The following is a 144,179-nucleotide window of genomic DNA, read 5'->3' as shown; positions in this document are numbered from 1 at the left end:
ACCATCCACCATGACCTCTCTGGCTCCCCCTGCCTCTAAAGTTTCCACGTTCTCCTCCATAGGATTGGTTTTCTTGAATTTGCTGCATATTCTGATTTCTCCCACATCCTCCAAATCGGCCTGCTCTACCTCTGCCTCTACCTCTTCCAGCATTTGAGTAGAAGACAGCTTCTTTTGAAGTTCCTCCTGAAGAAGATGCACCACCATTTCTCTACTCTTCAGAAATTAGAAGAGCAATCAACTCCTCAAAATCAAAAAAATTCTCATGGACGGCAATGGATGTCTGGAATTGTGCATAATCCTTTCCTTGACCAATCAAGGTCACAGAAACTAAATCATCATCTTCCACTGGTGACCCAATAGAAGCAAGTGCATCTGCAATATTTTTCACCTTCATGTGGTAGTCATTGATGCTCATATTTTCTCTTTGCACATTATGCAACTCCTGCTTGAGCTACATTTTCTTGCCTTGCGTAATTGTGCTATACATTTTTGTTAAAGTATCCCACGCCTCTGCGTGCTTGCATCCTGAATATTGCACAATCATAGAATCTAAAATACTGATTAACAGCCAGTACATAACTTTTCTGGCTCTCTCATGCCAGCCTTTAAATTCCTGCAACTCCTGTTGATTGGGAACATTAGGAATAACTTGTTCTTGTTCAGCTCCAGTAATGAACACCCAATAGCCTTTTCCCTTAAGAAAATTCATCATTCCCAATAGCAATTTTCTCGTCATGTTGTCATTACACTTTTTATAGCAGTCTTTAACCATATGACCCATTTTACCACAGTAGTAGCATTCAACATTGCTGTTTGCATTTTGGCCTCTCTACCATCCACCACGACCTCTTTGGCTCCCCCTGCCTATAAAGTTTTCATGTTCTCCTCCATAGGACTGGTTTTCTTGAATTTGCTGCATATTCTGATTTCTCCCACATCCTCCAAATCGGCCTGCTCTACCTCTGCCTCTACCTCTTCCAGCATTTGAGTAGAAGATAGCTTCTTTTAAAGCTCCTCTTGAAGAAGATGCACCACCATTTCTCTGCTCTTCAGAAATTAGAAGAGCAATCAACTCCTCAAAATCAGGAAAATTCTCACGGACGGCAATGGATGTCCAGAATTGTGCATAATCCTTTCCTAGACCATTCAAGGTCATAGAAACTAAATCATCATCTTCCACTGGTGACCTTATAGAAGCAAGTGTATCTGCAATCTTTTTCACCTTCATGTGGTAGTCATTGATGCTCATATTTTCTCTTTGCACATTATGCACTAGCTACATTTTCCTGGCTTGCGTAATTGTGCTATACATTTTTGTCAAAGTATCCCATGCCTCCTTCGGCGTGCTTGCATCATGAATATGCACAATCATAGAATCTAAGATATTGATTAACAGCCAGTACATAACTTTTCTGGCTCTCTCATGCAAGCCTTTAAATTCCTACAACTCCTGTTGATTGGGAACATTAGGAATAACTCGTTCTTGTTCATCTCCAGTAATGAACACCCAATAGCCTTTTCACTTAAGGAAATTCATCATTCCCAATAGCAATTTTCCAGTCATGATGTCATTATGCTTTTTATAGCAGTCTTTAACCATATGACCCATTTTACCACAGTAGTAGCATTCAACATTGCTGTTTGCATTTTGGCCTCTCTGCCATCCACCACGACCTCTTTGGCTCCCCCTGCCTCTAAAGTTTTCATGTTCTCCTCCATAGGACTGGTTTTCTTGAATTTGCTACATATTCTCATTTCTCCCAATCCTCCAAATCGGCTTGCTCTACCTTTGCCTCTACCTCTTCCAGCATTTGAGTATAAGACAGCTTCTTTTGAAGTTCCTCCTAAAGAGATGCACCACCATTTCTCTGCTCTTCAGAAATTAGAAGAGCAATCAACTCCTCAAAATTAGGAAAATTCTCACGAACAGCAACGGATGTCCGGAATTGTGCATAATCTTTTCCTAGACCATTCAAGGTCACAGAAACTAAATCATCATCTTCCACTGGTGACCCAATAGAAGCAAGTGCATCTGCAATCTTTTTCACGTTCATGTGGTAGTCATTGATGCTCATATTTTCTCTTTGCACCTTATGCAACTCTTGCTTGAGCTACATTTTCCTGGCTTGCATAATTGTGCTATACATTTTTGTCAAAGTATCCCATGCCTCCTTCAGCATGCTTGCATCTTGAATATGCACAATCAAGAATCTAAAATATTGTTAAACAGCCAGTACATAACTTTTCTGGCTCTCTCATGCCAGCCTTTAAATTCTTGCAACTCCTGTTGATTGGGAATATTAGGAATAACTGGTTCTTGTTTAGCTCCAGTAATAATCGCCCAATAGCCTTTTTCCTTAAGGAAATTCATCATTCCCAATAGCAATTTTCCAGTCATGATGTCATTATGCTTTTTATAGTAGTCTTTAAACATATGACCCATTTTATCACAGTAGTAGCATTCAACATTGCTGTTTGCATTTTGGCCTCTCTGCCATCCACCATGACCTCTTTGGCTCCCCCTGCCTCTAAAGTTTCCACAGTCTCCTCCATAGGACTGGTTTTCTTGAATTTTTGCATATTCTGATTTCTTCCACATCCTCCAAATTGGATTGCTCTACCTCTGCCTCTACCTCTTCCAGCATTTGAGTAGAAGACAGCTTCTTTTGAAGTTCCTCCTGAAGAAGATGCACCACCATTTCTCTACTCTTCAGAAATTAGAAGAGCAATCAACTCCTCAAAATAAGGAAAATTCTCACGGATGGCAATGGATGTCCGGAATTGTGCATAATCCTTTCCTAGACCATTCAAGGTCACAGAAACTAAATCATCATCTTCCACTGGTGACCTTATAGAAGCAAGTGCATCTGCAATCTTTTTCACCTTCATGTGGTAGTCATTGATGCTCATATTTTCTCTTTGCACATTATGCAACTCCTGCTTGAGCTACATTTTCCTGGCTTGCATAATTGTGCTATACATTTTTGTCAAAGTATCCCACACCTCCTTCGGCGTGCTTGCATCCTGAATATGCACAATCATAGAATCTAAAATACTGATAAACAGCCAGTACATAACTTTTCTGGCTCTCTCATGCCAGCCTTTAAATTCCTGCAACTCCTGTTGATTGGAAACATTAGGAATAACTGGATCTTGTTCAGCTCCAGTAATGAACGCCCAATAGCCTTTTCCCTTAAGGAAATTCACCATTCCCAATAGCAATTTTCCAATCATGATGTCATTATGCTTTTTATAGCAGTCTTTAACCATATGACCCATTTTAGAACAGTAGTAGCATTCAACATTGTTGTTTGCATTTTGGCCTCTCTGCCATCCACCACGACCTCTTTGGCTCCCCCTGCCTCTAAAGTTTCCATGTTCTCCTCCATAGGACTGGTTTTCTTGAATTTGCTACATATTCTCATTTCTCCCACATCCTCCAAATCGGCCTACTCTACCTCTGCCTCTACCTCTTCTAGCATTTGAGTAGAAGACAGCTTCTTTTGAAGTTCCTCCTAAAGAAGATGCACCACCATTTCTCTGCTCTTTAGAAATTAGAAGAGCAATCAACTCCTCAAAATCAGGAAAATTCTTACGGATGCCAATGGATGTCCAGAATTGTGCATAATACTTTCCTAGACCATTCAAGGTCACAGAAACTAAATCATCATCTTCCACTGGTGACCCAATAGAAGCAAGTGCATCTTCAATCTTTTTCACCTTCATGTGGTAATCATTGATGCTCATATTTTCTCTTTGCACATTATGCAACTCCTGCTTGAGCTACATTTTCCTGGCTTGCGTAATTGTGCTATACATTTTTGTCAAAGTATCTGCGTGCTTGCATCCTGAATATGCACAATCATAGAATCTAAAATACAGATTAACAGCCAGTACATAACTTTTCTGGCTCTCTCATGCCAGCCTTTAAATTCCTGCAACTCCTGTTGATTGGGAACATTAGGATTTTTATTCAGCTCCAATAATGAACACCCAATAGCATTTTCCCTTAAGGAAATTCATCATTGCCAATAGCAATTTTCAAGTCATGATGTCATTATGCTTTTTATAGCAGTCTATCACCATATGACCCATTTTACCACAGTAGTAGCATTCAAAATTACTGTTTGCATTTCTGCCATCCACCACGACATCTTTGGCTCCCCCTGCCTCTAAAGTTTCCACGTTCTCCTCCATAGGATTGGTTTTCTTGAATTTGTTGCATATTCTGATTTCTCCCACATCCTCCAAATCGGCCTGCTCTACCTCTGCCTCTACCTCTTCCAGCATTTGAGTAGAAGACAGCTTCTTTTGAAGTTCCTCCTGAAGAAGATGCACCACCATTTCTCCGCTCTTCAGAAATTAGAAGAGCAATCAACTCCTCAATCCATCACGACCTCTTTGGCTCCCCCTGCCTCTAAAGGTTCCATGTTCTCCTCCATAGGACTGGTTTTCTTGAATTTGCTACATATTTTGATTTCTCCCTGATCTTCCAAATCGGCCTGCCGCTACCTTTGCCTCTACCTCTTCCAGCATTTGAGTAGAATATAGCTTCTTTTGAAGTTCCTCCTGAAGAAGATGCACCACCATTTCTTTGCTCTTCAGAAATAAGAAGAGCAATCAACTCCTCAAAATCAGGAAAATTCTAACGAACGGCAATGGATGTCTGGAATTGTGCATAATCCTTTCCTAGACCATTCAAGGTCATAGAAACTAAATCATCATCTTGCACTGGTGACCCAATAGAAGCAAGTGCATCTATAATCTTTTTCTATTTCATGTGGGAGTCATTGATGCTCATATATTCTGTTTGCACATTATGCAACTCCTGCTTGAGCTACATTTCCCTAGCTTGCGTAATTGTGCTATACATTTTTGTCAAAGTATCCCACACCTCCTTCGGCGTGCTTGCATCCTGAATATGCACAATCATAGAATCTAAAATACTGATAAACAGCCAGTACATAACTTTTCTGGCTCTCTCATGCCAGCCTTTAAATTCCTGCAACTCCTATTGATTAGCAACATTAGGAATAACTGGTTCTTGTTCAGCTCCAGTAATGAACACCTAATAGCCTTTTCCCTTAACTAAATTCATCATTTCCAATAGCAATTTTCCAGTCATGATGTCATTATGCTTTTTATAGCAGTCTTTAACCATATGACCCATTTTACCATAGTAGTAGCATTCAACATTGCTGTTTGCATTTTGGCCTCTCTGCCATCCACCACGACCTCTTTGGCTCCCATTGCCTCTAGAGTTTCCACGTTCTCCTCCATAGGACTGGTTTTCTTGAATTTGCTGCATATTCTGATTTCTCCTACATCCTCCAAATCGGCCTGCTCTACCTATGCCTCTACCTCTTCTAGCATTTGAGTAGAAGACAGCTTCTTTTAAAGTTCCTCCTGAAGAAGATGCACCAACATTTCTCTGCTCTTCAGAAATTAGAAGAGCAATCAACTCCTCAAAATTAGGAAAATTCTCACGGACGGCAATGGATGTCCAAAATTGTGCATAATGCTTTCCTAGACCATTCAAGGTCACAGAAACTAAATCATCATCTTCCACTCGTGACCCAATAGAAGCAAGTGCATTTGCAATTTTTTTCACCTTCATGTGGTAGTCATTGATGCTCATATTTTCTCTTTGCACATTATGCAACTCCTGCTTGAGCTACATTTTCCTGGCTTGCGTAATTGTGCTATACATTTTTGTCAAAGTATCCCATGCCTCCTTCGACATGCTTGCATCTTGAATATGCACAATCATAGAATCTAAAATACTGATAAACAGCCATTACATAACTTTTATGGCTCTCTCATGCCAGCCTTTAAATTCCTACAACTCCTGTTGATTGGGAACATTAGGAATAACTGGTTCTTGTTCAGCTCCAGTAATGAACGCCCAATAGCCTTTTCTCGTAAGGAAATTCATCATTCCCAATTGTAATTTTCCAGTCATGATGTCAGTATGGTTTTTATACGAGTCTTTAACCATATGACCCATTTTACCACAATAGTAGCAATGAACTCCTCAAAATCAGGAAAATTCTCACGGATGGCAATGGATGTCTGGAATTGTGCATAATCCTTTCCTAGACCATTCAAGGTCACAGAAACTAAATCATCATCTTCCACTGGTGACCCAATAGAACCAAGTGCATCTGCAATATTTTTCACCTTCATGTGGTAGTCATTGATGCTCATATTTTCTCTTTGCACATTGTGCAACTCCTGCTTGAGCTACATTTTCCTGGCTTGCATAATTGTGCTATACATTTTTGTCAAAGTATCCCATGCCTCCCTTGGCATGCTTGCATCCTGAATATGCACAATCATAGAATCTAAAATACTGATAAACAGCCAGTACATAACTTTTATGGCTCTCTCATGCCAGCCTTTAAATTCCTGCGACTCCTGTTGATTGGGAACATTAGGAAGAACTAGTTCTTCTTCATTTCCTATAATGAACTCCCAATAGCCTTTTCCCATAAGGAAATTCGTCATTCTAAACTTCCATGCTTGGAAGTTGTTCTTGTCAAGCTTTTCAGTGACAATCTATGAAAGAGAATCAGACGCCATTACAGAACACTGCAAAAATATTCTATCATTGCAAAAAACACAACTTGTGCCTCACAAGGGCAAATCTGCAAAACTGACGAAAGTGGTATTTGACCACACAGTCACTTCCTATTGATGATTTTGCATCAACAGGAAATAATAATGATTCTGTCACTCCTAATATCTCTGTGCATAGGCATACGATGTAATTTTTATGGTAACTTTTCACCGACTTGCAGAACACTGGTCGCACAGCAAAAATAGGGCACTTTCTTGAGTGCCTGCGGAAAACTTCCGCGACTAAAATAGGCCCCAAAATGGCCTCGAATCAGAAAAATAATTTCACACCGCGCTCTCACTACACCGTGAAGAGTGTCCCAATCTGAGACAGTGCACTATTGCACTTTTCAACAGTGCTACCTGCAGAGATTTGCTCCCAAACTCGAAAAAGGAAAGCAATAGTGATTCTCTTACCAAGACACCACGAACTTGGTTTACTTTCTTGAGCTCCTTACCATGAACCGAGCTCTGATACCATGTGAAGAGAGTGGGAGAGAAGGAAGGAGTCTCACTTGCGGCTTTCTCACATACACAATCACAAAGGTGGAGGCTAAAAACAGTTTTTCTCTTCTTAGTTGTGAAAGCCAAAAGCACTTTAAGTACAAAAGAATAGGTGAACCCTATATGTGGGTCTCAAACCAAACTCAGCTAACTAAGGTGGCATACTAACTAAGCCACTATCTAGAGTACATAAAGATAGCTATCATCTAGCTATTATTCATGGGCAGTGTACCAACCGCTGCAGCTAACAAGTCGATGACATAAATGCACAATGGTCACCTTGGCATGCTCGATATCTCAACAAGTGAGACTCCTTCCTTCTCTCTTCACATGGTATCAGAGCTCGGTTCATGGTAAGGAGCTCAAGAAAGCAAACCAAGGTTGCAGTGTCTTGGTAAGAGGATCAGTGTTGCTTTCCTTTTTCGAGTTTAGGAGCAAATATCTACAGCTAGCACAGCCAAAAAGTGCAAGAGTGCACTGTCTCTGATTGGGATGCCCTTCGTAGTGTGGCGACGAGAGGGCAGTATATGCTGCGGGAGAGGGCTAAGCCCATGGTGACATTATTTTTTTTATTCGAGGCCATTTTGGGGCCCATTTTGGTGGCGGAAGTTTTCCACAGGCACTCAGGAAAGTGCCCTGTTTTTACTGTGCGACCATTGTTGTTGACTCTGTGCCAACATGAACTTATGTAGAAAGGGAATGTGATACAACTTTGTGTTACAACTTTGTATTACAACTTTGTGATCCAACTTTGTGATACAACTTTGTGTTACAACTTTGTGATACAACTTTGTGATACAACTTTGTGATACAACTTTGTGTTACAACTTTGTGTTACAACTTTGTGATACAACTTTGTGTTACAACTTTGTGTTACAACTTTGTGTTACAACTTTGTGTAACAACTTTGTGTTACAACTTTGTGTTACAACTTTGTGATACAACTTTGTGTTACAACTTTGTGATACAACTTTGTGTTACATGCAAAGAGAGAAGCTCTCCAACTTGTATAAATACCCCATAATGGAATAAAGCCCACACTCTTTGGGGCATTGTGTTGAGTCTACTTTGGTATTCCAAGCATTTGTCTCAAGTGTCCATGCTCCCTTGCAGTGCACGTCCAAAAGCATGTCCTAACCTTGCAACTCCTCCTCCCCTCTCCTCCAACCTTGCAACCCATCCTCTCCCTCTCCTCCTCCCTCCTCCTCCTCCCTCCTCCACCTCGTCCTCTCTCCTCCTCCTCCCTCCCCCTCCTTCCTCCTCTCTCTTCTTTCCCCCATGCTCTTACACCTTCTTCCTCTCCCACTCCTATGCTCCCCTAAACCCTTTGTTCCTCAACCCTGAAAACTCCATGATCTATGAGGGAGACGAGTTCTCCACCATGTACTCTACCCTGAACCTTGGAACCTCCTTCTAACCCTAGACTGTTTCTAAACCCTGGAACCTCCTTCTGAACGCTGGAACCTCCTTCTGAACCCTGGAACCTCATTCTAACCATGGAACCTCCTTCTAACCCTTAAACTCCTCCTAAACCCTACAACCCCCAATGAAGGCGAAAGCCTTCATTACCTCAACAAAGATGATTTATGTTCCTTTTACACATGCATGCACTTTGTTTGTTTACCAGACTTAAGCCTACATCTCTCACCGAAACATGACTCGAGGTCCTAAGCTACACATATACTACAACCAACAACCCCAATATATCTGTAGGTGACAAAAAGCCTCGGAACCCTGCAAACATAGAATACCCAGCTCTTCCTACGAAAGCAGTAGGAAAGAGCAAACATTTGGCGCCGCTATTGGGGAGACTAGCATCTCAAGTAGTGAGTAAACATATGTAGGTATGTGTAAAACAACACACTATTTTGAACTTTCATGAACATAACACTCAAGGGCAAGGAGAGTAAATTTTTTTTCCATTTCTAGCCAAACATATCAACCCCAAGCCTCAACCTTGGGTTACTACCTTAAGAAATTTTCTTTATTTCTTAAATAGAAGCCACATGATATACAATCAGGCTAGGTAGTGGACACGAATGCATAGAGCTTGCAATTTCAATCATTTTACCTTTTTTCAGAAAAGCAAACTGAGCTATCCATAAAGAGTTATGGCTCGGGAAGTGTTTAGGGTTAAACCCTAAACCTAAACCCTAAACCTAAAATCAAATCCTATAAAAACGAACTCCACCCCCTCATTCATCATCTTTCACTTTTTGCCTCCATTCTCTTCTTCATTCCGAGCCCCATGCAAGACACTCCTCCCTCTCCATCGACCACCACCTTACTCCCATCCTCACATTGTAAGTGACTTCGAGCCCATCTTGCAGCGATAACCTAGCCATCCACCCACCATCCATTGTTCCACAACAATCATGTTACATCGAGAAAGACTTGGAGAGCATTCAGGTGACCACTTCTCCCTCTTTCGATTTTCGTCTGTCAAGTTTTTTTGCTCTTTTTTTTTCCCCCTCCCATCTCCAGCACCCCTCCCCCTCCCCCCTCCATTTCCACCACCGCCCTTCCCCTCCATCTCCACTCCCCCTTCCCCCCTCCCCCTCCCCCTCCATTTCCAACTCCCCCTCCCCCTCCATCTCCACCTCCCCCTCTTCCTCCATCTTCACCTCCCCCTCCCCCCTCCCCCTCCATTTCCACGTCCCCCTCCCCCTCCATCTCCACCTTCCCCTCCCCCCTCCCCCTTCCCCCTCCATCTCCCCCTCCCCCTTCATCTCCACTCCCCCTTCCCCCCTCCCCCTCCATTTCCACCTCCCCCTCCCCCCCCATCTCCACTGCCCCCTCCCCCCTCCCCCTCCATTTCCACCTCCCCCTCCCCCCTCCCTCTCCATCTCCACCTCCCCCTTCCCCCTCCCTCTCCATCTCCACCTCCCCTTTCCCCTCCCCCCTCCCCCCTCCATCTCCACCTCCCCCTCCCCCTCTCTCTCTCTCTCTTCCCCATACCCCCTCTCTCTACCATCCCCCTCTCTCTCTTTTCTCTCTCCTCTCTCCCCCTTACCCCCCTCTCTATACCATCCCCGTCTCTCTCACTCTCTCTCACTCTCTCTCACACTCTCTCTCTCTCTCTCTCTCTCTCTCTCATTCTCTCCCCCTCCCTCACTCTCTCTCTCTCTTCCCCCACCACCTCCCCCTTTCTCTCTCTATTTTTCTCTCTTTATCACTCTCTACTCTCTCTCTCTCTCTCTCTCACTCACTCTCTCTCTCTCTCTTTTCCCCCCACCCCCTCTCTCTCTCTCTCTCTCTTTTCCCCCACCCCCTCTTTCTCTCTCTCTCTCTCTTCCTCTCTCTCTCTACCCCTCCCCCTCACCGGCCGCTCCCTCTTCTACACCCACCCCTAGCCTACCTACCTACCTACCTAAACTAAGCAAGGGCCTTAAGGCCCTTGCTGCTCAAGGCCGGCACTCGTAGCGGTGCTCGCCACCCAAGCGGTGCCCGTGCACAGTGCCAACCCCCCGGCGTCGCACCGATGATGCCCGCCCCACCAGCAACGAAGGTGCCCGCCGCCAACCCCGCCCCCACGGCCGTCCCCCGGCTGCCCTCGCCTATCAACCACACCGGTGATGCCTGCCCTGCCAGTGACGATGCCCGCCAGCCACCCCCGGCCCAACCCCGCTAGCCACCCCCCGCCCTCGGCCCCCCGCCCTCCCCCGTCGCCCCACCCCCCTCACCCCCCGCCCCCTCTCCCCTCACCCCCTGCCCCCTCCCCTCTCCTCCCCTCTCACCCTCTCCCCTCCCCCTCCCTCCGGTTCACAACCCCCCTGCGCGAAACCCCTCCCCCCGATTCACAAACCCCCCTACGCGAAACCCCCCTCCCTGTGAAAACCCCCCTTGCAAAACCCCCCCCCCCTGGTGCTGCCGTCGGGAAGCCCCTCCACAGGAACCCCCCCAAAAAAAAAAAAAACCTAAAACTAACCGTAGGGTTAGCTTTAACCTTAGTTTGGTTAGTATTAACTATAGTTAGGTTAGGTTAGTTAGTTAACATCGATTAGATTAGTTCATGTAGGTTAGGTTAGTAGTAACTGAAGTTAGGTTAGTTTAGTTAACCCTCAATTAGTTAGACTAGGTTCGGTTAGGATTACCCTCAGTCAAGTTAGACTAACTCTTCAGTTAGTAACTAACTACAGTTAGTTAAACCTCCCAGTTACAGTAACTGGGAAGATCTAGGTTAGTTTCCTTAACGAGAGTCACTTGGTTTTAACCCCTCAGTTGGACCTAAAGTCCATTCACACCACCCTTAGGACACACCCCTCCCCAAAACCAACATTTTACCCCTCCTTTACCCCCTCGTAATTCATCCGTTTGGGACCCAAACTGAACCTCGACGGTGGGTGGAATCATAGCCACGATAGATGTGGTTGATGAGAGCCACCACTGTCGAGAATTTCACACATGGAAACACCATGCTACGAGGTATTTTTCCAACCCATTGCACACCATTTCGGCACCCCTATCACTCGTTCATTCGCACCCCCGTGTGGGCCTCATTTTGCACTAATTCACTTGTATTTTCATGTCGTGACCTCGAATTAATGATTCGTCTGCACCGGCATATTTCCCTACACACGTAGGACAATATTAGGCACTTTATTAACACAACGGTCCCTTGATCACCACCTGCTCGACATGCGGCATCAAAATGCTAGAGAAAGCGAGCTGGGTCTCCCCTACCATTATATTTGGGAAGTTTCAATTTTCCCAAGGGGCATCGGCCATGATTGTTGTTATTTCTTCAATGGAAGAAGTTGTCATCCTCGGCATCGAACTCGATAATATCACCATCATGGTCATGACGGCGTCTAGCCATGTTGGGGCATGGAGTTAAAGGGAGTTGTTGAATCTCAGGGGGGGCTTCAAGGTAGAGGATTGGCAGGGGCGATGGTTGCAGTGGAGCTAGATGCAGATGTGGTAAGCGTTGGAGTCAAAGTCGTTGGCCGGAACGTAATTGCATGTAGATTGTGCATGATTTGCCAAGGGTGTCGCTGCCCCAAGTGCGGGTGTGGTGTTGTTAGGAGAGTTAGAGTGGTGTTAGTAACCAAGGGGGCTTGGTTTCCAATGGCATTAACTGATGAGGCGTCAAAATGGTACCTCGACCTTCTCGTGGAAGAACGCGCCACATGGGACCTACTTCAAATCGAATTCAAACATCGCTTTCAAACGGAGAGGCTACAAGATGATCCCGCTCTCCAACTCAGCAAGATCGAACAAGGCCGGAGAGGATGTACACACATACCTGGGAAAGATGAAGAGATTGATCGCCAAATGTGACCCATGCCCAGATGCAAAGTACCTCATGGCATGGTTCATAGTAGGTCTAAGAAAGAAAATCTGAAAGGATACGAAAAAGATAAGTAGCTATGAAACATTCAGTGCTGCTCATGCGGCAACCATTGACATCGAAGATGGCATGATAGACTCAGACACTAGCAGTGATGACGGCAAATCAAATACATGAGATAAGCGCTCAAAAAAAGGTAAATCAAAGGACATTGCTGAAACATCCAATGAAGATCGCCTAGAGGCCATGACCTTGAAGCTGAAAGAAGATATGATGCAGGCCATGGATCAAAAACTCCACTTGTCTCAGTCGCCAACTCAAACATATCCACGGCAAGAAAATGTCTAGTGTCCACCCTGCTTGGCAAATCATACAGCAAATGAGTGCCCAGTCCTAAGAGCAAGGATCACTGCACAAGCAAATCCACTGCCATGGTTGTGGTGCCATATCTGCGTCGTCGGTGGCCATGATGAAAACAATTGCATCTTCAACATGCGCAACAATCGGCCTCCACCTCCACAATACCAAACAACACCCATGCCAGTATACAGGCCACCGGCACTTGCACAAGCGCCCCTAGCTCCGAGGCTAAATCCTATTCCCGTTCGGACACAAGTCCCACAACTACTCAGGAATCTGAATCCACGACCATATCCAAGAGCACCAAACCGAGCTCTTTAGGTAGCAGTTCCAATACATTAATTAGAAGCTGAGGAAGTAGACTCGCTATTTGAGTATGAAGCAGAGTACCCAGTGTACTATGTAGAAGGTGCAGAGGGTCTAATACCAGTTTATGCCAATCAAGTATGACCCAACACATTTCGATCACCAATCAAGTGTTACGATTGTGGAGAAAATCATCGGATTGCAGAGTGCCCTCATCGTGGTAGCCCAGCTACTTTCCAACCACTCTGTAGAGATTGTGGCATAGGACATGCCTGTATGGATTGTCCCATGAAAAATAAGATCCCAGAACGAACAGAGGTAAAGCCTGACATCCCAATCGGCATCATTGGGATGGACCATCAAAGTCTGGGTCCGGCAAGTGTAAAGTCACAACCTCTCAATGTAATACATGCCAACAGAAAGAGGCCACAAGGACAATAACATTCCAATCTAACCAAAGTGACTTCTAAAAAAGGAAGCATAAGTGCCTCCTATGAAGATAGTGGGAGAGAAGGAAGGAGTCTCACTTGCGGCTTTCTCACATACACAATGGGGGAATACACACAAAGGTGGAGGCTAAAAACAGTTTTCCTTTTCTTAGTTGTAAAGCCAAAAGAACTCTAGTACAAAGAAATAGAAGAACCCTATATGTGGGTCTCAAACCAAACTCAACTAACTAAGGTGGCATACTAAAGTAGCCACGAACTAGAGTACATAAGGATAGATGTCATCCAGCTATTATTCATGGGCGGTGTACCAACCACATCTTTAGCTAACAAGTCGGTGACATAAATGCACAATGGTCACCCTGGCATATCATGAGTGGAGCTTGATATCTCAACACTCCACCTCGAGCTCAATCCCAATTCTTGCACACCAAGCAAGTCTCTGAACTTGCGCAGCTTCTCTGCGCCCAATGCCTTCGTGAATATGTCAGCTACCTGATCCTCTGTGCTGACATAAACTATATCAATAAGACCTAGTGAAACCTTCTCCCACACATAGTGATAATGCACCTCAATGTGCTTTGTTCTAGCATGATAGACTGGGATATTTGCCAAGTGTATATTGCTCATGTTGTCACAATAAATGACAACTGGCCCATCTATAGACTGATGCATATCATAGAGTAGCTTATGCAACCAAGCTACCTCACATGCAGCCATTGCTGCACCCCTGTACTCAGCCTTTGTGCTCGACAAGGCAACTGTAGGCTATTTCTTGCTGCTCCAAGTGACTGCAACACTCCCAAAGAAGAAAACATATCCACTGGTAGATCGTCTATCAGAAATACTACCAGCCCAATCAGCATCAATGTATCCATGCAACTGTATCTAAACCCCAGCCTCATAAAATAGTCCATACTGCAATGTGGACTTCACATACATGAGTATGTGTCTAGCCGCATCCAAATGTGGTTTCCTTGGAGCCTACATGAATTGACTTACCAATCCAACAACATAGCTCAAATCTAGCCTGGTGATAGTCATATAAATCAAACTTCCTACTATGCGTCTGTACATAGTAGGGTCTTCCAGAAGCTCACCTGCATCTACGCTCAACTTCACATTTTGCTCCAAAGGAACTAAAATAGGCTCTCCAAGAGCCATATCCATACTGCCTCTGCAAGAGCCGTATCCCAACTGGTGATCTAATCACCACAATGCCCAAGAAATAACGCAGCTCTCCCAAATCCTTCATCTCAAACTTCTGCTTCAATAGCATTTTCACATGAAGGATATCTTCATCACTATCACCTGTGATGACCAAATCGTCAACATAAATGACAAGCAGCATAATACCTTTCTCTGTTTTTCTCACATAAAGTGAGAAATCTGCCTTGGAAATCTAAAATCCAATAGTGACAAGATACTATCCTATCTTGTCAGACCATGCTCTAGCTGCTTGCTTCAAGCCATACAAGGCTTTCTTCAACATGCAAACAAACTCAAGATGAACAGTATGAACATAACCTGGTGGCTACTCCATAAAGACCTCTTCTTGCAAATCACCATGCAAGAAGGCATTCTTTACATCCATATGATGTAAAGGCCATCCCTTTGATGCAGCCATAGCAATGACTACTCTTACGGTTGCCATCCTTGTAATCGGACTGAATGTTTCTTCATAATCAATCCCATATGTTTGTGCATACCCCTTGACAACTAATCTTGCCTTGTATCTATTCACAGAACCATCTGCATTGTGCTTCACCTTATAAACCCACTTACAACCAATTGCATTCTTGTCTTTAGGCAAAGGCACCAATTCCCATGTAGCATTTGCTTCCAAGGCATCCATTTCTTCATCCATGGCTTTCTCCCATTTTTCTTTTCCCATGGCTTGCTCAAAAGAAGTGGTTTCTGGTTCCTGTATCACTTTGACCATATAGGCATATTGAATCGCTGTAAATCCATCATATTTCAGCTTATCCATAGGATACCTAGCTCTAGTACACCTGCGCATAATAGGCTCACTTCCAAGTGCTCTCAAAACATCCCTGGTCTTCCTTACTCCAAGTGTAACAATAGAAGGAATACCCAACTCATCATCAATGCTCTATTTTGAGCCACTAGATTCACCATCCACATAAGAGTGACCTGCATTCACATCAAACATGGGCTGATCTACCTTCTCTTTTCCTTTTCGTGATACTTGCATACCACTGTCTGCATTGCTTTGAGGAGATTCTTCTGATCTCAATCTGCCTGTCCATGGCGAAGTATGTGAACCACTGCTAGAGGACACTATAGGTCCACTAATAGTTTGTGATTGCTGCTATGAATTCTGTGCAGCATTACCATTTTGAGCATCTATATCATCAATCACATTTATTGGTTTATACCAGATGCTCATCTCATCAGAAACAACATCTCTGCTCACTGTAAACTTACAAGTAGAAGGGTTATAGCATCTATACCCTTTCTGCTACAGAGAATAACCAATAAAGATGCACTTCTCAGCTTTTGGATCCAACTTGGACCTCAACTCATCTGGCACATGAACATAGGCAATGCAACCAAAAATTTTCAAATGAGAAATATCTGGTTTCCTACCAGTATACATCTCTTCTGGTGTCATGCCATGTATTGTTGCAGTGGGAGTCCTGTTCATTATGTAAACTGCTGTAGCAACTGCTTCAGCCCAATAATAATCTGGTAGGTCTTTTTCATTCAGCATGGCCCGAGATACCTCTCCAATATGCCTATTTTTCCTTTCTACAAGTCCATTTTGCTGTGGGGTATGACTGCATGAATATTGCTGCTTTATGCCATGCTCCTGCAGGAACCTTGCAAACTCATGTGAAAGGTACTCTCCCCCTCCATCTGACCTTAGGCATTTTATTTGCAGGCCTGTTTCTTTTCCAACCATAGCTTTAAAAGCTTTGAAATGCCCAAACACTTCACTTTTCTTTTTCATAAAATGCACCCAAACTTTTCTATTGTAGTCATCAATAAAAGTAACAAAATAATGATAGCCTCCAATAAATGCAGCTTTAGTAGTCCACACATCAGAGTGGATTAATTCTAATGGATTCTTACTCTCTTGAACATGTCTAGGAAATGGTTTTCTTGCCTGTTTTCCAAATTGACAGGCTTCACATACCTTATGCATTTCTGCAACCTTGAATTTTGGCAATCCTGCAATAATATTTTGGGCCTGCATTGATTTAAGTCATTCTACATTAACATGACCAATGCGTTTATGCCAGATATCAATATCTGCAACTACACCGGTCCCATGTGCAAACATTGCTGCACACAATTCAGGCATGTCTGCATCTAACATAAACATCCTACCCTTCTTCTTTCCTTTTGCTATCAAGCGACCGTTATTTTTCATATCCTCAACAAAGCATCCATGAGGATTAAATCTGACCTGCAAGCCTTGGTCAAGCATTTGACCAACAGAAACCAGGTTCTTGGTGATATTCGGGACATGAAATACATCAGACAAGTATTTCTTTTTCCCATCCTGCATAGACAAAGGAATTTTACCAATCTGCACAATAGAATGTGCAGTATCATCACCAGTCTCCATAAATCGTAGTCTATCCATTTTCCTTGCATCCTGCATCCATTCTGCATGACCTGTCATGTGGTTTGACGCACCTGAGTCAACATACCACACATCATTGCTTTTTTCTGCACTTGTCAATGAATTGGTCATGTGTTGCACCATAAATAGATGCTCATTTCTGTCATCACCCTGTCTACTAGAAGATGCATAATTGCCTTGCTACAATTCATAATGTCATTCTGCTTTTTAAAGTAGTCTTTAGCCATATGACGCATTTTACCACAGTAGTAGCATTCAATATTGCTGTTTGCATTTTGTCCTCTTTGCCATCCACCACGACCTCTTTGGCTCCCCCTACGTCTAGAGTTACCACGTCCTCCTCCATAGGACTGGTTTTCTTGAGTTTGCTGCATATTCTGATTTCTACCATGGCCTCCAGATCGGCCTCCTCTACCTCTGCCTCTACCTCTTCTAGCATTTAAGTAGAAGATAGTTTCTTTTGAAGTTCCTCTTGAAGAAGATGCACCACCATTTCTCTGCTCTTCAGAAACTAGAAGAGCAAACAACTCCTCAAAATCAAGAAATTTTTCACAGACGGCAATGGATGTGTAGAACTATGCATAATCCTTTCCTAGACCATTCAAGGTCACATAAACTAAATCATCATCTTCTACTGGTGACCCAATGGAAGCAAGTGCATCTGCAATTTTCTTCACCTTCATGTGGTAGTCATTGATGCTCATATTTTCTCTTTGCACATTGTGCAACTCCTGCTTGTGCTGCATTTTCCTGGCTTGCATATTTGTGCTGTACATTTTTGCCAAAATATGCCATGCCTCCTTTGGCATACTTGCATCCTGAATATGCACAATCATAGAATCTGAAATATTGATAGACAGCTAGTACATAACTTTTCTGGCTCTCTCATGCCATCCTTTAAATGCCTACATTTCCTATTGATTGGGAACATTAGGAAGAATTGGTTCTTCTTCATTTTCTGTAATGAACTCCCAATAGCCTTTTCCCATAAGGAAATTCATCATTCTAAACTTCCATGCTTGGAAGTTGTTCTTGTCAAGCTTTTCAGTGACAATTTGTCAAAGAGAATCAGACGCCATTACAGAACATTGCAAAAAATTCTCACTGCAAAAAAACACAGCTCCTGCCTCACACAGGCAAATCTGCAAAATTAACGAAAGTGGTATTTAACCACACAGTCACTTCCTAGTGATGATTTTGCATCAACAGGCAGTAAGGATGATTCTGCAACTCCCAATATCTCTACGCGCAGGCATACGATGCAATTTCTGTGGTAACTTTTCACCGACCTGCAGAGCAATGGTTGCACAGCAAAAAAGGGCCTTTTTCTGAGTGCCTGCGAAGAACTTTCGCCTTCAAAACGGGCCCCAAAATGGCCTCGAATCATATATTGCCCTCTCATTGAGGGCAATATATACCACCCTCTCACAACACCACGAAGGGCATCTCAATCTGAGATAGTGCACTCTTGCACTTTCAGCTGTGCTACCTGTAGAGATTTTCTCCCAAATTCGAAAAAGGAAAGCAACACTGATCCTCTTACCTGGACACCGCAGACTTGGCTTGCTTTCTTAAGCTCCTTACCATGAACCAGGCTCTGATACCATGTGAAGATAGTGGGAGAGAAGGAAGGAGTCTCACCTGCAGCTTTCTCACATACACAATGGGGGAATACACACAAAGGTGGAGGCTGAAAACAATTTTCCTTTTCTTAGTTGTAAAGCCAAAAGAACTCTAGTACAAAGAAATAGAAGAACCCTATATGTGGGTCTCAAACCAAACTCAGCTAACTAAGGTGGCATACTAACTAAGCCATAAACTAGAGTACATAAGGATAGATGTCATCCAGCTATTATTCATGGGCGGTGTACCAACCACATCTTCAGCTAACAAGTCGGTGACATAAATGCACAATGGTCACCTTGGCATATCACGAGTGGAGCTCGATATCTCAACACCTCCACCTCCACCAAGCAATGAGGAGCCAAGATCATCCACATCAACTCCGGAGCCTCAAATAAAAGAAGCTCCATACTCGAATGCAAAGGTGGAGAAGGCTCATTTTCAGGTACTTCAACAATGGGTCCAAAATGAACAAGCTCAATTTGAGACTAAGAAACAAGCTAATGACCCAATCCATGACTTGGCCCCACAAAGTATTGATACTGTACTGGAGCCTTTGTTCCAACAATAGCCTCCACAATAGAATATACCGCCACGTCAACTTGAAGGCGCCGCACTCTGTAGTATCCTGAGTTGCCTTGTGTCAATTCCCATCGAAATCCTCTTACGGAATTGTCCCAATCTCTGTGAGAGTTTCAAAGGATGGATTGAACTCGCAAATCCCCTCCACCTATGAACGACATTGAAGATATCCCTATGCGGATGGGTGAGAGAGATGACATATGCAACATTACTGTGCCTTTGATCCACAAGGCATATAATGAAGTCCAAGCCATAGTGGATGGTGGAGCAGGTGTCAATGTCGTATCAAAGGAGCTCTACGAAGAATGGGGTCTCCCACCAATGCAAAAGGCTAATTTCAACATATGCCTTGCCGATGATTCACGGGCTAAACCCTTGGGAATAGTGAATGGCATGTCCACAAAGATCGTAGGAGTCCGCTTTTCCCTTCAATTCACAATCTTGGATCTCCCCAAAAAATCCTATCAAATCTTACTGGGATGTCCTTGGTTATGGGAAGCATCAGTCCTCCATGACTGAGGAACTGATAGACTGACAATCCAAAATCGAGATGCTGCAGTCAGGGTGAATGTGGGGACAGGAGCTACTAAACCAATTGTTCCTAGAGCATTGGATGACACATCTTCCATGACAATCTCAAGCAAATCAGCTCCCCTGCAACAGCCTACCATAGCGGGTGACTCACAAAGCAATGTCGATAATTGGATACAAACATTGGCAACCATCGACAATTGCCATTCATTAGACCCCATCTTCTCACAGATACATGCTAATGCGCTATAGGTCGATCCTCCATTGACACATGAAGAACCAATCGATCTAGAGATGCCATTCTTTATGGCTGACCTCGAGTGGGATAATGAACCTGAAGAAGGTACCCATACCAATGATGACTTAGATTTTCCTTGGGACCTTGAAACAGAGGCTGCAAATGCTGAAATTGAAGATCAAATCTTTGATAATGACTTAGCCATTCTGCATGCCCTAATGGCAGTTGAGCTCTCAAAAGTTGAACCTCCACAGTTGAATAACAGTAGAAGATCCCGCAAGAAAGCTGAAGGAGGAAATCGCAGAAAAGCCAAGGCTGAGCACTTCAATGAATTCAAATGAGTCCAAACAAGGATTGTTGAATTGTACCTTGCAAAGCTAGCTCCCTCAAAATCACAACCACCGACTCTTAAATGGTCCCCTGAGGGATTGGAAGGAGTATGTGCAACACATGAACCCTTACTTGGAAACACTTTACCAGTGGAAAAGTTACCCCACAGTTCCCGATGTAAGAAGTTTCGAAAATATAAGCCACATGTGCAGATGAAGCTCGATCAAGTGACTTCAAAAAAAGAAAGAAAAGAAGAGCCTAACAAATTAATAAATGCAACTATGCCACCCAGTACACATGACACATGTCAGGCTAGTTCAACTCCATCAGAGGCCGATCTTCGAGAAGTGCCAGAATACTTCAAGAATTATACAAGTGGCAATGCGCCAATAGCAATGCCATGACCACTCAGAGAATCTGAAGTTCAAGAAACCGATAGCATTGGAGAAACTCCAATCTATGAGGGACCAGCAAAAACACACACAGTAAACCTTGCCCTTGAAGGGGAGGAAGAAAAATTGGTATTCATTGGGAAATAGCTTCGTCAAGAAGATGAAATCAAATTCAAAGAACTCCTAATGGAATACCATGACTGCCTAGCATGGTCATACAAAGAGATGAAAGGAATTTCACCAGAAGTGGCAATACACATGATACCTATAAGGGAAGGTGCTCACCCTAAGGTATGTGGACCTTATCGCACAAATCCTAAATATGGCACCATGGTTTATGACACTGGATTCATCTATGATATAGAGCACACTGATTGGGTTTCACCCATTGTCATTGTACCTAAACGCAACAAGAAGCTCATAATATGCATAAACTTGAAAAATGTGAATGCTACCACAATTAGGGATCACTATCCCCTACCCTTAATAGAAACAGTGTTGGAAAAGGTGGCAGGATCTGAAATATATAGCTTCTTGGATGGCTTCAGTGGCTATAACCAAGTGCAAATTGCTCCTCAAGACCAATCAAAAACATCATTTGCTATAGAATGGGGTATTTTTGCATATCGAGTCATGCCATTTGGCCTTTGTAATGCCCTGGCCACATTCCAGCAAGTCATGTTCATAGCTTTCAAGTCATTTTTGAATAAGTGTTTACAGGTGTTCTTGGATGATTTGTGCAACCATTCAAACAAACAAGACCACTTCAAATGTCTTGAAGAAGTACTAATCAAATGCAGGGAGTATGGCATCTCCCTAAATCCAACAAAATGCTAGTTCATGGTCACCCACGGAGTTGTTTTGGGACACATCGTCTCTCAACATGGGATTGCAACTGACATGGACAAAATCAAAATCATCATGGAATTGCCTCCTCCTACAAATTCAAAAGGTATATAGGTCTTTATGGGACATGCCGGCTACTATAGAAGATTTATTGCGGTATGCCATGATAGCTAGACCACTTTACAAATAATTAGTGGAGTTCTTATGGACCGAAGAGTGTGACCAAGCCTTTGAGCTTTTAAAGTGGCACCTAATCATAGCACCCATCCTTATATCTCCCAATTGGAATATTGATTTTCATGTTCATACTGATGGATCCAAGTATGCCATTGGGAGTGTGCTTTGTCAACTTGATGAACATAAGAAAGACTACCCCTTCTACTTCGCCAGTCGACAACTCAATGATGCAAAGATCAACTATACAGATCAACTATACAACCATAGAAAGAGAAGCCCTAGCAATGGTGTATAGTGTAAAGAAATTTTGGCACTATCTACTGGCAAATGATTTTGTCTTCTACACCGACCATCAAGCATTGCTTTATCTTGTGAACCGTCCTGTACCACAGGAAGAATAACCAGATGGCTCCTCTTGCTACAAGAATTCAACTTCAAAATCGTGGTTCGCAAAGGTGCCCAACACTACATTACCAATCACATGTCTTGAGTCATGACAAGAGAAGAAGCCACTGGAGTAGAAGACAACTTACCAGATGCCACACTATTTCAAATAGATGCTGTTCCAGAGTGGTGTGGAGATATCATTGGGTACTTGATGGCAGGAGACCACCCCTTGACATGAAAGCAGTAGATGCCAGAAAATTGATTCTAAAAGTTGCACCCTATCAACTCATTGCAGGACAACTGTACAAGATGGGCAAGGACCAGATATTAAGAAGATGTGTAATGCCTCATGAAATCTTGCCAATCTTGAGTGAAGTCCATGAAGGCATTGCCGGAGGACACTTCCAAGGGGAAGCCATAGCAAGAAAAGTTCTCCTCGCAGGCTACTAGTGGCCAACACTGTGGGCAAATGCCTATGAATATGTAAAAGGCTGTGATGTATGCCAACGGACTATTAAACCACAACACAAATACTTCAATCCCCTAACACCAATTGTTGCACAATAACCATTTAAAAGTGGGGGATTGACTATGTGGGTCCCATACATCCAGCATCAAAAGGAACACAGGCACGCTACATCATTGTGGCCACTGATCACTTTACAAAATGGGATGAAGCTAAAGCAGTCAGAAAGGCAGATGCCAGAAGCACAATAAGTTTCTTATATGAAAATGTGATCACCCGATTCGGATGCCCCATTGAAATTGTGTCGGCGGATAGAGGCACACATTTTGTCAATGAGGTAATCCAATAACTCTTGTCTGGCTTCATGGTAATCCATAGAAAAAGCACACCCTACTACCCCCAAGGGAATAGACTAGCAGAATCCACAAACAAAATAATATGCATTATCCTCACCAAGGTAGTAGAACCATAGCGTTCTGATTGGGCAGAGAAACTGAATGCAACCTTATGAGCATACCAAACCACATTCACGGTTAGTATAGGGAACACACCTTTTCAATTGGTGTACGGCCTTGAAGCTGTGGTCCCACTCGAATTTGTAATACCAAGTCTATGCATCGCAGTACAGGAACGCATGGGTGACCATGAATCCTTAAAAGAAAGGCTCTATCAGTTGGAAAAGCATATAGAGACAAGACTAGTTGCCTACCATGCCATGACAATAGAAAAACATAGAAGAAAGGCATGGTTTGATAGAAATCTGAAAGCTAAAGACATCAAGGAAGGTGACTTAGTCCTGTTATACAATGCCAAAGTACACAAGGGGAAACTGAAGTATCTAGGTCAAGGACCATACCGAGTACGAAAGATGAATCCCATCGGAGCTGTGCTACTTGAAACATTGGATGGAGTTCAATTCAACACAACAATAAATGGGAGCCGAAATATGTACGTTTTTGCACATATAGTTTGCACTAGATTGTTACACGCACACTCACTGCATATGCACGTTTTTTGCACATTAGGGATGTTTGAGTCTTAGTTTCCCTATCAAATCCCACAAATAAGCATATAGTTAGATACATCACATGCACTCACATGATTTTGCATAGGCACATAATAGATTGCATAAAAAATAGTATCACAAACTTTCATTCCATACTCTCAAAGCATGCAATGAATTCACAAGCAGTACATGAAGCTATGCCAAAACTCAAGATAAATTGGCAAAAGAGTCTGCAGCCTCTGCAACGACACCCCCGCCAAACATCACAGCCGTCTCCTATATGCAAAAATATCAAACTTGCATACTAATTATCTATAAGCTCAATGATATGGGTGCAATCGCATCCAACATGTATGCAAGATAGCAAGAAATGCTAGCCTCCGCAACGAGACCCCTGCCAAACATCACAGCCGTCTCCTATATGCAAAAATATCAAACTTGCATACTAATTATCTACAAGCTCAATGATACGGGTGCAATCGCATCCAACATGTATGCAAGAGAGCAAGAAATGCCAGCCTCAACAACAAGACCCCTGCCAAACATCACAGCTATCTCCTATATGCAAAAATATCAGACTTGCATACTAATTATCTACAAGCTCAATGCTACGGGTGTAATCGCATCCAACATGTATGCAAGATAGCAAGAAATGCCAGCCTCAACAACGAGACCCCTACCAAACCTCTTCCCAAGAAGATTTGATGGCAGAGTCTGCAACCTCAACAACGAGATCCCCTCTGACATTCACAGTCATCTACCCCTCCTTAAGAGGAGATAAGCTTCTTGACTATAGACTACAAATTGTCTGGTGCAAAAGCATTACAGCAGGAATGACTCGCATGCCACAAGCTAAATAGCCACTAGATTACGCACATGGCATCCCAACTCTCAAATCAAAATAAGCCATAACCTGAGGATGGGTAATAAAATGGATCTGGGAGTATGTTGACTCTGTGCCAACATGAACTTATGTAGAAAGGGAATGTGATACAACTTTGTGTACAACTTTGTGTTACAACTTTGTGATACAAATTTGTGATACAACTTGGTGTTACAACTTCTAGATACAACTTTGTGATACAACTTTGTGATACAACTTTGTGTTACAACTTTGTGACAACTTTGTGTAACAACTTTGTGTTACAACTTTGTGATACAACTTTGTGATACAACTTTGTGTTACAACTTTGTGATACGACTTTGTGTTACAACTTTGTGTTACATGCAGAGAGAGAAGCTCTCCAACTTGTATAAATACCCCATAATGGGATGAAGTCCACACTCTTTGGGGCATTGTGTTGAGTCCACTTTGGTATTCCAAGCATTTGTCTCAAGTGTCCATGCGCCCTTGCACTGCACATCCAAAAGCATGTCCTAACCTTGCAACTCCTCCTCCCCTCTCCTCCAACCTTGCAACCCATCCTCTCCCTCTCCTCCTCCCTCCTCCTCCTCCTCCTCTCTCCTCCTCCTCCCTCCCCCTCCTTCCTCCTCTCTCTTCTTTCCCCCATGCTCTTACACCTTCTTGCTCTCCCACTCCTATGATCCCCTAAACCCTTTGTTCCTCAACCCTGAAAACTCCATGATCTATGAGGGAGATGAGTTCTCCACCATGTACTCTACCCTGAACCTTGGAACCTCCTTCTAACCCTGGACTCTTTCTAAACCCTGGAACCTCCTTCTGAACCCTAGAACCTCTTTCTGAACCCTGGAACCTCCTTCTAACCCTTAAACTCCTCCTCAACCCTACAACCCCTAATGAAGGCGAAAGCCTTCATTACCTCAACAAAGATGATTTACGTTCCTTTTACACATGCATGCACTTTGTTTGATTACCACACTTAAGCCTACGTCTCTCATCGGAACACGACTCGAGGTCCTAAGCTACACATATACTACAACCGACAACCCCAATATATCTGTAGGTGACAAAAAGCCTCGGAACCCTGCAAACATAGAATACCCAGCTCTTCCTATGTAAGCAGTAGGAAAGAGCAAACAATTGTTCTGTAGGTTGGAGAAAAGTTGCCACAGAAATTGCATCGTATGCCTGTGTACAGACATATTGGGAGTGACAGAATCATTCTTATTGCCTCTTGATGCAAAATTGTCATTAGGAAGTGACTGTGTGGTCAAATACCACTTTCATCAGTTTTGCAGATTTGCCCTTGTGAGGTAGAAGTTGTGTTTTTTGTAGTGACATTTTAGTTTTGCAGCGTTATGTAATGGTGTCTGATGCTCTTTCACAGATAGTCACTGAAAAGCTTGACAAGAACAACTTCCAAGCATGGAAGTTTAGAATAACGAATTTCCTTAAGGGAAAAGGCTATTGGGAGGTTCATTACTGGAGCTGAACAAGGACCAGTTATTCCTAATGTTCCCAATCAACAGGAGTTGCAGGCATTTAAACGCTGGCATGAGAGAGCCAAAAAAGTTATGTATTAGCTGTCTATCAATATTTCAGATTCTATGATTGTGCATATTCAAGATGCAAGCATGCCAAAGGAGGCATGGGATACTTTGACAAAAATGTATAGCACAAATATGCAAGCCAAGAAAATGGAGCTCAAGCAGGAGTTGCATAATGTGCAGAGAGAAAATATGAGCATCAATGACTACCATATGAAGGTGAAGAAGATTGCAGATGCACTTGCTTCTATTGGGTCGCCAGTGGAAGATGATGATTTAGTTTCTATGACCTTGAATGGTCTAGGAAAGGATTATGAACAATTCTGGACATCCATTGCTGTTCGTGAGAATTTTCGTGATTTTGAGGAGTTGATTGCTCTTCTAATTTCTAAAGAGCAAAGAAATGGTGGTGCATCTTCTTCAGGAGGAACTTCAAAAGAAGCTGTCTTCTACTCAGGTGCTGGAAGAGGTAGAGGCAGAGGTAGAGCAGCATGGCAGAAATCAGAATATGCAGCAAATTCAAGAAAACTAGTCCTATGGAGGAGGACGTGGTAACTTTAGGGGCAGGGGGAGCCAAAGAGGTCGTGGTGGATGACAAAGAGGCCAAAATGCAAACAGCAATGTTGAATGCTACTACTGTGGTAAAATGGGTCATATGGTTAAAGATTACTATAAAAAGTAGAATGACATCATGACTAGAAAATTATAGCAAGCCAATTATGCATCCTCTAGTAGACAAGGTGATGACAGAAATGAGCATCTATTTATGGTGCAGCACATGTCCAATTCTGTGACAAGTGTTTAAGAAAGCAATGATGTGTGGTATCTCGAGGGGGTCACTCATTATATGTAACCCTATCACGTGAGTTCAACAGAAGGATGTTTTTAATATCTAAATTTAACCAAAGTTAATTTACATAAGGGAGTATTTAAAACAATTTTCAAAAAAATTTACAGATTTGTATAGAAAAAGGGTACATTTTATTAATGAAAAACTTACAGATAAGGGATTTTAGAAATATGCCTTGAACGCACGTGATATAGAGGGTTTATACATAGTGACCCCCCTAAGTGTGGTATGTTGACTCAGGTGCGTCAAACCACATGACAAGTCATGCAAAATGGATGCAAGATGTAAGAAAAATGGAAAGATGAAGATTTGTGAAGACTGGTGATGATACTGCACATCCTATTGTGCAGATTGGTAAAATTCCTTTGTCTATACAGGATGGAAAAAGGAAATATCTGTGTGATGTATTTCATGTCCCGAATATCACCAAGAACCTGGTTTCTGTTGGTCAAATGGTTGAGCAGGGCTTGCAGGTTAGATTTAATCCTCATGGATGCTTTGTTGAGGATATGAAAAATAAAGGTCTCTTGATAGCAAAAGGGAAGAAGAAGGGCAAGATGTTTATGTTGGATAAGGACATGCCTAAAATGAGTGCAACAATGTTTGCACATGGGACCGGTGCTTTCTGCCCATGGATCTCATCCACAGTCATGAGGGGTATATCATCAATTGTATGATGTGAATACCTCTCTGGTGCTCTATCCTAGAGGCTTTCCCATGTACCAATGTGACGAGAGTTTCTACCCATGAGACCACTATAAATGTTCAAAACCAAGTCATGGTGGAAGAACAACTATGTGTGCCAAGGATCAAATGTGTAAAATGAAGATGAAACACCCCATCCTGCTTTTAGGCTCCTTGTTATCTCCTAGCCATTTGCAAAGTTAAGGAATGTGGAAAAGCAGTTATAGTGGTGGTCAATTACAATACAAAAATCCATATGGGTGACATCCCTATCAAGTTGAGATAGAATGCGTTGTCAAGAGAGTGGGAGAGAAGGAAGGAGTCTCACTTGTAACTTTCTCACATACACAATGGGGGAATACACACAAAGGTGGAGGGTGAAAATAGTCTTCCTCTTCTTAGTTGTGAAAGCCAAAAGAACTCTAAGTACAAAAGAATAGGCGAACCCTATATGTGGGTCTCAAACCAAACTCAGCTAGCTAAGGTGGCATACTAACTGAGCCACTAACTAGAGTACATAAAGATAGCTGTCATCTAGCTATTATTCATGGGCGGTGTACCAATTGCATTTGCAGCTAACAAGTCGGTGACATAAATGCACAACAGTCACCCTGGCATATCACGAGTGGAGCTCGATATCTCAACACTCCCCCTTGAGCTCAATCCCAATTCTTGCACACCAAGCAGGTCTCTGAACTTGCATAGCTTCTGCGCACCCAATGCCTTCGTGAATATGTCAGCTACCTGATCCTCTGTGCTGACATAAACTAGATCAATAAAACCTACTAGAACCTTCTCCTGCACATAGTGATAATCCACCTCAATGTGCTTTGTTCTAGCATGATAGACTAGGTTATTTTCCAAGTGTATACTGCTCATGTTGTCACAATAAATGATAACTGGCCCATCTATAGACTGATGCATATCATAAAGTAGCTTATGCAACCAAGCTGCCTCACATGCAACCATTGCTGCACCCCTGTACTTAGCCTCTATGCTCAACAAGGAAACTATAGGCTGTTTCTTGCTGCTCCAAGTGACTGCAACACTCCCAAAAGCGAACACGTATCCACTTGTAGATCATCTATCAGAAATACTACCAACCCAATCAGCATCAGTGTATCCATGCAATTGTATCTGAACCCTAGTCTCAGAAAATAGTCCATACTACAATGTGGACTTCACATACCTCAGTATGTGTCTAGCTGCATCCAAATGTGGTTTCCTTGGAGACTGCATAAACTGACTTACCAACCCAATAGCATAGCTTAAATCTGGCCTGGTAATAGTCATATAAATCAAACTTCCTACTATGCGTTTGTACATAGTAGGATCTTCTAGAAGATCACATGCATCTGTGCTCAACTTCACATTCTACTCCAAAGGAACTGAAATAGGCTTACAGCATGTCATCCCATATTTGGACAGCATGTCCAATCCATACTGCCTCTGCAAGAGCCATATCCCACTTGTGGATCTAATCACCTCAATGCCCAAGAAGTAATGCAGCTCTCCCAAATCCTTCATTTCAATTATCAATAAAGAATAATTACTATGTTTGAGACAATTCTAGCAATGCAATAGAAAAAATAAGTAGGGTTTGATGCTTACTTCTCATAATATGCTGTAAAAATAACTCGTGCCTCATTCATAGGAACATGCTTCAACCACTTGCAAACATCCTCTATGGTTTCTTCTTTGTTGCTAAGCACTTCCGAAGAGGATCGAGCATATATGAAACGCTTTGTATATTTTGCAGAAAATTTGCTATAACATTACTATATTAAAAAAAAAAGTATTAGCCTTTTGGGTTTAATCAAAATAAGCAAAGTATAAAGCCATGGAAAAGGCTGCATCAAACCTGAGGATGGTTGTAATGACTTTGACATTAACCTCTTTCTTAGGATTCAAGAGGATTAAAATCTCTTCTTCACCAAATTCAAAAAAATGAGGTTGTTGTCAAATTAACAACATAGCAGTGAATGAACTTCCAATCTGCTCCAATAGAGTCATATTTTCATGACTCTTCTTATTGAGAGAGTAGTCTACATCGTATTCTTCTTCACTTGCTATGTCTTCTACATCCTCCTTCTGCTATAGAAATATAAAAAAGTTATGCGATGTACACATCCCAAATAAAGGCTTAAACAAGTAGATAAGGTTTCATACATGCTTTAATTAGAGTGAGTCTCTCCTCCTCTTGGAGCAAAAATTTAAAAAGTAAGGTTTCATACATGCTTTCATTAGCGTGAGTCTCTCCTCCTCTTGGAGGAAAAATTTAAAAAGTTATGAGATTTACACATCCCAAATAAAAATAAAGGTTTAAATAACCATAGAAGTATAAAGATAGCATTCTTTCATTAGACTCAGTCTCTTCTCCTCTTGGAGGAAAATATAAAAAAGTTATGAGATTTACACATCCCAATTAAAGGCTTGAGCAAGCATACAAGTATAAAATTAAGGTTTTATACATGCTACAATGTAGTCATATTTTCAGGTTGTTTCCCAATGGTAGCAATTAGACACTGAATACTCTCAGCCCAAAACGCTAGCAGATCGGCTTCTGTATATGATTCCATTTTGACTGGTAACTCCAAATCAAAAATCTCTCTAAGAAACAAGCAATTGTATGCAACTCTCCACCCACAGCTGTGCCCATCTTTTTGCTCCATTGGTAGATGTCGTTTGAATTCTACTTGGTCTTGTTGCTCCGTGGTTGTTCTGATAGTAGATACTAGCCGATATGCAGCACTGTCCATCATGACATATTAAATATATTAATATGTCATGACCATAAGATACAAAATAAGAAAGTAACAAAAATATTAAGAGAATAATTACCTTGGGGAGTTGGCATGATAGCCTTCCATTGAATTCACAAACCACAAACGGTTGACTTCAAGGTCCCAAGCGATCAGACTCCAGTGTGAGCTACATGACCAGAATAAAAATTATTATTGTTTTACACAAACTTGCCAAAGAAATAGTAAAAATAAGGTTAGAGTTGATACTTACTGCTCATGATAAGGCATAAAGATGACTTGCATCCCATCTAAATTCAAAGGGCTTAACCAGGTACAAACATCTTCTATAGTCTTTTGAGGAGAGCTAAGAATAGAAGAAAGGAGAGCATCGAGCATGTAGACATTATTCTGCACTACACTAGGAAGCTGAGAAATAACTACACTGCACCAAGAAATAAACAAACGTTAGCTCATAGAATTGATTTGCATTTTGCACTAGGAAACTGATATATAACTACGCTATAAACAAATAAACAAATGTTAGCTCATTGAAGTAGCAAAAAATAAACAAATGTTACCTGAGAATGGCCAGGATAACATTGTCATTAACCTCTTTTAAAGGATTGGAGAGGATTGAAACCTCCTCTCTACCAAAGCTCAAATATTGAGGTTCTCGTTTCAAAACGATCCTAACTTCAAATGAGCTCTCCATTTTATCCAATGCAGCTAAATTTGCAGAATGGGTCTCTATCATAGCTTGTATTCTATGTTTGCAGTCATTTTGCTTTTCCTTGGTGTCTTTAAAGCTCTTGTGCTCATGGGATTCTTCAATCAAATTTAGAGGTGGTTGCATTGCTGAAGTAGAAGGGAGTGCCTCCATATTGGCTTCATCCATTTCTTCTCCCTCTATTGCCTGTAAACAAATATGAGAGATTAGATTCATTATCTTTAAATTTAAATATTATTTAAAAAATTGTATTTAGTTGAGAAATAGAGAGTTCATACCACTAAGTATTGTCGTAGTGTCCTTTTTACATAACCCTGCGAGCCATAATTATCAAAGAAGGCATCATCATCTTTGTCTTCATCCACCAACCTCTCTCTGAACGGGTCATGTAAGTCCATCTTTTCATCATCATCAATTAGGACATTATGATCTTCAAGGTAATCATCCATGTCATCAGTGTCCTTGTGCTCTATCTATTTTTCATAGACTATGGTTAGATCTGCTTGAAGCTGAAAATAAGCCATGAAATGCTTGTTTTCAATAATATTTGTGGAGTTGCCTTTTCTGAGGAGATCCTCAAATAAATATCCCATCCTGCACAAGGTGACCTCCCAACCTGCCGGTAGCAAATTCTCCATCATGGTAAGCAAGAGACTCCCACTTTTTGCAAGACTTCCATAGTTGTTTTTTTGATAATGTATGGACCTGGGAATATCTTGCTCTTCTAGCATCAATCTCAAATTATTTGAATTCCTTCTTATGTTCTTTTGTAAGGAGTGATCAGGGTTGGGACTCCGCATACACAAAAAGAATGATTCAAGAGATTGAATCGCTATGCCACATTCTCTCTTGCCTCTCTTTGCTGCATAAACACCACTATAGATCTTCAAATCTGATGAATATGCTCGCTCTAGAGTAACCTGCATGGCTTCTTTGTCTTTTTTATCAACAAAAATGACAATGTTGCAAATTTTCACTTCGCTAATGGTGGTATATACTATTCTATCAATGAAGTTATGGATATCATCGCTAGAAACTTCATTGATAAAGAATAGTTGTGGTATCCCATGCTGACTCATTCTTGATGAAGTCATCTTCTGAAACTCCCTTGAAGTTCACAAGCTTTCTAGACTCTGCCGTAACCTCTACATTGAATTGAAAGCTTTGGTGCATATCTATCGGCATCCTTATCTCGCTGATTAATCTTTCCACATATGCAACCACCTGTTGTGGGATTTCTTTTCTCATGTAAGAGGTTACTATTTCTGACCCATCTTCATCCTTTTTAATACACCTATTTGCCCATAGCTTTACCTTGGTGGGTGTTGACAAAGAAGCTATATGCTTGACCACATTATAGTCAATGTTACAATGAGTAAGTGGAATATGTTTCTCTGATAGCAAATACTTAATGGCACTATGCACTGCATCACGCCTCACTTGTACATTGATGCATTCTTCCATGCAGTGGTCTTTGTCTTTCTTTCCAAAAAACCATTCTTTCTTTAAAATTTTTTGTGCTGCCATGGATGCATACTTGTCAGTTAAGTACTTTATAGGCCTCCATATCCTTGCCGTCAACTCCTTCTTATCCATTACCTTTGACTTTCTAGAGATAAACAAAGGAGCTTCATAGGTCAACTATCGATGCTCACAAGCAATGCATGTTTCAAGCATCTCATTGAACACTTCAATAGGATGAAATATGATAGAAGTGTAGTTGGCATATCTGTCCCTCACCACCTTGAGGCTTGTCATATTTTCTTCTCGCTCTTGAGTTCCCCTAGGCACAACTACAGTCAAAGAAGTATAGAAGTTTGTGAGTGTGTCGGCGTCTGCTTTTGTGACCTTTCGCTTCAAATCAGGATTTGGAGAACCAAATGTTGTCCATATAACCCTTGCCTTCTATAATACCTCTGATGTTGAGGATATCTTACGCTTTCCATGGACATAATGATTAAGTCTTTTGGACTCAATCAAATACTTGATCTCATGCTTGAATATATAGATTGTTGTAATGAACTTATCTTTGCAAATTGTTTTGAAGTGAGTCTTTTGACCTCCTTTGCTTCTTTTGCGATCTAATTACAAGCATAAGCCCAATGTTGACCATCAATGGGCTAGAATCTGCAATGGAGGAATTCCTTCTTTGCTTCCTTTAGCATATTCTCACCTTGTGCCTCTTCGCCTTGTTCATGTGGAATATTTTTAAAAGTGTCTTTAAAGAATCGGTTTCCTCAAAATGTGTAGGCCCTGTAAATGTTATTTGATCCAGAAAACTATTTTTGATTGGACAAAACATTATTGGGCGTAGGACCACATTGCTTGCCACAGTTTTCTTACCATCTCTCAAAGCCTCATATATTTGTAGTGCATAGGATATATCAAGGCTTTGGCTATTAGTAAAGACAGCTGCAGCTTCCACATCTTTGGCATTCACAAACCATGTCCTTTGACCCCAGATATATCCCACATCATCATCTGTTACTGCTTCATTAAGATGCAGATTAAGATTTTTGATTGATGTGAGTTCATCCTGATCATCTTCAGCCTCGGGTTCTGAGTCTTCTTCATCTTTCTCTTTTTTTAACCATTTTTCATCCACATTATCTCTCTCTACAGTGGGACGATGCCTTTTTTTACTGCTTGGAACCGTGGCTCTTGCAGTACTAGCCTTTTGCATTTCACGTCGTGGTTTGCTAGCAAGAGCTTCTAGCATAACTGCAGTGGATCGACCTTGATATTCTTCAATTTTTTTGAATTCCTGTGCACTCAAGGCTTGTGTTTCATCATCCTTAGTTACATCCACCATTTCTTGCTCTAGAAGTTTGCACTCATGTTCTACACGTTTGTGATAGTGTGTGTGTTCTTCTTGTCCCTACATCGAAGTTTGAGCTTTTTGATCTCCTTCATGTGAAGATCCTTGAATATGAGGAGCATATTGTGCATCCTCAAAGTACTCAAACATTATCTTTGCATGCATCCTTTTTGCCACCACACTAGGAAATTGCTCCCAAGTATATGCAAGAGCCTCCAATGCACTTTGCAGCTGTGGAAACTTTGATGGTTGAGGAGGAGGCATCACAAAGGTCTTTGAGTCTCTCCTTGACACAACCAACTTCAGGATCTGAACTCTTTGTGAAAATATCCATAAAATTCTCTTTTGGCTCTATCATTATGCCTACTACAAGGCTTGAAGTCATATCTTTTTCTAAGAAAGTAGCATCCCATAGATCTTCAACATCATTGAACTCCCTTTTTGACATAAGTAGAAAGAGCCTCTTTTCCTTTTGATGAAGAAACCAAGCTCTTCTACCCATGTGATATCGAGTCCACCTACCAAAGCCATTGGGGCTATATTCCTTTCCTTTCAAATTCAAAGTGACATCAGAGACCCATGCTCTAATCTCAGAGTCATTTAGAATAGCCCCCACATTAGTTGATTGCTCCATAATCCTACAAGAAAAGATAATGAAGAATTTAGATACATACAAGTAAAGTACAATATACAACGCTTAATAAATTAAATGTGGGAAATAGCTCAAAAGGCTTTACAAGGCTTCATATGGCAATAAATGTGACCAATAGCGGAGAGGGCTTTACAAAGTATTTTATAGCAATAAATGTGGGAAATAGCCTAGAAGGCTTTACAAGGCTTAAATATTTGTACAAATGTAAAAAAATTAGCAAATAAAGCTTTATAATGAAATAAAATGTCCTCTAATGATAAAGCTTCAATCTTCATGAAGACATGTAATCTGTCCATCCATTGATTTGCCCTCTAGTGATAAAGCTTCAACCTTCGTGATGACATGTAATCTGTCCATCCATTGATATCTGTGCACTGATACCCAACTGATGCAATCTACCCACTAAAAACTGTTCCACTGATATCCACTTATGCAGCCCACATGATATCCACTTATGCAGCCCACTGATACTCATTAAATAGTGAATGGTTGAGATGGTTGGGTTTATTACAAGGTGCTTCATATGACAATAAATGTAAAAAATAGCCTAGAAGGCTTTACAAGGTTTTTTATGACAATAAATGAGCTTAAATATTTATACAAATGCAATAAAAATAACCAATAATCATCAAGCTCCAATATGTCCCATGACATGTAATCTGTCCATTGATATATGTAATCTATCCACTGATATCTTCTCATGCAATCCGCCCACTGATAAACTTCTTGGTAAATGGTAAAAGGTCTTATTTAATAGCATGTTATGAGTGTTAAACCGCATGTGAGCAAAGGGACTGACAACGATTAGGAACTAGTTAGAAAAATTTGAGCATGGCTTCAATTGGCAACTTGGAGAATTGTCTCTCCTCTAAGGCAATCTAATCTATGCTAAACTATGCTAAACCAACCGTCAAAGCGAAGAAAAGCAATAAATAATTTCTTTTTTTGTGTTCATTTTAATGTGCTGGGGTTTAAGAGGCTTAAATATGCAAAAGAAGGGGTTTTGATGTAGAGGCTAAACCTGCATGTGAGAGAAATGAAGAACAAGTATCTAAAGAAAAGTTAACATTTTTCAATTTAAAAGATAAATATATATATAAATATTATCTCACCTTCAAAACAAACCATAAATTCACTCTTTTATAATTTTTTAAAAGTATAATATAAAACATATAAATATATAAAACTCTCTCTTTCCTCTGAACTTTCTCTCTCTCTCTCTCTCTCTCTCTCTCTCGACTCCTAATTGTCTCTGTAGCCATAGTCAAGACACCTCATTCTCTCTCTTAATCTCTCTCTCTCTCTTTGACAACTCTTATGTGTATCCCTCTCTGTCCTCATCCCACTCATTCTCTCTCTTAGTTTATCTCAAGTCTCTCTTTCTCTCCCTCCCATGGCGGCTAAGGTTTATCATTCTCTCTCTTCATCTCTCTCTCTCTCTAGGATTTGTAATTATTTCTCCCTCTCTCTCCACCTCTCTCCTCTCTCTCTCTCTCTCCCCTCTTCTCTCTCTCTCTCTCTCTCTCTCTCTCTCTCTCTCTCTCTCTTAGCCTCTCTACCTCCCTACCTCTATCCTCTTGGCTGCTAGGATTTGTTATTCTTTCCCTCTCTATGTCTCTCTCTCTCTGAATTCTCTCTCTTAATCTCTCCAAGCCTTCTTCCCTCCCTCCCTCCCTCTCTCCCTTTCTCTCTCTCCTATGTCCCTCTTCTCACTCTTAATCTCTCTTTCTCTCCCTCCCCTCTTCTTTCTCATTTCTCATTCTCTCTCTCTCTCTCTCTCTCTCCCTCCCTCCCTCCCTCCCTTGGCGGCCACGGTCGTGAGAAGTCTTACTCTCTCTCTCTCTCTCTCTCTCTCTCTCTCTCTCTAGCTCCCTCTCTTGGCAACCACGGCTGCTAGAAGTTTCATTCTCTCTCCCTCTCTCTTTATCTCTCTCTTCCTCTCTCTCTCCCTAAGTCTCCCTCCTCTCTTCTCTCTAATCTCATTGCCGGCAGGAGACTCTCTTCTCTCTCTCCCTCTCTCAGCTCTCTCTTTCTTTCCCTCCCTACTCTTCTCTCTCATTTAAGGAGCCCCTCTTCTCTCTCTTAATTTCTCTCTTTCTCTCTCTCCTCTCGCCACATTTCATTCTCTTAAACTTCTCTCTCTCTCCCTCTCTCTCCCTACTCTCTCCCTCCCTCTAGTAGCCACGGCCGCCAGGAGTGTGAAGATAGTGGGAGAGAGGGAAGGAGTCTCATTTGCAGCTTTCTCACATACACAATGGGGGAATACACACAAAGGTGGAGGCTGAAAACAGTTTTCCTCTTCTTAGTTGTGAAAGCCAAAAAGAACTCTAGTACAAAGAAATAGAAGAACCCTATATGTGGGTCTCAAACCAAACTCAACTAACTAAGGTGGCATACTAACTGAGCCACGAACTAGTGTAGATAAGGATAGCTGTCATCCAGCTATTATTCGTGGGCGGTGTACCAACCGCATCGGTAGCTAACAAGTCGGTGACATAAATGCACAACGGTCATCCTGGCATATCGCGAGTGGAGCTCGATATCTCAACACTCCCCCTCAAGCTCAATCCCAATTCCTGCACACCAAGCAGGTCTCTAAACTTGCGCAGCTTCTCTGTGCCCAATGCCTTCATGAATATGTCAGCTACCTGATCCTCTGTGCTGACATAAACTAGATCAATAAGACCTAGTAAAACCTTCTCCCGCACATAGTGATAATGCACCTCAATGTGCTTTGTTCTAGCATGATAGACTGGGTTATTTGCCAAGTGTATACTGCTCATGTTGTCACAATAAATGACAACTGGCCCATCTGTAGACTGATGCATATCATAGAGTAGCTTCTGCAACCAAGCTACCTCACATGCAGCCATTGCTGCACCCCTGTACTCAGCCTCTGTGCTCGACAAGGCAACTGTTAGGCTGTTTCTTGCTACTCCAAGTGACTGCAGCACTCGCAAAAGAGAACACATATCCACTGGTAGATCGTCTATCAGAAATACTACCAACCCAATCAACATCAGTGTATCCATGCAACTGTATCTAAACCCCAGCCTCATAAAATAGTCCATACTCCAATGTGGACTTCACATACCTGAGTATGCGTCTAGCTGCATCCAAATGCGGTTTCCTTGGAGCCTGCATAAACTGACTTACCAACCCAATAGCATAGCTCAAATCTAGCCTGGTAATACATGTAAATCAAACTTTCTACTATGTGTCTGTACATAGTAGGGTCTTCCAGAAGCTCACCTGCATCTACGCTCAACTTCACATTCTGCTCCAAAGGAACTGAAATAGGCTTACAGCCTGTCATCCCATATTTGGACAGCATGTCCAGTCCATACTGCCTCTGCAAAAGCTGTATCCCACTTGGTGATCTAATCACCTCAATGCCCAAGAAATAATGCAGCTCTCCCAAATCCTTCATCTCAAACTTCTGCCTCAATAGCATTTTCACATGAAGGATATCTTCATCACTATCACCTGTGATGATCAAATCATCAACATAAATGACAAGCAGCATAATCCCTTTCTCTGTTTTTCTCACATAGAGTGAGAAATCTGCCTTGGAAACCTGAAAGCCAATAGTGACAAGATACTGTCCTATCTTGTCAGACCATGCTCTAGGTGCTTGCTTCAAGCCATACAAGGCTTTCTTCAACCTGCAAACAAACTTAGGATGAATAGCATGAACATAACCTGCTGGTTGCTCCATAAAGACCTCTTCTTACAAATCACCATGCAAGAAGGCATTCTTTACATCCATCTGATGTAAAGACCATCCCTTTGATGCAGCCATAGCAATGGCTACTCTTACGATTGCCATCCTTGCAACCGGGCTGAAAGTTTCTTCATAATCAATGCCATATGTCGGTGCATACCCCTTAACAACTAATCTTGCCTTGTATCTATTCACAGAACCATCTGCATTATGCTGGATGCGTCAATTTTACGAGCAAAAACCTATGAGCAGGTTTATCCGAGCGTGTTTTTCGAGAGATTTTTAAAAATGTTTTTCTTTAGGAAACATGGTTTTTACACTTTTATTTTCACTAGAACTAGATCCCTTTATCATAAAAATATACAGACTAGTCACTCATTCATTTTTACACAACATAATTTTCTTATTTAGAGACATCCCTTTGTACCCCTGTTATTACCTTAAAAAAGTGTTGATTCCTTTAAGAAACATTCCTCATAATCACTCTCAATGTAATAATACTATGCATATATAATTACTTATTAACACATTTATATCATATGGCAATATCTTTTTAGTGTTTTTATAGCATATTTATGGACATGTTTCTAAAGAAGTTTAAATTACTATAAATAAGTATTAACTTGGGCTTATATATCACTCTCATAAAATACATGTAATATTTAATACTATATATGAAAGATTTTCCAAAATATAACTTCATAGATGTGCTCAAATGGGGTGTTCCGATCAATTTGAGTGGTTGAATGACTATATTTGGACATTGGATATGAAAGTTATGTCACTTTTAAAAGTGCCGTCCAAGGTAGTTTCGCCAACGAAACTACCTTGGGAGACTTGCTTCAAAGGGGTTTCGCTGGCGAAACTACCTGGATGGCTTGCTTCAATGAGTTTTCTTTGAAGAAACTCTTTCATGAAGATAGGTTGAGAGAGGGTTTTCAATGTCACCCCCTATTAAGTAAAAGTTGTAAGAAGGATCATAAGGGAATTTTCATAGAGAAGTCTACTCTACATGTGGGTTTCTTCAAAAGCCATCCCATTATGCTCTCACCATTCCTACAGATTCACCTAAAGATTTTTGTATAAAATAGGCATTGCTATAATACTTTGCATATTTCTAAGTGAAACTATGTTTTCTTCTGATCGATTTTTGCCATATTTATGCATAGTTAGAAGCTTTTTTTTTCCTTCGCTCAAACGCTCGGAAGATTTCGCTCAGAAAATGCTCGTCCCCCATTATGCTTGATCTTATAAACCCACTTATAGCCAATTGCATTCTTGTCTTTAGGCAAAGGCACGAATTCCCATGTAGCATTTGCATCCAAGGCATTCATTTCTTCATCCATGGCTTTCTCCCATTTTTCATTTCCCATGGCTTGCTCAAAAGAAGTGGGTTCTAGTTCGTGTATCACTTTGACCATATAGGCATAGTGAATGGCTGTAAATCCATTATATTTCAGCCTATCCATAGGATACCTAACCCTGGTAGATTTGCACAAAATAGGCTCACTTCCAGGTGCTCTCAAAACATCCCTGGTCTTCCTTACTCCAGGTGTAACAACAGAAGGAATACCCAACTCATCATTAATGCTCTGCTCTGAGCCACTGGATTCACCATCCACATAAGAGTGACCTACATTCACATCAAACATGGGCTGATCTACCTTCTCTTTTCCTTTTCGTGATACCTGCGTACCACTATCTGCATTGCTTAGAGGAGATTCTCCTGATCTCAATCTACCTTTCCATGGCAAAGTATGTGAACCACTGCTAGAGGACACTGTAGGTCCACTGATATTTTGTGATTGCTGCTGTGAATTTTGTGCAGCATTACCATTTTGTGCATCTACATCAATCATCACATTTATTGGTTTATACCAGCTGCTCATCTCATAAAAAACAACATCTCTGCTCACTGTGAACTTACATGTAGAAGGGTTATAACATCTATACCCTTTCTACTGCAGAGAATAACCAATAAAGACGCACTTCTCAGCCTTTGGATCCAACTTGGACCTCAACTCATCTGGCACATGAACATAGGCAATGCAACCAAAAATTTTCAAATGAGAAATGTCTGGTTTCCTACCAGTATACATCTCCTCTGGCATCATGCCATGTATTGCTGCAGTGGGAGTCCTGTTCATTATATAAACTGCTATAGCAACTGCTTCAGCCCAATAATAATCTGGTAGATATTTTTCATTTAGCATGGCCCAAGATACCTCTCCAATATGCCTGTTTTTCCTTTCTGCAATTCCATTTTGCTGTGGGGTATGACTGCATGAATATTGCTGCTTTATGCCATGCTCCTGCAGGAGCCTTGCAAACTCATTTGAGAGGTACTCTCCCCCTCCATCTGACCTTAGGCATTTTATTTGCAGGCCTGTTTCTTTTTTAACCATAGCTTTAAAAGCTTTGAAGTGCCCAAACACTTCACTTTTCTTTTTCATAAAATACACCCAAAGTTTTATGCTGAAGTCATCAATAAATGTGACAAAATAGTGACAGCCTCCAATAGATGCAGCTTTAGTAGTCCACACATCAGAGTGGATTAATTCCAATGGCTTTTTACTCTCTTGAACATGCTTAGGAAATGGTTTCCTTGCTTGTTTTCCAAATTGATAGGCTTCACACACCTTATGCATTTATGCGTTTATGCCAGATATCAATATCTGCAACTACATCGGTCCCATGTGCAAACATTGCTGCACTCAATTCAAGCATGTCCGCATCCAGCATAAACATCTTGCCTTTCTTCTTTCCTTTTGCTATCAAGCGACCATTATTTTTCATATCCTCAACAAAACATCCATGAGGATTGAATTTGACCTACAAGCCCTGCTCAACCATTTGACCAACAGAAACCAGGTTCTTGGTGATGTTCGGGACATGAAATACATCAGACAAGTATTTCTTTTTCCCATCCTGCATAGATAAAGGAATTTTGCCAATCTGCACAATACGATGTGCAGTATCATCACCAGTCTCCACAAATCCTGGTTTTTCCATTTTCCTTGCATCCTGCATCCATTCAGCATGACCTGTCATGTGGTTTGATGCACCTGAGTCAACATACCACACATCATTGCTTTCTTCTGCACTTGTCATAGAATTTGTCATATGCTGTACCATAAACAAATGTTCATTTCTGTCATCACCCTGTCTACTAGAGGATGCATAATTGCCTTGCTGCAATTTTCCATTCATAATGTCATTTTGCTTTTTGTAGCAACCTTTAGCCATATGCCCCATTTTACCACAGTAGTAGCATTCAACATTGCTGTTTGCATTTTGGCCTCTCTGCCATCCACCACGACCTATTTGGCTCCCCCTGCCTCTAGAGTTACCACATCCTCTTGCATAGGACAGGTTTTCTTGAGTTTGCTACATATTCTGATTTCTACCATGGCCTCCATATCGGCCTCCTCTACCTCTGCCTCTACCCCTTCCAGCATTTGAGTAGAAGACAGTTTCTTTTGAGGTTCCTCCTGAAGAAGATGCACCACCATTTCTCTGCTCTTCAAAAATTAGAAGAGCAATCAACTCCTCAAAATTAGGAAATTTTTCACGGACGGCAATGGATGTCTGGAACTATGCGTAATCCTTTCCTAGACCATTCAAGGTCACAGAAACTAAATCGTCATCATCCACTGGCAACCCAATGGAAGCAAGTGCATCCGCAATTTTCTTCACCTTCATGTGGTAGTCATTGATGCTCATGTTTTCTCTCTGCACATTGTGCAGCTCCTGATTGAGCTGCATTTTCCTGGCCTACGTATTTGTGCTATACATTTTAGCCAAAGTATCCCATGCCACCTTTGGCGTACTTGCATCCTGAATATGCACAATCATTGAATCTGAAATACTGATAGACAGCCAGTACATAACTTTTCTGGCTCTCTCATGCCATCCTTTAAATGCCTGCATTTCGTATTGATTAGGAACATTAGGAAGAACTGGTTCTTCTTCATTTCCTGTAATGAACTCCCAGTAGCCTTTTCCCATAAGGAAATTCATCATTCTAAACTTCCATGCTTGGAAGTTGTTCTTGTCAAGCTTTTCAGTGATAATCTGTGAAAGAGAATCAGACGCCATTACAAAACACTGCAAAATATTCTGTCACTGCAAAAAACATAGCTTTTGCCTCCCAAGGGCAAATCTGCAAACCTGACGAAAGTGGTTTTTTTTTACCACACAGTCACTTCCTAGTGACGATTTTGCATCAACAGGCAATAAGGATGATTTTGCAACTCCCAATATCTCTGCGCACAGGCATACGATGCGATTTCTGCGGCAACTTTTCACCGACCTGCAAAACAGTGGTCGCACAGCAAAAACAGGGCCTTTTTCTGAGTGCCTGCAGAGAACTTCTGCCTCCAAAACGGGCCCCGAAATGACCTCGAATCAAAAAAATAAAGTCACCAAGGGCTTCGCCCACTCCCGCAGCATATAATGCCCTCTCGCCACACCACGAAGGGCGTCTCAATCTGAGACAGTGCACTCTTGCACTTCCGGCTATGCTACCTATAGAGATTTGCTCCCAAACTCGAAACAGGAAAGCAACACTAGTCCTCTTACCAGGACACTGCGAACTTGGTTTGCTTTCTTGAGCTCCTTACCACGAACAAGGCTCTAATACCATGTGAAGATAGTGGGAGAGAGGGAAGGAGTCTCACTTGCAGCTTTCTCACATACACAATGGGGGAATACACACAAAGGTGAAGGCTGAAAACAGTTTTCCTCTTCTTAGTTGTGAAAGCCAAAAAGAACTCTAGTACAAAGAAATAGAAGAACCCTATATGTGGGTCTCAAACCAAACTCAACTAACTAAGGTGGCATACTAACTGAGCCACGAACTAGTGTAGATAAGGATAGCTGTCATCCAGCTATTATTCGTGGGCGGTGTACCAACCGCATCTGTAGCTAACAAGTCGGTGACATAAATGCACAACGGTCACCCTGGCATATCGCAAGTGGAGCTCGATATCTCAACAAGGAGACCCTCTTCTCTCTCTTAATCTCTCTCCCCCTCTCTCCTCTCTCTCTTTCTTTCCCTCCCTACTCTTCTCTCTCATTTAAGGAGCCCTCTTCTCTCTCTGAATCTCTCTCCTCTCTCTCTCCCTCTCTCCTCTCTCTCTTTTTCTCCCTCCCTACTCCTCTCTCATTTCTCATTCTCTCTCTCATTTCTATTCTCTCTCTCCCTTTGGCAGCCACGGCCGCCAAGAGCCCCTCTTCTCTCTTTTAATTTCTCTCTTTCCCTCTCTCCTCTCTCTTTCTCTCCCTCCCTATTCTCTCTCATTTCTCAAATTTACAAACTCAAATATAAATAAGAAACTAATTAAAATAGAACTCAAAAACTCAAATAAGAAACTAAAAAGAATTGTAATGCCTTCTAAAAAAACCCCCTCCTCTAGCTGCCATGGCTGCCAAGAGTTTTTTCTCTCTCCCTCCGCCCCTCTTCTCTCTCTTAATCTCTTTCTCTCTTTCCCTCTCTCTCCCACTCTCTCTCTCTCTCTCTTTCTCTCTCTCTCTCTCTCTCTCTCTCTCTCTCTCTCTCTCTCTCTCTCTCCTACTTTCTCTCCCTCCTTTCTTTTCTCTCTTAATCTCGTGCTATCTCTCTCACACACACTCTCTCTCACCTCTCTCTCTCTAGCTCTCTCTTTCTCTCTATCTCTCTTTTCAAATTTAGAACACAAATTTCAATAAGAAATTAATTCAAATAGAACTCAAAAACTTTAACAAGAAACTAATTGAAAAAGAATTGTAAGTAAAGAAAAAGAATTACAAGACGAATTTTAAGAAATAGAACTCAAAAACTTTAATAAGAAACTAATTGAAAAAGAATTGTAAGTAAAGAAAAAGAATTACAAGACGAATGAAAAAGAATGCAAGTACCTAGAAAAAGTGAAAAAAGTAAGGCTCCACTTATCCTTTCTCTTCTGCTCTTGGTTGCTTCAATGAAATGAGGAGAGAATGAGAATGAATGAATGGAAAGAAGAGTATATATAAGAAAAACTAGCCCACTCCTCCCACACATAAATTTGAATTTTTTAAAAAGAGAGGGAAATTTGAATTCAAATTTGTGTTCAACATTCTTCTTGATACTTTCTTCTCGTACGTTCCTTTTGAATTCAAATTTGTGTTCAATATTCTTCTTGATACTTTCTTCTTGTAAGTCCCTTTCATTCTTCTCGTAAATCAAATCTTATTTGTCGCTTTTGCTCGTGATAGTAAGTCAAATCTTATTTGTCGCTCTTGCTCGTGATAGTTCTACTCTTAGTTGTAAGAATTCAAATTTGTGTTCAACATCCTTCTTGATACTTTCTTCTCGTAAGTCCCTTTCATTCTTTTCCTAAGTCAAATCTTATTTGTCGCTCTTGTAAGATTTCGACCTCTCTCCCTCTACTCCTCTCCTCTTCTCTATGTAGTGGGCTTCTCTCTCTCTCTCTAATGGAGCTCCCTCTCTAGTCGCATATCTCTCTCTCTAGTCCCATACCTTCCCAACCTTCCTTTAATCGCATCCCTTCCTCTCTCCCTCAAGTCTTCTCATCTCTCCTCTCTCTCTCTCTCCCTCCCCTCCCTCCCCTCACTCCTCTCTCTCTCTCCCCTCCCTTTTCCTCCCTCTCTCTCTCTCTCTCCCTCCCCTTCCTCTCATCACTTCTCTCACCCTCTCTCTCTCTCTCTCTCCCTCCCCTCCCTCTCACCCTGGCGGCCACGGCCGCCAAAACCCCCTCCCCTCTCTCTCTCTCTCCCTCCCGTCCCTCTCACCTCCCCTCCCTCTCACCTGGCGGTCGTAGCTGCCAGGAACCCCACCTCTCTTTCTCTCCCTCCCCTCCCTCCTCTCCCCTCCCTCTCACCCTGGTGGCCGTGGCCGCCAGGACCCCCCCACCCCTCCCTCCCCTCTCTCTCTCCCTCCTCTCTCCTCCCTCCCCTCCCTCCCATCCTGGTGGCCGCGGCCGCCAGGACCCCCCCTCCTCCCTCCCTTCCCTCCCTCCCCTCTCTCTCTCCCTCCCTCCCATCCCTCCCATCCTGGCGACCGCGGCCGCCAAGACCCCTCCCTCCCCTCCCTCCCCTCTCTCTCTCCCTCCCTCCTGCCTCCCTCCCGTCCCTCCCGTCCTGGCAACCATGGCTGCCAGGACCTCCCCCCCCTCCCTCCCCTCCCTCCCTCCCCTCTCTCTGTCCCTCCCTCCCCTCCCTCCCAGCCTGGCGGCTGTGGCTGCCAGGAACCCCCCTCTCCCTCCCTCTCAACCTGGCCACCCCTCCTCTCGATGCCGCCGCCCCTCCCTCCCGTCCTGACGATCGTGGCCGCTAGGACCCCCCCACCCCCCCTCCCTCCCTCCCCTCTCTCTTTCCCTCCCTCCCGCCTCCCTCCCCTCTCGCCCGTCCTGGTAGCCACGGCCGCTAGGACCCCCCCACCCCTCCTCCCCTCCCTCCCCTCTCTCTCTCCCTCCCTCCTGCCTCCCTCCCCTCCCTCTCGTCCTAATGGCCGTGGACCCCCCCTTCCTTCCCCTCCCCTCTCTCTCTCGCTCCCTCCCGCCTCACTCCCCTCCCTCCCGTCTTGGCGGTCGCGGCTGCCAGGACTCCCCCCCACCCCTCCCTCCCCTCCCTCCCCTCTCTCTCTCCCTCCCTCCTGCCTCCCTCCCCTCCCTCCCGTCCTGGCGGCCGCGGTCACCAGGACCCTCCCCCCCCTCCATCCCCTCCCTCCCTCCCCTCTCTCTCTCCCTCCCTCTCGCCTCCCTCCCCTCCCTCCCGTCTTGGTGCTGCGGGACCCCCCCCGCCCCCCTCTCGACCTTGCCCCCCCTCCTCTGGACGTCGCCCCCCCTCGCCACCCCCGCCTCCTCTCGACGCCGCCCCCACCTCCCTCCCCCTCCCTCTCGTCCCTCCCTGCCTCCCCCCCTCTCGTCGCCGACCCTCCCTCCTCTCGACCCAGCCGCCCCCCTCTCCTCTCGACGCTGCCCCCCCTCTCGATGCCGCCCCCCCTCCCTCCCTCTTCCTCCCTCCTCCTACCTCCCTCCCTCTCTCCCCCTACTTCCGCTCCTCCCTCCCTCTCTCCCTCTTCCTCCCTCCCCTCTTCCGTCGCTCCTCCCTCCCTCCTTGGCTCCTCCCTCTCATCCCCCTCCACTTCCCTCTTCCTCCTGGAGGTCGCGGCCTCCAAGGCTTCTCTTCTTCTCTCTAAACTTTCTCTCTCTCTCTAGTTCCTCTCTCTCTTTCTTTCTTTCTCTCTCTTCAAATTAAAAAAAAAAAATCTAAATAAAGAATTAATCAAAAAAATTTACAAGTACCTGGAAAAAGTTTATAAGTTTGCTCTTTCTTACTTTCTTGCTCTTCCTTCCTTGCTTTCTTGCTCATCCTTGCTTTCTTGCTTTCTTGCTTCAATGAATGAAATGAGGGGAGAATGAATGAAGAAGGAAGACTATATATAAGAAAATTTAGGTTTTCTTCCTCCTCTCCTATTGGCTTTCCATTCCTCCCCTCTCTCCTATTGGCTTTTCATTTCTCCCCTCTCCCATTGGCTCCCATTACTCCCCCTCTCCCATTGGACCCCCGTCGTGAGAGTGCTCTCAACAGAAGCAAGAACGGAAGAAGGAGAGAGAGAGAGACAGAGAGCCACACAAGTTTTGGTGGGTGCAGAACCACCCTAATCTTCTTTTTCATTCATTTATATATGTGTTTGAGTATTGTACATAACCGGGGTAAAGGCACAGTGACCTTTAACCCCCACAACCTCCCACTTAAAGGACAATGTGCCTTTAAGGGAGAAGAACCAGTGAGCATACTATCCAATGCCCATCAATACACGACAATACTCAAACCGCTGACTAGGTAGACTCTTCGTCAGCATATCTACAGGGTTATCGTTTGTATGAACCTTGACAAGCTCTATGTGCTTGTCCTCAAGTACCTCCCTGATGAAATGGTACTTGATCTCAATGTGTTTGGTCTTTGCATGAAAGACCAGATTCCGTGCTAGCTGAATAGCACTCATGGAATCACTATGCAATGTCGGTACACCTGTATGAATCCCCAAATCTCCCACTAGCCGATCAAGCCATATAGCCTCCTTGCAACCCTCTGTGGCTGCAACATACTCAGCCTCTGTGGTAGACAAAGCAATGCACTTCTGTGCGCAAGACATCCACGACACTGCACCACCTGCAAAGGTGAACACATAACCAGAAGTGGATCTCCTACTATCCACATGCCCTGCATAGTCTGAATCTGTGTACCCAAGTACACGCATGTCTCCTCTACCAAAGCAGATGCACATCTCCTTGGTGCCCTTCATGTACCTCATGATGCACTTAACTGCCTCCCAATGCCTCTTTCCTGGATTAGCCATATACCGGCTAACAACTCCCACTGCAAATGCAATGTCTGGTCTAGTAGCTATCATAGCATACATAAGACTCCCAACTGCTGATGCATAAGGAACCTTGGCCATCATGGCCCTTTCCTCATCTGATTTGGGACTATCTGTATGACTCAGTTTCACATATGGAGGCAATGGAGTACTCACTGCCTTCCCCCCCTCCATATTGAAATGCTACAATACTTTTGTAACATACTCTTTTTGTGAAAGCCAAAGGAGTTTCCTACTCCGATCACGCGTGATGTGCATACCAAGAATATGACCTGCAAATCCCAAATCCTTCATACCAAAGGCCTCATGCAACTTGGCCTTTAATGCATCTAGCTCATAAGTATTCTTGCTAGCCAATAGCATATCATCCACATATAGTGCCAAGATTATCAGGCTATTATCCTTAGCCCTTTTAGTGTAGAGGCAGTGATCAATTTCACTCCTTCTAAAACCTTGGGACCGAATGAAAGCATCAAACTTCTGATACCATTCTCTAGGTGCTTGCTTAAGACCATAGAGACTCTTCTTTAGCTTGCAAACTAAATGCTCTTTGCCCTTTTCTTCAAAGCCTTCCGGCTGCACCATGTAAATTTCCTCATGCAAATCCCCATGCAAGAAAGCTATCTTGACATCCATCTGCATAAGCTCCATATCCTCTGATGCCACTACTCCAAGCATGCATCTAAGTGTGTTCATCTTCACAATTGGAGAGAATATCTCATCAAAGTCCACACCCTTCTCTTGCTTGAACCCTTTAGCGACCAAACGGGCCTTGTACCTAGGCACATCATCACCTGTGACCTTCATTTTGTAGACCCATTTACATGGCAATACTTTCTTTCCATGTGGCAAAGAAACCAAGTCCCAAGTATTATTCTTCATAAGTGAACTCATCTCTGATTGCATAGCATACTCTGACTTGCGTTGATCCTCGTGCATCATAGCCTCTTTGTAGCAAGAAGGCTCCCCGCAATCAGTAAGCATCACATAGTCTACCCCTGGAACAAACTTATCAGGTGGTCTAGACACTCTAGAAGATCTTCTAGGGCATTTCAGCTTGCTGTCCCACCTGCATATCAGCCACATTTAGCTCATCATTTCCACCAATAAATTATCCATCATCTACCCTTGATTGTATACCTGTGGGAGTACTTGGTGGTACCATTTCTTGCATATTTGGTGCATGGACAGCTTGCTGTCGATCAACATATGCAGGTGGATTCACATCCTGGAAAGTGATTCTCCTCATTTCCACATCCCTCATGGGTGCCTTATGCATCTTCTTCTCATTGAAGACCACATCATGGCTGCGTATGATCTTCTTTGCTTCTGGATCCCAGAGACGATAGCCCATCTCTCCACTTTCACCATAACCCAGAAAGATGCATATCCTAGACTTAGGATCTAGCTTCTTTTGAAGCTCTTTTGGCACGTGCATATGCCTCACACCCAAATATATGTAAATGAGAGTAAGAGGGCTTCTTGCCACTCCATGCCTCTTCAAGAATAGCACCATCCAAACTTTTACTAGGTGATCTATTGATCACATGCACTGCAGTCTTCATTGCCTCATCCCAAAAACCACTAGAAAGACTTGCATTGGAAAGCATGCATTACAACCTTTCTTGAATGGTACGGTTCATCTTTTTTGCAACTGGATTTTGCTTTGGAGTACGAGGGGATGTGAGCTCCCTCTTAATCCCATGTGTATCATAGAAATGCTGAAAGTCATGAGAGAGATACTCTCCACCATTGTCAGTCCGTAGGCATTTAAGCGTTCTACCTGACTGATTCTCAACCAAGGCCAGCCATTTCTAAAATACCTGGAACACATCAATCTTCTGAGCTATAGCATAAGCCCACACTTTCCTAGTTGCATCATCAATGAATGTCACATAGTATTCAGGCCCGCCTAATGACCGTGTAGGCATGGGACCACATACGTCTGAATGCACCAAATCAAGCTTTTCAAACTCTTTCTTTCCCCTTCTTTTATGGGCTGATTTAGTCTGCTTCCCATAGAGACAATGCTCACAAAATTCAAAATCAGAGAAACTCAAATGCGGTACATAACCCAAATGGCATAAGAGTTTCATTCCATTCTGGCTCATGTGCCCCAACCTGCAATGCCACAAAGAAGTGCTTGGCTGCTCGGTTATTACAACAACATGATCAAATACCCTTGATACATGTAAGGGATACAAAGTCCCACACTTGGCACCCCTGGCCAAAAGCATAGAGCCCTTCTGAATTTTCCAACTCTGAAAGCCAAAAGTGGTGTGAAAACCATCATCATCTAGCTGACCCACTGAAATAAGCCTCTTGGTCAGCTTAGGCACATGTCTCACATGTTTCAAAACAAATGCAAAACCGGGTATTTGCAAAAGAAAACTTTATGTCACTTGCTCCCACTATGTCACATGCATAGTCATTTCCAAGATGCACACAACCTGTCTTTCCACTATGATAAGTGGAGAACCATTCCTTATGGGGAGTAACATGAAATGAAGCACCAGAATCCAAAATCCAATCTTGGGAATATGCATCATCTGAAGTGGTAAGCAACTCTGCAGATAAACTAGACATGAAGAGAATGTCATTGTCACTATCATGTGTGACTGCATTGATCTCCTCGATCTTCACTTTTCCTTTGTCCTCCCTTGGATTCTCTTCCTTTTGATTTGCACCCCAATTTGCATTCTTTTTCTTATCCTTTTGCTCTCTTTTCAGCTTGTAGCAGTCCTTTTTCATATGGCCCTTCTTGCCACAATGATAACACTCAATGTTCCGTGCCCTAGATTTGCTACGAGACTTCCCTCTTTCTTGGGACTTCCCCCTGAACTGTGATCTGCCCCTTTGCACATTTAAGGTTGCATCCTGCTTGTTGCCATCCATAGACTTCCTTCTAATCTCCTCGACCAACAAGCTACCCACAACATCATCAAATTTCAGTACTCCACCAGGTGCAGAGTTACTGACAGCTGTACGGAAGGTATCCCATGAGGATGGCAATGAACATAAGAGAAATATTTCCTTAGTCTCCGCATCAAAATTTATCTTCTGAGCCTGAAACTGGCTGAAAATAATATTGAATTCATTCAAGTGAGAAGCAATGGAGACCCCTTCCTTCATCTGCAGCTCAAACAACCTCTTCATGAGGTAAACTTTATTAGAGGTAGTTTCCTTTTCATAAGTGGCACACAGTTTCTTCCACAAATCTTCCATAGTCTGCTCATTTACTACTGTGAAATAAACTGACTCTGCAAGATGAAGTCTAATAGTAGATTTTGCTAATGCATCCAACTCATTCCAATCATCCTCAGACATATTTGCAGGCTTAGCTTCAATCCCTGCCAAGGGTTTAATCTGCTTGTTTTGAATAAGCACATCCCTTATTTGTTCTTTCCACAAAGAAAAGTTTGTCCCATCAAACTTTTTAATGTTGAAAAACTCCTTTTCAGACATGGAAGAGGATGCCATGATGCAAATAAAGCAAAATCCCAAATACTAGTGCCTATAAGAGAGAATCACACCAAATACCAGGTGCACCCAAATGTGTATGCCACAATAGAGTGAAATATCACCAAAACTCAAAGCTCAAAGCATCAAAAGATGCATTTGACTCATGTGCATATACTATGCATCCATATGAGCAAATCTGGACCAAAAGAAAATGCCAACTGCAATGGCAATCCAAAATTCCAATAAGTGCCAAATGACTCAAGCATAAACACCATCCACTGGCATATACATCAATAATATCTCATCCAAGAGAGCATAGCACTATCAGTGCATCACCTGCAATGTGTCAAAGCTGTCCCTCAGCATAAAATAGCATCCATGTGCAAAGCGTCCATAAAAAATAGCATCCCACAAGGCAATTTGGGCCTATCAGCGCATCCAATAAGGACCGTAATGCATCCAAATGGCCTATAAATCATCCAATGCAACCCAATGCACACCACGAATGAGCGCACACTACTCAAACTGCAACCAGAGTGATCTGCATAAGGTATGCTCAAGAAATCATGGTCCCACAGTAATGACCGCTATTGAAAATAGAACCTGAGATGCCTCAAAGCATGGACGCCATTACATAATCGGACTAAGCAAGAAAATCTGCAAATATCTCTCTTCTACCGGAACTCCAAAATGCCAATCGATGAGTGAGAAATGGGAGTCAACACTTATCCACTGCCATGTGGCATAAATCTAAGGTTTCAAAACCTTAGAATGAAAAATGCATAACAGAGAGACGAAATCAAATACACATAAATCTATAACTCTGAAAATCCTCCACCGAATCACGCAAGAATTGACAGGTAGGGGTTTTTGGGCCTCCGGAACGCAATGGGATAAACGGTTTTGAAAACCGTGGTCTCAATCACTGGGTCCAACACATGGACTGAAAAACGTTTTTGGAAACAGAGCTGTTTGTAAACTCCACCGGAGTGCAAATGATGAGCAACTTAGAAGTTTTAGAACCTCCTGAGTCCACCGGAACTGACAGATCTGCAAATGGTTGCTCCAAACTTGAGTTCCAACACCCGAGCAAAAAACGCAGAAACTGACACAGTGAGTCAGAAATCCAATGAAATGATCTGAGATTCAAGAATGAAGGTGTTTCCAAGCTTCTGAAGTGAAGTGGACACCAAAAGCAAGTAATAGTTGCCTCTATAAGTCAATACGGAGTCTCTGTCATCGAACGGAACAGGGAAAAGCTCAAAAAATGACTTTTTCTTTGAAAACTCTTAATTATATAACATGCTCTCAAAACCACTTCGCAAAACCAAAGTAACTTTTCCAAAGATTCCTCCAAGGTCTCTACACACTCGGATGCAAGTAAAGTCACCCACAAAGCTTCCCACAGAGCTTCTCCTTCCTCCCACAGAGCTGCTGAGCTTCAAGCATTCATGCACGCTCAGCTAGATCACCCAGGCTCTGATACCAGCTGACAGTGCTCTCAACGGAAGCAAGAACGGAAGAATGAGAGAGAGAGACAGAGAGCCACACAAGTTTTGGTGGGTGCAGAACCACCCTAATCTTCTTTTTCATTCATTTATATATGTGTTTAAGTATTGTACATAACCGGGGTAAAGGCACAGTGACCTTTAACCCTCACACATCCCTCATCCCAATCTTCCATTGGCCCTCCCCCCATCCATTTCTTCTTCCTCCCCCATTGCCACCACTCCCATCCCACATTTCCACCATGTCCCATACTCCTCCCATTTTCCAAAATCCCATATTTTCCCATCTCACCCTCCTCTTTTTCATCCCCTATTAACTCCCCTCACTCATTTCACTCCCTTATTATCCTACTCCCCTATTACCTCCCCCTCTCCCATTCCATTCTTCCCTCCCCACTCTCACTTCCACTTCCAATTACTCACTTGCCATTTGAAAACTATTAATATATTATTATACTTATTATCATACACCCCTATTACTTCCCCTCTCCCATTCCACTCCTCCCTCCTCACTCCCACTTCCACTTCCCATTACTCACTTGCTATACACATTTGCAAACTATTAATATATTATTATATGATTTTTTATACTATTTGTAAACTTACATGTGGGCAAAATCACAGGTGTCAAAGTGATCCTATTGTGGTCATACAACAACTGTGCTTTTATTCAAGGGCATATTTATCCTCATCAACAAGCTTATTTCAGCTTTTATTTTGACACAATACTCAAGGTATGAAGTGCATAATTTGTGCACTAGGTGTTTACTTTGTTGTATCAAAATTGTTTGCCACACACACACACATATACACATACCAAGAATTTTCTAATATTATCGCATCTACATTTCTCCAATGGGCACAAAACTTTGTACACGCCTCAACCTAGGTTGTATTTACTTGCATACAAAGTGGTGCACCCATCCCATAAGTACTTGTTCGGATAACACACCTCCAAAAGTATTTTATGATGATTGTGCATAACACTAGGAACAAAATGGTCTATAATGTGCGATCGACTATGCAAAGCATATCCAATGGACACAAGACTTTGCAAGTTCCTCAACGTAGGCATTATTGACTTGTGTGCAAAGTGGCATCCCCATCCAATAAGTACTCGTTTGAAAAATACACCTAGGATCATGTTTTTTGACGGTTGTATATGACACCAAGGCAAAAATGGTATTTAATACTCAATCTACCATGTAAAGCATATCCGATGGGCACAATACTTTGCACGTGCCTCAAAAGTGGTGGTATGGTTTTCCATGCAAAGTGGAACGCCCATTCAATAAGTACTTGGTATGATAATACAACTAAGAGCGTGTTCTTTGACGGATGTGCATAACACTAGGGGGAAAACGGTGTATAATGTGTGATCCCCCATGAAAGCATAACCAATAAACACAATAATGTGCACGCACATCAACCTAGTTGAAATTGACTTTCTTGCAAATTGGCTCCCCCATCTGACAAGTACTTTTTAGAATATCACACCTAGGACCATGTTTTTTATTGGTTGTTGTCCATGACACTAAGGCAAAAACGTTGTTTTATGCTTAATCGACAATGCAACGCATATCCAATCATCACAATACTTTTCACACATCTCAAACTAGGTATTATTGACTTACATGCAAATTGGCATGCCCATCCCATAAGTACTTAGTCGAATAACACATCTAGGACCGCATTTTTTGATAGTTGTGCATGACACTAAGGCCAAAATAGTGTTTAATGCTTGTTCGACAATGCAAAGCATATCCGATGGGCAAAATACTTTGCATGAGTCTCAAAAATTGTGGTATTGCATTTCATGCAAAGTGGTACACCCATCTGATAAGCAGTTGGTCGGATAACACACCTAAAAGCGTGTTTTTTTATGGTTGTGCATGACATTGAGGCACAAACGGAGTTTAATACATGATATACCTGTACGGGAGAGAGATAGGAGACTCAAGTGCAGCTTTCTTCACAACACACAAAAGAGAGAGGACACAAGGTTGGAGGGTGAAGTCTTTCTTCACTTTTGCACACAACAACTATACAATAGAAGAGGGAAATACCCTATATGTCAAAACCTAGAATACGTGGTTCATATGTGAACCCAAACCAAAAACATACGTGATAGTCTAACTACACCACGAGTACATCTAACATAGGCGGTGACATAAATGATAGTCACCCAGGAGATATATCGGGGGTAGAGCTTGATATCTCAACACTCCCCCTCAAGCTCAAATCCATCTCACGTACACCAAGCAAGCTCCTAAATCTGCGAAGCTTCTCGGTACCCAATGCTTCGTAAAAATATCAGCCACCTGCTCCTCAGTGCTGACATAGACAAGATCAATCTCACCAACTAGAACCTTCTCTCTCACAAAGTGATAATGCACCTCAATGTGCTTCGTTCTAGCATGATAAACTGGGTTATTAGCAAGCATGATGCTGCTAATGTTGTCACAATGAATGACAACTGCTGCATGAACTGACTGTCCCATATCTGCAAGTAGCTTCCGTAACCAAGCTACCTCACATGCAGCCATTGCTGCACCCCTGTACTCAGCCTCTGTGCTCGACAAGGCAACTGTTGGCTGCTTCTTGCTGCTCCAACTGATGGCACCACTCCCAAGGGAAAACATAAAACCACTAGTAGATCTCTTGTCTGAGACACTACCAGCCCAATCAGCATCTGTGTATCCATGTACCTGTAATGCACACCCAGCTTCATAAAACAGTCCATAATGCAATGTGGACTTCACATACCGCAATATGTACCTAGCCACATCCAAATGTGGCTTCCTCGGTGCCTGCATAAACTGACTCACCAGCCCCACAGCATAGCTCAAATCTGGTCTGGTTATAGTCATGTAAATCAAGCTACCTACTATGCGCCTGTACATAGTAATATCTTCAAGAAGCTCACCTGTCTCTGCATTGAGCTTCACATTCTGCTCCAATGGAATAGATATAGGCTTACAGCCTATCATCCCATATTTGGACAGCATGTCCAAACCGTATTGCCTTTGCAACAGCCATATCCCACTCGGGGAAATAATAACCTCAATGCCCAAGAAGTAATGCAGCTCTCCCAAATCCTTCATCTCAAATTTCTGCTTCAAAAGCAGCTTCACTTCATTAATGTCTGCATCACTATCACCTGTAATAATCAAGTCATCAACATAGATGACTACAAGCACAATCCCTCTGTTTGTCCTTTTCACATAAAGTGAAAAATCTGAATTGGAAATCTGAAATCCAATAGTGACAAGATATTGCCCTATCTTGTCTGACCATGCCCTCGGCGCCTGTTTTAAGCCATACAAGGCTTTGCGCAACCTGCATACAAAATCGGGGTGTGAGTTATCCTCATAACCTTCTGGCTGCATCATATAAACCTCTTCCTGCAAATCACCATGCAAGAAGGCATTTTTCACATCCATCTGATGCAAAGACCATCCCTTTGCAGCAGCCATAGCAATTACTGCTCTCACGGTTGCCATCCTTGCAACTGGGCTGAAAGTTTCCTCATAGTCAATTCCATATGTCTGCGCAAAACCTTTGGCAACCAATCTTGCCTTGTACCTGCTAACAGACCCATCAGCATTGTGCTTTACTTTGTAAACCCACTTGCAGCCAATAGCCTTCTTATCATGAGGCAAAGGCATCAAATCCCAAGTGTGGTTTGCATCCAAGGTAGCCATCTCTTCATCCATAGCTGCTTCCCAATTTTTATGCCCTGCTGCATCCTCAAAACATGTGGGCTCTGGCTCCTCTAGAACCTTGACCATATAAGCATAGTGATGTGCTGTATACCCATCATATCTCAGCCTATCAACTGGATACTTAATACGAGTGGACCTCCGTACAACTGGATCAGTTGCAGGAGTCTTTAAATCATGCCTGCTTTTCCTTGCACCAGGTGTAACAACAGAGGGAATCCCAAGTTCCTCATCAAGGCTCATTTCAGAGCCACTTGACTCTCCATCAACATGAGAGCTACCAGCAGACACATCAAACACTGGAGCATGGTCCACTTTTTCTTTTCCCTTATGTGATACCTGCACAACACTATCAGGACTGCCATGTGACGATTCACTAGATCTCAATCTCCCTGTCCATGCATTAGATCCACTAGTAGAGGACTCTCTGGGTCCACTCAAGACTTGAGATTGCTACTCTGCATTTATTGCAGCATTCCCATTTCCTGCATCTGCATCTCCTACCATAACAGTTGGTGCATACCAACTGCTCATTTCATCAAAAACAACATCTCTGCTCACTTGCATTTTGCGGGTGGAAGGGTTATAACAGCGATACCCTTTCTGGTGCAGAGCATATCCAATAAAGATGCATTTTTCTGCCTTTGGATCCAGCTTTGTTCTCTTCTCATCAGGAACATGAACATAAGCTATGCAACCAAATACCTTCAAGTGAGAAATATCTGGTTTTTGGCCTGTATACATTTCTTCAGGCGTCATGCCATGGACAGCTGCAGTGGGGGTTCTGTTCATAATATAAACAGCAGTTGCTACTGCTTCAGCCCAAAAATAATCAGGCATGTTTTTCTCATTTAGGATCGCCCGTCCTACTTCTGCAATATGCCTGTTCTTCCTTTCTGCAACCCCATTCTGCTGAGGGGTAGACCTGCATGAGTACTTCCTTTGAATTCCCTGTTCTTTCAGATATTCACAAAATTCTTCTGAAAAGTACTCTCCCCCTCCATCAGATCTTAGCACTTTAATATGCACACCTTTCTCTTTTTCAACCATGGCCTTAAAAGCCTTGAAATGGCTGAACACTTCACTTTTGTGCTTCATAAAATAAATCCACACCTTCCTAGTGTAGTCATCAATAAACGTCACATAATAATGGCATCCACCAATAGAAGCAGCTTTGGTTGTCCAAACATCTGAATGGATCACTTCCAAAGGTCTTCTGCTCACCTTAGCATTTTTGGGAAATGCATGTCTGGCCTGCTTACCCATTTGGCATGCTTCACATACCTTTTGCATTCCCTCAACTCTGAATTTAGGCAAACCTGCAACAATGTTTTTCGTTTGCATAGATTTCAACCTTTGTATATTCACGTGCCCAATGCGCTTGTGCCATATCTCAATATCTGCAATGACACCTCTCCCATGCGCAAACATAGCGGCTTTCACCTCAGGCATATCAACATCCAAGGTGAACATTCTGCCATTTTTGTTGCCTTTTGCAACCAAGCGGCACTTATTTTTCAAGTCCTCAACAAAGCATCCATCAGGGTTAAATCTAACCTGCAGACCTTGCTCAACCATCTGGCCAACTGAAACCAGGTTCTTAGTGATTTTTGGAACATGAAGTACATCTGCCAAGTACTTCGTTTTGCCATCCTGCATAGCCAATGGCACTTTACCAACCTGCGTAATTGGGTGCGCAGTATCATCACCTGTTTCAACATAACCTGGCTTATCCAAATTTCTAACATCATGAAACCACTCACCATGACTGGTCATGTGGTTAGAGGCACCTGAATCAACATACCAAACATCATTGCAAGCTGTAGCATCTCCTGACATGGAGTTAACCATATGCTGCATCACAAAAAGGTGCTCATTTCTGTCATCACCATGCCCACTTGATGATGCATAGTTGCTTTGCTGCAACTTCCCACTTTTGATATCATTCTGCTTTTTATAGCATGTATTCTCCTTGTGTCCAGGCTTTCCACAATAATAGCATTCTGTGCTGCTATTTACTTGCTGGTTCCTTTGCCATGAACCACGGCCTCTTTGGCTCCCCCTGCCTCTAGAATTACCACGTCCCCCTCCATAGGACTGGTTTTCCTGTTGTTGCTGCTGGTTCTGATTTCCTGCACGGCCACCAAAACGGCCTCTTCCTCTACCCCTGCCTCTACCTGTATTCGAGTAGAAAGCAGTCTCTTGAGAAGTTGAGGTGGCTGAACCACCATTCCTTTGCTCTTCACTCAGCAAGAGAGCAATAAGTTCCTAAAAATCAGGAAATGTTTCACGGACTCCAATGGATGTCCGAAACTGTGCATAATCTTTCCCAAGACCATTCAAGGTCACGGACACTAAGTCCTCATCATCAACAGGTGCTCCAATGGAGGCAAGAGAATCTGCAAGGCCTTTCACCTTCAAGGAATACTCATTTATATTCATATTTTTCCTTTGCACATTGTGCAACTCCTGCTTTAGCTGCATCTTTCGTGCTTTGGTATTTGTGCTATACAGCTTCACCAATGTATCCCATGCCTCCTTAGGCATCTCTACATCCTGTATATGCACAATCATAGAATCTGAAATGCTAACAGATAGCCAATACAAGCATTTTCTGGCTTTTTCATGCCATTCCTTAAAGGCCTTCAATTCAGCAGGAGTGGGAGCAGCACCCAAAACTGGTTCTGCAGTTTCACCACTGATGTACTCCCAAACTCCCTTTCCCATAAGGAAGTTTGTCATCCTGAACTTCCATGCTTAGAAGTTGTTCTTGTCAAGCTTCTCACTGACAATGGTAGACAGATTCTCAGACATTTTACAAATCACGAATTGCAACAGCAACCTGTAAACACAGCAAATGCCTCACAAGGGCAAATAGCAAAACTTCTGCAAAAAGCCTCACAGGGGCAGATCTGCAACACTGACGAAAGTGGTATTTCACCACACAGTCACTTCCTAGTGACGATTTTGCATCAACAGGGAACAGGCATGAATCTGCAACTCCCAATATCTCTGCACACAGGCATACGATGCAATTTCGGTGGCACCTTTCCACCGACTAGCCGCGCAGTGGTCGCACAGCGAAAAACAGGGCCTTTTTCTGAGTGCCTGCGAAGAACTTCCGCCTTCAAAACGGGCCCCGAAACGGCCTCAAATCAAAAAAATAAAGTCACACCGCGAAGGGCCTCTCAATCTGAAATAGTGCACTCCTGTACTTCTGGCTGTCCTACCTGCAGAGATTTGCTCCCAAACTCGAAATAGGAAAGCAACACTGGTCCTCTTACCAAGACACCACAAACTTGGCTTGCTTTCTTGAGCTCCTTACCACGAACAAGGCTCTGATACCATGTAAAGAATGAGGGAGAGAGATAGGAGACTCAAGTGCAGCTTTCTTCACAACACACAAAAGAGAGAGGACACAAGGTTGGAGGGTGAAGTCTTTCTTCACTTTTGCACACAACAACTATACAATAGAAGAGGGAAATACCCTATATGTCAAAACCTAGAATACGTGGTTCATATGTGAACCCAAACCAAAAACATACGTGATAGTCTAACTACACCACGAGTACATCTAACATAGGCGGTGACATAAATGATAGTCACCCAGGAGATATATCGGGGGTAGAGCTTGATATCTCAACAATACCATGCAAAGTACATCCGATGGGCACAATACTTTGCACCCACCTCAACCTAGGTGTTATTGAGTTGTATGAAAAGTGGCGTGTCGGTTAGATAAGTACTTGATCTAATAACACACCTAGGACCGTGTTTTTTAACAAATGTGCTTGACACTAAGGCAAAAACGGCATTTTATGCTTGATCAACAATGCAAAGCATATCCGAGGGGCACAATACTTTGCACACACCTTCAAGTAGGTGGAATTGACTTACATGCAAAGTAGCACTCCCATCCCCTAAGTGCTTGATCAGATAACATACCTAGTAGTGTGTTTTTTTACGGATGTGCATGACACTAGAGCAAAAATAGTATTTAATGCTGGATCGACCATGCAAAGGATATCCGATGGGCACAACACTTTTCCTACACTGCAACCTAGGTGGTATTGAAATGTTCTCAAAGAGGCACACCCATTTGATAAGTACTTGGTCAGATAACACACCTAAGGGCATGTTTTTTTGTGGATGTGCATATCACTAAGGAAAAAACAGTCTATAATGTGTGATCGACCATGCAAAGCATATCTAATGGTGACAATACTTTGCACGCACCTCAACTTAGTTGAAACAGACTTGCGTGCAAAGTGGAGCCCCCATCCGATAAGTACTTGTTTGAATAACACACCTAGGGCCATGTTTTTATATGGTTGTGCATGACACTAAGGCAAAAATGGTGTTTTATGCTTGATCCACAATGCAAAGCATATTCGATGGAGACAATACTTTTCACACACCTTAAACTAGGTGGAATTGACTTACATGCAAAGTGGCATTCCCATCGCATAAGTACTTGATCAGATAACACACCTAGCAGCGTGTTTTTTTACGGATGTGCATGACACTAAGGCAAAAATGGTATTTAATGCTCGATCGACCATGCAAAGCATATCCGATGGGCACAATACTTTTCCTATGCCTTAACCTAGGTGGTATTGAAATGTTCTCAAAGAGGCACACCCATCCGATAAGTACTTGGTCAGATCACATACCTAAGGGCGTGTTTTTTTGCAGATGTGCATATCACTATGGTAAAAACGTTGTATAATGCATAATCGACCATGCGGAGCATATCCGATGGTGACAATACTTTGCACACATCTCAAAATAGTGGAAACGGACTTGCGTGCAAAGTGGAGCCCCCATCCAATAAGTACTTAATTGATTAACACACTTAGGACTGTGTTTTTTCATGGTTGTGCATGACACTAAGGCAAAAATGGTGTTTTATGCTTGATCGACAATGCAAAGCATATCCGATGGGCACAATACTTTGCACACACCTTCAACTAGGTGGAATTGACTTACATGCAAAGTGGCACACCCATCCCATAAGTGCTGGATCGGATAACATACCTAGCAGCGTGGTTTTTTACGGATGTGCATGACACTAGAGCAAAAATAGTATTTAATGCTGGATCGTTCATGCAAAGGATATCCGATGGGCACAACACTTTTCCTACGCCTCAACCTAGGTGGTATTGAAATGTTCTCAAAGAGGCACACCCATTCGATAAGTACTTGGTCAGATAACACACCTAAGGGCATGCTTTTTTCGGATGTGCATATCACTAGGTGAAAACGATGTATAATGCGTGATCGGCCATGCAAAGCATATCTGATGGTCACAATACTTTCCACTCACCTCAACCTAGTTGAAATATACTTGCATGCAAAGTGGAGCCCTCATTTGATAAGTACTTGTTTGAATAACACACCTAGGACCGTGTTTTTTTATGGTTGTGCATTACACTAAGGCAAAAACGGTGTTTTATGCTTGATCCACAATGCAAAGCATATCTGATAGGCACAATACTTTTCATAAACCTTCAACTAGGTGGAATTGAATTACATGCAAAGTGGCATTCCCATCGCATAAGTACTTGATTGGATAACACACCTAGCAGCGTGTTTTTTTACGGATGTGCATGACACTAAGGCAAAAATGGTATTTAATGCTCGATCGACCATGCAAAGCATATCCAATGGGCACAATACTTTTCCTATGCCTTAACCTAGGTGGTATTGAAATTTTCTCAAAGAGGCACACCCATCCGATAAGTACTTGGTCAGATAACATACCTAAGGGCGTGTTTTTTTGCCGATGTGCATATCACTACCAGAAAAACATTGTATAATGTGTAATCGACCATACAGAGCATATCCGATGGTGACAATACTTTGCAAACATCTCAACCTAGTTGAAACGGACTTGCGTGCAAAGTGGTTCCCCCATCCAATAAGTACTTGTTTGATTAACACACATAGGACCGTGTTTTTTCATGGTTGTGCATGACACTAAGGCAAAAATGGTGTTTTATGCTTGATCGACAATGCAAAGCATATCCAATGGGCACAATACTTTACACACACCTTCAACTAGGTGGAATTGACTTACATGAAAAGTGGCACTCCCATCCCATAAGTGCTTGATCAGATAACATACCTAGCAGCGTGTTTTTTTACGGATGTGCATGACACTAGAGCAAAAATAGAATTTACAGCTCGATCGACCATGCAAAGGATATCCGATGGGCACAACACTTTTCCTATGCCTCAAAATAAGTGGTATTGAAATGTTCTCAAAGAGGCACACCCATCCGATAAGTACTTGGTGAGATAACAGACCTAAGGGCGTGTTTTTTTGCGGATGTGCATATCACTAAGGAAAAAACAGTGTATAATGCGTGATCGACCATGCGAATCATATCCGATGGTGACAATACTTTGCACGCACCTCAACTTAGATGAAATAGACTTGTGTGTAAAGTGGAGCCCCCATCCGATAAGTACTTGTTTGAATAACACACCTAGGGCCATGTTTTTATATGGTTGTGCATGACACTAAGGCAAAAACGGTGTTTTATGCTCGATCCAGAATGCAAAGCATATCCGATGGGCACAATACTTTGCACAAACCTTCAACTAGGTGGAATTGACTTACATGCAAAGTGGCATTCCCATCGCATAAGTACTTGATCAGATAACACACCTAGCAGCATGTTTTTTTACGGATGTGCATGACACTAAGGCAAAAATGGTATTTAATGCTCAATCGACCATGCAAAGCATACCCGATGGGCACAATACTTTTCCTATGCCTTAACCTAGGTGATATTAAAATGTTCTCAAAGAGGCACACCCATCCGATAAGTACTTGGTTAGATAACATACCTAAGGGCGTGTTTTTTTGTAGATGTGCATATCACTAAGGGAAAAACGTTGTATTGTGCGTATTCGACCATGCAGATCATATCCGATGGTGACAATACTTTGCACGCATCTTGACCTAGTTGAAACTGACTTGCATGCAAAGTGGATCCCCTATCTGATAAGTACTTGTTTGATTAACACACCTAGCACCGTGTTTTTTCATGGTTGTGCATGACACTAAGGCAAAAACGGTGTTTTATGCTTGATCGACAATGCAAAGCATATCCTATGGGCACAATACTTTGCACACACCTTCAGCTAGGTGGAATTGACTTACATGCAAAGTGGCACGCCCATCCCATAAGTGCTGGATCGGATAACATACATAGCAGCGTGTTTTTTAATGGATGTGCATGACACTAGAGCAAAAATAGTATTTAATGCTCGATCGACCATGCAAAGAATATCCGATGGGCACAACACTTTTCCTATGCCTCAACCTAGGTGTTATTGAAATGTTCTCAAAGAGGCACACCCATCCGATAAGTACTTGGTTAGATAACACACCTAAGGGCGTGTTTTTTTGCAGATGTGCATATCACTGGGGGAAAAACGGTGTATAATGCGTGAGCGGCCATGCAAAGCATATCCGATGGTGACAATACTTTGCACACACCTCAACCTAGTTGAAACGGATGTGCAAATACTCTGGACCAGATTCTCATATCCCTCTCCTAGTCCACCATTCAGAATGACTTAAACCATTTTTGTGTGTTCATAGTCTCTCCTGCTGCTGTAAGTTGATTGTTGTAGTCTTTTATGCAGAATACATAAGCATTACCACTTTCACTACTATTGCAGAAACTGTGGTTTATTTGGTTTCTCAGGGTGAGAATCTTGGATGTCTTCTTGGACTCGTAGAGAGCTGCGAACATATCCCATGCTTCCTTTGATGTCTTGACTGTGTTGAGCTGTCCTAGCATGACATCTTGCACATTCTGCTTGACTAGATGATAGGTGTATTTGTCTTTCTTATCCCATTCTACTTGAGTCCAGGCAATGGCAGGATCTGCTACTAGTGTGGAGCCCCCATCTGATAAGTACTTGTTTGAATAACACACCTAGGACCGTGTTTTTATATGGTTGTGCATGATACTAAGGCAAAAATGTTGTTTTATGCTTGATCCACAATGCAAAGCATATCCAATGGGCACAATACTTTGCACACACCTTCAACTAGGTGGAATTGACTTACATGCAAAGTGGCATTCCCATCGCATAAGTACTTGATCAGATAACACACCTAGCAGCGTGTTTTTTTACGGATGTGCATGACACTAAGGCAAAAATGGTATTTAATGCTCGATCGACCATGCAAAGCATATCCGATGGTGAAAATACTTTGCACACATCTCAATCTAGCTGAAATGGACTTGGGTGCAAAGTGGAGCCCCCTTCCAATAAGTACTTGTTTGAATAACACACCTAGGACCGTGTTCTTTTATGATTGTGCATGACACTAAGGCAAAAATGGTATTTTATGCTTGATCGACAATGCAAAGCATATCCGATGGGCACAATACTTTGCACACACCTTCAACTAGGTGGAATTGACTTACATGCAAAGTGGCATTCCCATCGCATAAGTACTTGATCGGATAACACACCTAGCAGCGTGTTTTTTAACGGATGTGCATGACACTAAGGCAAAAATGGTATTTAATGCTCGATCGACCATGCAAAGAACCTTCAACTAGGTGGAATTGACTTACATGCAAAGTGGCGTGCCCATCCCATAAGTACTTGATCGGGTAACATACCTAGCATCGTGTTTTTTTACGGATGTGCATGACACTAGAGCAAAAATAGTATTTAATGCTTGATCGACCATGCAAAGGATAACTTGGCATGTCCTTCTGATGAGTACTTAATCGGATAACTTCTCCCACCAATAAATTGAGTACTAATTAAAAATTATAATAAATGAGTAGATTATTAAAAAGAGACTAATATTTATGTAATTGTTGCTACTGCAGCTTGCTTGCAAAGGACTCGCACAAAGGAGATGGCTATAGATTTTGTTCCAGGGATGGATGTGATTTTATGTAGCAAAAGAGAAGTAGTTGCATTTGCTACAATCCATGATAGTGATCCCAATTCAGTTTGCCACTTTCGAAGACTTGGCGAAGATAAGGTGGCAGTTACTGTATCAAAGATTCTTAGCGCACATGTTGAGCCAAAGTATAAATGTGGAGATATGGAAACACTTGGAGATGTTATGCCCTACAATACATCCAACAAATCATTCATAGCATGGGACAAAGATGAGACTTATGCAACAAACATTATCAAGAATACAAAGTGCACCACCTTGGATTTTACTATAGGGGACATTTTACAAATGAGATCATTTGCAAATAAGATTGTAGCAGAAGGTGAAGTATTGGGATTTGAACAAGTGGAGCAATGGTCATTTGCACAGATGAGGATTTTAAAAGTCACTGATGATGGTATGGTTGATAACATAACATCCTTATGTGATCCCTACTATGAGGTAGGCAAGAATATGAGATGGAGCATGCAATTTTTAAACATGAGAAAGAGGCACGTGGTTTTCAATGATAAAGACAAGGTATACTACAATATCAAAGGACCTAAAAAGCGTGCCCATGTGCTAGGCTCTATCACTTCAAATGTGGATGATTTCAATGTACTCAATTATAGAAGTGACATCTTATCTGGAGTGGATGAGTTCATTGGTTCCGAGAAACAAAATGATTTTAGAAGCGAAGCCTTATCTGGGGTGGATGAATTTTTGCACAGTGAGAAGGGCAAAGGTTTCAATAGCGATGTCTTGTCAAGTGTGGATGAGTTCATGCATATTAACAAACCTGGTGTCAATCAAGCTTGTTGATTTGTGAAAGCCATGCAAGATGTCCCAATGAGTGATGTTCTCTCAGGAGTGGAAGAGTTTCAAGGTTCTCAATACTCTCGTAGAATATTGAATTCATTGAATGGTCCTAAGAGTATGTTAAAAACGAGGATGAGATCAACAGAGGATTATTCAATATTTAACTTTGATTGTGATATGGCCAAGGATGCAACGACCAATCATGGATGCTTGATTACAAACAAATGTGAGGAGAAGAAGTGCATAAATACAGATAACAACATGCACGAGGAACAAAAACGGTCATACATATGCATGAAGAGAAAGCAAATCGAGGCAGATCCACAAAAGCAACCAAAGAGGAAGAGAGTAATGAAGGAGGAGAACATGTTAAATGCATTGGGATATCTATGTTGCAAGCGAAGATGTATGCGCTTCATTGATCTTGCGGACATCAGGGAATGTAGAGGACACGTGTGGCAAAGAAGAGGAAGCAAAAGAAATGAATACCTTCTCACAAGTCTCTCTTGCTTTCTTTAGAATGGCAATAAAATGCTAAGTTCAAGACAAAAGGTAAAACCTCTCGTAAATGGAAAAAAGATTTGCAATAAGGCATATCGCAATATTATTGGATTATCCCATGGTACATATTGGGATTTAGTCACCAAGGCAAAGGGTGGCAACAAATTTTGCATTCACGGTAATAGAGGAAGGTCCAAATCAAGAATCTCAACTGTCAGGGCAGCAGCAATTTTGCAAGACTTCATACATGAAAATGCTTTACCTCAACCCCATATATCTACCAAACTCCCTAACGGTGACGCGATCACTGAAATGCACCTTCCAATGGGCTTGACAAAGCTCGAAGTATTTGACTCTATTGCAGAAAAGCCAAGGCAAAGAGGGGATGCCATAGCTTCTTCTCATACTTTGTATACTCTTTGGAAGAAGAACTTTGGATATGTTAAAGTCCCAAGGAGGCAAAAAATGTCAAAGGGCAATGTCTGTGATGATTTAAAGCGAGCGATTGAGAGTGCAACATGTCCAAATAAAAGGGAATTATACAAGAAAAACCAAAAATCTCATCATGACCTTATTCGACATTCCAGACAAAAATATGCATTTTGGAAGGAGCAAGCTATTTCGCATCTCGATGACTACATGTGCCTTATTGTAGATGGCATGGATCAGAATAAAACAACATTGCCTCGTTTTGTTGCCACTCCACCTAAATTACAAGGAAAGCACTTTCTAAAGACACATCTATGTGGAGTGTTAGTGCATGGAATTAAGTTCTTTGCAGATATATGGATTGATTCCTTGCATCTACATGATAGCAATCAAGTTGTAACATCTATTATGAAGGCAATTCACAATGTACATGCAGAAAAAGGTCGCCTACCATCGACTTTAAGAATACAAGCTGATAAATGCTGGCGAGAAAATAAGAATGTACTCATGTTTGCATTCTGCTCCATGCTAGTTGCTCATCGAATCTTCAATGAGGTCGAATGTGGATTTTTGTATATTGGGCATACACATGAGGATATTGATCAGGTTTTTAGCAAGGATGTGGAGACAATAGATGACTTGGTAAGAAGATGTGGCAGGCAAGTTGGTGGTCTTAAGGAAAGTACAGTATGTGAGAGGCTCGAAAGGATGTATGATTGGAAGAGCTTCATTCTACCTTTCATACAAACAGGTGGTGATGCATTGACAGGTCATACCAATCCACACTACTTTCGTTTTTTTTTTAAAGATGAAAAACTCGTAATGCAATGGCAACAGTATTCTCATGATACAAAATGGAAACCTAAAGAACCTTATAGTCTCTTAACTTTAATTCCCAGCAAGGAAAGGTATCCAACATGGGCTCCTATACAAGAATTCAATGAGAGGTCTAACTGTGAAATAGAAGGATTAAAAGCATTTATTACATACAAAGAGGAAATGCTCCGGAGATATCGTGATTCGAAGCCTACTTGGAGAGAACACACTACCACTGTAATTAGCAAGACACGAAATTTAATAAAGGACCTTGAGAGAATGCGAGGCTCAAAGGATGTCAAGGAAGAATGCAATATGTTTTGGCCAAATGTTCATATGTAACGATTTGCACCTAGCTCCAGTCTTTGAAAATGAATTTGTATCATTACTCCCACATCCATATTATGGACCGAAGAAGAGAGAGTTTATGCCACAAGTAGATATAGAGGTCGATTGTTTTGTTGTGGTTCGGCCATCGGATGATGAATATGAGAATGTGAAGTTTTGGGTTGCAAAAGTAGTTGATGTGCAAAGAGATGACCAAGAGAGAGCTACAACATTTACAATGGTATGGTATGAACCAAAGGGCAGGAAGGAGAATATGGATAACAACACATTGTATACTAATTGTATAATGAAGGAGTGGGTCCCAAATGATGAAGCAGTCTCTCAAGTTTCGACGGAGACAATCATAGTGTCTTGGCATTCAAGGGCAAAGAAATCAAAGAAGCGCATGGGATATGAGGTAGAAGGAAAAATAAAAATACCACAGCAAAGTATTTTGCATATACACAAATTTTTAAGGATGCTCGCTGGTACCTCTATGCACAGGCATATGATGCAATTTCTGTGGCAACTTTTCACTGACCTATAGAATAGTGGTTGCACAACAAAAACAGGGCACTTTCCTGAGTGCCTATGAAAAGCTTCTGCCACCAAAACGTGCCCCAAAATGGCCTTGAATCACACCACGAAGGGCATCCCAATCTGAGACAGTGCACTCTTGCACTTTCCGGTTGTGCTACCTACAGAGATTTGCTCCCAAACTCGAGAAAAGGAAAGCATTACTGATCCTCTTATGAGGACACCATGGACTTCGTTTGTTTTCTTGAGCTCCTTACCACGAACCGAGCTCTAATACCATGTGAAGAGAGTGGGAGAGAAGGAAAGAGTCTCACTTGTAGCTTTCTCACATACACAATGGGGGAATACACACAAAGGTGGAGGCTGAAAACAATTTCCCTCTTCTTAGTTGTGAAAGTGCTAATAACTGTAAGTACAAAAGAATAGGTGAACTCTATATGTGGATCTCAAACCAAACTCAGCTAACTAAGGTGGCATACTAGCTGAGCCACTAACTAGAGTACATAAAGATAGTTGTCATCCAGCTATTATTCATGGGTGGTGTACCAACCGCATCTATAGCTAACAAGTTGGTGACATAAATGCACAACGGTCACCCTGGCATATCACGAGTGGAGCTTGATATCTCAACATGCATCATGGCAAAAATGGCTCAAGCAGCCACTCTACTCACCTTGATCCAGCTAATGGAGCATTATAGTGTGGTGCTACCCAATCTATTGGCCCACCTCCAAAAATCTGAAGAGTCCAATTCAATAGAATTCTTTTACAAGGAGCTGGTCAGCTTCTATACCCATGAGGAAAAAATAGGTAATCCAATGTGCATCATGCCCAATGACCCTATTCCAAAAGAGTACGGTGATGCGGCAAGAGATGTTACTTTACTATCCACTCTAATTATAGGGCTATGCCAATGAAGCCATTGCCAAAAAGGAGAAGGGAGTAGCCTAGCCACCAAAGCCAAGATGAAGTAGCTGCTAAGAGGCAACAAGATGGAGAAGCTACCAAGCAACATCAAGATGAGGTAAAAGAAAAAAGGATTTAGGATGAGAAAGAAGCAAAAAGGCAATAGGATGACTCCTCCAACAATAAGAAGAACTCAAAAGTATCCAAAGAGGAAGATGCCCACAACAGGGAGGCAGAGAATGTAGAAAAGCTCCATAGGAAATTCCAGATAGGAAGGCTTCTTGGGGATGGCAAAGAAATTATTGATATGACACGGGAGCCAAATTCTCCACCACAGCTAAGGCAACCAACACAGAGCCCCAAATAATCATTACTATAGCCACTGTACCACCCCAATGTCTATATCCAAAGATCTCCAATTTTTCACCTCCAATTCATACCAATCCACTGAGGGCTACCATAAATTAATGTTAGAAGACAATTAGATTGTAAAAAAGGAGTTTGACTTCCTTAAGTCGATTACGACACCAATGACAATAGTAAGCTACAAAAAACACCTTAACAAAGAGGTAGGAGTTTTCAATCTGCCAGAACATTGTAGCAGTAAAGGCCAACCTCAAGCTCTAGGAATCAAAAAAAGCCATGTAGGAGAAAGAAAAGGTAGACTGTGTGGTAGTAGAGGCTAGTGGATTGAAGACCATAGAAATCGGCAAGCAATTTGAAAGGGAGCTAGTGTAGACCCAAGAGGATTTGGCCACCAAGCACTCATGCAATGACACCCTCCACTTATAGCGCCAAGCCACGATAGATTAGCACAAAAATATGCCAAGTCCCAAGAGGAGAAACAATCATTGGAAGTCATGGTGTCCCAGTAGGCTCATGTAATTAAAAGGGTGCACGTAGTAATCTAGCAATGATAAGAGGCACCTACTCAATGCTCTGGCATGTAGTACTTGACACCAAGAATAAGGGGATAAAAGGAGAAATAAACTAGTAGTATAGGTTGTCCCATTGTTGGTTTGATTACAGAGTTGAATCATTATTTACAATTGATTAGTTAAGATAATTGGTAGAAGGATAAGAACATGTTGATTGCTATGGCTAGAAGCCATTTGTATTGTACCTTAAGCAAAAACACTCCATTTTTCTCCAAACAATGTGCAAAAAATCATGAGCAACTGATTGCATAGCATTTTTTGCAATAGTTTTCTACTGTATTTGGTATCTATTGGGATATCTCAAGGTGTATGCCTCAGGCACACCTTGGTTTCTATGTGTGTGTGCTAGAGGCACAGTCAGGTGCCCATAAGCACAGTTAGGTGGTGATAGAAGCCACATAGGATGATTGAGAGAATCTAGGAGCAGATTGAGGAGATGATTGTGGAGCTCAGAGGTCATTAGTGATGTTAGTGATCATGTAAGAGGTGCCTACTTAAGGACCTCATCTTTCTTCATTCCATAAGCAAGAATTCTTAGTTTGTGTCCACTCCATGCTTTCCTTTCAGTTTTCCAACATGGTATCAGAGCCCTTTGATCCCCCTTGAGCCCATTTGTGCCACATCATCATCTTCTTCTTCTTCTTCATCTTCACCATTTCTCCTCTTTCTTCCCAAATCTTGCTAAAGCCTGTTCTCCCTCAGTTCTCCACCTTTCTCCAAGCCCTTCCTGCTACAGATACCTCTCAAAGGGGCAAACCTTTGGCTGCAAGGAATTGGAGCATCTCCATCTCTGCTGGTTGCCATTTCACGTAGATCATTGAATGTCTGTTCTACGTTTTCTCTGTGCCTACTCCTTCTTTCTCTAATTCCTTTCAGGGGAATCTTCTCCATCCTTGGGCTATCTTGTGCTGAAATCTGAGCAGCAATGGCTGCATATTCAAGGAGAAAACAGAGGAAAACCAGTCGACTTTGAAGAAGCGAGCTATGGCGACCTGACACAGAATTGCGCCTCTTCTCATCAGTGGATCTTCTCTGGTATAAGAGCTTTCTTTTGCTTTAGAAATCCCCTTTTTCTTTGCTTTGTAGAGTAAGATACAAGCTCTCCGAGTTCAGGCCTCTGTTTTTGACAGTTTTGACAAGGTTGTGAAAGTGATGCTACATTAGATGCTACTTTAGCAATTCTGAGTTTTTGAAGTTTTGAAAAGCATTAGTACAACTGTGGCTACAACTTTGCTTTGAGTTGCTACACCTAGATTTTCTTGGAAAGCTTTCATTTAGCCACCTCTGTGAAGCATATAAGTGAAAGCATCATTGATTGAAATTTGGTCACAAGTCTTTGCTACATTAAATGCTTATATTTTGGAGCTTTTCAGTTGTTATTCTAGCCTTGTAAGAGAGAAGACACTGCCCAGTTCCTGGGTTATACCCTCTCATGGCTTGCTTATGCAAAATATGTGAAAGGCCAAAACATAAAGCAATGTCTTGTTATGCTACAAAGGAAGAGAATGCCAACATGGCTTCCTTGTTGAAGATTGCCAAGATAATGGTTGCCAAAAAGGAAGCAACTTCAAAGACAGAAAATGCCAATCTACGTTCAATTGATGTGCCTCCACAAGATGAGGCATCCTTTGAAGATTATGCTTTTTGAATCATCTCTATGTATGCTCCATATCTCTCTTTTGTTGAGTCAAGGTACTCAGCCTAGATAGTCCTCTAAAATGAATGAAATAAACTATTGTTTTTTGTGTGTTTTGTAAACACCTCTGGTCACCATATGATGTAGGCTATGTGTATGTGTTTTCTCCATGGTACCTCCTGCAGACATTGTGTGCATGTACATGCAGGGGAGATAACCATTGGAAGATCTTTTGTATCCGTTTTGTTTACCTTACACCCATGGGAACCCTTGCTAGCTTGAGATCCTAGCCATTGATAGATCCATGACCACCATGAGATGGCATGTGACACCTTGTGCTAGATGTATCCTTGACATAGCCTGAGGCATTCCCTTGAGGGGGGGTTTGTAGGGATATCTCAAGGTGTATGCCTCAGGCACACCTTGGTTTCTATGTGTGTGTGCTAGAGGCATAGTTAGGTGCCCATAAGCACAGTTAGGTGGTGGTAGAAGCCACATAGGATGATTGAGAGAATCTAGGAGCAGATTGAGGAGATGATCGTGGATTTACACATCCCAATTAAAGGCTTGAACAAGTATACAAGTATAAAGATAAGGTTTTATACATGCTGCAATGTAGTCATATTTTCAGGTTGTTTCCCAATGGTAGTAATTAGACGCTGAATACTCTCAGCTCAAAATGCTATCAGATCAGCTTCTGTATATGATTCCATTTTGACTGGTAACTCCAAATCAAAAATCTCTCTAAGAAACAACATGCAGTTGTAGGCAACTCTCCACCCATAGCTATGTCCATCTTTTTGCTCCACTGGCAGACGTCTTTTGAATTCTACTTGATCTTGTTGCTCCATGGTTGTTCTGACAGTAGATACTAGCCGATATGCATCACTGAGCTCAGAGGTCATCAGTGATGTCAGTGATCATGTAAGAGGTTCCTACTTAAGGACCTCATCTTTCTTCATTCCATAAGCAAGAATTCTCAGTTTGTGTCCACTCCATGCTTTCCTTTCAGTTTTCCAACAATTTGAGTGTGCCATGCATATCCAGGGGCCATTCCTCATTCTCTTTTCTAGTCTAGAAATCATATGATTCCCCAAGAAAATGAGCCAGAGCCTTACAATAAACTATTTAGCGTCCAAAAGAGTACTTGAAATTCCCTTGAATGAAACCTAGGATAGTCCTCTATACAACATGTAACATAGTAGTACAAATGACAGCATGGGGATTAAAGTATGAAATCCCCTTGAATGAGACCTAGGATGGTCAATCTATACAACATGTAACATAGTAGTACAAATGCCGAGATGGGGGTCAAATTATGAACAAATGGGGATCAAAGTATGGATCAACTTATATGTCTACATTTGTACGGCATGGGGATCAATGTATGTCTCTGCTCGAGGTCTTGCGTATCTTAATAAACTCAAGTCCACATTCAAAGAACTCCCCATTTAGAGGATACACAAAAACACATGAGACATAATGATGGTAATGGTATATGAAACAAAGACAAAGGTCATAATTTTCTCAAGACATGAATTGGTGTCTTTTGGCAATCTTGTTACTAACTAGGGTTCGAGGTGCCAATGAATCCAACCATTGTTAGTAATCATTTAGCTTAAATCATGTAGCTTATTTCAATTACCACAAATATGCAAAAACTCTCAGGAGGTGCACTACTAAGGTATCCTAGGTATCACGTGCGTTCAAGGGGTATTTAAAAAATCCCTTAACTAAAACATTTCCCCCAATAAAACCACCCCTCTTTAATTATGAGCTAATGGAAGTTTTTCTAAAGTTCAATTAAAAAACCCCTCATGATATTGTAATCCTGTTAAATTTTCGCCAAAAGTGGGATTAAAATGCCCCTCATTTTTAATGCACGTGGTACACTAAAATTTTGGAGGTGAAACTCCTGAGCAAATGCTTTCTCAGTACTATGCACAAATAGTGTTTAGATGCATATGTGAATGCTCCCTTGTACATAATAATTGAAATATAATCATCATTTCCTCCTTATGCTAATAATTCAACAAATGGCTTATCATATTCATAATCCCCAAAACCCAAATCCTATATGGGAAAAATCCCTCAAACTTCATGCATGCAAGAAATTTTGAGGTTCATAGTTCTTTCGACTTTAGATGCTAGGAGGTGTCCTTTTGTAAGATCCCCACCTCTAGGAGGTGTCTTCTTGTAAGAACAATGATAGTGAATATCCATGTTTATAAATTGGAAATGTAATGAATTATCCCACCTCTTTATTTATACATAACTCAAAATCCTTGGTTTTTGTTCTTAAATATTGTAACTTTCTTTGGAGGATGCTTTGCTCCTATTGGTTATACATTATTTATCTGGCTACCAACCTTTGTATGCATTTCCCTTTATTGGTCAGTAGGGGGTGTAATGTTAGGAGCAATGCAATAACGGAGTAACAATGCGAGAAGAAAAATGTGTAAAATACACAATACAAAAAATGCATAGGATGGAAGAGACAAAAAGACTCCAATATGCATGGCTCATCCCATGTGGGCTATTTCCATGATGGAGAAATAGCGAATCATGGAGGAATCATGCATCCTACATGTTTAGCAAGTGAGTAGATACAAGATACAAGTAGTATATCCACTACTTTTCTGCTATGTGAGACACATCCTTATCTTACAATGATCATGATCACACAACAAACCCATGGCCCCCCTTGTAATGCCCTGGTGACATCCGAGGTGCCCCTTCATGGAATGGGTATAAGCACACCTTAGTCCAAAGCACGACCAAAAACAATCTCTAAAAAAAGGATCAAGCTCACATACAACATATAATGCATGTTGCATGGGTGCCACAAATGTCTATTTGACGTATTTGCAAGCATACATACCTTCTAATGTCTTTCCACATGTACACATAATACCAACCATAGTGTGTCATGAAAAGTTAAAGACATTGTTGTCTCTTGGGCATCCAGACCAAAAAAGGACACCATTGTCTCCTTGGAAACCAAAGAAAAAAAATGTTCCATGAAAGGAAAGACTACTACTAGTACAGGAAGATATAGAGGACATTGTTAGAGTGCTACCTCATTGTCCGTCATGTAAATCTTATGCCACTTGTAGAGGAGAATGATTGTAGAGAAATCATACTAGACTTGAATGATTTCCTACTATGTGATTTAAGGAGAGGGCCCCTACTTCCTAGACACATAGGTTGGATGACAAAGGTGCCATTCAATTTGCCTAAGCCACTGCATGGTTCCATATAGAAGCAACACATTTTTTGACATGGTGCATGCTGAATTTTAGTGTTTACATTTGGAGTGGTGCAAGGTAAGAGAAAGTCAAGCAGCTATTATGGGCAGGTGGTAGTCCATAAAGTGAACAATGGAAAGTGAGCAAAGCAAAAGAAGTGAGTGGTGAAAATTGAGCAAAACCCCTTTCCTATGTTTCCATGCTTGCAAGGAACATGCAATAAAATTATGCCTTTATATAATTCAATACAAGATTTCATCATCGATGCACAGAACCAAAACAATGATTTCACAGAGAGAATCCATAACATAGGCAATATCTATCCCTCAAAATGCCTTTTTTTTTCCATATTTTGAAAAATGCATCATTCATAGATATGTGCAGGAGCAATCCAAAGAAGGGATATTCTGTTTCATACCACATGTTAGCGAAATAACCACAAGTCACCACAATTCATGTGGCCATATTATGCATGGCTTCTTTTCTCACTTTTCTTTTTAATTATTTACTTTTTCACATAAATCCATATCCCTCAAAATGCCTTTTTTTTTAATCTTTTGAAAAATGCATCATCCATAGATATGTGCAGGAGAAATATCCAAAGAAGGGATATTTTGTTTCATACCACATGTCAACAAAATAACCACAAGTCACCATAGTTCACATGGCCATATTGTGCATGGCTTCCTTTCTTGCTTTTCATTAAGTATTTACTTTTGCACATAAATCCAACACCTAACGTTCATATTTGACCATCTATTACACATCCTCATGGAAAGTGCATAGACTATCTCATAGTCTCTTTCTCCATCTTTGCTAAGAATAGAAACTAACAACATAATACTCCCTATCTCTTGCACCAAAAGTACATCTATAACACATAAATTCCCCATCTATTGGACAAAGTTGTCAATTGACATACAAATTCTTGCTATAAGAGATTTCATTAAATACGAGAATCAATTCTTATTTCTTTGCAATTCAATACATGCTTTGAAGAAGCAATTCTTCACAAAGTCAAATGTGGTGATATATAGTTTGTCTCTCCATTCTTTGTCACTCCATCTTCACATAGAGAGAAAACTGAAATTGCCTCCCATCTCTTCACAGTTGTAATGCCGTCTCAATTTTCATGATCTCTTGTGATGCATACATTGCAGAAACAAGAAATTTTTCTTGCTTTGAGCATGTGGTTTTTTGAAAATCCCCATATCTTATGAAAACTACGAGTTCCTTTGTAACTAGTCTCACAATTGTGTTTATTTCTCCTTTGCACTTCATTAACTATATCACTTCATGGAACATTCTGCACCCTACACTATTTATAAGGCTTTTCTTACTATATGTTGATTGTGCCCCTATGGAGAGGTTGGTTGTGAGCCATGTTATAGCATCATGGGAATCATTGAGCTTTTCTTGAGGGCATGATAATTGGTGTTTAAATAGACCTCACTTAAATGAAATTTTGGGAAAACAAACATATGTTTTTGCACTAGTATGAGGAAAAGAAACATATATACGTGCAAAAAAATAGTCTAATTTAGCTACCACAAAAAAAAACAAGTTCACTACTATAAAACAAACAATTTCCACCACCGTTTTGGTTTAGGATAATCACATAATTGATTTCTAACCTGTATTTGCTCAGTGTTCCAATCTTAGGGTGATTTTAGGACAATCATACTACTAATTAAACTAATCAATCTACTAGAAAATAAAACAATTTCACATAGCTAGGTTAGGATAGCCGCATAACTAGTTTGACCTATACCAACTCAATGATATATTATTGTTTGTGATATTTTGGTACAAAATGCTTTTGGAATGGATATGTCATAGTGTTAACATTTTTTCAAACCAATTTACCTTCTAGTGGTGGAGAAATTGTGGAGTCATATTGTTGGCTCTTTCCCATGGCTTCTACAGGAAGAGCAAGGTATTCTTAGTATGTAGGGTTCCGAGGCTTTTTATCACCTACAAATATATCGGGGCTATCGTTTGTAGTATACGTGTGGCTTAAGACCTTGAGTCGGATTTTGGCGAGAGAGATAGGCTTAAGTGTGGTAAGCAAACATAGTTTATGCATGTGTAAAAGGAACATGTATCACCATGGTTGAGGTAATAAAGGCTTTCGCCTTCATTGGGGGTTGAGGGGTTTAGGAGGAGTTTATGGGTAAGAGGGAAGTTCAGGGTTTAGAAGGAGGTTCCAAGGTTTAAAAGGAGGTCCAATGTTTAGAAGGAGGTTCCAAGGTTTAGAAAGAGGTTCCAGAGTTTAGAAGGAGATTCCAAAGTTTAGAAGAGGTTCCAGGGTTAGAAGGAGGATCCAAGGTTCAGGGTATAGTACATGGTGGAGAATTTGTCTCCCTCATAGATCATGGAGGTTAAGGGTTGAGGAACTAAGGGTTTAGGGGGAGCATAGGAGTGGGAGAGGAAGAAGGTGTAAGAGCATAGGGGAAAGAAGAGAGAGAATGGAGGAGGAGGAGGAGAAGGAGGAGGAGGAGGAGGAGGAGGAGGAGGAGGAGGAGGAGGAGGAGAAGGGAGGAGGAGGAGGGAGGAGGAGAGGGAGAGGATGGGTTGCAAGGTTGGAGGAGAGGGGAGGAGGAGTTGCAAGGTTAGGACATGCTTTTGGACGTCGAATGCAAGGAAGCATGGACACTTGGGACAATTTCTTGGAATACCAAAGTAGAACTCAACATAATGCCCCAAAGAATGTGGGCTTCATTCCATTATGGGGTATTTATATAAGTTGGAGAGCTTCTCTCTCTGCATGTAGGAAATGTAAGACATTCTCTCTCTACATGTATAACTTGCATATAGAAGTTTCATGTAGAAGTTGCAAGTTGCATGTTGCATATAGAACTTGCATGTTGCATGTTGCATGTAGGAGAGTTGCATGTAGAACTTGCATGTAGGAATCGCATGTAGAAGCTGCATGTAGGAGTTGCATATGGAACATGCATGTAGAACATGCATGTAGAAGTTACATGTAGAACTCGCATGTAGGAGTTGCATGTAGAACTTGCATGTAGGAGTTGCATGTAGGAATTGTATGTAGAACTTGCATGTATAACATGCAAGTTGGATTTTTAGGAGGGATTATTTCTAGCCTTATGCAAGTACAAGCGGAGCTTTTTTGCCGCTACTCTAGACACACATTCTGTACTACCTAAGTCCATGTTGGCACAGAGCCAACATACTCCCGGATAAATTTGATTACCCATCCTTGAGTTATGGCTTATTTTGATTTTAGAGTTGGGATGCTACCATGTGCGTAACCCAGTGGCTGTTGAGCTTGTGGCATGCAAGTCATTCCTGCTGTAATGCTTTTGCACCATACAAGTTGTGGTCTATAGTTAGGAAGCTTATCTCCTCTTACGGAGGGGTAGACGGCTGTGAATTTCAGAGGGGATCTCATTGCTGAGGTTGCGGACTCTGCCATTGAATCTTCTTGGGAAGAGGTTTTTGGCGGGTGTCTCGTTGTTGAGGCTAGCATTTCTTGCTATCTTACATACATGTTGGATGCGATTGCACCCATATCATTGAGCTTGTAGTAGATAATTTTGTATGCAAGTTTGATATTTTTGCATTTAGGAGATGGCTGTGATGTTTGACGGGGGTCTTGTTGCTGAGGTTGCAGACTCTTTTGCCAATTCATCTTGAGTTTTGGCATAGCTTCTTGTCCTGCTTGTGAATTCATTGCATGCTTTGAGAGTATGGAATGAAAGTGTTAGATACTATTATTGATGCAATCTATTATGTGCCTATTGTGACGCCAAAATTTGATATTTTTTATTTGGCATTGGTATTGTTTTCTCTATGTTTGATAAGAGTTTAAGTATCAAGTGATAGCCTATCGGCTCTCACTTAGTTCTATTTTCTAAGATATTATATGGGATTGAGAGGATGAGTGGAATGGATCATTGTAAATACCATAGGTATGAATTGTAAATACCTTGGTATGGGGTGAGAGTTATTTGTGTATGGGATATTATGGGGTTTTTAGAAAATAGGAAGAGTGAATCATATAAAGAGGTGGGCTCATGTCCATGTGTTCCAATAATATAAGAGAGGCCACATGCCAAGCATGTGGAAGGCATGTGGAGGAGTGTGGAGTCAAGAGGAATCCTTCTAGAATTCCCATGTGGAATAAGGAGGATGTGGACATATGGAAAAGAGAGGGTCCCTATGGGCTCCATGTGGGGAGACTCTTGACTTTCTCAATATTTTAAGAGTCTTGAGCATCTTTTGATGGGACACATGGTAGGAGTAGCCAAAAAGGACATGGATGGTGACATACGGGCTTATGTGATTGATGGGGAAAAGAATCTACACGCAGCAATTGTAAATGGGTGAAGGAGGGTGACAAAATCTCTATAAAAGGAGCCCTCCTCTCCCTTGTTCAAAATCCATTCCACCATTAGGCCTCATGTTGCCATAGCTCTAGTCTCCTCAAGCCTCTTCTATGAGCCTTCTCTCCCTCTTGTAGATATTCTCTTATGTAGACTCTTGAGTCCATCTCTCTCTAGTTTATTCTCTCTCTATGAGTAGTATTGGAGCTTCCGCTCCCTCTTGTATGTATGAAACCTCTTCTTATCCCTTGTGTTTGTAGTATTTTGAGTTGCATTAGAGTGGAGTCTCACTCTATTGGTAATGAAGGTCACTTCAGGTTCTCTCTCTTGAGTGTCTCTTCCCTTTTTCCATTGCTTTTTCTTCCAAAGTGCTAAGAAGTGTTGTCTATTCGGCTGCTCATGGCGCATACATGGTTTATCTATTTCCCAAGCCACAAAGGGGGCTCTTCCTTCCCTCCTAGGCAACCTCTATGGGACTTGGATCGTTGATGAAGTCTAAGCATGGAGGTAGTATTCTCCCAAGTCGGCACCATTAGAAGGAGTAAGTGTTTTTCATGATAGTTTGACCCCCTGTCAGTATTTTGCTCATAACTTTTTGATTGAAACAAAAATTATATCAGCGAAGAGCTCTCTTCAAGGAGCATTATCATATATCTTCAGTTATTGTATTAGATGTCAAACCAAAATCTATGAATCTCTGTGTGTGACTGTTTCTTTTTCAGACTGTTTTTACCCCTGCCCAGTAAACTACCCATATCTTTCTGATTGTTTCTCTGTTTGTTACAAAACTTATATCAAAGTGAAGCCCATTTCAAGGCGTTTCTTGTGATGTGTTTGAATACTTAAATCATGTCTCTACTGAAAGTTATAGGCCTTTGTGTCTAATGATAGTTTGCAAAGTGTTTTGAGCTAATTGTAAAGATATCTATGAAGGAGGTGCAATGTTTCCCTAGAACCTACCCATTCGACCCAATCAGCCCCTTCAAACTCCTTGATATATATCAGCTCATGTCATGTTGAGCCGCAAGATCTTCTTTCAATAACGTATCACTCTTCTCTTTGGCGTAGACTGGCTTGCTGAGATTATGGCCTCTGCTAATCCTTTCCTTCTCCCTATGCTTGAGTACAACATCACTTGGGATGTTACCATCTTCATTCTCATATAAGGGAGGATAGTATGGTGTGGTATCTTGGTATAAAAGCTTCTTTTTAATGTCCCTTTACCAGTGATGAATATCTCTATCACTCAGTTTGAAGGCAACAAGAAGTGAAGAGGTGCGTGAAGTTTATTATCCCCAACTTCATGTCACATATTTTTTGGTGGAGACATCAGGCACATTTGGTATTGGATTCATCCCACCTTACTAAACGGTCTCGGGTGTACTTGATTGCATGTTATGCCTAGTATAGGCATGTGTTTTTTGATGTGATGCCTGGAAGAACTCCGTTAGAAGAGATTGCAGGCCGTTTAAGACAACTAGAAGATTGTGAAGGTGATGCTCAAGCTATTCACATGGTCATTATGATCATATCCTTTATGTTTGCACTCTTGAATATGTTGGTGAGTCGATAACACCGGCACGAAGCATAATGATAGATTGGGGATTATTTCATGCACTAGCAGCTTGGTGTGAAGTGTTAGATATCAATGCTTCACTCTCGTGTAGCTATGCGGGAACCAGCTGACTCTACTTGTAAGCCCCCCATATGAGGAGAAGGCATTTGAGTAGCTCGGTTATCTGGTAGGTCCTGGTTTGGACACCAGATGGGGGCCATGTGTGGCCTGATGGCTGGACGGCTTTAGATAGAGTTGGCACACTGCCAACTAGGCTACATGCAAGTGCGGGAAGGCATCCCTTGACTGATCGCACCGAGGGTAGACAAAGCATTTCTCGGGGTAGCCCACTCTCAGGTTGTGGGGCCCGTTTGGAGCCTCAGATGATCCCAGATGGCTCTAGGCCGAACGGACACCGTAGGTTAGTTGCTCTATTTTGCACACTGGTTCTATCATATGGTTGGTGGCCTATTTCACAACCAACCCCCAATCGACCGTTTTGGGCGGACTGGGTCGGTCACCCAATTGAGCCTAACCGACTACGACTGGTGGCTATATAAGAGCAAGCTCGTGAAGCCCATTTCATCACTGGCTATAGCAACCGTGATTCCTTAGCATCCAGCCTCCGTCTTCTACTATTTCCAACATGCCATCGAAGCTTCTTTCACAGGAGTGCACGGTTGGGAGGTAGCGCCATCTATTGTATCAATTCTACAGTAATCAAATTTTTGATTCTCCATACTATCTTGTTTTCTCTCTTGCGTACAAGATCCTGTTATCTATTGAGCACTGACGTTGTATTATTTTCTTACATGGTATCAGAGCCTGGACTGTAGCAAGAAGATTTGGTAGTGTGTTTCTGTTTGCGAGCAGATTGTGAGAGATGGCCCAGCCTGCAAGACTGCGAATCCCACTGTTCGACGAAAGCGGAAAGTTGGATGGCTCTAACTATCCACTCTGGAAGTTCAAGATGAAGACCATCCTAAGTGCATACGAGCTTTGGGACACTGCTACTGGGGTGGACGTGAGGCCGCGAGACCGGATCCAGCCAATGCAGGACAACAGATAGTACTAACTGCAGATGAGATTCTCGCATGGACAAGAAGAAATGCAGATGCGCTGTGTTCTATTGTCTGCTGTGTTAGTGATTCCGTCATGGTGTTAATTCAACATGTCACCACAGCGGAGGAGGCATGGACGGTCTTGCAAAATCAGTATGAGACCATGAATCAGACGTGGATTCAGAATCCGGAGACTCAACTCGCGAACGAGAAGTTGTCTGAGTCTAAAGCGACAGAGAAGTTCATCACCAGGGTGAAGAATCTGCGCGATCAAATGACGGCGATTGGCATCACCATCACCAGCGAGAATCTAGCACGAAGGTGCATACGGATTCTCCCACCAAACTACGACGGTCTTGTTATGGCGCTGAAAACATAGAACAAAAATCCGCCCCTCAACTTTGAGGATTTCAGCGTGATGCTTTTGGAGGAGGAGATACATCAAAAGACGAGGACTAGAGAAGATTCGGCTTTCTAGATCGGATCAAAGAAAGGTAAGGGTAAGGAATCTGGTAACCCATCTTCTTCTGATGATAAAAAGAGAAAGAAGAAGATCAAGCGCTTCTATTGCAACAAGGCAGGGCACAAGTAGAATGAGTGCCAAAAGAAGATTGTAGATGAGAAGAACGGAGTAAAGAAAGAGTCTAGCAATAGCGCGCAAGCAGCACCAATAGAGCTGTTCGTAGCAATTGAGGAGATTTGCACGGAGGTAGTTCATGTACCTACGGATGAACCTTGGATCATTGACAGTCGTGCATCGCGCCACATGACCAGTCGAAAGGATTGGTATACCTCTCTACAACCGGTAGGGAATGACATCTTGGTAGTAGTCGGCAATGATGCAAAATGTCCAGCAAAGGAAAAGGTACGATTGCTCTCAAGTCAGATGGAGTTGTAAAATAGTTGTCCGATGTTCTTCATGTGCCAAATATCAAGAGGAACTTATTGTCCATTTCTGTGATCATGAATTGGGACCTCAAAGTTTAATTCAATAAGAATGGTGCACAGATTCTGGATCTTCAAGGGAAGGTCATTGGTAAAGGTACACGGCGCAACAACATTTACAAACTCAGCTTTCAGTGCTCGAGCAGATGTGAAGAACACTAAGTTGTGGCATGAGAGGTTTAGTTCTTTGAAGGAGATGCATAAAAGTGGAATGATTGTAGACCTACCAAAAATTTTAGATCTGCCTGATGTATGTGAAGCTTGCATGATGGGCAAGCAGCATCAGCATCCCTTTCCTAAAGAGGCTAGCAGGGCAAAGGCTCCTCTAGAGCTCATTCAGAAAGATGGAGACGGAAGCTTTGGGTGGTTCCTACTACTTCATGACGCTGATCGACGACTATAGTAGAAGGATATGGATATACTTCCTGAAGACTAAAGACGAGGCTTTTAGTAGGTTCAAGGAATGGCATGTAATGGTCGAGAAAGAAACAAGGAGAAAGGTGAAGAAGTTGAGATCAGACAGAGGTGGAGAGATCACATCAACTAAATTTGAAAGTTACTGCAAAAGTCACGGAATCAAGAGGCAAAAACCCCTGCCACATACATCATAGCAAAATGGAGTAGCAGAACGCAAGATGCACGCCATCTGCGAAATGGGCCGGAGTATGATGAAAGCGAAAGATTTGCCAAAGACTTTCTGGCTGAAGCATGTAACACTGCAGTTTACATCCTGAATCGTAGCTACACAAAGGCTATGAATGGGATGACTCCACTACAAGCCTTTTCTGGTAAGAAACCTTCAGCTGCACATTTCAGAGTTTTTGGATGTGACTGTTTTGTGCATGTCCCTGATGCTACCAGGACCAAATGGGAACCGAAGAGCCGAAAGTGTATTTTCTTGGGCTACAGTGAAGAGGAGAAGGGTTACCATCTCTATAACCTTGTTACCAAGAAGGTAATTGTTAGTCATGATGTTGTCTTCTCAGAACAGTCGCATCAATTGGAGGAGGATGCTTCCTTCCCAGACAACTAGGACCAGGATATCCATCCAGTACTGCCACCAGTAGCAGATCGAACTCCCCCAACGGTGCTTGGGAGGATTCAAGACAAAGAAGATAAAGAAGAGCCTATAGAACCACAATGGCAACGGCCATTCTTGAAGTGGGTAAAGCAACTTTTGATGGCAAAGAACCTCCAGTCATTGAGGAGGAACCATCTGAACACCGTCGGTCCAAGAGATTAGAGGAGCAAAGAAGGGAACACTTGGTCAACTATGCTTTGATGACAAAAGTGATCCGTGCTGATCAACCCAAGTGTCTTCAAGAGGCACAGGGCGATGATAGGTGGATGGAGGCTATGCAGTCGGAGTATGGCTCCATAATGAAGAACAACACTTGGGACCTTGTGGATCGACCACCAAAACACAAGGTAATCGGAACCAAGTGGGTGTACAAGACCAAGTACAAGTCCGATAGCACGTTGGATAAGTACAAGGCTCGGCTAATGGCAAAAGGATTTGCACAGGTACATGGTTTTGATTATCAAGATACTTTTGCTCCCATAGCTCGACTAACCACAATTCGTAGTGTTTTGGCTTTAGCTGCCCAGGGAAGTTGGCACGTGTTTCAGATGGATGTGAAATCCTCCTTTCTGAATGGAGGTCTCAAGGAGGAGGTATATGTGGAACAACCACCAGGTTTTGAGATCCCTGGTTTAGAAGGTAAAGTCTGCAAACTGAAGAAGGCACTTTACGGGCTGAAACAGGCCCCACGAGCATCGTACCAGCGAATTGATGCCTACTTTATGCAAAATGGGTTCAAAAGGAGCCCATCTGATGCAAATTTGTATATCTTCAGAGAAGGAGGTAGGTGTATGATCGTGGTCCTTTATGTGGGCGACCTTGTCATAATAGGGAACCATGAAGAGAAGGTCTCGCAGACGAAGCATTTGCTAGGAAGAGAGTTTGAAATGACAGACCTCGGTCTGATGCATTTCTGTTTGGGGATTGAAGTTTGGCAGGAGCTGAAACAGATCTTCATTTCACAGCTGAAGTATGCTGGAGAGCTTTTGAAGGCATTTGGCATGGCTGAGTGCAAGACAATTGGTACCCCTATGGAGGTTGACACGAAGCTCTCAAACGAGGATTCATCACCACTGGTGGACGAAGCGAAGTACAAAATGCTTATGGGCAGCTTGATTTACTTGTGCAACACACGGCCAGACATCAATTTTGTGACTGGTGTACTAAGCAGGTTTTCCAATAAGCCCCGGGAGAACCATTGGAGGGCAGGGATGTGGGTGCTGAAATACATCAAAGGCACACTTGATTATGGCATCACCTATACCAAGGGCAACATCTTGACTGGATTCTGTGACTCGGATTGGGCAAGAGACATGGATAGTAGGAGATCAATGACGGGGTACTGTTTCTCATTTGGATCTGGAGTTGTGTCATGGGTCAACAAGAAGCAACCTACGGTTGCTCTTTCTTCTACCGAGGCCAAGTACAGATCTGCATGCTTTGCTTCTTGCGAGGCAATGTGGTTGAGGAGGATTTTGGGGGACATGGGTGCAGTGCAGAATAAGCCTACGCAGTTATCATGTGACAATCAGAATTGCATGGCGATTGCAAAGAACCCGGTGTTCCACGCTCGCACAAAACACATTGAGATTCAATATCACTTTATACGCGAGATCATCATGGAGGAGAGGTCGACTTGGTGTACTGTCCGACTACAGAGAATGCTGCAGACATCTTCACGAAGGCTCTTGGAAGAGACTTGCTGGAGAGGCATCTTCATCGACTTGGCATTGGGCTGAAAAAGTAAGTTCACTTGCCAGTGGACATTGAGGGGGGGTGTTAGATATCAATGCTCTACTCTCGTGTAACTACGCGGGAACCAGCTACTTGTAAGCCAACCATATGAGGAGAAGGCATTTGAGTAGCTTGGTTATCCGGTAGGTCCTGGTTTGGACACCAGATGGGGGCCATGTGTGGCCTGATGGCTCGACGGCTTTAGATAGAGTTGGCACACTGCCAACTAGGCTACATGCAAGTGTGGGAAGGCATCCCTTGACTAACCGCACCGAGGATAGATGGAGCATTTCCCGAGGCAGCCCACTCTCGGGTTGCGGGGCCCGTTTGGAGCCTCAGATGTCCCGGATGGCTCTGGGCCATGGCTCTGGGCGTAACGGAGACCGTAGGTTAGTTGCTCTGTTTTGTGCACCGGTTCTATTGTATGGTCGGTGGCCTATTTCAGGACCGACCATTTTGGGCGGACAGGGTCAGTCACCCAATTGAGCCTAACTGACTACGACTGGTGGCTATATAAGAGCAAGCCCGTGAAGCCCATTTCATCACTGGCTATAGAAACCCTGATTCCTTAGCATATAGCACCGTCTTCTACTGTTTCTAGCATGCCATCAAAGCTTCTTTCACAGGAGCGCATGGTTGGGAGGCAGCGCCATCTATTGTATCAATTCTACAATAATCAAATTTTTGATTCTCCATACTATCTTATTTTCTCTCTTGCATACAAGTTCCTGTTATCTGTTGAGCACAGACGTTGTATTATTTTCTTACATGAAGAAGAGTTGTGTCTTTGAGTAGTTTTTGACTATAACAATGGAGTGGTGATTCTCAGTGCTTTCAAATTCTTTTGCTATGCAAATGATGAAAAGTACAATATCTTAAAGTTGTGATATGCACTTCCAATTGTGAGAAGGGTGGTTCTTGAATGCATGTATACACAATGTTTTCATGGTGCTGGTTAGTCACTTATTTTTGAAGATTTTGTTAAGGATCACATTGTGGAGGGTTTTCAACACGTGGTTATGGATAATATGTTGGTCCTGGTATACTAAGGCTCTGTGGGATCTTGTTTGGATCTTGTTTGGGATCTTGGTGTTTCCCTTTTGTGTTTCATCATGATGAAGATTCTAGTGTTTCACCCAAGGGGAAGACCCGAAGTCTTATCTTCAGGATTTTGTTCGAGGATGCCGGCTTTCTGGATGGTCCATGAAGGATCGGGCAGAGATTTTGCTTGATTTTGCTTGATTTGCGAGCTATGGCATCTGCATCATTGACCCCTCAAAGGCTCTCAGGGATGGAGCACTTAAAGATGAGCAAATTGTTATGGCTTTGGAGCCTCGCGTCTTCGCTCAAAAGTAATGAGTAAAGATCCAACAACATACATGGAGGCACTTTGCATTGCGACCAAGAAAGAAGCTTCTCTAAAGATCGAATCCTCTTTTGTGTCTTCAACAGCTTCAACTCCTAAGGTGGAGGTAATGGCCAATCCTCAGGTACCAAAGTCCTCTGAGTTAGATCATAATATCTCCCAATTGATGTGGCAGAGTTTGTTGATTTGAAATTGCATTTGGTTAATGCACGACAACCTAGAGCACCAAAGAGAGAGGATAGGCCTTAAGATAAGAGTGGGGTCACTTGCTATGAATGTAATGAGAAAGGTCACTATCACCCCGAGTGTCCTCGATTGAGAAAGAAAGAAGAAAAACAAGTATCCTTGTCAAAAGCTTCTTCAAGGGATGAGGAAAGAGAGGTAATATGGCTAAATGGGGACGTCGTAAAGCAAAAGAAGAAGAAGAAATCAAGGAAGAAGTAGATGAGGAACATCAAGAAGAGGAATGCCGTATTAAGAAAAAGAGGGCATCTAGAAGGAGAATTAGCTAGTCAGACTTTCCTTTAGGACAAGGCATTCGAAGCTATGACTTGTTGTCCGACCTTAAAGAAAAGGAAGCTCATATCACCTTTGGTCAATTACTTGCTTTGTCTCCAAAACTATGGAAGGAATGGGGAAAGCTAGCAAGCACAAGAGTGTCAAAGAAGAAAAAGAAAAAAAGTGCCATTCCTGTTGTTAAAAAGGTAGATATAGATGTTGGTGATGATGTACTTATGGTTGATGTGATCATTGATGGTCAAGTGATTTCTAATGTTTACATTGATGGAGGTGCATTGATTAATGTCATGAGTGAGAAGACCATGATAGATGCTGATTTAAAATACTCTAGTACTACCTCTCCTTATCGCATCAAATTGGCTGACAACACTAGGGTAAAGACCTTGGGAGTTGTGAAGAATCTAGAAGTGGATGTATGTGGAATTTCTATACTGACTATTTTTCAGGTGATCCCTACCAAGCCAAATGCACGTGCCTATCCATTGATTTTGGGAAGGCCCTGGCTACACAAGGTGAAGGCTGTTCAAAAGTGGGACACTGGAGAATCGATTTTGCAGGGAAATGATAAGAAGGTGCGCTACAACATCAGAAGCCACAAAAAGGAAGTTGTCAAGGAGGAGTCTTCAACATCAGAGAGTTCACCGATGAAGAAAAAGAGATAGGGTGTAGCTCCAAGGAGTCCAACTCAGAGGGTGAGATGGAAGGAGTGGCCTTTGGTCTTTGTCTTGGTGGTGATCGGGATGAGTCAGGAGGGAACAAGGTGGTGGTACAAGAAGATCCTGTAGAGACACTTCATGTGGAGGATGTGGAGCACACTAAATGACGCCAACGCAATGAAGAGCTTCTTGGTGATTCTCTATCAAGCAGTGAGAAGCTCTAGTACTTGGATATGTTAGATGATTTTCCATGTCTCTTTGCAACAAGCTATTCACAAGTTCAACCAGTCTCTCTTGAGGAGCACAAGATTGAGTTGAAGCCAGAAAGCAAGCCAGTTGTGCAACGCTTAAGGTGATTGGAGGTGATCCAGGCTGAGGCACTAAAGAAAGAGGTAACACAACTACTTGAGGCAGGATTCATCTTTCCTGTTGATGATTCAGAATGGATATCTCCTATAGTTGTCACACTAAAGAAAGGAAATAACTGGCGGGTTTGTGTGGACTTTCGTCCTTTGAATGCATGCACTAAGAGGGATCATTTTCCTTTGCCATTCCAAGATGAAATACTAGACCAAGTAGCAGGGCATGAGATGTATTATGTATGTGATGGGTATTTTGGGTACTTTCAAATTCATATTCAGGAGGAAGATCAAAAGAAAACATCATTTGTCACACCTTGGGGAGTTTTTGCTTACCAAGTGATGCCTTTTGGGTTGACCAATGCACCAGCTACATTTCAAAGGTTCATGAGTCAAGTGCTCAAGCCTTACTTGGGAAAGTTCATAAGGGTGTTTTTGGATGATTTTTTCATTTATTCTCGGCGCATACATCACATGGAGAAGTTAAAGATGGCCTTAGCTAGGATTGATGAAGCAAAAGGGTGTCTAAATCCTAGCAAGTGTCATTTGGCTCAAACAAAAGTAGTCTTGTTGGGGCATATTGTGTCTAGAAGGCTTGCAAATGGATCCTGACAAGGTTTAAGCAATCATGGCATTGCCAAGTCGTGAGAGTGTCACTGATGTTCACAAAATTCTAGGAAAGAGCAAGTATTATCAACGCTTTTGTGATGATTTCACAGAGATAGTGCATCCCATGAACTTGTTGACAAGAAAAGGAGTTTCTTTCCAATGGGGTGTGGAGCAACAAGAGTCTTTTCAGCAACTTAAGGAGGCCATGAGTAAGGGCCCAATATTGAAGCCCTCTGATTGGTCTCAAGACTTTTATGTAAATCCAAGTGTATATTTGCATTCAGTTCATGCTGTATTGCTACAAAAAGGAGAGGCAAGTAGAATGCAACCCATCTATTATGCCAGCTGATAGCTTATAGAGGTGGAAACAAGGTATGAAGAAATGGAGCAGCAAGCTCTCTCTTTGGTGTTTTTAGCCAGAAAGTTTCGCTCCTATTTATTACCTCAACCATTTTTCTTCCTTACCTCTCAGTCTGTTAGCATATCTAGATCGCAAGCCTAATCCTGGGGGGAGATTAGCAAAATGGTTGTCAAAGCTTCAAGAGATCTCTTTCTCTTCTGTCACTGAAAATACCACTAGGTCCACTATGGCAAATTTGCTCACAAGACAGGAGGATCTAGGAGAAGAAAAGAAATGTGAGGAGAACATTAAAGATGAAAGGGATACACCACCAACAGCTCTTGTTTTATATTTTGATGGGGCTTTTAGTCCTTCACACCAACAAGGAGTCGGGGGGAATAGCCTTGATGAATTCTGAAGGTCAAGAGGTGTGGGCAAGAGGACAAGAGCTTCCAGGTATCACAACTAACAATGCAGCTGAGTATAATGCTTTGATTCTTGGTTTGGAGGGTTGTCTTCAAAGTCAAGTTAAAGAATTGGAAGTAAGAGGAGATTTTCAGCTTATTATAAAGCAAATGCAAGGGCATTACACGACAAGAAGTCCTCATTTGAAGGAGCTTAATCATAAGGCTCTGGCACTATGTAGTCAATTTGATTTTCGCAAGTTTGTTCATATAAACAGAAAAGAAAATCAAAGGGCAAATGAGTTAGCTACTCAAGCTATTGTAGTACAAGACCAGGGGGTGGTTTTGTTGGTAGACACTGGATGGCCAAAACTGCAAGATGTTTAGCGATATGTGGAAACATGTTTCCTCGAGAGTTAACTCCACAACAGAAGTAGAGATTGGTAAGAAAGGCTTGTCTCTATACTATTGTTGATGACATTCTTTATAAATTGGGAAAAGACAAGGTGCTCCATCAGGTGGTCCACCCCATGGAGACTAGGAGAATCCTAGAAATGTGTCATGAATGCTCTGGTCATTTTGCTTCAGCGAATACAGTTAGGAGAATTCTTAATGCAGGCTACTTTTGGCCATGCCTCCATAAGGATGTATATGAATGGTGTCAAAGTTGTAAAGTATGCCAAAAGTTTGGAAGGCGACAGTTGATTCCTGGGCCCTTGAAGGCTATTCCAGCATATGGACCATTTGAGAGGTGGGGGTTGGACTTTGCGGGACCACTCCCTCGCTCATCTCAGGGCAAGCATTATTTATTGGTGGCCACAGATTATGCGACTCAGTGGGTAGAGGCCAAGGCCACAGTCCATAGCAAGGCAAGCACAGTTGCAAAATTTCTCTTTGATCAAATTTGTTCACGCTTTGGTTGTCCTTTGGAAATTCTCACTAATGGAGGAACCTCTTTTAGAAATGAACTAATTGAAGACATGGTGCATAAGCTAAAGATAAATCATAGCATGTTTTCTAAGATATTGTATGGGATTGAGAGGATGAGTGGAATGGATCATTGTAAATACCATAGGTATGAATTATAAATACCTTGGTATGGGGTGAGAGTTATTTGTGTATGGGATATTATGGGGTTTTTAGAAAATAGGAAGAGTGAGTCATATAAAGAGGTGGGCTCATGTCCATGTGTTCCAATAATATAAGAGAGGCCACATGCCAAGAGTGTGGAAAGCATGTGGAGGAGTGTGGAGTCAAGAGGAATCCTTTTAAAATTCCCATGTGGAATAAGGAGAATGTGGACATATGGAAAAGAGAGGGTCCCTATGGGCTCCATGTGGGGAGACTCTTGACTTTCTCAATATTTTAAGAGTCTTGAGCATCTTTTGATGGGACATATGGCAAGATTAGCCAAAAAGGACATGGATGGTGACATACGGGCTTATGTGATTGATGGGGAAAAGAATCGAAGGAGAGTGACAAAATCTCTATAAAAGGAGCCCTTCTCTCCCTTGTTCAGCATCTCCTCCACCATTAGACCTCATGTTGCTGTAGTTCTAGTCTCCTCAAGCCTCTTCCATGAGCCTTCTCTCCCTCTTGTAGATATTCTCTTATGTAGACTCTTGAGTCCACCTCTCTCTAGTTTATTCTCTCTCTATGAGTAGTCTTGGAGCTTCCGCTCCCTCTTGTATGTATGAAACCTCTTCTTCTCCCTTGTGTTTGTAGTATTTTGAGTTGCATTAGAGTGGAGTCTCACTCTATTGGTAATGAAGGTCACTTCAGGTTCTCTCTCTTGAGTTTCTCTTCCCTTTTTCCATTGCTTTCTTTTCCAAAGTGCTAAGAAGTGTTGTCTATTCGGCTGCTCATTGCGCATACATGGTTTATCTATTTCCCAAGCCACAAAGGGGGCTCTTCCTTCCCTCCTAGGAGACCCCTATGGGACTTGGATCGTTGATGAAGTCTAAGCATGGAGGTAGTATTCTCCCAAGTCGGCACCAGTAGAAGGAGTAGGTGTTTTTCATGACAGTTTGACCCCCTATCAATATTTTGCTCATAACTTTTTGCTCGATGGTCCGATTTGAACGGAACTTATATCAGTGTTAAGCTCTTTTCAAGAAGAATCATGCTATGTCTTCAATTATTATATTAAATGTCAAACCAAAAATCTATGAATCTCAGTGTGTGAGTTTTTTAAAGATAGTTTTTACCCCCACCCAGTAAAGTGCCCATATCTTTCCGACTACTTCTCTGTTTCTTACGAAACTTATATCAAAGGAAGGCCATTTCAAGATGCATCTCGATATGGTTTTGAATATTTGATATCATGTCTCTACTGAAAGTTATAGGCCTTTGTGTCTACTGACAGTTTGCAAAGTGTTTTGAGCTAATTGTAAAGGTATCTATGAAGGAGGTGCAATGTTTCCCCAGAACCTACCCATCCGACCCAATCAGCCCCTTCAAACTCCTCAATATATATCAGTTCATGTCATGTTGAGCCACAAGATCTTCTTTCAATAATGTATCGCTCTTCTCTTTGGCGCAGGCTGCGGCTTGCTAAGATTATGGCCTCCGATGATCCTTTCCTTCTTCCTATGCTTGAGTACAACACTTGGGATGTCACCATCTTCATTCTTATATAAGGGAGGATAGTATGGTGTGTTCTCTTGGTATAAAAGCTTATTTTTAATTTCCGTTTCCCAGTGATGAATTTCTCTATCACTCAGTTCGAAAGCAGCAAGAAGTGAAGAGGTGCGTGAAGTTTATTACCCCCAACTTCATGTCACACTATGCAAAATCGTGTGAATGCATGTGATGTGTAGATTTGGTAGGGACTAACTATATGCTTATTTGTGGAATTTAATAGGGAAACTAAGACTCAATCATCCCTAATACAAAACTGATTAGGTCTTCCTAAATGTGTAAAAACGTGCATATGCTAGTGAGTGTGTGTGTAACAATCTAGTGCAAACTATATGTGCAAAAACGTGCATATGCTAGTGAGTGCACGTGTAGCAATCTAGTGTAAACTATTGAAGCCTTGGGGTTTCCAAAACTTCATTTTTGTCAGGGATGGCTTGCATGTTGAAGTAGTAGCGCTTTAGTCGGCAACCGTTTATTGTTGTGTTGAATTGGACTCCATCTAATGTTTCTAGCAGCACAGCTCCGATGGGATCTTTCTTACTCAGTAGGGTCCTTGACCTAGATACTTCAGTTTCCCCTTGTGTACTTTGGCATTGTATAACAAGACCAAGTCACCTCTGTTGATGTCTTTAGCTTTAAGATTTCTGTCAAACCATGCCTTTCTTCTGTGTTTTTCTATTGTCATGGCATGGTAGGCGACTAGTCTTGTCTCTATATGCTTCTCCAACTGATAGAGTCTTTCTTTCAAGGATTCATGGCCTCCCATGTGTTCCTGTATTGCTATGCGTAGGCTTGGTATTACAAATTCTAGTGGGACCACAGCTTCAAGGCCGTACACCAATTGAAAAGGTGTGTTCCCTGTACTGACCTTGAGTGTGGTTTGGTATGCCCATAAGGCTGCATTCAGTTTCTCTGCCCAATCAGAACGCTGTGGTTATACTACCTTGGTGAGGATAATGCATAATATTTTGTTGGTGGATTCGGCCTGTCCATTCCCTTGGGGGTAGTAGGGTGTGCTTTTTCTATGGATTACCATAAAGCCAAACAAGAGTTCTTGGATTAGCTCATTGACAAAATGTGTGCCTCTATTCGACACAATTTCAATGGGGCATCTGAATCGGGTGATCACATTTTCGTATAAGAATCTTGTTGTGCTTCTGGCATCTGCCTTTCTGACTGCTTTAGCTTCAACCCATTTTGTAAAGTAATCAATGGGCCACAATGATGTAGCGTGCCTATGTTCCCTTTGCTGCTAGATGGATGGGACCCACATAGTCAATCAACCATTTTTCAAATGGTTTTTGTGCAACAACTGTTGTTAGGGGATTGAAGTCTTTGTGTTGTGGTTTAGTAGTCTGTTGGCATACAACACAGCCTTTTATATATTCATAGGCATCTGCCCATAGTGTTGGCCACCAAGAGCCTGCGAGGTGGACTTTTCTTGCTGTGGCTTCCCCTTGGAAGTGTCCTCCTACAATGCCTTCATGGACTTCACTCAGGATTGGCATGATCTCATGAGGCATCACACATCTTCTTAATACCTGGTCCTTGCCCATCTTGTACAGTTGTCCTGCAATGAGTTGATAGGGTGTAGCCTTTAGAATTATTTTTTTGTCATCTACTACTTTCATTTCAGGGGGTGGTCTTCCTACCATTAAGTACCTAATGATATCTCCACACCACTCTGGAACAGCTTCTATTTGAAATAGTGTGGCATCTGGCAAGTTATCTTCTACTCCAGTGGCTTCTTCTCCCGACTTGACACAAGATATGTGATCAGCAATGTAGTCTTGGGCACCTTTACCGACCACTATTTTGAAGTTGAATTCTTGAAGCAAGAGGAGCCATCTGGTTATTTTTTCTGTTGTACATGGAAGGTTCACAAGATAAAGCAATGCTTGATGGTCAGTGTAGAAGACAAAATCATTTGCTAGTAGATAGTTCCAAAATTTCTTAACACTATACACCACTGCTAGGACTTCTCTTTTTGTGGTGGTATAGTTGATCTCTACATCATTGAGTTGTCGACTGGTGAAGTAGAATGGGTAGTGTTTCTTATGTTCACTAGGTTGGCAAAACACACTCCCAATTGCATACTTGGATCCATCAGTATGAACACGAAAATCAATATCCCAATTGGGAGATATAAGGATGGGTGCTGTGATTAGGCACCACTTTAAAAGCTCAAAGGCTTGGTCGCACTCTTTTGTCCATAAAGTGGTCTAGCTATCATGGCATATCGCAATATAAATCTTTTATAATAGCTGGCGTGTCCCATAAAGACCTGTACACCTTTGGAATTTGTAGGAGGAGGCAATTCCATGATGATTTTGATTTTTCCCATGTCAGTTGTTGCAATCCCATGTTGAGAAATGATGTGTCCCAAAACAACTCCATGGGTGACCATGAAATCACATTTTGTTGGATTTAGGGAGATGCCATACTCCCTGTTGAGATATCGAGCTCCACTTGTGATATGCCAAGGTGACCGGTGTGCATTTATGTCATCAACTTGTTAGCTACAGATGCGGTTGGTACACCGCCCATGAATAATAGCTAGATGATAGCTATCTTTATCTACTCTAGTTAGTGGCTCAGTTAGTATGCCACCTAGGTTAGCTGAGTTTCGTTTGAGACCCACATATAGGGTTCATCTATTCCTTTTATACTAAGAGAGAGAGTTCTTTTGGCTTTCACAACTAAGAATAGGAAAACTGTTTTCAGCCTCCACCTTTGTGTGTATTCCCCCATTGTGTATGTGAGAAAGCTACAAGTGAGCCTCCTTACCTCTCTCCCACTCTCTTCACATGGTATCAGAGCTTTGTTCATGGTAAGGAGCTCAAGGAAGCAAACCAAGTTCACAAAGTCTTGGTAAGAGGATCAGTGTTGCTTTCCTTTTTTGAGTTTGGAAGCAAATCTCTGCAAGTAGCACAGCCAGAAAGTGCAAGAGTGCACTGTCTCAAATTGGGATGCCCTTCACGGTGTGGCGAGAGGGTAGTATAGGCTGCGGGTGGAGGCAAAGCCTGTGGTGACATTATTTTTTTGATTTGAGGCCGTTTCAGGGCCCGTTTTGGTGGTAGAAGTTTTTCGCAGGCACTCAAAAAAGTGCCCTGTTTTGGCTGTGCGACCATTGTTCTATATGTAAAGAATAAGGGAGAGAGATAGGAGACTCAATTCAGCTTTCTTCACAACACACAAAAGAGAGAGGACACAAGGTTGGAGGGTGAAGCCTTTCTTCACTTTTGCACACAACAACAATACAATAGAAGAGGGAAATACCCTATATGTCAAATCCTAGAATACGTGGTTCATATGTGAACCCAAACCAAAAACATACGTGGTAGTCTAACTACACCACGAGTACAACTAACATAGGCGGTGACATAAATGATAGTCATCCAGGAGATATGTCGGGGATAGAGCTTGATATCTCAACACTCCCCCTCAAGCTCAAATCCATCTCACGTACACCAAGCAAGCTCCTAAATCTGCGAAGCTTCTCGGTACCCAATGCCTTCGTAAAGATATCAGCCACCTGCTCCTCAGTGCTGACATAGACAAGATCAATCTCACCAGCTAGAACCTTCTCTCTCACAAAGTGATAATGCACCTCAATGTGCTTCGTTCTAGCATGATAAACTGGGTTATTAGCAAGCATGATGCTGCTAATGTTGTCACAATGAATGACAACTGCTGCATGAACTGACTGTCCCATATCTGCAAGTAGCTTCCGTAACCAAGCTACCTCACATGCAGCCATTGCTGCACCCCTGTACTCAGCCTCTGTGCTCGACAAGGCAACTGTTGGCTGCTTCTTGCTGCTCCAACTGATGGCACCACTCCCAAGGGAAAACATAAAACCACTAGTAGATCTCCTGTCTGAGACACTACCAGCCCAGTCAGCACATCTGTGTATCCATGTACCTGTAATGCACACCCAGCTTCATAAAACAGTCCATAATGCAATGTGGACTTCACATACCGCAGTATGCGCCTAGCCGCATCCAAATGTGGCTTCCTCGGTGCTTGCATAAACTGACTCACCAGCCCCACAGCATAGCTCAAATCTGGTCGGGTTATAGTCATGTAAATCAAGCTACCTACTATGCGCCGGTACATAGTAATATCTTCAAGAAGCTCACCTGACTCTGCATTGAGCTTCACATTCTGCTCCAATGGAACAGAGATAGGCTTACAGCCTGTCATCCCATATTTGGACAGCATGTCCAAACCGTATTGCCTTTGCAACAGCCATATCCCACTCGGGGATCTAATAACCTCAATGCCCAAGAAGTAACGCAGCTCTCCCAAATCCTTCATCTCAAATTTCTGCTTCAACAGCAGCTTCACTTCATTAATGTCTGCATCACTATCACCTGTAATAATCAAGTCATCAACATAGATGACTATAAGCACAATCCCTCTGTTTGTCCTTTTCACATAAAGTGAAAAATCTGAATTGGAAATCTGAAATCCAATAGTGACAAGATATTGCCCTATCTTGTCTGACCATGCCCTCGGCGCCTGTTTTAAGCCATACAAGGCTTTGCGCAACCTGCATACAAAATCGGGGTGTGACTTATCCTCATAACCTTCTGGCTGCATCATATAAACCTCTTCCTGCAAATCACCATGCAAGAAGGCATTTTTCACATCCATCTGATGCAAAGACCATCCCTTTGCAGCAGCCATAGCAATTACTGCTCTCACGGTTGCCATCCTTGCAACTGGGCTGAAAGTTTCCTCATAGTCAATTCCATATGTCTGTGCAAAACCTTTGGCAACCAATCTTGCCTTGTACCTGCTAACAGACCCATCAGCATTGTGCTTTACTTTGTAAACCCACTTGCAGCCAATAGCCTCCTTATCATGAGGCAAAGGCATCAAATCCCAAGTGTGGTTTGCATCCAAGGCAGCCATCTCTTCATCCATAGCTGCTTCCCAATTTTTATGCCCTGCTGCATCCTCAAAACATGTGGGCTCTGGCTCCTCTAGAACCTTGACCATATAAGCATAGTGATGTGCTGTATACCCATCATATCTCAGCCTGTCAACTGGATACTTAATACGAGTGGACCTCCGTACAACTGGATCAGTTGCAGGAGTCTTTAAATCATGCCTGCTTTTCCTTGCACCAGGTGTAACAACAGAAGGAATCCCAAGTTCCTCATCAAGGCTCATTTCAGAGCCACTTGACTCTCCATCAACATGAGAGCTACCAGCAGACACATCAAACACTGGAGCATGGTCCACTTTTTCTTTTCCCTTATGTGATACCTGCACAACACTATCAGGACTGCCATGTGATGATTCACTAGATCTCAATCTCCCTGTCCATGCATTAGATCCACTAGTAGAGGACTCTCTGGGTCCACTCAAGGCTTGAGATTGCTGCTCTGCATTTATTGCAGCATTCCCATTTCCTGTATCTGCATCTCCTACCATAACAGTTGGTGCATACCAGCTGCTCATTTCATCAAAAACAACATCTCTGCTCACTTGCATTTTGCGAGTGGAAGGGTTATAACAGCGATACCCTTTCTGGTGCTGAGCATATCCAATAAAGATGCATTTTTCTGCCTTTGGATCCAGCTTGGTTCTCTTCTCATCAGGAACATGAACATACGCTATGCAACCAAATACCTTCAAGTGAGAAATATCTGGTTTTTGGCCTGTATACATTTCTTCAGGCGTCATGCCATGGACAGCTGCAGTGGGAGTTCTGTTCATAATATAAACAGCAGTTGCTACTGCTTCAGCCCAAAAATAATCAGGCATGTTTTTCTCATTTAGGATCGCCCGTCCTACTTCTGCAATATGCCTGTTCTTCCTTTCTGCAACCCCATTCTGCTGAGGGGTAGACCTGCATGAGTACTTCCTTTGAATTCCTTGTTCTTTCAGATATTCACAAAATTCTTCTGAAAAGTACTCTCCCCCTCCATCAGATCTTAGCACTTTAATATGCACACCTTTCTCTTTTTCAACCATGGCCTTAAAAGCCTTGAAATGGCTGAACACTTCACTTTTGTGCTTCATAAAATAAATCCACACCTTCCTAGTGTAGTCATCAATAAACGTCACATAATAATGGCATCCACCAATAGAAGCAGCTTTGGTTGTCCAAACATCTGAATGGATCACTTCCAAAGGTCTTCTGCTCACCTTAGCATTTTTGGGAAATGCATGTCTGGCCTGCTTACCCATTTGGCATGCTTCACATACCTTTTGCATTCCCTCAACTCTGAATTTAGGCAAACCTGCAACAATGTTTTTCGTTTGCATAGATTTCAGCCTTTGTATATTCACGTGCCCAATGCGCTTGTGCCATATCTCAATATCTGCAATGACACCTCTCCCATGCGCAAACATAGCAGCTTTCACCTCAGGCATATCAACATCCAAGGTGAACATTCTGCCATTTTTGTTGCCTTTCGCAACCAAGCGGCACTTATTTTTCAAGTCCTCAACGAAGCATCCATCAGGGTTAAATCTAACCTCCTGCAGACCTTGCTCAACCATCTGGCCAACTGAAACTAGGTTCTTAGTGATTTTTGGAACATGAAGTACATCTGCCAAGTACTTCGTTTTGCCATCCTGCATAGCCAATGGCACTTTACCAACCTGCGTAATTGGGTGCGCAGTATCATCACCTGTTTCAACATAACCTGGCTTATCCAAATTTCTAACATCATGAAACCACTCACCATGACTGGTCATGTGGTTAGAGGCACCTGAATCAACATACCAAACATCATTGCAAGCTGCAGCATCTCCTGACATGGAGTTAACCATATGCTGCATCACAAAAAGGTGCTCATTTCTGTCGTCACCATGCCCACTTGATGATGCATAGTTGCTTTGCTGCAACTTCCCACTTTTGATGTCATTCTGCTTTTTATAGCATGTATTCTCCTTGTGTCCAGGCTTTCCACAATAATAGCATTCTGTGCTGCTATTTACTTGCTGATTCCTTTGCCATGAACCACGGCCTCTTTGGCTCCCCCTGCCTCTAGAACTACCACGTCCTCCTCCATAGGACTGGTTTTCCTGTTGTTGCTGTTGGTTCTGATTTCCTGCACGGCCAGCAGAACGGCCTCTTCCTCTACCCTCGCCTCTACCTGTATTCGAGTAGAAAGCAGTCTCTTGAGAAGTTGAGGTGGCTGAACCACCATTCCTTTGCTCTTCACTCAGCAAGAGAGCAATAAGTTCCTGAAAATCAGGAAATGTTTCACGGACTCCAATGGATGTCCGAAATTCTGCATAATCTTTCCCAAGACCATTCAAGGTCACGGACACTAAGTCCTCATCATCAACAGGTGCTCCAATGGAGGCAAGAGAATCTGCAAGGCCTTTCACCTTCAAGGAATACTCATTTATATTCATATTTTTCCTTTGCACATTGTGCAACTCCTGCTTTAGCTGCATCTTTCGTGCTTTGGTATTTGTGCTATACAGCTTCACCAATGTATCCCATGCCTCCTTAGGCGTCTCTAGATCCTGTATATGCACAATCATAGAATCTGAAATGCTAACGGACAGCCAATACAGGCATTTTCTGGCTTTTTCATGCCATTCTTTAAAGGCCTTCAATTCAGCAGGAGTGGGAGCAGCACCCAAAACTGGTTCTGCAGTTTCACCACTGATGTAATCCCAAACTCCCTTTCCCATAAAGAAGTTTGTCATCCTGAACTTCCATGCTTGGAAGTTGTTCTTGTCAAGCTTCTCACTGACAATGGTAGACAGATTCTCAAACATTTTACAAATCACGAATTGCAACAGCAACCTGTAAACACAGCAAATGCCTCAGAAGGGCAAATAGCAAAACTTCTGCGAAAAGCCTCACAGGGGCAGATCTGCAACACTGACGAAAGTGGTATTTCACCACACAGTCACTTCCTCGTGACGATTTTGCATCAACAGGCAACAGGCATGAATCTGCAACTCCCAATATCTCTGCACATAGGCATACGATGCAATTTCTGTGGCACCTTTCCACCGACTAGCCACGCGGTGGTCGCACAGCAAAAACAGGGCCTTTTTCTGAGTGCCTGCGAAGAACTTCCGCCTTCAAAACGGGCCCCGAAACGGCCTCAAATCAGAAAAATAAAGTCACCAAGGGCTTCGCCCACTCCCGCAGCATATACTGCGCTCTCGCCGCACCGCGAAGGGCCTCTCAATCTGAAGCAGTGCACTCCTGCACTTCTGGCTGTGCTACCTGAAGAGATTTGCTCCCAAACTCGAAATAGGGAAGCTACACTGGTCCTCTTACCAGGACACCACAAACTTGGCTAGCTTTCTTGAGCTCCTTACCACGAACAAGGCTCTGATACCATGTAAAGAATAAGGGAGAGAGATAGGAGACTCAATTCAGCTTTCTTCACAACACACAAAAGAGAGAGGACACAAGGTTGGAGGGTGAAGCCTTTCTTCACTTTTGCACACAACAACAATACAATAGAAGAGGGAAATACCCTATATGTCAAAACCTAGAATACGTGGTTCATATGTGAACCCAAACCAAAAACATACGTGGTAGTCTAACTACACCACGAGTACAACTAACATAGGCGGTGACATAAATGATAGTCATCCAGGAGATATGTCGGGGATAGAGCTTGATATCTCAACACTATAGGTCGGTGAAAAGTTGCCACAGAAATTGCATCGTATGCCTATGCACAGAGTTATTAGGAGTGACAGTATCATTCTTATTGCCTGTTGATGCAAAATCGTCACTACGAAGTGACTATGTGCTCAAATACCACTTTCATCAGTTTTGTAGATCTGCCCTTGTGAGACAGAAGTTGTGTTTTTCGCAATGATAGAATATTTTTCTAGTGTTCTGTAATGGCGTCTGATGCTCTTTCATAGATAGTCACTGAAAATCTTGACAAGAACAACTTCCAAGCATGGAAGTTTAGAATGACGAATTTCCTTAAGGGAAAAGGCTATTGGGAGTTCATTACTAGAGCTGAACAAGAACCAGTTATTCCTAATGTTCCTAATCAATAGGAGTTGCAGGCATTTAAAGGATGGCAACAAGAAAAGTTATGTACTGGCTGTCTATCAGTATTTTAGATTCTATGATTGTGCATATTCAGGATGCAAGCACACCGAAGGAGGCATGGGATACTTTGACAAAAATGTACAGCACAAATATGCAAGCCAGGAAAATACAGCTCAAGCAGGAGTTGCATAATGTGCAGAGAGAAAATATGAGCATCAATGACTACCACATGAAGGTGAAGAAGATTGCATATGCACTTGCTTCCATTAGGTCGCCAGTGGAAGATGATGATTTAGTTTCTATAACCTTGAATGGTCTAGGAAAGGATTATGCACAGTTCCGGACATCCATTGCCGTCGGTGAAAAATTTCCTGATTTTGAGGAGTTGATTGCTCTTCTAATTTCTGAAGAGCAGAGAAATGGTGTTGCATCTTCTTCAGAAGGAACTTCAAAAGAAACTGTCTTCTACTCAAATGCTGGAAGAGGTAGAGGTAGAGGTAGAGCAGGCCGATCTGGAGGCCATGGCAAAAATCAGAATATGTAGCAAATTCAAGAAAACTAGTCCTATGGAGGAGGACGTGGTAGCCTTAGAGGCAGGGGGAGCCAAAGAGGTCATGGTGGATGGCAGAGAGGCCAAAATGCAAATAGCAATGTTAAATGCTACTACTGTGGTAAAATGGGTCATATGGCTAAAGATTGCTATAAAAAGCAGAATGACATTATGAATGGAAAATTGCAACAAGGCAATTTTGCATCCTCTAGTAGATAGGGTGATGACAGAAATGAGCATTTGTTTATGGTGCAGCACATGACCAATTCTGTGACAAGTGCAAAAGAAAGCAATGATGTGTGGTATGTTGACTCAGGTGCATCAAACCACATGACAGGTCATGCAGAATGGATGTAGGATGCAAGGAAACTGGAAAAACCAGGATTTGTGGAGACTAGTGATGATACTGCACATCCAATTGTGTAGATTGGTAAAATTCCTTTGTCTATGCAGGATGGGAAAAAGAAATACCCGTCTGATGTATTTCATGTCCCGAAGATCACCAAGAACCTGGTTTCTATTGGTCAAATGGTTGAGCAGGGCTTGTAGGTCAGATTTAATCCTCATGGATGTTTTGTTGAGGATATGAAAAATAAAGGTCACTTGATAGCAAAAGGGAAGAAGAAGGGTAGGATGTTTATGTTGGATGCAGACATGCCTAAATTGAGTGCAACAATGTTTGCACATGGGACCAGCGTAGTTGTAGATATTGATATCTGGCATAAACACATTGGTCATGTTAATGTACAACGATTTAAATTAATGCAGGCCCAAAATATTATTGCAGGATTGCCTAAGTTCAAGGTTGCATAAATGCGTAAGGTATGTGAAGCCTGTCAATTGTCAATTTGGAAAACAGCCAAGGAAACCAGTTCCTAGACATGTTCAAGAGAGTAAGAGGCCATTGCAATTATTGGAGGCTATCATTATTTTGTCACTTTTATTGATGACTACATCAGAAAAGTTTGGGTGTATTTTATGAAAAAGAAAAGTGAAGTGCTTGGGCATTTCAAAGCTTTTAAAGCTATGGTTGAAAAAGAAATAGGCTTGCAAATAAAATGCCTAAGGTTAGATAGAGGGGGAGAGTACCTCTCAAATGAGTTTGCAAGGTTCCTACAGGAGCATGGCATAAAGCAACAATATTCATGCAGTCATACCCTAGAGCAAAATGGACTTGCAGAAAGGAAAAACAAGCATATTGGAGAGGTATCTCATGTCATGCTCAATGAAAAAGACCTCCTAGATTTTTATTAGGCTGAAGCAGTTGCTATAGTAGTCTACATAATGAACAGAACTCCCACTATAGCAATACATGGCATGATGCCAAAGGAGAGGCATACTGGTAAGAAACCAGATATTTCTCATTTGAATGTTTGTGGTTACATTGCCTATGTTCATGTGCCAGATGAGTTAAGATCCAAGTTGGATCCAAAAGCTGAGAAGTTCATCTTTATTGGAAATTCTCTTCAATAGAAAGGGTATAGATGCTATAATCCTTCTACTCGTAAGTTTATAGTGAGCAGAGATGTTGCTTTTGATGAGATGAGCATCTGGTATAAACCAGTAAATGTGATTGATGATGTAGATGCACAAAATGGTAATGTTGCACAGAATTCACAGCAGCAATCACAAAATATTAGTGGACCTATAGTGTCCTCTAGTAGTGGTTCACATACTTCACCATGGATAGGTAGATTAAGATCAAGAGAATCTCCTCAAAGTAATGCAGATAGTGGTATGCAAGTATCATGAAAAGGAAAAGAGAAAGTAGATCATCCCATGGTTGATGTGAATGTAGGTCATTCTTATGTGGATGGTGAATCCAGTGGCTCAGAACAAAGCCTTGATGATGAGTTGGGTATTCCTTCTGTTGTTACACATGGAGTAAGGAAGAAAAGGGATGTTTTGAGAGCACCTCATAGTGAGCCTATTTTGCGCAAGTCTACCAGAGTCAAGTATCATGTGGATAGGCTGAAATATGATGGATTTACAGCCATTCACTATGCCTATATGGTCAAAGTGAACCCACTTCTCTTGAGCAAGCCATGGGAAAAGAAAAATGGGAGAAAGCCATGGATGAAGAAATGGATGCCTTGGAAGCAAATGCTAGATGAGAATTGGTGCCTTTGCCTAAAGACAAGAATGCAATTGGCTGCAAGTGGGTTTATAAGGTGAAGCACAATGTAGATGGTTCTGTGAGCAGATACAAGGCAAGATTAGTTGTCAAGGGGTATGCATAAACATATGGCATTGATTATGAAGAAACATTCAGTCCGGTTACAAGGATGGAAACTATAAGAGTAGTCATTGCTATGGCTGCATCGAAGGGATGGTCTTTACATCAGATGGATGTAAAGAATGCCTTCTTGCATGGTGATTTGCAAGAAGAGGTCTATATGGAGCAGCGACCAGGTTATGTGCATGCTGCTCATCCTGAGTTTGTTTGTAGGTTGAAGAAAGCCTTGCATGGCTTGAAGCAAGCACCCAAAGCATGGTCTGACAAGATAGGATATATCTTGTCACTATTGGTTTTCAGATTTCCACGGTAGATTTCTCACTTTATGTGAGAAAAACAGAGAAAGGTATTATATTGCTTGTTATTTATGTTGATGATTTGATCATCACAAGTGATAGTGATGAAGATATCCTTCATGTGAAAATGCTATTGAAGTAGAATTTTGAGATGAAGGATTTGGGAGAGCTGTGTTACTTCTTGGGCATTGAGGTGATTAGATCCACAAGTGGGATATGGCTTTTGTAGAGGCAGTATGGATTGGACATGCTGTACAAATATGGGACGATAGGCTGTAAGCCTATTTCAATTCCTTTGGAGCAGAATGTGAAGCTGAGTTCAGATAAAGTGAGCTTCTAGAAGACCCTACTATGTACAAACGCATAGTAGGAAGTTTGATTTATATGACTATTACCAGGCCGCATGGACTATTTTATGAGACTGGGGTTCAGATACAGTTGCATGGATACATTGGGCTGGTAGTATTTATGATAGACGATCTACCAGTGGATATGTGTTTTCTTTTGGGAGTGCTGCAGTCACTTGGAGCAGCAAGAAACAGCCTACAATTGCCTTGTCGAGCACAGAGTCTGAATCTAAGGGTGCAGCAATGGCTGCATGTGAGGCACCTTGGCTGCATAAGCTGCTTTATGATATGCATCAGTCTACAGATGGGCCATTTGTCATTTATTATGACAACATGAGCAGTATACACTTGGCAAATAACCCAGTCTATCATGCTAGAATAAAGCACATTGAGGTGCATTACCACTATGTGTGGGAGAATGTTCTAGTAGGTTTTATTGATCTAGTTTATGTTAGCACAGAGGATCAGGTAGCTGACATATTCATGAAGGCATTGGGCGCAGAGAAGCTGCGCAAGTTCAGAGAGCTGCTTGGTGTGTATGGGATTGAGCTGAAGGGGGAGTGTTGAGATATCGAGCTCCACTCATGATATGCCAGGGTGACCGTTGTGCATTTATGTCACCGACTTATTAGCTGCAGATGCAGTTAGTACACCACCCATGAATAATAGCTGGATGACAGCTATCTTTATGTACTCTAGTTAGTGGCTCAATTAGTATGCCACCTAGGTTAGCTGAGTTTGGTTTGAGACCCACATATAGGGTTCATCTATTCCTTTTGTACTAAGAGAGAGAGTTCTTTTGGCTTTCACAACTAAGAAGAGGAAAACTATTTTCAGCCTCCACCTTTGTGTGTATTCCCCCATTGTGTATGTGAGAAAGCTGCAAGTGAGACTCCTTACCTCTCTCCCATGTCTTCACACTCCTTGCATTTGATTAGTACTACTTCAAGACATTTGTAGTGGTCTTCTTTTGTTCGAATGGCACAAATCATCCAAGAACACCTGGAAAAACTTATTCAGAAATGTCTTGAAAGCTATGAACATGACTCGTTGGAATGTGGCCGGGGCATTACAAAGGCGAATGGCATGACTCTATATGCAAAAATACCCCATTCTATAGCAAATGTTGTTTTTGATTGGTCTTTAGGAGAAATTTGCACTTGGTTATAGCCACGGAAGCCATCTAAGAAGCTATATATTTCAGAACCTGCCACATTTTCCAACACTGTTTCTGTTAAGGGTAGGGGATAGTGATCTCTAATTGTGGCAACATTCACATTCTTTAAGTTTATGCATATTTTGAGCTTCCTATTGTGTTTAGGCACAATGATGATGGGTGAAACCCAATTAGTGTGCTCTATCTCATAGATGAATCTGGCATCTAGGAGTTTTCCCAGCTCATCATAAACCATGATGCCATACTTAGGATTTGTGCGATAAGGTCCACATACCTTAGGGTGGGCACCTTCCCTTCGTGTGTACTGCCATGTCTGGTGAAATTCCTTTCATCTCTTTGTATGACCATGCTAGGTAGTCATAGTATTCCATTAGGAGTGTTTTGAGTTTGGTTTCATCTTCTTATCGAAGTTGTTTCCCAATGAAAACTAGTTTTTCTTCCTCCCCTTCACGGGCGAGGTTTAATGTGTGAGTTTTTGCCGGTCCCTCATAGATTGGAGTTTCTCCAATGCTATCGGTTTCTTGAACTTCAGATTCTCCTAGTGGTCTTGGCATTGATATTGGGACACTGCCACTTGTGTAATTCTTGAAGTACTCTAGCACTTCTCGAAGATCGGCCTCTAACAATGTTGAACTAGCCTGACATGTGCCATGTGTATTGGGTGGCATAGTTTCATTTACCAATTTGTTAGGCTCTTTTTGACTTTCTTTTTTTGAAGTCTCTCGACTGAGCTTCATCCGCACATGTGGCTTATATTTCCAAAACTTCTTATGTTGGGAACTATAAGGTAACTTTTCCACTGGTAAGGTGTTCCCAAAAGTAAGGGTTCATTTGTTGTGCATACTCCTTCCAGTCCCTTAGGGGACCATTCAAGAGGTGGTGGTTCTGATTTTGAGGGAGCTAGCTTTGCAAGATACAATTTGACAATCCTTTTTTGGACTCATTCGAATTCATTGAAGTGTGCAGCCTTGGCTTTTTTGCAATTTCCTCCTTCAGCTTTCTTGCGGGATCTTCTGCTACTATTCAACTTTGGAGTTTCAATTTTTAGAAGCTTGACTGCCATTAGGGCATGCAGAATGGCTAAGTCATTATTAAAGATTTGATCTTCAATTTCAGCATTCTCAGCCTCAGTTTCAAGATCCCAAGGAAAATCTGAGTCATCATTGGTGTGGGTACCTTTTTCAGGTTCATTATCCCATGGCACCTCTAGATCGATTGGTTCTTCATGTGTGAGTGGAGGATCTACCTGTAGCGCCTTAGCATCTATCTACAAGAAGATGGGGTTCAATGAATGGCAGTTGTCGATGGTTGCCAATGTTTGTATCCAGTTATTTATATTGCTTTGTGAATCGCCCACTATGGCATGTTGTTGCAAGGGAGCTTATTTGCTTGAGATTGTTGTTGAAGATGTGTCATCCAATGCTCTAGGCACAATTGGTTTTATAGCTCCTGTTCCCACATTCACCCTAACTGCGGTGTCGCCATTTTGGATTTTTAGTCTATCAGTTTCCCAGTCATGGAGGACTGATGCTTCCCGTAACCAAGGACATCCCAGTAAGATTTGATAGGATTTTTTGGGGAGATCCAAAATTGTGAATTGAAGGGAAAAGTAGACTCTTGCGACCTTTGTGGACACGCCATTCACTATTCCCAAGGGTTTAGCCCATGAATCATCGGCAACATGTATGTTGAAATTAGCCTTTTGCATCCATTCATCGTAGAGCTCCTTTGATAAGACATTTACACCTGCTCCACCATCTACTATGGCTTAGACTTCATTATATGCCTTGTGGATCAAAGGCACAGTAATGTTGCATATGTCATCTCTCTCACCCATCCACATAGGGATATATTTGATGTCATTCATAGGTGGAGGGGGATTTGCGAGTTCAATCCATCCTTTGAAACTCTCCCAGAGATTGGGACGATTCCGTAGGAGAATTCTGATGGGAATTGAAACAGGGCAACTTAGGATGCTAGAGAGTGTGGCTCCTTCAAGTTGACGTGGCGGTATATTATGTTGAGTCTGTTGTTGGAACAGAGGCTCAAGTACAGTATCAATACTTTGTGGCACCAAGTCATGGATTGGACCTTGAGCTTGTTTCTCAGCCTCAAATTGAGCTTGTTCCTTTTGTACCCATTGTTGAAGTGCCTGAAAACGAGCCTTCTCCACTTCTACATTTGGGTATGGAGCTTCTTTTATTTGAGGCTCGGGAGCTGATGTGGATGAGCTTGGCTGCTCATTGCTTGGTGGAGGTGGAGGCACTTGCGCTTTCTTTTTAAGAAGTCGCTTTGGTTGGATTGGAATGTTAGGGTCCTTGGTGGCCACTTTCTGTTTGTGTGTAATTACATTCACAGGTTGTGATATTACACTTGCCAGACCTAGACTTTGATGGTCCACCCCAATGATGCCGATTGGGATGTCAGGCTTAACCTTTGTTTGTTGTGGGACCTTATTTTTCATGGGACAATCCATACAGGCATGTCCTATGCCACAATCTCGAAACCAAGCCACCTTGGTTTCATGGGATTGATCTCCACCAGCTCGGCATGCAACATCAAAATGCTGGAGGAAACGGGCTGGATCTCCCCTACCATTATATTTGGGAAGTTCCAGTTTTCCCAAGGGGCGCCTGCCTTGATTGTTATTATTTCTATGATTAAAGAAATTGTCAGCCTCTGCATTGAGGTTAATATCCCCATCATCGTCATGATGGCGTCCAGCCATGTTGTGGTGTGGAGGAGTTAAAGAGATTTCTTGAATTTCACGGGGGGAATCGGGGTAGAGGATTGTTGGAGGCGGTGGTTGCAGCGGACTTGTATGCAGATTTGGTGAGCATTGGAGTCAGAGGCATTGGCTAGAGCATAGCCGCATGCAGATTGGGCTAGAGTTGCAAAGGTTGTCTCTACTGTAAGTGTGGGTGTTGATGTAGTTATGTTTGGAGGGTTAGAGTTTTGTTAGTATTGTGGGGACCGTCATGTTAATAATGTGCTTAAGATTGTCCCATGTTTGTAGGGAAATGTGCCGGTGCAGACGGATTGTCAATCAGAGGTCATGACGTAAAGATATGAGCGAATAAGTGCAAAACGAGGCCCACACGGGGGCATGAATGAGCATGTGCTAGGGATGCTAAAATTGTGTGAAATGGGCTGGAAAAATGCCCCGTAGCATGATGTTTTTGTGTGTGAAATTTTGGTCCAGTTTGGGTCCCAAACGGATGAGTTACGATGGGTTATAAAAGGGGGAAAATGGACCATTTTTGTGGGTGGGGGGGGCCTTGGCCTTAAGGTTGGTGTGAATGGGCTTTAATTCTACCTGAGGGGTAGTAACCGACCCAGCTCAGTTGACCTAATTGGCCTCGTTAGTTTAACTAACCTAACTGTCCAATTAGATGCCTAACAGTTAGTCTAACCTAACCTAGTTATGGTTAAACAGACTGCAGCTAACGAAACTAACCATAGTTAGTTGAGCTAACCTAGTACAATCAAACTAACCTAACTATCTAGTTACTATAATTAACTAACAGTCAAACTAACCTAACTACAAGTAACTAACCTAGAGTTAAACTAGCTAACCTAGGTTAAATCTAACCTAGCCTAAGTTAAAACTAACCTAGGTTAATACTAACCTAGCTATAGTTAGTTGGATGGTTAGGTTAGGCTAGGTTAGGGTCTTTTTTCAACTTTATTTAAAATATTTAACAAAAAATTGGGGGGGGGGGCGTCATGCGAGTAGCGGCGGCGTCAGAGAGGGGGGGTTCGTAGCCCAGGGGGAGGAGTGTGGAGAGGATGGGAGGGGGCGGGTGAGGGGAGTTAGAAGGATGATGGGTCATGCGTTGGGCGGAGGGTTGGCAGAGGTGGGTGCACCGCCGCTAGCGGCTTTGCGCACGTTGCCGCTGGGCTGTGCCGCCCTAGGCGAGCATTGCTGTGGATGCCCTAGCCTTAAGCAGTAAGGGCTTATGAGCCCTTGCTAATAGATAAGGGCTAAGGCCCTTTAGGTAGATGGCGGGAGAGGAGCAGTCGGCAAGGGGGGTAGAGAGAGAGAGAGAGAGAGAGAGAGAGAGAGAGAGAGAGAAGAGAAGAGAGAGAGGGGTAGAGAGAGAGAGAGAAGAGGGAGAGGGTAGAGAGAGAGAGAGAAGAGGGAGGGGTAGAGAGAGAGAGAGAGAGAGAAGAGGGAGGGGTAGAGAGAGAGAGAGAGAGAGAGAGAGAAGAGGGAGGGGGTAGATAGATTGATAGAGAGGGAGGGAGTAGAGAGAGAGAGAGAGAGGGGAGGGGGGGTAGAGAGAGAGGTTGGAATCGAGGGGGGTGGAGAGGGGGAGGAGGGGGTGAAGGAGGGAGGAGGGGGGGGTTGGGGGGGGGTGGGAAGATGGAGGGGAGGGGGGTGGTGATGGAGAGGGGGAGGGGGGGGGATGGGGAGGGGGGGTAGGGGGTGGTGGAGGGGGGGGGGGGTGGAGATAGAAGGGGGGGGGTTGGAAGGGGTGGTGGAGATGGAGGAGAGGGGGGGGAAGGGGTGGTGGTGGAGATGGAGGAAGGGGGGGCAGGGGGTGGTGGTGGAGGGGGGGGGAGGGGGAGATGGAGGACGGGGGGGGGGGGGGTGGAGGAGATGGAAGGGGGGGGGTGGTGGAAGTGGGGGGTGGAGGGTGGAGAGGGGGTGATGGAGATGGAAGGGGGGGGTGCAGGGGATGGTGGTAGAGGGGGCAATGGTGGAGGGGGAGGGGGAAAGAAACTTGACGGACGGAAAATTTTGACGGAAATCCAAAGGGAGGAAGAGATGGTCACCTGAACTCTCTCCAAGTCTTTCTCGATGTAACGGGATTGTTGAGGACGAATGGACGGTGGGTGGATGGCTAGGTTATCACTGTGAGATGGGCTTGAAGTAACTCACCGTGTGAGGATGGGAGTAGGGTGGTGGTCGATGAAGAGGGAGGAGTGTCTTGCGTAGGGCTCGGAATGGGGAAGAGGATGGAGGCAAGATGTGAAAGAAAAAGTATGAGAGGGATCGGTGCACTTTTATAGGGAAGGAGGGGGAGCTATGGATTTAGTCAAACACATGTGCACTTTTGAATTTGTCCACGTTTGAGTAGTCAGATACATGTGCAACTTTGAATTTGTCCACATTTGAGTAGGGAGGTGGTTTTAATTTTTCTTTTGGGTTATGGCATTTAGAACCTTTAATCATTGATTGCCCATAACTTTTGGTGGTTGTGTTAGAATGTGCTTTCGTAAAAAGAAGGAATGTTCAAAATTTCAAGCTCTACACTTTGACAACCATCACATGGTCTGATTTATTCCTTAAGGTGGTGTTTTTCTAGAAAACATGCATTTTCCTAAACCGGTAACAAAGAGTTTCAGCTAGGATTTTTTTTTTTAAAACTGGAGTTGGAAAATTTTTAGCTCTCCTAGCTCTTGAGTGATATGTTCATGAAAGTTCGAAGTAGTTTGTTCTTTTACACATACTTGCGTATGTTTATTCGTTACTTGAGATGCTAGTCTCCTCGGCAGCAGTGCCAAATGTTGGCTCTTTCCCACGGCTTTTGCAGGAAGAGCAGGGTATTCTTAGTATGCAAGGTTCCGAGGCCTTTTGTCACCTACAGGTATATCAGGGTTGTCGTTTGTAGTATACGTGTAGCTTAGGACCTCAAGTCATATTCCGATGAGAGACATAGGCTTAAGTGTGGTAAGCAAACATAGTGCATGCATGTGTAAAAGGAATGTGTATCATCATGGTTGAGGTAGTGAAGGCTTTCGCCTTCATTGGGGGTTAAGGGGTTTAGGAGGGTTAGAGGGAAGTTCAGGGTTTAGAAGGAGGTGCCAAGGTTTAGAAGGAGGTCCAAGGTTTAGAAGGAAGTTCCAAGGTTTAGAAAGAGGTTCCAAGGTTTAGAAGGAGGTTCCAGAGTTTAGAAGAGGTTCCAGGGCTAGAAGGAGGATCCAAGGTTTAGGGTAGAGTAAATGGTGGAGAACTCATCTCCCTCATAGATCATGGAGGTTAAGGATTGAGGAACTAAGGGTTTAGGGGGAGCATAGGAGTGGGAGAGGAAGAAGGTGTAAGAGCCTGGGGGAAAGAAGAGAGAGGAGGGAGGAGGAGGAGGATGAGGGAGAAGGAGGGGGAGGAGGAGGAGGAGGAGGAGGAGGAGGAGGGAGGAGGAGTAGAGGAGGAGGAGAAGGGAGGAGAAGGAGAGAGGAGGAGAGGGAGAGGATGGGTTGCAAGGTTGGAGGAGAGGGGAGGAGGAGTTGCAAGGTTAGGACATGCTTTTGGACGTGGAGTGCAAGGAAGCATGGACACTTGGGACAATTGCTTGGAATACCAGAGTAGAACTCAACACAATGCTCCAAAGAGTGTGGGGTTCATTCCATTATGAGGTATTTATATAAGTTGGAGAGCTTCTCTCTTTGCATGTAGGAATTGTAAGACATTCTCTCTCTACATGTAGAACTTGCATGTAGAAATTACAAGTTGCATGTAGGAGTTGCATGTAGAACTTGCATGTACATGTTGCATGTAGGAGTTGCATGTAGAACTCGCATATGTAGGAATCGCATGTAGAAGTTGCATGTAGGAGTTGCATGTAGAACATGTATGTAGAACTTGCATGTAGAACTTGCATGTAGAACATGCATTTAAAAGTTGCATGTAGAACTCGCATGTAGGAGTTGCATGTAGGAGGAGTTGCATGTAGGAATCGTACGTAGAACTTGCATGTAGAACATGCAAATTGGATTTGTAAGAGGGATTATTTCTAGCCTTATGCAAGTACAAGCGGAGCTTTGCCGCTACTCTACACACACATTTTGTACTACCTAAGTCCATGTTGGCATAGAGACAACACATATGCCAAGCACCACTATAATATCTATGAGAAGCAAATTCATGGCCACAAAGGGGCATATCTTACAATGATTGTTATTTCTTCTATAGGTAAAAAAGCTATTGTATAGGCACATGGATGTAATAGCAATTTTCATTTAATGGAAGCATTAAGCATCCATTTACATTGGCTAGACATGCTTTGATTTAAGATACCAAGCAGTGTGTTTTCTATAACAATGGACATCTATATTTTGTTCTATAAATTCTCATACCAATTCTTTCAAACTATCCTATGTAGGGTATTTTTTGTATTTAGTTAGCTAGGCTACTTTTTCTTACAATGTGAATCATTGATGAAGTGTACTAAGTTGTGCATGTTTGAGAGTAGTTATTAATTACTAGGTTGTTTATGGATCTTGTAGATAAGGTATAGACCTAGGTGTCGGAAACAAATGACAGAGCATGGATTACTTTAGAATGCTTATTAAGATAATGGACCTAGAGGTATGTATGGCCATGGTAATTTTTAGTATCAATTAAGAGGTGAAATTTACATTACATTTGCAAGCAATTATTCATGATCTCTAATTGTCTAGTGTGAGAATCCTAGAAGTGTTCTTGGACTCGTAGAGAGCTGCGAACATATCCCATGCTTCTTTTGATGTCTTTACTATGTTGAGCTATCCTAGCATGACATTTTACACATTCTGCTTGATCAGATGATATGCACACTTGTCTTTCTTGTCCCATTCTGCCTGTGCTTGGGCAATGGCATGATCTACTACAAGTGTGGAAACTATTGGTGTAGTTGGAGATCCCATTGTAGATCCTGCTGCTGGTGTTGTGACAACAGGTGGAGTACATCTGACTGGATCATCCAATGGTCTAGGTGTAGACCCATGGATATACTCCCATTTGTCTTGCAGAATAAGAATGGTCTCCATTCGGTATTTCCATGTGCCGTAATTGGAGTTTTCTAGCTTAACAGATGCCCCCAGGTTGAGGTTGATAGTCGTAGACATGATGGCATGTGTGTTTGAAGTCAAATCATGTGCTATCTACCCATTGATAAGTCAAATCGTGTGCTATCGGTCAATGCCTCTGAACACTCTGAAGTCTGCTCACTGAACCAATGAATGTCAGGTTTTAGGTAATGTGATGATGTGAAACTGCATGTGAGCATTGGGACTGACTCCAAGTAGGAACTATTTAGGAATTTTTCGGCATGGCCTTGATTGGCTTCTTTGGATTTCTCTCCACTATGGATGATCTAATCTACTTTGAACTAGATCTAGACAACTGTTGAGCAATGAAAAAGCAACAAATAATTACATTTCTTTGTTCGTTTTAGGTGCTGGGTCAGGTGTGTCAATGTAGAGGCTAACATACATGTAGGAAGTGGATTTGTCGATGAGTCTCAAAAGTGTGTGATACTTGTGCCAAAATGTGTGCTGATTGGACAAGCGTGTTGAGCACAAAAAAAAGAGCATTTTTCCTTTTCGGAGCGCCCTCAACTTCTTCCTGGATTAAGAGATATGGCTGGATCTAGGTGGAGGGGCAAAAAGGGTGCAAATGTGCTCAGTGATGATGATGTGGCACTCAGGGGGTCACATATAGGGGTGTGCCTGCTAAAAGAAGTGTGCCAGTGGAGCGGTTCCTTGATATATATGAGGTAAAATGGGTAGACCCTCCTTTAATTCGGTCGATGTGTTGCCTGTGTGCACATGCAGTGTGCTTGCAAAGGTTCTCCAGAGGTTAGTGTGTCTGGCAGGGGACAGTGCCACATAGCAATGATGATGTGGCATTGCTGATTGGGCACTGCTGAGGTGTCACTTCACTGACCTAACCCAAGGTTAATTTTATCTAACCAAGTTCAAGTTGACTAAACCAAGGTCAAGTTGACCTAACCTGGCTTAGAGGTCAACCCTAATGATGTGGTAGATGAGGTGGCAGCCATGCTGAGATGCCCACATGTCAAGTGATGTGTCACATTGGGGTCTGCCCACATGGTAGATGAGGCTGAGTGTGTTGATGTGGTAGTGAGACTGTTGATGTGGCAGCCAACACAACATGCTGACATGGCAAGATAAGGTAGGTGCCACATGTATGGGAATGGTGGTGCCATGTGTCAGTTGGTCACCCAAGGGATAAGCTTGCCAAGTGGCAGGTGAAGAGCCAATCTCCAGAATCTATGTCAATGCTGATAAAATCTTTGAAGATTCCATCTTGGAGCGTGTTAGATTTTCGTCTGGAGAAGGCTGTCGATCGATGCATGGAGGCCGTTTGTGATGAGTTGCTTAGAAGGACATTGGAGCTCATTGAAGGAGCTTTGAGCCTAGGGAAAGGCAATTGCTATAGGCTATGCTGAGCGTGGAGGAGCGGCGCACCATCACTGTGTGGTGAGTTAGGTGTTGCTAGTGGGAGCCCGTAGTGGGAGGTCATTGAGGTGCTACACAGGAGGCTGTCTGATGAGAGGAGCTGGCCAAGGTTGATTATCACAGTCCGTTGTAGAGCCGTTTTAGAGAAGCAGGGCATTGAAACTGTTTGTGTGCTTGGTTACATTGTGGAGGAGCTCTATTGCTCATTGCCTTGCCTGCAGCTATAGAGCTGGCATCTGATATCGGTGGTGTAGTAGAAGCAGCTAGAGAAGCTGTCGGATATGTAGAGTTGTGGCTACAGGTAAAGTGCTAGAGACATTGGCACTGTAGGCTGAGGCGACTGCTACAGACTTGTTGTGGGAGCTTTAGAGACTGCTTGCTATAAGTTATGTGTTGGATCCGCTGGTCGCGGGAGATAGCCACCAAGATGGTTGATGAGCTTTGAGCTCATTGTAGAGCTAAGGTCGCTAGCATCGCTTTACTAGGAGCCTCGACGTAGGTGTTTGCTGGCCGGCTCGACATAGGTTGATTAAGGAATCAAAGACAAGGACTTTGAGACATGTTGAAGGTGCACCTGTGAGATGGCAAGGCACTGTGAGTCTGCTAAGGGGAGCTAGGATCCGGGGGCTGCACATACGAGGTAAGGCATTTCTAAGTCATCTAGCCACCAAGTGTAGCTAGAGTCGTCAGCTATCAAAGATGTTGCTCTCTAGTCATAAGGCTTGAAGTGTTGTGGAGCTTTGCTGCAGTCTTTGGAGCTTGCTAGGACTATGGATGCCTTAGATGCTCTATTTTGTGGAAGATCTTTCCTTTCAGACAGTTGAGAGATTGTATCAGACTCTCAATCTCAGACTCTCTCTCTTTTGCTCACAAGGTGAAGAACAATGAAACCTTCAGAATGCTCACAACTAAACTCTCACTTTCATTCTCAATGGAATCTCTCAAGCAACTCTTGAAGGAGATGAACGGAACTCTTACTCAATAGACAAAATTGTATGACGAAAATATTCATTTATCAACGGAATGAAAGGATGGAAACACTCGATCGCTCAATCTCTCAATCACTACTCTCTCACAATGATCTCGATGCCTCAGTAGAAGGCAAGGGAGCTCTGATACCATGATAAAATATGAAGAGGGGAGAAGAGAAGAGTGGAGATGAGGAGAGAGGGAATAGTTATAGAGCACACCACAAATGACTAACTTGGTTGAAAATGAAGAATATATACAAACCCTTTTAGGGTTAGGGTTAGGGCATCTAACCCTTTCCTTTATAGAACTCTATTGGGTTAGTGCTATGCACATATGATCACATGATGTTGAGCATGGTCTTTGATAATCCACGTTGTAGCCAGTTTTGCCGCTGCCTGTTTGATGCCCACTACTCCCAGTCCTCCTTCACTCTTGGGTTTGGTATAGAAGCTCCATCTAGCTTTGGTGATATTGTTTGTTCCACCCCAAAGAAAAGATCTACATTTGGAGATCAATTTATCCAACCCTGCCTCACTTGGGTGCCAACAAGATAAGTAAAAGATAGTAATAGGGTACCGGAATGAAAACCATTTGCCTTCTCACCAAGTTGGCTTAAAATCCTCTTCTGTTGAGGGTTAACTCCACCACCCCAGTAAGCCACTGCTTCCAGGAATAGAATATAGTTTGTAACTTAAAAACAATTATAATTATTTCCAAGCACTCTTTTGGATTTTGTCTCTACAATGACGTATGCAGCCTATAGTTATCGAACTGCAGAGTCTGATTGAGGTTTTAGTCTGTTTTTGGCTCAAGCTGAGCTTCGTTGTTGTTCAAGAAAATATCAAGAAGGGAGACTTTTGTGTTCAGCTCTCCTATACTTGTGAATGTTTGGGAATCTATCTATAGTCTTTCTTTTGAGTTATCCGATCTATTTTCAACTGTGTACTATTCTTTGAAATTGTATTGCTTCCAATTAAAGTTAGTCAAGTATTTTGCATTGTGAGTTAACCAGGAACACATTTGGCGATCCTACTCAACGTTCAAACTCAGAACCTAACAAGACTGGTGCAGAAAGGTGACGGATAACAATCAAACAACATTCTGATTCAACGTAGAGCGAGGTGACCAACATATAGCTTCACCATGAAAAAGAGATGAAACAACAAACTGTAGACTACAAGACAAGGGAAGCACAGAAAGAAGAAGACAAGTGGTACTATGACAACAACAATTCAAGAAGAACAGCAACACAAATATGACTACATTTCGCCACATTTAGAGTCGTAAACAAGACAAAGAGTAACATAACTCAAGAAGTGGATGAGTCGATAATCAACAAGCAAAAGAAGAGGAAAGAGCAAATCTGACAAAGATGACAAGCAGTCAGACAGTAGTCAGCACTATCAATAGCAATAGCAGATGAGCAAAGATTTCAAGCCACTTAAAAAAACAAGCACAAATCTGAAGGAACTTGCTGCAACATTTCCAAAACATGATGGACAAGCTGAAACGGTTGCGAAGGTGTTACAAGATCTGCTATGCAACTATCTCAAGCAACAAGCTGTGGGGGCAGAATGTCTGACTAGACAGTAGTCACTAAAGATGAAGCACAAGTTCTAAGCAAGAAAAGACGCTAAGTCAGGAAGGTTGGTGACCATCAGCACCAACAAATCGCTATAAAGGCAACACAACAACACTCCCATTATCATCTCCAAATGGCACAGGTATCAGTACAACCAATGGAAGGCAAAGTTATTCTGACTTCTTATATATAGTTCATCGAGGCACTCCTAGTGAATGTCGAAAGCAATTGAAGACACCAAAGTGAATCAGAGGCATCTACTTTACAACAAGTAATAGAACTAGAGCTGAGGTTGACAGTCAGCTAGATCAAGATCTTTACATCTTCCACGATCCTAACTATATCCCAAGTGGGGAGAATTGAGTCCTCAAACTTTTGTGTACTCTCATCTAGTAAGAGATATTATATTCCAGATGTAACCTGTGCCACACCAAAAGAAGGGCAAGAGTATCTTTAAATTGGATTTAGACATGCATGAGCACATCTTGGGGTGTGTTGGAGTAGTAGACGAGGACAACTAATATAGTACTAAGAAAATGTAGTCTCATTGCAAGGAAACAATATTCCACGTATCTTGGAAAATGGATAATGTATTTGAGACCACGCTTCTTTTAGTAAATCCCAAACTAACCACCGCACTTGTTTTTATAATTGCTTTTATAAATCCCAAATGATAAATCCCATGCTTATTTTTAGTATATCCCAAAAAACCACCACGCTGGTTTTATTAAATCCCATAACTAATCCATAAATCCTAAATGAATGAATTGTATGCCATTCATCTTGCAACAATAGAAGCAAATTACCACATTGGTGGCAATTAATCCTAGTGTGCAACCAACCACCGTGTTGGCGACCACTTATCCTGCACTACCACAATCGTTTGCAAAGTGCTATACTAAAATAGTTGCCTTTAGGGGTGGTAGCAAGCTAAGGGTGTCCACTTCCGGACCACTTTCCAGTGAGTGTGACACCCGCTCGAGTGAAAATACAAAGGTTTTGCTTCAGTCTGCAATACCTCGATCGAGGTATTAGTTCCAATGAAAATCACACATGAGGACAACCGAGCCAAGCCAAAAACTCGATCGAGGTGCTGGGCTTTTTTCACCAGACCGAGCCTATACCTCGATCGAGGTTTGCTGGCATGCCACCTATACATGCCACACATACCTCATTCGAGGTATCGTGGCAATCCAGCTACACCTCGATCGAGGTAGTGTGGCATGTCCAGCTATACCTCAATCGAGGTATGTGCCATCCGACAGGGCAGCTGCCATACCTCGATTGAGGTATGTTGGACCGATGACTTGGCCACATGTCGAATACGTCAATCGAGACATGTGGCATCCGGCCGCTGCCGACATACCTCGATCGAGGTATCGTGGCATGTCTATACCTCGATCAAGGTAGATGTACCGAGATGTATGGGCATGTCAAAATACCTCGATCGAGGTATCATGGCATGTCTATACCTCGATCGAGGTAGATGTACCAAGATGTATGGGCATGTCAAAATGCCTCGATCGAGGTATCGTGGCATGTCTATACCTCGATCGAGGTATGATGGAGCGATATGTATGTTGCATGTGAAATACCTCGATCGAGGCAGGGAAACCCTAAATTTTCTTATAAAAGGAGAGTGACCCCCCTCATTCTTCATACCTCGATCGAGCTCCTCCTCATTGACCAATTTCGGATTTGCGGGATGTCGATGAAATTGCGCCAGTGACAAAGAGCGACCGACAGACAGCGACGGAGATGGACGGAGCGGGAGAGTCCAGGTAGGGTTTTCTTTATGTAGCTTTTTTTTTGGCTAAAATTTATTTAAATTTTAGTTTATAGGAATAATTATAAAAAATTTCTAAATTTCAAATGCATTTTAAAGTTTTTAAAAAAATTTTGAATTACGATTTAAAATGTGAAAATGTAAAAATTTTGTTTTTTAAAATCATCTTTGAAAAAAAAGAGATTAAAGTTATTTTTTAAATTAGAGCTATTTTTATTAAATAAAAAAACGTTTCTTAGGAATAATTATAAAATATTTCTAAATTTCAAATGCATTTTAAATTTTTGAATTACGACATTTTTTATTTAAAATGTGAAAATATAAAAATTTTGTTTTTTAAAATCATCTTTGAAAAAAAAGAGATTAAAGTTATTTTTTAAATTAGAGGTATTTTTATTTAAATAAAAAAGCGTTTAAATTTTAGTTCACAGGCATAATTATAAAATATTTCTAAATTTGAAATGCATTTTAAAGTTTTTTTTTTATTTTTGAATTACGACATTTTTTATTCAAAATATGAAAATGTAAAAATTCTGTTTTTTAAAATCATCTTTGAAAAAAAAGAGATTAAAGTTATTTTTTAAATTAGAGCTATTTTTATTTAAATAAAAAAACGTGTAAATTTTAGTTCATAGGAATAATTATAAAATATTTCTAAATTTCAAATGCATTTTAATTTTTTATTTAAAATGTGAAAATGTAAAAATTAAGTTTTTTAAAATCATCTTTGGAAAAAAAGAGATTAAAGTTATTTTTTAAATTAGAGCTATTTTTATTTAAATAAAAAAACATTTAAATCTTAGTTTATAGGAGTAATTATAAAATATTTCTAAATTTGAAATGCATTTTAAAGTTTTTTTAAATTATTTTTGGAATTACGTAATTTTTTATTTAAAATGTGAAAATGTAAATATTTTGTTTTTAAAATCATCTTTTAAAAAAAAGAGATTAAAGTTATTTTTTAAATTAGTGCTATTTTTATTTAAATAAAGAAACGTTTAGATTTTAGTTTATAGGAATAATTATAAAATATTTCTAAATTTGAAATACATTTTAAAGTTTTTTGAATTATTTTTGGAATTATGTTATTTTTTATTTAAAATGTGAAAATGTATATATTTTGTTTTTTGAAATCATCTTTAAAAAAAAAGAGATTAAAGATATTTTTTTTATTAGTGTTATTTATATTTAAATAAAAAAACGTTTAAATTTTATTTTTAAAAATGATCTTTAAAAAAAAAGAAAATAAGAGTTTAAGTTAGTGAAGTTTTTATTTAAATGTCAAAAAGTATATAATTTGTTTTTTAAAATAATCTATTTAAAAAAATTTATAACTAAAGTTTACAAATTACTGAAGTTTTGAATTTAATATAACGTTTAAATTTTGTTTTTACAAATCATGTATTAAGAACAAGAAAATAAGAGTTTTTGTTAAAATACGAAAATCATGTATTAAAAACAAGAAAACAAGAAAACAAGAACAAGAAAAAGAGAGATTAAAGTAGGTTTTAAGTTATTTTTGAAATTGGTGCTATTTTTATTTAAATAAAAAAACGTTTAAATTTTAGTCTTCAAAATCATATTTTTAAAAAAAAGAAAATAAGAGTTTAAGGTAGCGGTGTGCGTTTATCAATCTTTATGTGGAATATTATAGATTATATAGTTGGTTAAGAGTTGTTTCATAATTTAGGTAGAGTAAGTAGGCTGTATAAAACACCACATGGGCATTATCCCTAAAACACCACACCACATGGGCAAAGACCCCAACACTAGAGTGGTTAGATGCATAAGCGTATGGCTAATTGGATCTTCTAAATGCACCAGCGCATCGAAAACACATACGTAAATGATTGTCCAAAGGTCTCCTCTCTCCCCAGGCATGGGATCCAAGTGATAATCTATAGGAATGGGCACTAGTTGAGGTGGATTGCCCAACCAAAATAGATAATATTGAAAAGGCCTAATTATTTTCTCAAAGTTCTCGCTTTAAAAGGTCTGTAATGTCAACCCGCTCTCTTTTTTAATGTGTAGTCCGAGAAATACTAGATGCGCCTTGCTTGTGTATCGTTCAAAGTAATGTATTAGGTATCCTTCTATCTTCTCCATATCTATTGCAAACCCAAGCAGTAAAGCATTCAAAGAAGGTCTTATTAACCAAACCTCTCCACTATCTATCCTTAGTACAGGGGCCATAAGTGGACAATGTGGTCCTTACACCACATGTGGAAAAGTTTCATATTGGATAAAAAGTTAAAAAAGGGAAACATATAAGGAAAAAATATTTGAGACATCCAAGTTTAAAAATGCAACAACTAGAGTTTGAAAAAATTTTAATCAAAATTAAGAATTTTTAATAATATTGAGTTTGATAAACATAATATTGAGCCACACATTTGGCCCATCTACCGGTAGGTGCATAGGATGATCCCAACGACATCCTACCTCATCAAGGAGTACGTACAAATAGTTTTCATTACGTAAATAGATTATAAGTGATATTGAATAGAATATTATTTTCATTACCCAAATAGAATATTAATTTCCATGTGTTTTTTTTGTACATGCGCTAGCCAGCGCACAGGTTCTAGCACCACTATTCATATGCAGATAGAGATTTTGAGAGCTGAGATGAGGGCACTGCAGGATGCTAGGGCACCCCCTCACTTGGTTGCGAGTCTAGATTCAGTTATTGAGGCTCTGGGTCAATTGGACACAGTTGAGGATGTTGTGGATAGCTTTCAGGCACAGGCTGAGGCAGAGATCACTAGTAATGGCTTGGATTGGAGAGCCATTCGACAGTTGTTTGAGCGTGAGTCACATCACAGGCAGGCCTTAGAGGATATGTTTTGGGATGGTCACACTGAGGCGATGCGACCACGATCAGGGCTCCCCTTGCATATTTTACGTTGTAGGCACCCCATCATAGCAGCACACATTTATCCGAGATATCTTGCTACGAATGGTGGTCGATTGCCTCACAACCATCAGATAGCTAGGTCATTTGCCATGCAGCTATACGCTGAGTTTGTGCTTGGTCATCGGGTAGACTACCTTAGTACCCGTCCAGGATCAGGAGCGGGACATGGTAGGATGGGGCGTCAGGAGCATCAGACTGCAGGTGTTCGGCGTCGACGCGAGGCACCAGAGTTGCACACCATCCCTGCACCGGCATTGCGAGCTGTTGGAGGACGGATTAGGGGGGATGTTCATTCAGTGGCATCATCCTTGTAGCACATGGTCTCTGCCCTATCGAGATCACTTTCGATTCCACCTCCCCCACCTCAATCATCGATGGAGCCTCCCACATCTACACCACCTCCCACATCTACACCGCCTCAACATGAGTTGGAGGCTCGAGACACACGGATTGCAGAGTTGGAGGCATTGTTGGCCGAGTCTAGGGATGAGGTTAGTTATTTTAATTATGTTAGTTTATTTTTTTGTAGCGTGTTTTGAACTGAAGTTTTTTGGTTAATTCTCACCATGTACGTGACATGTTTGCATTGCAGGCACATCTATTGCATCAGGATATGGAGTCTCGTGTATGACTGTTGGAGACAGATTTAGAGGAGCAGAGGATTCGGACACGCATAGCATACCATCGTGCGGAGCACTATATTTTGCAGTTGAGGCATATTAGTCGTGATCCATCTCACCATAGGATCGACCCCAGCGTGGCCCTATACCCCGCTCCTCCTATAGATGTGCCGACTAGGACACCCATAGACGCAGCAATCATAGCCAGGCTTCCTACTGCCACTTGCGTCCTTTGCCATGAGGAGTTTGACACCGTAGGGTGGTTTGGACTAGGGTGCGGCCACATCGCACATCTCCATTGCATGACCCGCCACATGGTGGCACGATCAGTGTGCCCTGTATGCTTTGCTGACATTGATGTGGCCACATACAGAGGACTAGGCATGGATGATCTGTATCCTGGTCATCGTTAGGCCATTGATCCATTCGCCCACGTGGTCTTAACAGAGCACTACAGGGAGGAGGCACAGAGAGCGTTGCTGATGCAGGAGGGTGCTGATACATCGGTGGTTGCAGTGTGCATTCCACGACGCCTTTCATATGGTGATTTCATGCCAAGTGACGAGGCACGAGCAGAGGAGGCACGCCGTATTGAGCGAGAGGCAGAGTTGCAGACATCATTGCAGCAGTGGGTGGAGCAGCAGCTTGGGCGGGGTCGAGACCAGCATCTTTTACATGTAGAGACGATTACTCGCGCTGGATTTGAGGCACGAGTATTCGTAGATGCACGACTATGGGAGCTGAGACGCGCATACATAGAGGAGGCGAGGGAGGTAGAGATGGCAGTGGTGGCTCGTGCAGCATGCCCTCCTCTTCATCAGGATGAGGTTGGCCCATCTCATGCAGGTGGTGAGGCTGGCCCATCTGATTCGGCTTTGCCTGAGGGCACACAGCGGACGGTTGGGTAGCAGGTCATACAGGAGCCACGTCAGAGGATGACTAGAGGATCATATGTGGAGTTATCAGATTCTGATTCAGGATGATTGTTTAGGCTTCACACATTTCTTGTTTAGGGATGCACTTCTGCACGATGATGATGATGATGTACAGATTCATGTTGGTACTTTCATGATATTGTTCTTACTTTCATGATGTTCTTCACACTTTGTTTATCTCAGTTTATAGTTTGTTCAAATCTAACATAAACATTTAAAATTAGGAGTATGATTTTGAATTTTGAATATCTCAATTCACACATCTAATACATAAGGTATTTAAAAAAGAATGCCATGTGAAGTAATTGTAAACATTAAGCATTGAAAAAGTGTTCAAGTTCCAACTTTATCATTTTGAATATCATATTGAATTTCCTATATATCAATGCTTGCAATTATTACACTAAACCTAAGAGCCGTGCGAAGTTTCATCCCCATGTGCATATATAAAATTAAGAGTATGATTTTGAATTTCAGATATCTCAATTCACACATCTAATACATAATGTATTTTAAAAATAATGCCATGCATACCAAATCAGTTGGAGACCAAATCTTGCGTGGATGTACGTCTAGGGTAGCCTAAGAGCTGTGTGAAAGTTTCATCCCCAACAGGGTTTAGGATTTAGGGTTCAGGTTTAGGATTTAGGGTTTAGTCGTGCTAGTAGGGATTGTAAAAATGTATGCATTATACCTTCTACGTGGCACAAACCAAATCAGTTGGAGACCAAATCTTGCATGGATGTACGTCTAGGGTAGCCTAAAAGCTGTGTGAAGTTTCATCCCCAACAGGGTTTAGGATTTAGGGTTCAGGATTTAGGGTTTTATACCTTCTACGTGGCGCAAACCAAATCAGTTGGAGACCAACTAAGAGCCATGTGAAGTTTCATTTCCAATAGGGTTTAGGATTTAGGATTCAGGGTTTAGGGTTTAGGGTTTAGTCGTGCTAGTAGGGATTGTAAATATGTATGCATTATACCTTCTACGTGGCACAAACCTTGCGTGGATGTATGTCTAGGGTAGCCTAAGAGCCGTGTGAAGTTTCATCCCCAACAGGGTTTAGGATTTAGGGTTCAGGGTTTAGGGTTTAGGGTTTAGTCGTGCTAGTAGGGATTGTAAAAATGTATGCATTATACCTTCTACGTGGCGCAAACCAAATCAGTTGGAGACCAAATCTTGCGCTGATGTACGTCTAGGGTAGCCTAAGAGCCGTGTGAAGTTTCATCCCCAACAGGGTTTAGGATTTAGGGTTCAGGGTTTAGTCATGCTAGTAGGGATTGTAAAAATGTATGCATTATACCTTCTACGTGGCGCAAACCAAATCAGTTGGAGACCAAATCTTGCATGGATGTATGTCTAGGGTAGCCTAAGAGCTGTGTGAAGTTTCATCCCCAACAGGGTTTAGGGTTTAGGGTTTAGTCATGCTAGTAGGGATTGTAAAAATGTACTCATTATATCTTCTACGTGGCACAAACCAAATCAATTGGAGACCAAATCTTGCATGGATGTACGTCTAGGGAGCCTAAGAGCCGTGTGAAGTTTCATCCCCAATAGAGTTTAGGATTTAGGGTTCAGGGTTTAGGGTTTAGGGTTTAGTCATGCTAGTAGGGATTGTAAAAATGTACGCATTATACCTTCTACATGGCGCAAACCAAATTAGTTGGAGACCAAATCTTGCATGGATGTACATCTAGGGTAGCCTAAGAGCCATGTGAAGTTTCATCCCCAACACGGTTTAGGATTTAGGGTTCAGGGTTTAGGGTTTAGGGTTTAGTCATGCTAGTAGGGATTGTAAAAATGTACGCATTACACCTTCTACGTGGCGCAAACCAAATCAATTGGAGACTAAATCTTGTGTGGATGTACGTCTAGGGTAGCCTAAGAGCCATGTGAAGTTTCATCCCCAACAGATAAGTCCACGTGCGTATTTCATTAGTACGTGCACCATTTTCATACGTAGTTGTGCTAGTAGGGATTGTAAAAATGTATGCATTATACCTTCCACATGGTGCATACCAAATCAGTTGGACACCAAATCTTGCGTGGATGTACGTCTATGGTAGCCTAAGAGCCGTGCAAAGTTTAATCTCCAATAGATAAGTCCACATGCATATTTCGTTAGTACGTGCGCCATTTTTCACACGTAGTCGTGCTAGTAGGGATTGTAAAAATGTACGCATTATACCCTCTACGTGGCGTAAACCAAATTAGTTGGAGACCAAATCTTGCGTGGATGTACGTCTAGGGTAGCCTAAGAGCCGTGTGAAGTTTCATCCCCAACAGATAAGTCCACGTGCATATTTCATTAGTACGTGCACCATTTTTCATACGTAGTCATGCTAGTAGGGATTGTAAAAATGTGTGCATTATACCTTCCACGTGGCGCATACCAAATCAGTTGGACACCAAATCTTGCATGGATATACGTCTACGATAGCCTAAGAGCCGTGCAAAGTTTAATCTCCAACAGATAAGTTCACATGCATATTTCGTTAGTACATGCGCCATTTTTCACACGTAGTCGTGCTAGTAGGGATTGTAAAAATATACGCATTATACCTTCCATGTGGCGCATACCAAATCAGTTCGAGACCAAATCTTGCGTGGATGTACGTCTAGGGTAGTCAAGAGCCGTGTGAAGTTTCATCCCCAACAGATAAGTCCACGTGCGTATTTCATTAGTACGTGCGCCATTTTTCATACGTAGTCGTGCTAGTAGAGATTGTAAAAATGTATGCATTTGTCCTTCCACGTGGCGCATACCAAATCAGTTGGGCACCAAATCTTGCATGGATGTACGTCTATGGTAGCCTAAGAGCCGTGCAAAGTTTAATCTCCAACAGATAAGTCCACATGCATATTTCGTTAGTACGTGTGCCATTTTTCACACGTAGTCGTGCTAGTAGGGATTGTAAAAATGTACGCATTATACCTTCCATGTGGCACATACCAAATCAGTTGGAGACCAAATCTTGCGTGAATGTATGTCTAGGGTGGCCTAAGAGTCGTGCGAAGTTTCATTCCCAACAGATAAGTCCACACGCGTATTTCGTTAGTACATGCGCCATAGCTTTACCGTAGTCGTGCTAGTAAGGATTGTAAAAATGTATGGATTGTACCTTCCACGTGGCGCATACCAAATCAGTTCAGCGCAAATCTCGCATGGATGTATGTCTAGGGTGGCCTAAGAGTCGTGCGAAGTTTCATCCCCAACAGATAAGTCCACACGCGTATTTCGTTAGTACGTGCGCGAATTTTCTTAGTCACATTTTTAAAATGTCCTAAAGCACAAAACAAATTACAACATTACTACTAATAAACAATTTTTTGTTTTACAAACACAACAAATCCCATTGAGAAGACATCGGACATCATGTATAAAATAGAATCTAATACAATGATGTGTATGAACATGTATACAGCCATCAGAGTGAAATACAAAATATGAGTCCATGAAAATTACAATGGTACGGTCACACAGTGAGCCTATACATATCGAATACAAAAATGTGTAATCAACTAGTGATACCCAATAAAAATCAATCTGATCAACTGATGATCCCAAAAAATATGATATGTAATGTGCTACTCCTCAAGATCAGCTCTCATGCCAATAGTTGCAAGTATGCTCTCGTGATCTGCCACTGCAAGGCACCATCGTGGAGTGGACATCGCCTTGCAAGTGCGAACATGACTCAAAGTAATCTTGATCCCAACAACAAGATGAGAATACATGTATGCCTCCTGATCCGCCATGTACACTTGGAACTCAATATAGCGACCACGCCTCTGTATCTGCTGAAAATAGTGGCCACCTACGATCATGCTATGAGCATTGAAGTGCATCCCATGCCCATCCACTGTATCCTCATTCAGCACACTCTTCAGCATAGAGCATCGCAACAAGTAATAATCCACACCCTCCTCATTGCCCTCCGAAGCAATAACCGCGAAGATATCACCAATACGCAAAATATCTGTAAGCTAGTCATAATCTCTAGAGGAACTGAATCCCGCATCCTGATCATCATGTACCTCCTCCCAAGGCTGGAAGGGAGAAAGCACTCGCCGTACCCATGGATCGGCCCATGGTATCATGGAGCACCCTCCCCAATCATCATCAATGCATGCAGAGCAAAAACATGCAAACCGTCGAGAAAAGATCGTGGGGTGAGACTCACCTACACTCCTGATGGAATGGAAATCAAGAGTGCCAAGCACAGAACGACAATCAAAAGGCCTAGACCGATCAAGACTCCCTATTTCCACGCACCAAAAATACCGGCTCACCACCCTATCGCATTAGGAAAAAAGGTAGCTCATTTTGAGGCCTTTTAGAAGAGAGAGAAAATAGGCTCTCAACCAATTAGGAGTGGGCCAACGTAACGTTGAAAATTCAACAAAAGAAGATGAAAATAAGAAAAAGAAATAGTACTATATGTTCGTAGAAGCATGTCACATTAATGAGGTGATCTGATTTAAATCTTTAAAAAATTTATTTTCTGTGCAGAATTTGATGATTCTGACATCGCAGACGCGTCCGAAATGGCCCAAAACCCCAAGAACGGCACTGAAAACGCTGGAATCGGACATCCGGAGGCCCGGAAACGGCCAAAAATGTCGAAAAGTGGGATTTGCAGCAAAATGCGATCTGGCACCTTTTGAAATTTCAAAAGTGCCATATTGCATTTTGTTGCAAATCGCGTTTTTCGGCCTTTTTTGGCCGTTTCTGGGCCTCCGGATGTAATTTCAAAAGGTGTCAGATCGCATTTTGCTGCAAATCCCACTTTTCGGCCTTTTTTGGCCGTTTCTGGGCCTCCGGATGTCCGATTCTAGCATTTCCAATGCCGTTTTTAGGGTTTTGGGCCGTTCCAGACGCGTCTGCGGTGTCAGAATCACCAAATTCTGCACAGAGAAGTGTTGCTCTTATATGAACATTAAATGTAAAGCATGTGAAAGAATATATTTATTCCTTTTCACACTGACATTTCTCACGCAAGTATCCATATTTTCTTGCTTTTGTAGAGAGAGAAAAGAGAAAATAGTGAATTTCTTATAGGGCCCCAAAATGAGCTCCCTTTTTTCCTAATGTCATGCGACTGAAACGAGGAGATAGCACTAGTGGTGGCTGCACCACCGCACCACATCATGTGCATCCTTGAAGCTATCGGCACTGTGACGCAAGTGGTATCGACACAAAGCACGCTTCATGTAAGCACCTGCACCATCGTGCTCTCCCTTACCGTGCCCTGTCTCGAAGTAGCTCCATGTGATCGGAATTCCTGTCTCACGGTGCCATCTGCAGAACAAATAAAACTGTCTAGCAGATTTGAACTGACCACCACAGCCGTCTGACCAGATCCAGCGCCGCTGCCATGTGACACCATGATCCCTCAAGAAACTATCATGCAAAGTGAAGCAATGCTGCACAAAATGGGCATCATGTGATCGATCATCACTAATGTAGAAGTGATAGTCTCGCACAATGACACGTGAGTCCATGGTGCTATCAATGCCATCCACATGAGCCTGTGCATGACAATAGCTAATGTGCACAAATATAGCAACCTGCAATATGGCATTGAAAAAAAATATGACTATTGAAATAATTCAATATAATGAGGCAGGGAAAAAATCAATACTCAATCACACGTCACCTGTTCGGAGAAATAATACTCTGATTGGATCTCATGCTGTGGTGCAAAGGTGTAATTCTCTGCAAAGTCCACCACTGAGACAACCACCCCTATAGGAAATGTCCTCAAACATGCACGGAACTGACGATCCTCCCATTTCGTAGTGTGCGAGTGGCGTATGTAGCGGTACAACTTCCCTTGAAAACTGTCAATGAATACAACACGTGGTGTCTCCTTCCCCACAAGCTGCAACCTCCTCGACTGTGCACCACCATCTAATGTCAAGGTACAATACTCATACTACTGCCAACGAACCATCTGCACATCACAAGTACCTAGTGCAACTCGTGGCACTCTAGCAAAGTCACCACACAAAGTACACGTGCCTTCCACACAATTAAGGGAGTGGAATAAAGCATCACCATCTCGTGTACACAATATGGAATGAATGAAGTCGCAAGGGCTAGTAGGAACCACTCCCCTATGACCATCAAGGGAACGGAATACATCATACATCAATCCAAAATCCACATGGTAGCGACAACAGCATGTGTCACGCTCCTGAGAGCATTGCACAAACCATGGCCTGCATCGCTCAAATGACCTCTGCCCAATCTTGAACTCCGGGTGTGCCTCTACAAACTGACTGTACAACTCAGTCTGGGTACACTCCAAAAAACATGCACCATGCTCAATGTACACACCGCGTGACACCCTCTTCCGCAATGCCTTCTTGAACACTTGGGATGCTCTGCAATGCTCCTCCCAAAACTATTGTATGAAGGACCTAGTGGAATCATCCAACAATCGATCGCTGCGAGGTGCACGACCACTCGAAGCCCAAAGATCATCAGTCTCACTATCCTCTAGACTCTGCCTCCTAATGATGCCTGCTCGCAATGTGCGCGGTGCAATCTGAAGAAGACGTGAAGTGGTACGCAGATGGCCTATCATATGAGGTGTACTAATGGCAGCCACAATAGCACGACGTGCTGCCAAGGCATCACTGGAGTTCCTATGCTTAATAGAAGCATAGGAACGTCGAACACTGCTAAGGACCTCGCTAGATACAACCCTATCTCTACGTGCACCAAGACCAGCAAGCCTCCTACACTCTACCAAGTCAGGGTGATCAATCAGGGATGTGAGAAGAGAAGACTGCAAAGCTGGCGTGAGGTCACAAAAAAAAGACTGCACAATCTTGCTAGTACGACGACGGATAGTGGACTTCGGCAAGTCACGTCGTGAAGCAACACTACTGCTGCAAGGTGGGGCAAGGGGATCAATGGGAGATGGTAGGGTGGACGGGGGAAGGGAGGTGCCAAGGGGAGCGGGGGGAGGGGGAGGGGGGAGGGGGGAGGGGGAAGAGGTAGAGGTGGAGGCCAAAATGTAGGTGGCTAGGGGAAGGGCGGAGGCTAGAGGTAGGGGAGCGGATGAGGATGGGGGGACAATGGAGGTGGGGGTGGGGGTGGGGGTGGAGGTGGGATGTAGAGGTAGAGGTGGAGGTGGATCAGTGGTGGCAGCGTGAGCTCGAGCTATAGAGGCTCTCTTGTGCTCATGAGCCTTCCGCTTGCGCTCCTCGTCAATGAGATTTGGGGGGGGTTCCTACATCTTTCACGTCTACTAGCTCTACGGCTTTGAGAACCCATTCTCAATGAAAGTAGGATGGAAGGTGTGACAAAGTGATGAGGAGGCAAGAATGACTAAGAATGGGTGAAATGAACCAAAACGTGGTGTCTTATAGAGAGCCTCAACTCATCCACTAGATTGCTCTTCATTATTATTGGTGGAGAGGTGCTCAGATTGAAACTAATTGGCTAAGTTTTGTACCTCGATCAGATCATATACCTCGGTCGAGATATTCAATGCATTACACATGTATAAACCTCGATCGAGGTACCCCTCGGTCATAGCACATACCCCTCGGTCATATACCTCGATCGAGGTATTGTATGCCTCACGCAGGTCATATACCTCGATCAAGGTATTCCATGCCTCGCACATCGTCATGTGTATACATCTGGCTGATGTGGCACCATGCATGGTCATGATGTGGCAATATAGTCTCTTCCATGACATGGAAAGGTGATGTGGCATGATGAGTTGGCATTCATGAGGTAGTAGATTGACATGGCAAATTGAGGTGGAGGGATTGGTGACGTGGCAAGGTTGACGAGGTATGCCAAGGTGGCAAGGTGTGATGACATGGCTCATGATGTGGAATGATGAGGTGGCACATGTGGCAGCACGTGTGGCAATGTAAGGTGACATGGCAAGGAGTGATGTCACATCTCCTTGATGACATGGCACCACGTGGTCTAACAATGTGGCATGGTTTTGATGACTCAGCCTTCTGCATGGGCAGCATGCACACTCCAAAGGCTTGCCACTAGGGTCGGTGATGCTCCTAGCCTACCTCACCAAGCCTAATACCAAGCCTACCTTGTCTTGGTATTAGGCTTGGGTGGCCCTTTTTCCCCCACAAAAGGGAGATTTCAATCTTGGAGGCCATATCGTACGTTTCCCTTACTCAAATTTAACCAAAATTTTTTCCTCTTATTCATCATGCAGAGGACTAAAAATATTGACATTTTTGAAATGTTTGGTCATGTTTGAGAATTACTAGATTTATTTTTAATATTCTTTATTGATCCTCTAAGGAGTAAAAGTAAAAATTAAACTTCAATCTTCCTAAATCTAACCATTAGATTTGGGATTTGATGATTCAACCACACACCCTTATGTGCCTACTAACCTTCCACCGAATTGGATTTGCTTAATTAATCAAAATACTAAAAAAATGTGGTGTGCTACTAAAATGCATGTATTTTATGACTTTATTTATTATAAATAATTATTTATAATTAGATAAATCATTCAAAAAACTACCAATAAATCAAGTTAAGCTCTACATAATGCAAAGAGACCACTTACAAAGTTTTAATAACATTTAATCTAAAATGAGTGAGAAATTTAGAATTTAATATGACACTCTCTGTTCGTGACAAACGTGTGACCACCCTGGAACCATGCCGTGTGACACAAAGAAATTTTTTTTGTGTGCATCAAATTTTCGATTAGACTATACGATTGTGTGCACAATAGCAAGTGTGATGTTGTGTCAGAAGACTTCAAAGACTAGATCCATAGGGAAGTAGGTGAGATTTGCATTTTTGTGTGCTAAAAAGCTTGTTTTTCCACCTCCTAAGGATTGGGGAGTGAACAAAAAGTGGACACCCTTAGCTTGCTACTTCCCTTAGGCTAGTTATCTTTGACAACCACATTTTAGAGTTGTCCTATTTCATCACCTCATCCACCTTATGTATTAAGCAGTCGTGTATTAAATAGAGATATGAGTGTACTTTGGTCAATTAAAATAAGATCAGTTAACAGTTTACTTGGGCAAACCTGAGATCATTCATACATGCTCACAAAATAATACGCTCACATATTATTGAACTAAATAGACCAACCATCTTTCCAGAGTATTAACATGGAAGAAGCCCAAAATCAGGTGCATCGAGCACCATCATCCCGTTGCTCAATATACATGATTATGTGTTGCTTACATGTTAAAACTTAAATGGATAATGGCAATTCGAGAAATCCACAAGCTCAAGAATTTCTTGCAAGATGTTTACTAAAAGAAAAATACGATGACACTTTGTGGCTTAGGGAAATTCTAAACTCCCAACTATCTTATCAATTTCTCTATAGCAAGCATCCAATAGCTCTTTAGGCTAGTCTGATGTACTATCATAGACCTCATTACACACTTGGATCACCAATTTCTTGCTTGCCTTTGCCGACTTGTCCGCCCATAGTAACTCCTTCTTTTGCTTGGGGTCCTCTTCATCCTAGTCTTGGCACTCTATATAACTTCACACCACCATCATGTCCTACCAAAAGAGACCTACATCATGAGCTTGACATGTACCTTAAAGGAGCAGGAAAAATGATAGCCAAGGAAATTAATATTCACCATCTTCGCCAACTCCAAGACATACATCCAATTGTGAAGAATGTCCTCCTTGTAGCTATTATCCTCCCTCTTCTCCAGGTTTGGTTCTGTGAAAAGTTCATCCAACAATGTTCTCAGATAGAACATGAGCATTCCAAAGTCTTTTGAGTATGCCATAGATTTGCAGTAGGTGGATCGGTGTATAGAGTTTTGGGGCTAGATTTTAGAATGGGATCTTGGTTGTGTCTGCACTACACTTAAATAGGGAGAGATTTCATTGAGCCCAGCCTTCACATTCTTCTTTCATACAACCTAACATTTAGCTAATGTGGGTACTATTCTCTGTCAGCATGTTGGAACTCTAGCAAAGATATGCAAAGATAATGTACAAACAATGACTTCCATACATGGAAATTACAAAAAGAATCACAAATACATGGGGTGATGTCACAAGAATCTATGTGAGGACCTGCAATTACTCACCTACCAGTTACCACCACCGGGCTTGCATGTCAATAAAGTGTGGTTAATTACCAATCACCAGGATTGCATGCTCAATAGAGTGCAATTAATTACCACTCATCGGGCTTGCAAGCTCACAGTAGAGTGTAGGTAATTTTACCACAGTTAATTACCAATTAATTACTAGGATGGTGTCACAAGTATCTATGTGAACTACTAAACAAATGAATTGTAAACAAATACTAAATCCTAAATGAAGGAATTGTATGACATTTATATTCATATTGTGATACTAGAAGCAAACCACCGTGCTGGTGGCAGCAATTAATATCCTAGTGTGCAGGAGAGTTCATTGAGCCTGGCCTTCACATTCTTCTTAAATACAACCTGACATATCCACCTCTCATCATTCGGCTAAGGTGGATAGTCTGCTCTATCAGTGTGTCGGGAACTTTAGCAAAGATTTGCAAAGATAATGTGTGAGCAATGACTTCCATACATGGAAGTTACTTGCAGTGGCCTACAATTAATATGGCTCATGATTATTTGGATGGCGCCCTCCTCGAATTTCGATTAATTAAGGCCGTAGTCTTGATTATTTGGATGGAACACTAGGCCTTTGGGCCTCCAGTGAGCAAGCAAGCATGGTGGCTTCGAAATTTATCATATATAAGATCCGTTAGGCTGGCAGTTAATTCCTTACTAGCATAGTGGCCCGTAATTACTCACCTGTCAATTACCACCATCCAGCCACCGGGCTTGCATGCATGATTAGACTAAGTAGAGTGCAGTTAATTGCCAGTCACTGCGCTTGCATGCTCAGTAGAGTGCATGATAATGTGTGATTAGAGGTGATTAGGCTTCATGATTTATGGTTGAGGTAATTACTGCCCGTTGGTGGTGGCTCTCATTAGCTACATCTGTGGTGGCTAAGATCCACGGGGCTGGTAGTTAATTACCAGCCACTATAGTGTAGAGTGGAATTAATTACCACAATTTGATTAATTAAGGTGGTGGTCATGATTATTTGGGATGGAACACCGGGCCCCTGGGCCTCTAGCCACCATGGTGGCTCAAACTTTATAATATCTAAGATCCATGGCATTTGGCATTTTGCTACATTTCTCTCATCTTGACCTTGCTCTGCCACTTTGCTCCACTCACCCTCCTTCAGCACTCTTTCTCTCTTGCTCTACTTTGCTCCATGCTCCCTCCTCCAACTCTCATCCTGAACTGCTTCCCTGCTCATCCGCTCCACCACTCACCCACTCATCTTCACCATGCCTAGTGTACTACCACCGCTCGATGCAACATGATCCCGATTTTATCTGCCTTCTTGTATAAGGTGATTCTATTGCACTCTATAGGATTGGAGATGTTGGCTCTTATGGACACCCTTCAAACCCTTCCCCCCACATGTGCATGCTACCATCTTGGATGGCATGTGCACCTCTTGCCTCTTTGTCACTCAGCTGTATGGATTCCCCCTGGATGTTGACAAAGCGCTTAGGATTTTTGCAATAGAGTACACTCGGCTTATTGGGGGGGTCCGTAATATGAGTCTTGGCAATGTGCATGGTCTTCGGCCTCACCATTGTCTCCTCCATTGGCTCCCCAAAAAAATCGAATGTAGCAAGCTATGCTAGCGACAATACTAAGTTGTACAAATACAATCATGCTCAGTTAGGCTCATAACCACTCAGCAATGGCTGGATGTAATATCTTGTTCTCTAAGGCTCTTAGCAATCCTTTGGCTCACTAGATGTAATATTTTGGTCGCTAAGGCTCTCAAAAATTGCTGAGTTTTAACAAATGTAATCTCTTTTGTTCAATTTGAGGCTCTCAATATGTGCTGTTGTTAATTTTTATATATTGAACCACTCAGCAATGGCCATTGCTAAGTGGTTATGATTGGTATTTGTAATCTTTTGGCCCCTAGGGCTCTCAGTAATTGTTGAGTTTTCATAAATGTAAGATGTTATGTTTAATTTTTTCTCAATATGAGTTGTTGTTAATTTTATATAACTTGTTATTGGATGTAGATGTAATCTCTTTTGCTCAATGTTTACTCAATGAATTGTAGTTGATTATCTGGAGGGCACCACTGGGCCTCTAGTCACCGTGGTGGCTCATAATACTTTTGCCCTCATTTAGGATTTATTGCAACAAGGACTAAAATACCAGTAAAGTAGGACTATAGTTTCCTTGGTTTAGGACCACAATAGTGCTAAAATAGCTCCAACAACCCACTACAGTGGTTGCATGGAGATACATTTAGAAAAATAAAATTAAACTTTTAGAAATGCAATTGCCGATATGGCCCTTGAGGGTCCCCTCTAGGGGTAAGGGCCATACAATATCCAGGATGGCACTTGACAAATATGGTATGTTGATATGGCTCTTGCTCCTAAAGGGGACCCCTCAAGATCCATATCATCAATGGTATTTTCCTTGGTTGCACAAGAATATATAACTCCAAGAACTACCACGGTGGTTGTCACATATCTCCTTCTATTTGCCAGCACAGTGGTTGTCATATATCTCCTTCTATAATAAGTAAAAATAGGTAACGGGGCCATAACTCCAAGAACCAATGTGGTAGTCTCTCCTGGGCGATGATAGGTGGTTAGGCTAGAGACTATGCTGTGGCGGTGTTCAAAATGATAGATTGTGTCTCATTATTATGCTAAGAACCAGCACGGTGGTCTCTCCAATCCAACCTTGAATTTTCATGATCTACATGGGCATGCTGCCCAATGACAGGTGGCAAAGTTGCGGCAAAAGGCTGTGCATGGTCAAGTCAGAGACTGCGCTGCATGAGGCAGTGCAGACATTTCATATGTAGTGTAGAGTTGCCATGTGTTGAGCTCTAGGGTGTTCAAAATAAATAGATTGCATCTCATTATTACACCAGTGCAACATCATGACGTCGAAAATTTTTTTAGCGAGAGCGCGGGTTTGCACAAAATTCAAAATCTCACCCTAGAGAGCATCGTGTCGCAGCTCCAAAATGGCCCCAAAAATAGTTCTGCGATTGGCTGCACGTGTACGTCGACTCTTTTCTTTTCAATTGCTCAAGCCCAAAGCCACCATTCTACCTTGAGGAAGTAGCAACTTGCCAAGAGAATGAATGCCATCGGTTGTGCCACAGAAACTCCTGTGCTTGTCCTACGCTAACTTGTCTATCTCTAAAAAACAATGTTGAGAGTGACTGAACAGTGGCAACATATACAATAGATGGAATCAATATGTGCTTGAGAACCATGGCCTGTCCTAAAAATGAGAACCTTTCCTCATGCCATTTATGGAATTTAGCACGAACCTTATGTATACTCCAATCCATACGCTGTCCTTTGGCACCCAAAGGATCACCAAGATAGCAAAAAATGGTGCCCTTAGGTATTTTAGCAAAATCATAACCACTTAGCCATTTTAGTGTATCTCCCAAGCCAAGATATAAACTGGGGGGGGGGGAATGAGGGGGGGTCACTCACAAATATGTAAGCATAGCACCTCGGTTCAACAGAAGGGATTTTAAAACTCTCTTTTTTGCACATTTTTCACAAATAAAAGGGTGCCATTTAAGAGGGATATTCATAGATTGAATAGAAAAAAGGTGTGCTTTATTAATGAAAATTTCACGGGTAAGGGACTTTTAAATTAGCTCTTGAACTCAAGTGATATAAAGGATTTACATATAGTGAACCCCCGAGGATATAAAATGGTATGCTTGGTTGAATTGACCCGTGAATCACATAGGACAACAAACTCTGAGATGAATTCCTTGGAATTAATCTAGATTATGCTAATTAGTAACCAACAATGACGAGTTGTGATTAGGAAAATATTGCGAGGCAATCCGACAATTGCAATTGTGTAATGAACCACGTGTTGAATTAAGATCTTGAACCTATCAAAGGAGGGACTTAGTGACCAATGCAAAGAGTAGAGGCACTTGCCTTATTGAGTGCTGCAGGGGGAACATGTCATAATGATGCCCATTTAGCAACTTCCATACCATAAGTAAGCCGTTGGGAAAGCCATGCCCAAATCCTAACACTTGCATCACCTTCACCACAAAATTCTAAGTGATTCTCAAGTTCTAGATTGAGAAGAGCGATCTGCTGGTTAAAAGCCGCTTCTAGGGGGCCATTTCCGTTCAAATTGAACGGAAGTGTTTTGTCGAGGTGCCTTCTAAGGGTAAGCCTAAGTTTCCCTTCAAGAAACTGATAGTGTTAAATATAGAGAGGCATAAAATATTAACACCCCCACGTGTGATCTTGGGAGGATTGGGCACTTTGTGCAATTTGTACAGAATGACTGTTTGTCACTGTGGCACACTTTACTTTACCAGAGGAGCTTTACTGGAGCGAGCAAAAGCATCTGCTACCACGGTACTCTACTCATCCATTGATTTTGCCTGATGAAAAGTTGCAAAGAGCGGTTCTCCCTGCTCAGTGCTGAGGTGCTCACTAGTGTTCTTCTGATTCACATGGCCAGCTCTAGCTTTGAACTTTGACCAGCGTTTCAAACTTAGGTGCTTCTACGGTTCTAGTTCATGAAGATGTAGTTGTAACCAGTACACAAAACTGGCGTGTGTGCATGTGGGACTGTCGGCACCAGCTTAGAATACGCCATTGTTGTCTTTTCATTTCAGTACTTGGGTAGAGAATGGTGAGAGTGAAAGGAGAGCGATGGGACTGAGGCAGTGGGCTATGGCCTACTACTGCATTCACAAGCTTCGTCCTCGTTTCGTCCGGTTTCCGGTCTGTGCTTTTGCTTATGGGTCTCGAATCTTGTCTAAAAGACATGTAGCTTCCATCACTCGCTGCCTGGGTGCCGTTCCGGCAGTGGTGTGGATATATCCGTGATGATATTGGATACAGTGTATAGTGCTTGGGCCACCAGGCGCGTGAAGAGGATGCAGGGATCTACGGGGGGGGCTGGTACAAGGAGAGAAATAAAAAAAGGAGCACAGGTGTGCGAAAAGTTGCGATTTACCACCTGAAGACGGGTAAGGAATGTGGGTGAGCTCGATTAGAAATGGGGGTGTGTGATGATTAGATGGAGTGGAAGGATGGACGGGAGTGGTGATTTTTTATAAGAAAGTCTGTGAGGTGTGTAAGTGTCCGGCGAGCGGGTGATAGGGGCGACACGAAAGCGATCCACTATAGAGAGAGAGAGAGAGAAGCACATGGAGAGGAATGCAGGTCCGGAGGGGGCAAAAAGTGAGAAAGAAATAGTGTTACTTTTTGGGGCGTTGTGCAGTTGTGGTTTATGTAAGGGAAGGGCCGGGAATTCACCCATTCACTCACCCGGGCACCTTGCCTAGGATGATTCACACCTTAGGGGTCGAACACTTCTGAGACACATGCACAACATGTTGTGCCTTCTTCTTTAATGCCCCTGCTTAAGTGGTCCCTCTAAATTGAAACTCCTCCCTTCTCCGTTTATCCCTTAGTTTAATCAAGCCCTTTGCCTCTTCTTTTCACCCCTCTTCTATTCTCCACAACTAATTAATGGGAATTTCTTATTTTTCAATGTCATGGCGGACATACACATACTTCTCTTTAGAAAACTTTTCCCATTACAAATTCAAATTAAAAACTTCAAGCTCACATCCTTAAAGAACTTCTGCGATAAATTTACATACATTTGTAGGTCCTCTATCAAAGTATAACTAGGAGGTCAAAATTTCCAAACGTATTTTGTTATCTTTAATGTCCTAGTGTTTTGTTACCTCTTATATTGAATTCTTTATGTAAAATAGAAAAGTTGCCATTAACATGAGCTTATTTACCAAGGTTTTTTGGGAAGTATGTCCCCTTAGTGAGCAAAAAATAAAAATTCAAACTAATTAGTCACGCACCTTTGGGACACGAGATTTTTTTGGGGAAGATTGGTGGGTGATAGTGTGTTTTAAAAAAGAGAGGAGGAGGTATGATCCATGGTTGGCATTATCTTACCTATCGTATACAAGGGAACCCCAATAGCACTAATACAACACTTGGAGCTTTATTCTAGTACTTTTTCATGTGGGAGAGTTGAGATGTACACATTTGTGATCTATACATTCCCCCTAACGGTTCTCACCTAGTTCCTCCATGAATTTGATCATCTATACTTCCCACCAACCTATTCCAAACTTGGCTCTTTATCGCAATAAATTCTTCGATAGATATAAATAATTTGACATAAGGAGGAATCCCTTAATCTTGAGAAATTATTCCATTACATATAAATTTGACCTAAGGAGAAAAGGTCGATGTTTTCTATGAAGAAAATGAATTAATTTCGTAGGTGAGAAGGTGGAGTTCCCCAATTAGGTCAAAGGAATAGCTTTTATAACTTTCATTTTATAATTCCAATGTGCCTTATTCTAAGCCCATATTTTTTCTATATGTCAATAGAAAATTCCTAAGCTAGTAGAAGCCTTTGCCTTGATCTGAGCATATATTGGTTTAAACTTTGCCTTTACCTAGTCATATACTAGTTCAGAATTTAATAACTTGGCTCCTAATGTCGAAATGGAGTGCAACCAAATGGGTTGCACTCCAAACCTAATAAACCTAACCCTAATCACAGACCCCCCTCCTCTCTCTGTCTCTGTCTCTCTCTCTCTCTCTCTCTATGTCTCTGTCTCTGTCTCTCTCTCTCTCTCTCAACTTGAACTAACCTAACCTAACCAAGACTAGCCTACCCTAACCTAATACGTAGCCTAACCTAACCTAGTAGAGCTGAGTGGGTGAGGAGAGGAAAGGGGAAGGGAAGGCTAGCCTACCCTAACCTAATATTTAGCCTAACTTGTAGAGCTGAGTGGGTGAGGGGAGGAGAGGAGAGGGGGAAAGAGAGCAGAGGCTATGAAGGGGGGGGGAGCTGACCGAGAGAGGAGAGAGTAGGGGAAAGGGGAGGAGAGGGGGAAAAGGGGGGGGGAGGGGAGGCTGAGCAAGAGAGGAGAGGCTATCGGGGGGGGATCCGAGTAAGAGAGGAGGAAGGGGGAGTTGAGTGGGAGAGGAAGAACGAGGGGAGATGAGTGGGAGAGGGGAGTAGAGGAGCAAGGGGAGGAGCTGCGCTCGAGCTACAAAAGTGGAGAGGAGGAAGGGGAGAAGAGGAGGAAGGAGGGGAGATGAGCAGGAGAGGAGAGGAGCAGGAAGGGGGAAAGGGGAGATTTGAACAAGGGAGGAGAAGCTATGCAAGACACGATGGGCGGGGGGGTTATCTGCAAGTGCAAGATGAGGCTGAAGAGGGTGCGAGAGTTGCCAACAGAAGAGGGTCCAAGTGCAAGAAGAGGTTGAGGGGGGAGAAAGTAGAAGAGGGGGGGGAGCTGAGTGTAAGGTATTAAGGAGGACTCTAAGGAGGAAGGGGAGCACAACTTCATCTCCTCTCTTAATATTTTACCCTTATCAACACCTGTCCCCCATCCACAATCAACTAATACAAATTGAATTCGGATTTCTTGTTCGGTGAGGGGCACAATAACTTCATGGAACATAATGGGTACATAATAAGGTCAAAGGTGAGGAAGCGATAGCATCCCAATGGTAGGGGCCAGCCTACCAGGGTGGCGGCCCTCGTTCGATCCCCATAGGGGGTAGAGGCAAGGCGGCTGCCCCTCGATAACCTCAACTGTGTGTGAGTGAGTTTTTTTTGTTTTTTGTTTTGTTTATTTAAAAAAGGTCAAAGGGATAGCTTTAAAGTTTTAGGCAAAGGGGAGACTTGAATTCAAAAGACTACATACCAACTAAAGGTAAGAATGTATAGTAAAAGAGTATAAAAGTCTTTAACCTCATAAATAAGAGCAAAGGGGCCCTCCGCTCATAATGTTTACCCCACCCTTTCCATTCCCATGCCTCCCCTCCTCCCTTTTTCACTAATTCATAGATTTTGGAGTTGTTTTCGATTGTTGGGGAACCTAACATGAAAGAACAATTCAAGGGAACATTGCACAAGCATGTGAAGGGAGCAGGTTTGTGAAGGTTAATCTCAATGGTCAATCTCGTACAGATCCTTCCTAGGAGTTTGGTCGATGTATGGTTTAAGTTGCAACTTTGTAGACATGGAAATTTGAAGTTCTCGTGGTTGAATTGGAATCCTCCAGAGTTTTGAATTTTCTAAGGTGGCCTGTCCTTGCCGTAGTTGCAAATGGCCACAGCTCGAGATCCAACTCAGAAGATTGCAAGATTCCATCTCTAAGCCTATAGATAGTGTGCCAGAATGTGGGAGATGTGCAAGTGAAGAGAATCTAGGAGGATCATCATCCCATGGGGGGGTTTCCGTTCCTCATAAGCATGGGGTACTTAGGGTGTACTTTACACACCGAAGGCGAGCCTACTCGCCATCTTGTTTGCATAGGGACATCATGCCATGGGATGCCATGATATCTGATACCCTTTTTATGGGGAATGGACAAACTTGGGTAGGCAAGCCACCTTGTTAAGGACCTGCCTTGCAAATTTTTGGTGAAAGACAAATCATAGTGTCAACCAATGGGGTTCGAACAATGTTCACTTGTATGCATGAAGAGTATCGCTCACCATTAGGTATAGTAGGTCACCTGGGAAGGCATCTAGGTTGTGTCAACACCCTCTCACACACACATGGCCAACTATGAGGGGTACATCTCCTCATGGCCTATGTTGATGGACAATAGGGAGGCTTCTTGATGGAATCAAATGCGGGTAGCTAGGAGAGAGAGTGGACAAATATCCAACGGTGTGAGGTGTGGTTGCTCTGCACTTAGGTTGGGTTCACACCATGCGAGCACCGACATGCAAAAGGGGAGTTCATCTTCTTGGCACAAAATTGTTGGGCATGTGGAAGGGAGGGTTGTTCCTCCCAACTTGCTCCCCCAACCCTGGCCCAAGCCTCAATGAAAGGTTGGAATTTGGAGTAGAACCAATGCATGCATTTGGCGGGCTGCAACTGCAAACAGCTAGTTGAGCGTCCACCTCTGTCGTCCTTCTCTAAACACCAACCAACGATGGTCATCCTCCTTCCACTCTGCATTGCCGTGGTCGTGGTTGAGGCAGGTGTCCATGACCACACCAAAGGAAAGTGGAAGGACTACAACCCCCCTTGGTTCGCGTCCCCACGAGTCCCATAGAGGCGGTGTGAACCAAAATTGGAGGCAAATGTGAACGTTGTCATTCGTTGGGGTGAGGAGGGCAGAGGTTGTATGCGCCACCTTTGATGAGGCGATGTTTCCGGCACTCTTCTTCTTCTTCTTCTTCGTCGTCGTCGTCGTCGTGTGCACGTGAAGCTCTGTCTCATTCTTAGTTCCGTCGTCTGTTTTTCACAGTCTTCTTTCTCCTCGTCGTCCACCATGCAGCTCCTCCTGCTCCTGCTCCTTCTGCTCCTTCTCCTCCCCTTCGCCCTCTGCCGCCCCCCTCACCACGCCCCCCCTCCTCCTCCCTCCTCCTCTAAACC

At 42.4% G+C, this 144,179-nt stretch overlaps 1 protein-coding gene across 1 annotated transcript in view; it reads left to right on the top strand.

Annotated features, from left to right (window-relative positions):
* Positions 1-143,887: 143,887 nt before the first annotated feature.
* LOC147901619 (uncharacterized) overlaps positions 143,888-144,179 on the top strand; it is a 1,921-nt gene continuing 1,629 nt past the window's right edge. The window contains exon 1 of the mRNA XM_087375224.1: positions 143,888-144,179. This exon is cut by the window's right edge and continues 1,629 nt beyond it. Coding sequence (XP_087231350.1) covers positions 144,076-144,179 — 104 coding nt within the window. The 5' untranslated portion in view covers positions 143,888-144,075.

The sequence above is a fragment of the Dipteris shenzhenensis genome, chromosome 5 (assembly GCF_047967505.1).
Source record: "Dipteris shenzhenensis isolate YYH24624 ecotype China chromosome 5, Dip_SZ_1.0, whole genome shotgun sequence".
Classification (NCBI taxonomy): domain Eukaryota; kingdom Viridiplantae; phylum Streptophyta; class Polypodiopsida; order Gleicheniales; family Dipteridaceae; genus Dipteris; species Dipteris shenzhenensis.
Note: the sequence above shows the minus strand (reverse complement) of the source record. Positions and strands in the feature narration are given on the sequence as shown.